The sequence below is a fragment of the Camelus dromedarius genome, chromosome 26 (genome assembly GCF_036321535.1).
Source record: "Camelus dromedarius isolate mCamDro1 chromosome 26, mCamDro1.pat, whole genome shotgun sequence".
Lineage (NCBI taxonomy): Eukaryota > Metazoa > Chordata > Mammalia > Artiodactyla > Camelidae > Camelus > Camelus dromedarius.
In genome coordinates this window covers 1,688,557-1,828,212 of record NC_087461.1, presented here as the reverse complement: position 1 = coordinate 1,828,212, position 139,656 = coordinate 1,688,557, and the positions used below count along the sequence as shown (strand labels likewise).

Here is a 139,656-nt window from a genome sequence, read left to right as displayed (position 1 = left end):
TTGAACCAGTGGAATTCAAAGCGAGGAGCCCGTTTTACCCTCAGTGCACTTGCATCTCTCAGGGAAAACCGGCTTGTCCTAGCACAGTAACTTTTCTTGCTGCTGACAAGGAGGTAAATTTTCTAGCTCTCGCCAGGGAAGCCCCAGTTTTGTAAGCTGGGAGGCCGGTCCTTCAGTGTAACGAACGATGCTGCACACGGTTCAGTAGCTGGCGAGGCTGTAATTCAGTCTCAAGACTGAATGTAAACTTTCGTCAGGCTCACAGCGCTGGAAAACCCTCAGCTGAGTAATGCCTTCGGTCCGGCCGCCGCAGCTGCCCCGTCTATTTCTCTCGTATAAATAGCGTGGAGGGTATGACGGATGGGCTCACTGCTCTGAGCTGCTGCTGGTCGATAAAACATCTGTTTTCTTTTTCATTGTAAACAGATGGAAGCCACACAGGATGGAATTCGGGCAGTAATCCTGGGTGAGTTGAATCAAGTTCAATTACCATTTCAGCACTGAAAAATCTGCACAGCCACGTTGAGTCTCACAAAGTAAAGTTTATGCACGGACTGCTTTCAAAACCTTGTTTGGTCAAACGCACTTAAAATTTTAAGCGATCTCATTTGAGCATTTTTACACGTCAGCAGTTCATTTAATTCAACTGAAAAATGCATTTGTTTGTGTAAGGCTGTGTATGAGATGTCACCCTGGTGGAAAATGGAAGATTAAACCATGAACACCTTTGCAACACGAAGGCAGGTATACTTTCTCAAACATACGTTCTAGAGACCACGTCCTTAACACCCATGAAGGGCGGTGTTAAAACGCCTCAGCAGTAACTGCCTGAAAGCTGAGCCACCACTTGGTTTCACGGCGTGGGGGCTCGTTGACGTGAGGCCAGATCGCAGATTAGGCTGTTACTTCCTTTTTATTGAGTGATTTAAATGGATCAGTTGTTTGTGTCAGGCAGACACAAAGCTGTACCAGATTAAGATCCACGAGACACTCACAGTCACGTGAGTCTGACCTGGGAACCCACACAGAGCGCAGAGAGCTGGGAGGTGCGCAGCGGAGAATCCAAAACACAATGAATGCCCTTCAGAACAGCCCACAGCCGGGCCCTAGGGGAGCTGGCCAGCAGGCACTTAAAGGTCTGTCCTTAAGCTATGGCTTCTTACCACGGCCGTGGTCAAGATTCTTGGTAAAAAGTCATTTTTTATTTCAAGCTACAAGAACAAAAAAATGCTGAATGGTGGGCAGGGATGGAAAGGTGGCACGCAGAGGATTTCTAGTGCAGTGAGACTTCTCCGTGTGACACCACAGTGAAGGATACGTGTCCCAACCCCCAGGATGCACAGCGCAGGAGTGAGCCCTGACGTCAGCCGTGGGCTCTGGGCGGTGACGGTGTGTCGGCGTAGCTCCATCCACCGCGACAAGTGTTCCGTCTGCTGGGAGGTGGACAGTGGGGAGGGTGTGCACGTGTGGGGGCAGGAGTGGGGCATGTGTGGGAAATCTCCAGGTCTTCCTCTCAATTTTGCTGTGAACCTAAAACTGCTCTAAATTAAAAAAAAAAAATTAAAATCATTGTGATATGGAACTAAATCCCAGAAGATCTCATTTTGGAGATGGCATGGCTGGAAGATGCAAAGGGAAAGTGAGAATGTTGGGTAGCTCTGTGTGGTCTCTACATCGCTATGAAACTGTAAATGAAGGTGTTTCTTTACTACAGAAAAAAAAGAGTCGGTGAGAACACTCTATTGGACAGAATTACTTCAGCCAATTATCTTCGGAGCCATTCAGAACCTCTTATCAGTGTCCACCTTCCAACACAAAGCCTTTTTTCCCTCCCTCTGGACGATCTACGCTTTTACAAGACAGCTCTTTCTGTAAGCATCTCTGGCCACCTCCGGCTGGTGTGGCAGAGGTCACACCCCACTCATACTAGCGGATGGGCAGGGCCAGGCTGACTCTGAAAAGCAGACCCACGCCGCACAGATCGTCCATCTGCAGTTAAACCGATGTGAGCCCGGGCCCCCAGAACACACAGGCGGTGTCATTTCAGCCCTGTCACAGCGTGTACTTCTGACAGAATGTCGTTCTTGATTCTGGGGACCCTGAGTAGAGTCGGTAGAGGGAGCGTGTGATAGACAGTTAATAAAATGAACTTGCCAACTCGTGATAGTCACGCGAGGAGCACTCCTCCGCGGGTGTCCTTTGCGTCTGGGTGTGTTTGAATGTGCACACGGTCGATGATTTGGATACAGTAAAGGACAGACCGAGAAGGGGGCCCTTCTGCTCACTCCGCTGTTCCCAGTTTCTGATACATCCCTCTGTTTTTAAAGCTTTTTCTTTTCCTTTTTCCCCTTGAATTTTGCACCGTGTGCTCTGTGAATGTGATCTTTACTTCACATGTGTTAATTGGAAAGGCATCCATTTTGCTTGTAGCTTTTACTGGGCAGTTTAAAAAGGAGCTACATAACACACTCAGTGCTCTGCTTCTTTAGACAGGTCGCTGGACTTCCCACTCAGTACGAAGCGAGTGCGTTTCTCGCGTCCGCGGGCTCCTTTTCTTAGCCCAGCAGTTCTAGGTTCTTATTTTACTGTCCCGAGTTCTGGTACTTTCTGCTTTCAGATGCACATCATTTGTCGTTTTAACGGTGTGTTTAAACTCCAGACCAGACCAGAGAGGCGCGCCACCTGCTTTACATCTCCTCGCACCAAGCCTCGCCCCACCTCGCCCCCTGCCTGCGTCAGCGCCGGGCGTCTGACATAAACGTGCCACCCTGGTAGCGCCCTGCTTGGCTGCCAGGCCCTCCTGCTGGTTCTGCTCCTGCGCTTCATGGCCTCGGGGCTCCCTGGATTGCATTGCAGTCTCCCCTTCACTCCGCAGCAGTCTTCCAGGGTTTCCCCGAGGCGTCCCCTGAACGGGGCCGCTGGGCTCTTGCAGGCTCGGCGCGGCCCCAGCGCTGAAGCACACTGTGCTGGCCTCCCTGCTAGAATGAAGCGTTGTTGGCGCGCGCGAGGGCAGGGGTCGCCCCTGATGAACACCTCCTCCTCTGTTCTGCTTCCTTGGCCTGGGCGGCTCTCCGTGTTTTGGTCTGTCCCGGGGCTCAGACGGTGTCCGTGTTCCCTTGTGGCAAGTGCTCTTGTCCGCAGCAGTTTATGCTTGTTTCTGTGTCGGCTGTGACTTAAGTCTTTGCATGGCTGGCCTCTTCCACTTTTTTGGCCTGGGCAGCGTTATGTGCTGCCCACGGCCCTCCATCCTCGCCTTGCTCCTGGCTCTTCCGGCCGTGACCTCGCTTTTGCCGTCACCCGCCGTTCTCTCCTGCTTCTGGCTGAGAGGGGCCCGCTCGGCCTGCATCCCCTCCCCTGTCTGAACCCTCCCTGAGCTCCACGTCTCTAGGGGATGGCTTCCTAGCCTTGGCTCGACATCACGCTGCCCTCCAGCCTCATGCCCCGCCGGCACCATCTTGAACAAGGGGTCCTGTGTTTTCATGACACCCAGGATCCTGATCACGCAGCCGGCTCCTGGGAGGCCCTAACCCAGAGTGGTGAAGGTCAAGTTAAAGTTGCTTCATTTTCAAAGGAATCCAGCCCTTGGCTTCACCGTGAAGACAGCTGACCAGGGCTTTGAGATCCCGAGGAGGCCAGAGCACCAGGAGCCCGTAAACACGTCAGAGAGACGGCGTAAACCTGCTCTATTCACTGGGACACGCAGCCGGGCGCAGGAGTGAAGGAGAAGTCTGGGAGCTGGCTCCAGGATGGCCGAACCCGGACTGACTGACGTTGCTGTTCAGCCTGCGTGCTTGGCTCTCCCGTTAGGTTTTATTTTCTGTTCCACTCGCTCGTCCCCAAAAGGCGAGAGGTGAGGTGGCCCGCGTCAGCTTGGCTCTGCTTCAGGTGGTCATTCGCCGTTGGAATTTAAAATAAATAGTTAACCGTCTGAAAAGTGAGGAAAGTAAGCAACCCGGCACTGGCCCAGCGCCCGCCCACGGATGTCGGCCGGGGCCGCGTGTGTGCTCCGGGAGCCCCTTCCGTAGCCTCGAGGGCCTCGGCTTCCTGGACTGGAAGGGTGAGGCAGCGAAGACCCCAGCCCGGCCCCCTCCCACCACCAGGCCCGAGCCCTCTGGCCCCAAGTCTCCCCTCCTCGCGGAGGCCTCAGCCTCTTTCCCACTCCGCCTCCCAGATCGGGGCCTTGAGGCTTCCCGAGGTGGCCCCCGGGCTCAGGTTTCCCAGACGCCTAGTGGGAGTCTCTCCCACTCCTGCAGGGTGCGCTGGGGCTTTGCGCACTTCAGTGCAGTAGCACGCGAAAGAGCCTAGAAAGACCGTAGGCGCCCTGCTCGCCCAGAGCCGCGCGAGGCGTTGGCGCCTTCTCAGCGGGTTAAAGCGTTGCCATCACCCGGGAGGCCCAGCTTGGCAGAATTCCTGCCGCGTCCTCAGCCAGCCTCGGACTTAGCTCTGGCCTCACCGCTCCCTCCCCGCCTCTTCCCCCGCACCTCGGCCGCCCCAGAAGCTTCTCTGGCTGCTGCCTGGAGACCTGGCTTTCCCTGTGCTTCCCCCGTGCCCGGAACCATCCTCTGACTTCCTTCCTCACTTCAGGGCCTGTGTGTTTGTCGTCTGTCACCGCGCAGCAAAGCCCCCAGCCCCCGTGGCTTAAAGCAAGGCTGGACCAGCTCTCAGCTCCCCTCATCAGAAGGCCAGCTGGGCTTCCTGCTTGGGGTCTCGCAAGGCCGAAGTCTAAGTGTCGGCCCTGCTGGCTCCTGTGCGGAGGCTTTGGGAAAAGCCTCCTTCCTGCACATTTGTTGTGGGCAGTGACAGTTAATTTCACGTGCGGACTTGGCTGCACCACTCTGTCCGGGCACCTGGTCCAAGATTCTTCTGAGAGTTTCTGTGAGGGTGTTTTAGGGGGAGATGCTGAGTGACAGATGGCCCTCCACTGTGGTGGGCCTCGCCCAAGCAGGGGAAGGCCTGAGTAGCACAAAGACTGACTTCTGACCTCCCCTGAGCATTGGCTCCCTGGGACCGCAGCCTGCCTGCCCTCCCTCTGTGCACACACATCCCATTGGTGGGTCCTCTGGAGAACCCTGACTTGTCATGGGCAGAACCCTCTTCCTTGTAGATTTGAGGTCCTCGGTTCCGTCCTGACTGCAGCCCAGGGGTCACTCTCTCTCCTAGAGGTTGACCACATTCCTCATCTTCAAAGCCAGGAATGAGCTTGAGTCCCGGGGAACAGCCTCCAAGAAGGGGCGGTGGGCAGTGCACCCAGTGCACCAGAGTCACTGCCAGCCTCCCTGGGTGGCCAGGTGGCTGCCTTCCTGACGCTCCAGAGAGTGGACGGGCTCGACTGACAGGCTCCAAGCTGCCAAAAGCTCCAGAAGTTCTGCCCAGGGCCGGAGTGGGTGCAGAGCATCCGCTGTCTCCCGCGGCCCCTCCTGGCTGGTGACACTGTTCAAGGAGGGGCCAGGAATTCGGCGTGGTCGGGCCATTTTCCCCCAAAAGCGTCGTCTTGCCTGAGCCCCCCCGGGGGTTCTGTTTCTGCTGACTTCACTGAACGAGGTCCCGAGGTCAGTGGGTGCTGGTCGTTGGCCATCTCACTGCAACACGGATGTTCTGGCAAGTTCCCTGGATGGAGAGCGGAAGCTCCACGTTCCTAAAGGAAAGAAAAGCAGCCGTGAACAGGCAGCATTTTAAGTCGTAGACAGGTCTTCAACTGACGCTTTAAAACGAAAAAGCTATAAAAACACATCTTTAAGATGAAGATAAGATAAATTATTACTTAGAAAATAACAGTGCATTTTTACCTGCAGTTTCACTGTAAACCGTAATGAATTACGGTTCCCCCGGGTCGTGAGTCAGCGGTCACCGACGGGGAGGAAAAGCAGGTGCATTGGTGTGTCTGTGCACGTCCCTGCGTCTGTGAGTGAGTGTGCGACTGCGTGCAGCTGCCGAGACAGAATGTCAGCCCCCCGCGTGGCACCGCTCCGAGGTGTCACACGGGTCCTCTGCTGCTGTCCAGCCTGTCGTGGGTTCCTTCCTGGGTGAAAGGCTGTCATCATGAAGCAGCCTCCGAGGCATCTCAGAAATGAGTTTCATTTCGCCACAGACTCCCCGGGGACCAGAGCGCTGCTGAAGTCACACTGGGGGCGCAGCTGCCCACACGAGGCTGCTTCCCAGCCTCTCTCGCAGGCTGACCTCTGCCAGCTGCCAGCTGGTCTCAGTGCTTCCGAAAGCGGGTGGTTTTCCAAGACGAGGACCAAGAACAGAAGCGTAGACCCAGGAAGCACTTTGGAAGCACAAGCATTTTCCCTGAGCGTCATTTGGGGTTTGGGTCCCCAGTTCCCGAAGCACCTCCAGCTGGAAGTGCGGCAGCCCCGGCCGTGGGCCTCCCCGCACGAGGGCTGTACCGCCCTGGGCGGCGCTGGCGGGCGAGGCGCTTCCGCAGAGCAGCAGCTGTGGACCTGGGCCCGCGGGGAGGCCACACACCGTGTGAGGGGACAGTTCGTGGGGGAAAGATCTTGTCAGACGGGGAAACACATCCTCTCGCCCAGTTTTCAGCCCTCTGTGGACTCAACGGCGTGGCTGGGTTGTTCAGACCTGTGTTTCCAACTGCGTTTGAAACCAGAGGAGATGAAGGCATATCAGGGACTGGAGTGCGTCTTGTGTGCCTCGTCGGTTACAGTGTCCAGACAGGCCCTGCGTGGAGCTGCTCAGGGAGCCCGCAAGGGCGCGGCCAGCCTGCTGCCCCAGGGCGTCTGACCAACCGCCCTCATGGTCAGAGCCACCTGAAGACAGGTGCGTGTGACCAGCAGCACAGACGTGTCTGTGGAGCTGACGCCGCGGACGCCCGGGGATCCCACCTGTGCAGGTCTCTGCCCTCTTCTAAACGAGGAGCAGGAGCCTGTGGTCTGCAGTGGTGACAGGCCCTGCGAAGGGCGAGGTGAGGGAAAGGAAAGGGCAGGTGTGGCGTCCCCACCAAGTGCCAGGAACGCATACTCGAGCACGGGGCCACCACGGCGGCGCTCTGCTGAGCTGTGTTCTCCAGGCTGCCAGCGCGGCTGGACGGCACCAGAGGGGAAGGCAGACGAGCCCAGGCCTCCCTGCGGCTCCTTGGCAAGCAGCTGATGCAGCCCAGGCCCAGGGAGAGACAGAGCTGATGAGCTGGCGCTGGGCATCCCAGCAAGGTGAGGAGCCACACGATTTGCTTTTATTCTCCTGACCAGCGCAGAGGGCCCCAGGTGGGTTCTCGAAGAGCTGCTCCCCGTGGTACCACCCGTGCGGCCCCCGGAGGACACAGCGGCCACTATTCTGGTGTCTTCTACACGTCCAGAGAGCGGCATGACACCCTGCGGTGCTGGGCTGTGGGGCCCGACGCCCCCCCACACTCCCTGGGTGACCCTCGGTCCCAGGTGGCCCCTGGTCACTGTCACCAGCAGCGAAGGGTCGGAGGTTGCCCAACGGGGGGCTTGGGGACAACTCTGGGCTCAGAGCCAGGCAACTCCATCACTCACAGAATCCGCTGGAGTGTTGGCCCTTCAAGTCGGCTCCCACCCGGTGTCGCAGAGAAGGCCCGGCGGCACCTGCACACATGGGGAGAACCCAGGGGCCCGGGGCCTGAGGAGGCACAGGAAGCACTGCCCCTCTTGGATCCGGAGCAGAGCGGCAGCTCCAGTCCGAGGGTGGTCACGGCACAGACACCAGGGAGACCGCCTGGAACAGGAACGGTGCCTCTGCTGGCCGGCGTGCGGGAGCGCCCGGAGCCTGGGGCGCGGGCTTCAGGCGGCGGCTGCGTTCAGAGGTGGAGGCCTGGGTCCTGTGACCACGCGCTGGATGGGGGACAGCAGAGGGCGCAGGTGTCGGGCCAGAGCCAGCAGGCCTGTGCCTTCATCACCACGCGGCAAGCGCGGGCCTGCCCCCCAGCGCCTGGCCGTGCTCACCTCGTGCCTTTAGCACCAGCCTTTATCTCACCGGATCTCCTGAAGACACCCTTTATCCTTTCATGGCGTGGATGCCTTTGTCAGCCTGGGAAGGACCCCTTCTCCAAGTGAAGCACCTAAGAAAATGAAGCACTTCAAGTAAAACGAGACGCCTTTGAGAACGAGGAGGAATAGAATATCTAAGAACATAAAGGAGCCATTGTTACTGTTACTGAAAACCAATTGTCAAATAGTTTAAAAATATAAAAAGTACAGAATATAAAAAACGTATTTGGGATTAAAGTTTGTGCTTCTTTGAGCGTTAACTAAAACAACCTGGCACTGGGGTCTGATAAATACTGTAACTTCAGAGCAGTCTCAGGCGTAAATAGTATTTAGAGATCTGAGGAACCGTTGCCCCCCGTGTTCTGGAGCAAGGCTGGCGTTGCAGACAGACCGCTCCCGTCTGGGTCCGGAACTTGTGGTGCTGCGTGTGCAGAGCCCAGATGGGCAGCGAGCAGAGACCCCACGGAGCAGGGGTGTGGAGGACCTGGGATCTGTGGGCAGCGAGGGGGAGGGCGGACCCTCAGAAAGAAGCACAGAAGCCCTGTGCTGTGCTCCGGACGACAAGCTGCTTAAAGTCGCTCAGTGCAGAGTGGGAGGCCGGGGCCAGAGGGTCGTGAGCCGGGGAAGCCAGCCGCCCGGTCCCGGGGGCCGTGCGGCAGGAGTCCAGCAGACTGCCCACCGCAGTGGCCGGGCTTTCCAGAATTCAGAAATACTTCTTACCTGGTTGGGGAGCAGCAGCTGCCCTCAAAGTCCCAGCGGTGACCTCCTACTGCCCAGATGGCCCCGGCTCCTCCCCCTGGGTTCCCAGCTCCCCCCAGATCCAAAACGGAATGGTTAACTCCCTGCCGTGGGGGGCCCCAGGACCCTACTCCACCGTGTCAGGTGAGGCTGGGGAGCCGTGAGGCTGTGGTACCCCCTGGATGCTCTAACGTCGCTGCCAAGTGGAAGAGAAGGTGGGACCATGCAGCCGCTCCCTGGGGAAGCCGGTCTCGGCCTCCAGCCTCCAGAGCTGGGAGAAATGAACGTCTGTCGTGTGTGAGCGGCCCAGCCCCGGGTCTTCCACTACAGCCCGAAGGGGCCGAGACCCCAGGTTACGCGTGTGTGCAAAGGCCACGAATGAGAACGGACATGCGACAGAAGGTAACGTCGGGAGCTGCTTAAGCAGTCCTGCAAGTACGTGCAGCAAGGAGGCAGGATGCGGGCCACAAACGAGCGTTTCCGTGTTCGCTAAACCTGCCGCCCGATCAAGACACCAGTGTTCTCGGCCTCCTCGTCACACCCCGGACCCCCGTCCCCACGCCCGCGGCCCGGGCGGTCCGAGCAGGGCTTGGTGCTGGTGTGAGCACTGCACCAGCGTGGGGTCGGGGGCACACGCCTCTTCACAGGCAAAGAGGAGCGTCTTTTCTATGCTTGAGGCAAACTCGAACCACAGGCTAATCTCTGTTTTATGTTATTAAAGGTAATCTTCCTTAATTAACATAATCAGAGAGAAATAATACACTTGGAGGCCAAAGAAGTGGCATAGCGTAGATCAAAGATTTCTCCTGGTGATTGTGTTTATCCTTTGAAGACACGCGTCATGGGAGTTTCTAGATGGCGGTGATTTGATTCTTGACTCTGTTGACTTTGTCCTGTACTTGCCCTGACTCTGAAATCACAAGACCGTGGGGGTTTCCTTTCATAAAATCCGGGGGAGCTATATAAACGGTGCCTTCATGCTTGTGGACAGAACTATTTCTAGACCTGCAATTACTTCTTTATGAACAGCTTCGTGGAGGACAGAGCGTGCCCCGGCTGCCTCCCTCCCTTCTGTGTGTGGGAGAATGAAAGGGAAGCCGTGGCTCCCCGCTGCGGTGCTCCTGCGTGTGTGTGTGTGTGTGTGTGTGTGTGTGTGTGTGTGTGTGTGCGCGCACGCGCGGGCGCGCACCACGCTGGAAGTGCTGGGCGGGCCTGGCCGTGTGAGGTCAGGGAGCGTCAGGGTGGGCTCTGCTGAGGGCCCCCTTCCAGGCCTGCAGGCGGCGCCTTCTCACGGAGTCCTCCAGGTGGACAGCCAGCTGGGGTGACCCTTCCTCTTCTAAAAGGGCACCGGTCCTATCGGATGGCGCCTCACCCTCGCGACCTCATTTAAACTTAATAACCGCCCTCGAGACCCCATCTCCAGATGCCACCCCACGGGGGTCAGGGCTCAACATGTAGACTCAAGGGACGTGATCCGGCCCCAGCGGGAGGCCATGGGCCCCGCCGTCCGTGAGCTGAACGTGTCTGCCACCCTCCCCACCCCGGGTCTCTCCAAACCCAAGACCTCGTCCCCCAGAGAACACTTGGAATCTCATGGAAACGCTAAGTGTAGCTTTCCAAATGGTAGCTCCTTTTAAAGGAGGAAGCAGTGGGCTCTCACTGGGGGACACACCCTGGGGACTGATCTCAGCTTGAGGGCCTGGCCCTGTCAAGTGGGACAGCGGACACCGGGGAGGGTCTACCCTGCACCGGGAATCCTGGGCCCACAGGGGCAGCTGGTGTACGGGAGGGGCCGGTGCTTCCCCCTGCACCCGCAAGCCCCCGCAAGAACTCGTGAGAGGAGCAGGTGTGGGCAGAATCACGGAGGGGGAGCCTTGGCTTTGGCCGCCACACCCACCCTTGGCGGGAAGACCCTGCTGCGCCTCTGTCGCGGGGTGGCCTGAGGCCGCAGTGCGTCCACGGTTGAGTCAGCCACGCGCAGGACGCAGGCGTCAGGAGGCGGGAGTCAGGACGACAGAACAAAGCTCGTCTTCCTCGCCGAGACCGGGTGCCACTGCAGGAGGGCCCCAGGCGGCCCCGCACCCCCAGCCCCACCGCGCACACCTGGAGCCAGACCCCTGGAGTGGGGCGACCGCGACCAGAGGCCAGCGCCTTGCAGCCGGTCCGGAAGGCCAGCCACCGGGAAGCGTTCGGGTGAACCTTCGGCCTGAGCCGAGTGTAAATCCGGGGAAGCGGGGAGTTCAGATGTCACAGGCGGCTGGGGGGAGACCTTTCTGAGCCACAGGGAAAGGGCAGGATTCACCCTCCCGGGTCCGGGGCGGGCTCAGCGGCCTTTGCATGCGGGGCGGACCAACCCCGGCAGGGCAGGCGAGTGTATGTTACACTGCTCACAGCGTGTATTTACGTTGGGGCAGGCGGGCATCCCAGGGACGGTGCCCACGGGGTTACCAGCCACCCCAGTGCCTGCCTGTTTACCAGGGAGGCACCTGTGTGCTGTGTGTTTTCTGCCACCAAACCTTCAGGGTCACAGAGCTTTAGGTCTTCTATCTATGTGCTGAAGATGCTCTCAGGGTGGGAGACAAAAGCGTCACTGGGGAAACCTGGGTCACTAACTCACTGGGGTTTTGAAGAGTTCTTCTCACCGAGGAAGGAAGCCGTAAGGAAGATTCTAGTGCAGTTCTTACTTGCCTGGGCCCTGATAGCAATTAGGACTCGATATGGTTTTAAGAAAGGTGTTCAAGGCTGTAGCTTCGATGAACAGTGTGTTTGTTTTTAATAAAACCCAACAAAATGCTGTCTATCTCAGCATGTCCCTAGGATAGTATTTATATTTTGTTCCGCTTAGTTTCTTGGCGTTCTTTTGTGGACTGGAGGGGAGGGGGAGAGCGTTCGTTAGCAGAGAGGAAACCGGCGGATAACCAGCTGTGTTCCTGGGCGTGGGTGTCAGACCGGCTGACCTTTGTGCGGGGGCCTTCATTCTGAGTTTGTCTTCTTTAATTGTGGCTGGTTCGCAAGGCCTGATTTTTGTGTAACTCCTCTGCCTGCATCTTCTCCGGGTCTCGACTGCAGTCAGGTTTCCGGAGACCCCATTGTTACAGCCCCAGAGAAACGTTCTCACTATTGTGTCTAACTTGGGACACAGAACAATGACCATTTTTCAAAGAGGAAGAAGCCTGGGAGATTTCTTTTCATTTTACAGACTTTTCAGTGGCCCCTTCAGGAAAGGGAGTTTACCGGCGGCAGGAATTCAAGGGGGAAACACACACTTCGGAGAAGCAGGTGAGGAGAGCGCTGGGAGGCTGAGGACAGCCTGGCGGGAGCGAAGCCGCGGACGTGTGCCGCCAGGGCCCTGCGTCCTCCGTCTCCCGGCGGGTGACAGGTGATTCCCTGCAGGTGCCCAGAGGGTCACTCGGGCCGTTCACCTGGAACCCTCTGAAGACCAAAGCGTGATCGCATTTCAGAGGTCATGGCAAATATTTCCGGAAGCACCGTGCAGGTGCCCTTGGGCTTACCTGGCGGACGCCCCGTTCACACGCTGGCTTGAAGGCTTGTCGTGCGGTCACCGACTGAAGCGACAGCGAGCACACACCCAGGAGTCCCTCGAGGGAGAGACGCCCCCACAGCCGTCGCTCTGAGGGTCTCTGGACGGGAGGTCCCCAGGCTCTCTGTGGGCAGCGTGGCCCCGGCGAAGGGGGGCTGCTAGCATCCCCGAGCCGCAGTAACTGGCACACCCGGGGGGGGGGGGGCGCTGTCCTGGGTGCCTTCGGTGGGAGTCCCAGCTTCACTTTCTGCAGATGAATCCCAGCCTTCTCCGCTCCCAGAGCCCCGCATGCTCCCCTCCCCAGAGCAGCGGTCAGCGTCTGGCTGCCCTCCCCTTTGACGAGAACGTCCACGCGTCCTGCTGGAGTACAGGCCACCCCACCCACTCACTCATGTCTGTGTTTTCAAGCTAGTGCGTGACCCGCCACACTCAGTCCTGTGCCCCAAGCACGTACTGAGTAAATGAACGTATGAATGAAACCAAGTGATGTCTCGTGTCTTAGAAGTGTACCTGCACGTGTGCACTTCTCAGAGGTGGGCAGAGCCCTGAGGCTGTCTTTTCCAGGCCCTCCTGTCAACCGTGCTGGAAATCTGACAGCCCGTGCAGCATCCTTCTCCCACCCCGGGGGTTCGATGTCCTTCCTTCTGTTTATATGAACCAGTTATGATGCAAAGTCTCCTGCAGACCTGCGTCCCCCCATTTCCCACCTCTCTCCCCGCTGCCCAGTACCACTGCCCCTGGCATCGGCTCTGACTGGGTGTCGCCAACCATTTCACTCCTGATTTTCATGGCAGAGCGACTCAAATGTGCTTCCCGTGGTCACGGAGGGCTCCGTGTGTTCACAGCCGCGCTCGCCTCCACCGAGTGGGACGAGGAGGTTGTCTGTGGACCCCGCGGTCCTGCCCGGCCGCCCCACCCCTGCTCTGAAGCCAGCCTTTCCTGCAACCCTCGGCCCCAGCAGACGAGACACAGGACCATCTCGTGAACACGATTCCCACGGCAGAACGAGAGCTTCTGGGGAGCACGGCTCCCCTGGAAAGCTGGTGACTCCATCCCAGATGATAGAGTCGCCCGTACACTAGGCTGCGCTTAGATGCCAGAGAACACACAGGAAAGGCAGTGTGTACAAAGAAAATAAAGTTTGAATTGTCTCAATAACCCACGTACGTCCAGCTGACTGGACTTACACCTCCTCAGGTAAGTGTTTGCACCGATGCGCGATGGAGCCCGAGCTCCCAGGCTTGAGCAGTTGTGGGCGAGCGGAGCCAGTTCCCTGGGCGCTGGCAGCATGGCCCTGGGTCCGTGCCCAGCGTGCCCGGCGGCCCACGGAGCACCGCCCATCACGGTGATGGGAGAACCAGCTCGCCCACAGCCCTTCTCTTGGCTTCTCTCCAGGGACCCCTCAGTCCCTGATGAGCCTCGTGGCTCACAGTAACTCACCTCTAAGGAACCCTCAGACAGGGTCACGCCCCTCGAATCGCCACGCTTTTGAGAAGGTCCCAGAGGACGTTCTCAGCCTCCACGTGACCATCTCCTCCCGCTGCTCGGGAAGGGCCCGGCCTGAGCCCCACAGAAGTCCCACCAGAGAGGTCCAGGCGTCATGCTGCAGGCACACTGGTCAGCAGCGTCTGCTGGGCCTCTGCTGCCACCCAGTGTCCCTCGGCCACCGCCCTGGGGCGCACGGTTGATGGAGGAGAGGCACCTGGTCCGTGCTGCTGGGCAGGGGCGGGGCCGGGCATCCCCGGGGTGGAGGGGACTCACAAGCCGCTGAGTAGTGCTTCGTCGTGAGCACACTGCATCCTCTTTCTGCATCATCTGCCGACGGACACTTAGGTTGCTTCCGTGTCTTGGCTGTTGTAAACAGTGCTGCTGCTGTGAGCAGTGGGGTGCACGCATCTTGTTGAGTTGGTTTTTGTCTTTTCCGAACGTACGTAGGGCTATTTTTTCATGTTCAGAGTTGTACTGTGAGTCTCTGGATAGAGATATTCTAAGAGACAAACTGATGTTAGCAGTTCTGACAGTGGCGGTGGCAGAAAAGGGAGCTGAGTGCGGAGGGTGAGGTCTGACTGTAGAATGAAGCGCTGCCCAGCGTAAACGTGACTCGCAGGAGAAGGTGGGAGCCTGGGGACCCTAGTGCCACCAGGTCTCTGAGTGCGTGCAGGGAGGGGACCAGACGTAGAGACAGCAGGTGTGGGGGAGGGGCCAGGCTTAGGCGGTCCCTGCGGGGACTGAGGGGTGGGGGTCCCGTAGGGTGAAGGAGGGAGCCGTGGCTGTTTGGCAGAAGACTTACGGGGCAGGAACCAGGAGCCCAGGCCCTGCTGCAGGCGAGCTCGCCGTAGGGTGTTGATCCACCTGGCAAGTCAGAATGAAGACCTGGGCTGGTACCAAGGGGTCTGAATGCAGAGGGTGGCCTGGGGCGTCACTCAGCTGACAAGGACCAAGGGCTCAGGAGACAAAGACCTGAGGCCCCGAGGAGCGGCGCCCACACGGCAGGACGTGTTTCAGCCTCTGCCCCCACCTCTCGACATCCCCCTCCTCACGCGCAGCCGCCAGGGCGGCGGGGGGGACCCCGGAGCCCTCACCCCCGTGGGGAGAGACGGGCCAGCTCATTCCTGGGATGCGGACAGAGCCACGTCCACGCTCCTAATGAGAAACTGTCGTCCCGCCAGGACGGCGACGGCTCTGTCACCAGGGCTCACCGGGAACCTCAGGCACACGGAGTGAGCGGAGATGGGGCCGGGTCCCCGCAGCCAGGGCGAGCTCAGGTGGGAAGTCAACAGGTGACTTTTGACTTGTTTTCTCCAGGAGTTTGGGCTGCAGTCAAAGAAACTGGCTTAAACCTGTGACAGTAAAAAGGCGAGACTAGAGACCGCGCCTTCGGGGAGGCCCCACGCGGAGCACAGAGCTGCGGCTTCTGAGTCTGCTCTCTGCCCCCGGCGAAGGCTGAAAACCTCCCTCCGTAGGGTCCCCAGAAAAGTCCTAGAAAAGGAGTTTTAATTGACTTTCTTGAGTCTTTCGCCTGTTCCTTACCCAGTTCCTGTAAGCCGGAGGCACAAAGTGCTATGGCTGGCCGGCCTGGAGTGAGGCTGGGGATGGGGTGAGGACGGGGATGGGGTGAGGATGGGATGTGGGGAGGACCGAGATGGGGTTAGGACGGGGATGTGGGGAGGACGAAGATGGGGTGAGGACGGGGATGGGACGAGGACGGTGATGGGGTGAGGACGAAGATGGGGTGAGGACGGGGATGGGGTGAGGACGGGATGTGAGGAGGACGCGGATGGGGTTAGGATGGGGATGTGGGGAGGACGAAGATGGGGTGAGGACGGGGATGGGGTGAGGACGGGATGTGGGGAGGACCGAGATGGGGTTAGGACGGGGATGTGGGGAGGACGAAGATGGGGTGAGGACGGGGATGGGACGAGGACGGTGATGGGGTGAGGACGAAGATGGGGTGAGGACGGGGATGGGGTGAGGACGGGATGTGAGGAGGACGCGGATGGGGTTAGGACGGGGATGGGGTGAGGACGAGGATGGGGTGAGGACGGGGATGGGGTGAGGACGGGGATGTGCGCCGCGGTCCAGCTCAGGACCGCCGGGCATGTGAGCGGGGAGAGCCCTAGCACCGTGGAAGCAGGACGGCGCACGTGCACCGCGGACGCAGGCCCAGGGCCTCTCCGTCACGAAGCACCGCTCTGAGCATATATTTTATTGGAAAAGCAACAGAAGTTCCTAGTGGTTCTAAACTCCCGTTGCTTTTCACTTACTTACGGCGACCGTTGCTTTGTGTCACGCTTTTTACAGTGCCAGCCAAGCAGGCTGAAGTGGCTGTAAGTGTCAATAACCATCATGAAAGCAATTTCAGTGAAAATAAATAAACCGTGTAAACGGCTTATTTACGCAAAGGCAGGATCCTTGTCGAGCAAGTGGTGGAAGTTGGGGAAAGGGCGCCATCTGGTGGCTGCGCCCGTTCAGTCTGTCGCTCAAAATCAAATTGAGGGTTTGGAAGAGCAGCCCTTGCGGGGAAATTACTCTTACAGCGAGAGGAAATCACAGGACTAAAGAGTGGACATTATTTTGCACCTTAAAAAAAGCCAAGACCTAATTGTAAACAATGAGAAAATGTATTGAGAAACTTTTTTTTTTTCAGTGCATAGTTTCTATGAAAACTTAAGCCCTACCCTGGTTTGCTCCTGGAAGCTGGTCTCCGCTGTGTAACTGGTGAGTGTCCAGCTCCCACATTCCATTGGTCTCAGTAGGTGGGCTTTTCATCCACATGCTTGGGCCCTCATCACGCCGCCGCTGACTGGGCCAGGACAGCCGACGACGTGAGTGAGTCTTAGAAACGTAGTGTTAGGTGGAAAGGGCAAATTCCCCGGATGGAGCGCACCGCGTCACTCTGCAAGGCGAAGGCCAAGCACGAGAAGACGGAGGTGAATTTTAGGGTGGCGAGCAGGTGCGAGCCGACACGGGGGCCCTGGGGTCCGTCGTGAGCAGCGCTCGGCTGCTCTGTACCCAGCGGTTCTCCTCGCTTCCTCCTGGCTGAGTCTTCCACTAATTTTCGGTATAATTACCAGGAGAGGGTTCTGCCCACTACCAGCTGCCAATTTACAACATTTGGGTGGAGCCTTTGGCGTGAAATCATATCACAGACCTTAAATATTTCCAAGATAAGAAATCTGTTTTTCATCTATCCAAATTGTGAAGAGACAGCAGATTATAAACTCTCGTGTTCTGTGTATTTTAAAGTGGCATTTCTTTACTAAGCAGTAGGCCCTTTAAGAAATCTGTTTGGAGTAAGCTACGTTCCTAGAATGACGATTATCACTATGAAGCACTAACTGGCAACGTGAGCCTTGAGGCTTTTAAAGCGCCATTTGTCCAGTTCCTACTATGAAAAAGGCACTGTGGTAAATGCTTTACATTTTCTGTGAAGTGGGTAATATGATCTCTCTATTTTGGGAAGCCGAAATGTAAGGCCTCTGGGCCACGTGTGGAAGGTCACGTAGCTCGTAAGTGGCAGAACAGAGATCTGAATGCAGATATCTCTGACTATGAAACTTTATTCATACAGCAGCTTCCTCTCCATGTAAAGGGTAGTCCTCAGTAATTCGATGGGGATTCTGTTTTATGATCCAACAGTAGTAGAGTCAGATGAAGAAATCTTACAGGCGTCAAGGCCACGTGCAAGAACTGAGGCACAAAGATGCCTCTCTTCTGTCTGAAAGGAAGCCAGAGAGAGAGGGAGGAAGGAGTGACCTCGTCTGCAGAGCAGAGGGTGTGGGCGTGGGGGATTGCACTACCCAGCTGACGTTCTCAGGGAGCACCCAAAAACAGCCACAACGGAAAACACTCAGCGCTCTCCACGTTTGGGAAATGGCATTGGGAAGGCTGCGGGGCGGGGGGGGGGGGGGGCATGAATGTAAATGGTGCACGGCTGCCCTCAGGGAGCCCCGGGATGAATGCAAGAATGTGGCCCACAGCCCTGCAGGGCAGTGCTCTGAATTGTTCTCAGCTATAAATATCCCCACCAAATAACAGGGGAGGAGTTAACTAGAGACACTGACGTCTTCAGTTAAATCTTTGCCAACTGGATTGGCTGAAAATGCTTTCACATTTTTCTCTTAATTTTTATTTTCTTCCCTGTGAGTTTGAGGGTCCTTCTTTTTTATTCGTCATTTGTAATTTTATTTTTGAAACAACTTTACCAATTTTTCAATTACTCTAGGAGATGTGTAAGAACCATTTGCATACTAAGGCCTTTTCTGTCATGAGAGTTGCTTTTTTTTTTTTTATGGTTTGTTGGTCTTTTGACTTTGTAGTAATACTTCCGTTGCACACTTATTTTAAACTTGTATGCTGACTAACGTACCGTTTTCCCTTTATGGACTCTGGGGGTTTATACCACACTTAGAAATAGTCCCTAAATTCCTCAATTATGTTCTACATTTGCTCACTGTTGCGTTTTTTGAGCCCATTTTATATTAAACTCGCTGACCTATCTGGAGTCTCTTGGTGTCAAGAATGGGTCGTTATGGAGCTGACTTACCTCAACCTCATTTCCTGAATAATCATCTTTTCCTCAATGGTGTAAAAGGCTTCCTTTATCGTATATGGAAACTTTATATGTTCTGGGTTGCTGAGAGCGACCTGTCTTTTCCCTCCCCGAGCACTGGCCACCTGTGCTGGTTTTCTGGGGCTGAGGGGGACAAGCGCCACACGGGGGTGTGGACGGCAGACATCCGTTGTCTCCCAGGCGGAGGCTGCAGGCTCAAGGTCAAGGTGTCAGCAGGGCAGGCGTCTCCGGAGGCCTCTCTCCTTGGCCTGTGGGTGGCGTCCTCCCTGTGTCCTCACAGGCCACCCTCTGTGGGTCTGGGTCCTGATCTCCTCTTCTTGGACTAGGGCCCCCGAGCCACATTCGACCTCGGTCACCTCTTTAAAGACTCCATCTCCAATCACAGTCACGCGCTGAGGTCGGGGGGCGGGGGTGGATCAGGGCTTTGACACAGGAATTCAGTGGGGACGCAGTTCCACCCTAACACCATCTCTAGCCAAAGACCTGGACCCATCTCTAGCCAAAGCACAAACCTGTAAGAAAATGGCCTGTCTGCTTAACCTGTGGTGACGCAGCTCATTGTCCGCTTTCAGAGCACGGCTCTCCCAGCACCCAGCTTCTCTGGAGCCGGGTTGGACCAGACCTCGAGCGTAGGAAGGGGGCTGTGCGTCCAGACGCACGGAGTCCGGGGCCCTGCCTCCAGCCTGTCCGTTGGCCCCAGTCTCCACCGCACGCCGCGCACTCGGGGGGCACAGATGTGCAGAAACCCCCCAGGAGCCCTTGCCTCGCTTCTGACGAGCTCCTCTCTGCTCCGCAGGCTGGCTTTGCGCTCTCCTCGCCTTGGACTTGGGTTTCATACGGGAATTTGGTCCTTCCCGACTTTGTAGTGTCAAACTCAGTTCCCCTGGAGACCATTTCATTAGAAATAGGGCCAGTTCCACTCTTCCCACTTTGGGAATATTGCCAGAATTCCCCAAGTTTGGTATCATTGCATACTTGAGAACATCAATTCCCAAATCGATAGTATTGTCAATACTATCGATGCAAAAGTAATTTTAATGACTAACAGGTTGAGAGATGTGTTGAAATTGATCTACTTGAAGATGATGTGGTCTCTGAACTTAAAAAAGGACCGACTGAGAAGTCATGAAAACAGCTTTTCTCCCACTGAGCTTTTTACTGTGTAAAGATGCTACTTCCTCTGGCTTGTTCCCACAAAGAGCCATCTCACTAGCGGGCATTTATTTCACCGCCACAAACAGCGCATGATGACGCCGTGCAAGTGCCGTGTCGCGGGTCTTCCCTGCCGCCCTCTGTCCTCTCCCACGCGCCCATCATTCTTTCTCCTACTGACAGGTGTTCATTACCTGTCAAAGCTCCAAAAAGTGATGTGAGGAAAGTCAATTACAATATCCATTTTTTCCCTATTTCTAGCATCTTAAAATTCCTCCTTACAAATAAGCTAGACTATTGTAGAATGTTTTGTTTTAAAAAAACAATTTGAAATAAACTTCACATTGGTTCCATGAAATAATGACTTTGAACGGTACATAAAAGTCAAGCAAGAAACTTGAAGGGAAAAGTTGGACTTAAAAAAAAAAGAGGGTGAGTGGATAGCAACAGACTGCCTCTTTTTAGGAATCGAAACCTGACAATTTTATTCTAAAAGACCAACAATAATTAATAAGAGTTTAATTTTAACAACTAGGTGTTTTATTTTTAAAGACTCCCCTGGTATTCCATCGCACAGGAGGGTGGTCTGTTGTCGCAGTGAGGTGGGTAGCAGACTGGCCCCAAACACGCCTCCCCTGAGCCCTGGAGCCCGCGAGTCTGTTGTCGTTTGTGGCCATGAGGAATTGAGGTTGCAGATGGGATCAAGGTTGCCAACCAGATGACCTTGAAATAAGGAGATGACTCTGGGTGACCTGGGTGGGCCCAGGTAATTACAAGTCTCCAGGCAGGGAGCAGAGCCTCAGACCCAGGGAAGCGGCACCCGGGAAAAGACCGGGACCAGCCGTAGCCGCCTGTGAGGGCGGAGGAAGGGGCCGCGAGCCGGGGAACGTCGGGGTCCTCTAGAAGCTGGAAAAGGCAAGAAAACAGATTCTCCCCCAAGTCTCCAGGGGCAGCACACCCCTGCTGACGCCCGGCTAGACCGAGAGCCTCACCGAAGCCGGGGCCGTGTCTTTCATCTCTGCCTGAAGAGCTAGTTTCTACATTTTTTACCCCAAATTCAGCAGCAGTAAAGCTTACCCTTGGAGCTCAAAAACGTTTATCCAACAAGAGTGATTATGAACTCATTGCGCTCCTGCCTTGGAAACTGGTTACAAAAGAATTATCGAGTGTTACGAGCGTCACAGAGCGACTTGCCACACAAAGCACGTAATCCACGGCCACGGAGCAGATAAGAGGCCGAGCACAAGATGGACTGGAAGGTTCTCTGTCGTAACCAACTGGGGAAACTGTGGTTTAGTTACACAAGACACCAGAGCATTCACGAGAAACAGTAGCTTTTGAGTGCCGTTCAAACATCTGAAACATGTAAGACGTTTAGAATTTGAGCAGTGGCTATACTTAGAAAAGAAACAGTTGAAGAAAGTAAACACTGTCTTTGGAAGTTTCCAGGTTTTTTTTTTTTTCCCTCTTCACTGTATCATTTCCACCTGGTGGCGAACCTTTTCCCCAGATCCCTGGATACTGTGTTTTCTCTTTCAATAATTTTCCTTACAACACAATCAATAAGTCATTGGCTCTCAGTGTGATTTTAAGAAAATGGGCATTTGCACTTCAAGCATTTTGCTGAGTTTGGAACGTATTTTTGTCTCCCGTTGAAGTGAATTTCAGGCGTCAGTGAATACAGGCTGATTCACTGGGGACAATGTGGGGGCGGTCCTCTCTGTCTCAAGTCCGACTTGAAATTTCACCAGGAGTTAGGGGGCCAATCTCATGACTTACTCTGAGGTCATTTAATCTTGGGGATTTTTCTATTACAGCAAGCAGAAGCAAAATTCAAACCATGTGTATTAAAAGCACAAGTGAGAAAAGTAAACCTTCCAAGCTTTTAGAAGTGCAGTTTCACTATGGCCTTGGGGTAGGTGCAGAGTGGTTAGAAGTAGCAGTTCAGTTTTTCCCATATAAGTTACAAGACGTGTTGAATCTGTTCTCCAGTGACCCACTTCTAGGTGTCTGCTCCTGGCTTCTTCTAGATTCCTTTAGGCTCTGTGCTAATTAATATACACGGGCTTATTGGCTATAACTTCGTAGGCTTTATAAGCGTAAAAGTCCCTAAAAAGACTTTCCTTAACTCCTGCCAAAATCAGTTCCCCACACTGTCCTTCAGGACCATTTGCCTGTTCTTGAATCTCGTCTCCCTCGCCTGAGTTTTAAGATGAGGTGTGTGCCTAACCTGTTGGGATTTTTATCAGACTTGTGCTGCATTTTTGGAGAGAAGTGATAGCCATATCATACTGAGTGCCCGACCTGTGAACAGAGAATGTCCTCATTTAGGTTTTCAAAAAGGTCATACCAGGTTCATAATTAAAATCTCACTTCTGATTCATTCCACTTAAACAGGAGCATGTTTTTCCCACGCACATGAGAGCTTCAGCATGCATCTGGTGTTTGGTTTTATTCTTTCTAATTGGTGCTAGGTCTATATGAAGATGATGTTCATCACTATTTCTAATTAATTAATTAATTAATCAATCACTAGTCTTAGTATCTGACTTGTATTTAATTATATAAACGAGTTATATTTTGTTTAAGAAAATGCTTCTTGGTAGACTTTTAGGTTGTTCGTTATTTGCTGTAGTCATAACGTGCTGCAGGGAACATCTTTATTTATACATTATTGCCCCCTTGTGAGACTATAGCTATAGGGTAATTTTCATGAAGTGAAATTTCTGGCGAAAAAGTACACTCATTGAAAGTTTGTGTAAATGAGGGGGAGGGTACAGCTCAGTGGTAGAGTGCCTGCTTAGCATGCACAAGGTCCTGGGTTCAATCTCCATTAAAAATAAAAAATTAAATCTAATTACCTCCCCCCCTTAAAAGTTAAAAAGAGATATTCAAAGAAAAAAAAAAGGAATGAAAACATAAAAAATTTAAAAATAAAATAAAATTTGTATAAATGATGCCAAAGTTCTTTCCAAAAGGTAGATACATATATGTGCACGTAGTCCCACATGGAACCTGAAGTGTAGGAACACCCGATCCCTGCCACTTCACAGGCCTCACCAGCCCTGAGCTTCATCAAACCGTTACATCTGATAGATTATATCCCGTTGTTACTTTAACGTACCTTTTATTAACCATTAATCCTGGCCTTTTTTCCATATAGTTACATGTGAATTTGTGAAGTTAAAAAATTATTGTTAAAAGCATTAGCCAAGAGGACTCTCAGCATCTTAAGTTTCCTGAAAACACCCGAAATTAAACTCAGTTCAGGGGACGAGGGGATGGGCATCAAAAGTGGGCATCAGGGAACGTACCTAGAAGCAGAAACGGAGTCAGAGTCTGCCAGCTCAATCTGAACTCCTGAATGGGTCATTTTAAACAGACAGAAAATAAAACAGAAGGCTGAGGTCAGTGGTGTGACCAGCATAACAACAGACCTGAGATGGTAAAACTGTGGAACCTTCGGGTTGGAAGGCAGCTTGGAGAAAATCGGGTCTCTTTTCTCTTTGTGGATGAGCCCATTTCTACAAGCTCAACAGGAAGATGAGATGCTTTACACAGATGTGTCAGTAGAAATGTTCAGTGGCTGCAAACGGGTGACATGGAATAAACATTTATTGAGCAGAAAAAAAAAAAGCCAACAATGGGCGAAGGCGAGCGCGAGGGCCGCGGTCTGGACTCAGCGTGAGGCCCTTTTCCCCGGCTGCCTGCCACTGGCACAGAGCCTGCTGGCTTTTTGTACCCTCCTTTTGCATCTCCAACAGCGTCACTCACTTGTGTACGATGGATTCAGAAGTGAAGGATTTGCAACAGCATGCATTTTGTCGGTGACATGCAATCCTGGAAAACAGCATATTCAGTTAAACCACTTCATCTTTTTCTTCCGGAGGTAAAAACCCTGACACCTCAATATTAGCTTCCTAGGGCTTTGTGACAAAGGACCACAAACTGGATGGCTGAGCACAACAGAAATTCACGGCCTCGTAGCTCTGGGGGCCAGAAGGGGAGATCCAAGGTGTTGGCGCATTGGTTCCTTCTGAGGCTGTGAGGAGGAATCTGTTCATCCTGCGTCCCCAGCTTCTGGCGTGGCCGGCAATCCCTGGTACCTTGCATTGCAAAAGCATCTCCATGGCTTTGCGTTCGTCTTCACGTGGCCTTCTCCCGTGTGTGTCCGTGTGCCCAGCTAACCCCCTTTACAGGGCACCAGTCACATTGGACTAGAGGCCCATCCTAATGACCTCACTTCAACTTGATCACCTTGGTAAAGATCCTTTACCGAGTGAGGTCACATTCTGAGGTTATGGGGGGTCAAGATGCCAGCATTTCTTTTTGGGGAGACACAGTTCTCCCCACGACACTCCAATATTCACTTGACTGCCTTTCTAAGTCCCGGTCCCAGTCTGCTCTGACAGTGCTCAGTTGCTCATCCTACTAACACGGTGCTTCCTTGTAACACAGGAGGTTTTTGTAACATAGGATACCGCATAGACAATTTGTGATTTTTTTCTACATTGCAATGATCTGCTAATATAAACTGAGATTACATATGCACGTTAATACTATGTTGGTGCTGCTCAAAATAATTATTTATAAATGCTTAGTGTGCGCAGCTCACCCATCAGTGAGGTCTGTCCCATGGGAACGCACTGCAAAGTGGCCATTACTGGATTTATGTAGCATTTATTCTTCAGAGATCAAAATACTGTAACGTCCCTGTGCCTCAGTTTCCCGCAGAATCACAGCAGGGTTAATAACCCCCAGCCGTCTCCCAAGATCACAGAGATGTTGCGGTGACAGTAATACTTACCCCCTGAAGTGTCACCGGAGGAAAGGAATTTACGCGGAGTGTTTGTGTCCTTAGCTTCTCATCATTACCCTTGCTTGACCCGGTTCAGCTGGGTCCTCCTCTGAATAGACTCTTCTGCACTGTGGAGAGCTTTCTGAAGACTGGTGGCTTTTCGTGGCAGTATTACCCTGTACGTTGCTCTCAAATGTTCGGATGTCCAGGCGGGTTGCACCTGTCCCCTGAGCCTTGTTTCTTCAGCGCCTGGGTGAAGGGGCAGGGAGATTTGAGTTCCTCTGCATTCTCCGGCCAGAAGTGGGGGATGAGGGAGATGAGAGAAGGGAGGGGGTGAAAGCTCTGAGAAACTGAGGTCAGACTTGGGTCCTTCCTTCTATGTCCCTCCCATACGGTGGCCAGGTGTGTTTCATCCCAGATGCACCTGCCGCCCCCAGCCCCCTGCCGGCCCACCCACTCACGCTCCACCTTCTGGAGCCATTCTCCGAGGTACAGGAAGGGCACGTGTGTAGTCCTCCCAGACACGAAATGCGGGCGGGGAGAGCAGTGGGCCAGCACAGCCGTGGGGGTGCGAGAGCTTTCCGGCGATTTGCGGGGGACATTCTGATTGGGACCGCTGTTAAGAGCGTGACGTCGTGGAATCGTGGCCCTGGAAACCAGGTGATGCAGGCCTCGGACCTTGCCCATGAAGCCACACAGCCCGGGGCTAAGGCGCCTGCTAGGGGCTTGAAGCTGGACGTCCTCCTCACTTCACTGCCCGGAACGTGCTGATGGACGCGTGGCCACGCAGAGGTGCAGGCGCACAACCTGCATCCGGGAGACCTACGCCCACCGGTAGTCACAGCACCGAGCAAATCCCGAGGCTCATTGTAGGTCCGCCCCTCCCCTGCACTGCCCGCCCCCTCACTCTGCTGATCCGCCCCTCATCTTCGCAGGCCCGCCCCTCACCTGCGCGGACCCGCCCCTCCCTGCGCCTGCCTGCCGCTCGGCACTCAGCCCCGCCCCCTTGCACACAGGCCCCGCCCCGCCCTCGGCCCGCGAGTCCCGCCCCGCCGCCGCGGGGACCCGCCCTTTTCCTCGCCAGCCTCTTGGGGTGGGCGTCGCTCTGCACGCTGACCAATGGAGTGGCGGCCGGCGAGCCCGCCCCGCCCCGCGCCGTGCGTCGGCATAAGTGGGGTCGCGGCCGGTGGCGTGCTGGTCACACGCCATGTGGCGCAGCGGCTGGAGGGCGAGCGGCGCGCTGCGGAGACTGGGCGGCCGGTGAGACGCGGGAGGAAGGGGGCCGTGCGAGGGGCGGACGGTGAGGGGAGAGGGAGGGTGGGCGGCGATGGCGCGGGAGGCTTCGCGGTGTCTCTCAGCTTGTTCTGGGGCTCCCGCACCCCCAGACCCCTCGCCTGGGGCTCCTAACCCCGGAGCCCAGTCCCAGCCCGAGCCCCCTTGCAGGGTCTGGATGCGGGGTCCTTTTGGCCCCTCGGGGTGGCAGAGCGGCCTCTGTCCCATGGCCTCCTCCGCTCAGTCCTCCGTGTCCACCCCTCCCAAAGGAAGGGGGTCCTGTCCAGTTACCAGGGTTGGGGTGAAGCCCCCAGAAAAGACTGGGGTAAAGCGGCGAGGACCTGGCCTGACCCGCCTCCCGCGGGCGGCCCTGCGTGCGGGTGGTCGGGGCTTTCCAGGTGAAGACTCGTGGATGTGGGCTTTAACGGGAGCAGTAAGAACAACCCCCAGCTGCGGGTCTCGTTGGCTCGTTAGTCGTGCGCGTTTCCCCGTGGTCGTAGGCACGGAAGTACCGCGCTCACCTGCGCTCCTGATAAAATTGGCGCCTCCGGGAATGGAGCTTCCTGTTTAATGACTAGATTTATGGAAAAGGAGTGGTTTAGTTTCAAACTGTGAATGAGTGTCATTCCCCTTGAGTTGGTAAAATACAACATTTTACTTTTTAAAAGAAAGATTACATTGTTTAGTTTTATGCTAATTCATAGAACCCTATTTACTTTGTGGTGGAGTTTACCAGCCCAGGGGAGGAAACACGGGGGTGCCCTTGCGGTGTGTCTGGGTTAAAAGCCTCTATCCCGTCTTTGTACAATTTGCTAAATCAACAAGGGAAAGGTCGGTTGTTTATAGAATATCTCCCCGATCCTGCCTGATACTGAATGAGCCAGTGTTTTCTGTGCGTATCTTCTTCAAAATAAACATTTTTGCGGGATATAATGTTAATGTAGAAAATGCCGTAAAGCATATAATGCAATTGAGAGAAAAGTTATTTAAAACTAAGTTGTCACCATTACCCAGTTTAAGATTACCCCTAACTCTCCCTCCCTCTAAAATGGAATCTCTGTTCTGGCTTACAGAAATAATTCCCTTGTTTTTCTTTGTTTTCTTACCATCCACACGTATTCCTGCAACACAGTGTTACTTGGCTGAACAGTTCCTGCTAGAGTAACACTGTGTCTGTCCCCTGTGGGTTTTGTGGTTCAGCATTGTTTGTCCACATCTCCACTCATTCTAGGACTAAGTTTATGCCTGAATAGTGCGTCATTCATCTGTTCTCTGCTGCTGGACGTCAGAGCTGGCGGGGTCGGGGCTCTTGGGAGTGGTGTACACATTGTTGTACGTGTTGGGGGGTCAGGAGTGCAGGTCTGAGAGTTTTTAATGCGATTAAGGGTAACTGGTGTCATGGTTGTGTTAGTTATTTACGGACACATACGAAGAAAAGGTTTTCAGCAATTAGTTGATTCAAGGATTTAGTTGAGTTGAGATAAAATTGAAAGAACTTTAATGGAAATTAATTTTCTGGAAGATAGTTGGAAGATGTGAGGTTTAATTTTTCCTTGAATTGTCTTTATCACGTGGCAGTATTTTTCACTATGTTACTGAACTACATTAGCCAGTTTTCCTGCAAATCACCTAACTTTGATTACTTTCCGAAAGTGCAGCAGTGCCAACCTCAGAGCATGGAGGTGGGGGAGCACCACGGCCTGTGAGAGGGCCCTGCGGTTCCAGGTCGGAGAAAAGATCCAGGGGTTCACGGTCGGCCAGGTACGCCCAGGTGTGCCCTCCCCCTGGGGGGGTCTCCTCCTGGTCCCCAGACCCTGGCCCGTCTGTCTCACGGCGGGTGCTCAGAAGCAGAGGAGTTTGCAAATGAAAGGATTTCCTGACTCTTAAGGGAGTACAGATCCCTAACCCCTTTCCCGACCCCTGGACCCTGACATCTTTTCAGATCTCGGAAAGTAAATCAAACACATTTTTGTTTCTGCATCAGACACGACTGTTCACACTGAGTGATAATTCAGACTGAATGCCCCACACCTGTTCAGGTCACGTTTTACCAGCAGCCAAGTTTGCGCCAAACTTGGGCAAAAACTTTCTGCATTTGAGCCATTGGGTTTCAGAATTATAGAGGAGAGACTGTGGGCCAGTAGTTATGTAAGTTTATGTTAAAATGGATTTCACTTGATTCTTGTTTTGTTGTGATTAACCTTTCACGTTGTTTTCCTTTAATGCAATAATTGAAAACTACGTTTATCACATAGTTGGTTGTTGTGCTCGCACTGTGCTTCACACTCTAACAGGTACGCAGACGAGCAGCTCCCTGTCCAGGGGGACACGTGTGTGGCTGTGGCGCAGGAGCAGGAGGGACAGTGTGATGAAGGGCAGAGCACGAGGAAGATGGAGGAGAGGGTGGGGAGGGGCCTGGACAGTCTGTCTCCAGGCAGCGTGGGCCGGGCAGTGCAGGGCAGGGCTGGTGTTCAAGGCAGGCCCAGGACCTGTGAGTCCCTTACAGGGGTTCGTGATCTGGGGGCTCTGATCCTTTCTAAGAAACAATTACCAGGAAAGCTTTTACGAGGCGGATGGGTGTTCACCTCATAGAGCACAGGGGTTAACTCTGAGGTCTGAACAACTTCAGAGCCATCAGTTACTTGAGCATCAGGAGGCCACTCAAACCCGTTTTTGTGGCAGGGCCCTCAGAGCAGGCTCAGGACACCCGAGTTCTGTCTCTGCCTTGCCAGTAAGCGGCGTCAGCAAGGACGGGTCACTTGCACAGCTGTGTGGTTGTCATGGTAATGCAGGGCTGTGGCTGAAGGAGAGGGACCTGGCGGAGGTGCTTCGGTACCAAGGGCAGTGGGAGTTCCGTGAGGAGCGCTCATGGAAACACACAGACACGCACACGCACAGCCTCCCCCAGCGGGCGAGGACGTGTTTGCGTTTGCGCAGAGTGGTTTGCGCCCCGCTGGACCCTCCCTCTAGGAACAGGTAACTGGCGTTAGCCCAGCTCACCACCGGGAGCTGAGACTAGAGGAAGCAGAATTTAGCGTCAGGTGCATCCTTCAGCCGCCCAGACTCAGGTCTGTCCCAGCGTTTACCTCCCGGCGGGGCCATTCTGAGGGTCCCGGAGAGGAGCGCATGGGAGACACCCCAGACATTCTGGGCTGGAGTGTGTTCTCCTTGGGGCAGCCTGGGAGACAGAAGGGGTCTGAGTCCAGGCTTTGGTCTGGGCAGACTGCCTCATTGCCTGAGGCTTAGAATTTCATCTGTGAGTGGGGTGGGAAGGCCTTCCTCCCGGGGTTACCTGCGGCGTGTTTCGGAAGTGCCCAGCAAACAGCGAGCATGTGGGAGGGAAAGGCGTGTGTTGTCATTAGCCTGGGTCCAAGAGGCTCGGGTCAGGACAAGGGGCTCCTGCCGTGCCCACCGGGCCAGGCCCTGCAGTGTGCTCGGCGTGGAGCCCTGACGCCTCTCCAGTTGAGTTCCACTCTTCTTGTTTTCCTTGTTGGTTCAGGTCACGTCTGTACCCGAGCTGTGCCTGACTGCCGTGAAGCTCAGCCATGACGGCACGGGAGCACGGTACTTGCACCTGGCCAGGGAGGACAGGAACAACTTGTTCAGGTGTGTGGTGTGCCCTCCGGCCCCCTTCTGAGAGCTCTGCTTCGAGCATCTCCTGCACCTACGCTAGTTTAAGATACCAGTCCTGACAGCATCCAGGAAGCGCGAGGGCAGGGTGGAGGAGTTCACACCCTCGGCTCCCTGCAGGCCCGGGGCTGCGTGTGCAGTCCTGAGAGGCGGGGAGGCTGCCGTGGCCTGTGTCCCGATGGTCCGAGTGATCGCGTGCCCGGGCTCTGTCGGTCCTCCACAGCGTGCAGTTCCGCACCACCCCAGTGGACAGCAGCGGCGTGCCCCACGTCCTGGAGCACACGGTCCTGTGCGGCTCGCGGAAGTACCCCTGCAGGGACCCTTTCTTCAAGATGCTGAACAGGTCGCTGTCCACGTTCATGAACGCCTTCACGGGTGAGACGCCGGCCCGGCCCGGCCCAGAGCCGCCTTCCCTCTGCCGTGGGGCCCAGGGCACACCGTTTTCTGTCGGGCTGGGGACGTTGGAAGTGTCATCCCTTTGGGATGGGTTGGGGCTGATTGTAAAAACTGGAGTTTGAGGGAAAAGGCGACAGCCGTTTTCTCTGGGGAGTGTGGCTGCGGGGCTTGGCCTCTGGAGCTGGCGCTGGGCTCTGGGCGCTGGGCTGTAGGACACAGGTTGGTGGTGGGCTGGGCCGGCGGGGCTCAGCCACCTGTTCCGAGCGAGTGCGGGGGGCGCTCTGCGGGCCAGGCCGGCCTCCCAGGCCTGCAGCTGCCTCTGCCGTGGGCCGTTGGGGCGGGGCGGGGCTGCGTGGGCGCTTCCTGTGGGGCGGCTGTGTCGTCACATGTCTTCCTTTGTGTGCAGCTAGTGATTACACCCTGTACCCGTTTTCCACACAAAACCCCAAGGACTTCCAGAACCTCCTGTCCGTGTACCTGGATGCAGTCTTCTTCCCGTGCTTGCGGGAACTGGACTTCTGGTAAGTGGTGACTGGTTCCCTGGCCTGTGCTTTGGTGACAGCGTCACTGTCCTCGTGTAATTGTCGGTCACTCCTCAGGCAGGAAGGGTGGCGGCTGGAGCACGAGGACCCGAACGACCCGCAGACGCCCTTGGTCTTTAAAGGAGTCGTCTTTAATGAGATGAAGGGCGCGTTTGTGAGTGTTTCCCTTTGTTGTGTTGACGACATCCTGCTGTGCAAAGTGCTGAAACACAGGCTCCGACGACATCCTGTGTGGCGCTGAGTGTTGAGTTGGCGGGGACAGCGCTGTGAGCGGCGGCCGCGGAGGCTGGGGCGTGGTCCCCTCCCGTCTTCCTGGCCCGAGTATACAGTGGGGTTTACGGAGTCTAACTACATCTCGAGTTCTCGGGTCAGGACCGCCGCGGTCAAGTGAATACCGCGGTGAAGCGAGTCACACGCGTGTTTGATTGCCGGTTTCCACTGACGTCGTGCTGACGCCGTGCTCTGGGCTGGTAAACGCGCAGTAGCACCGTGTCGAAGAACACGCGTGATTGAGAACCCCTCGTTGCTAAAGGGTGTGTCTGGGTGGGCGTCCCTGTTTACCACGAGATGTTGGCGTGCAGCCCCCGATCGTGGCCCCTCGCCGAGCCGCAGACACAGCGTGTGCACTGCTTCTCACGCGCCCTGTGTTTTAACCCGAAGGCAGACAACGAGAGGACATTCTCGCAGCACCTGCAGAGCCGCCTGCTTCCCGACCACACGTACGCTGTGGTCTCCGGAGGGGACCCCTTGTGCATCCCAGACCTCACGTGGGAGCAGCTGAGGCAGTTCCACGCCACACACTACCACCCCAGCAACGCCAGGTGACGCGCCTTGCGGCCGGCCCTTAGCTCTTCCTGCCCCGAATGCTTCTCCCTCGTTTGCCGTGGAAAGGTTTGCTTTTAACCGTGTGAGTTTAGACAAGATTCTGACTTGGACGCCCAGCGTGGTGGGCGCCTCTCCTGCCCTGAACGCGGGCAGACGCTGGGGGGCGCTCACTGCTAAACTTTGATTTTCACTTTCTAAACTTTGAGTAGAAGGTTTGAAAGGATCTTTAAGATTCTAGTTCCCAAACCTTTAAGCGTAGCTCAGACAACGTTATATTAAACAGATCAAGCCTGTCATTGTCTCCTTAATCCCCTGGGTGAATACTGTGTTGCCTTAAAACATGTGTGGTCTGAAATCTGTAGCCTAACTGTGACCTTCACGACGTTCTGAGTCTTATCAGTTAGGCTCAGATGCGTCACTGTGTCAGCGCGGCGGAGGCCTGAAGTCTTCCCATGTGTAGCTTGTCTGGGTTTTGCGGCTCCTTTGTTTTGTAGTGGATTCAAAATGAAGAGCAGCTTTTGCCAGACTTACATTTAACCCCTTGTACAGTTTGTGCTTTGTTTAAACCACGTCTTATAAACAGAGCAGAAGCCTCTATTGGTGTCTGTGGTTAAGCCAAGTGGGAAAAAGCGGCCCCACGCGGCGGTCGCGTTGGCCCAGGACCCGGCTCCGTGGTGGCTGTCGCACCTGCAAACCGCCCGCTTTACACGAAGCCGTCTGCGTTGGCTTCTGACCTTTTAACCTAACATCGGCTGAGATACTCCCTCAAAATTTCAGGTTCTTCACTTACGGTGACTTCCCGCTGGAACAGCATCTGAAGCAAATTCATGAAGAAGCGCTGAGTAAATTTGAGAAGATTGAGCCGCGGACGGCGGTGCCCGCGCAGCGGCCGTGGCCGGAGCCGGTGGGTGCGCCGTGGAGCGGTACCCCGCCCACGCCTGTTCACCGTGCGCAGAGGGAGGCTCCGACGGCTGTTGCCAGAATGCTGTGGGCACTGCCCTGTGTTTAAGAGCTTCTCGAGCCTGAAGAATGGTTACTTGTTTGAAAGGAAAGTTAAATTTAGTGGGAAGTGTCTCTTGGACCATTTTCTACATCCGGTAACGGCTGCTTGCTTAGACCCGTGCTCGTATCCTCTGCCCACGTAACATGCCCCGTCCTCTTGCAGAGGGAGTTCCAGATCACGTGTGCCCGGGACTCACTGGCTGCGGGGTCCTCTGAGCAGACAACGGTCAGCGTCAGCTTCCTTCTGCCAGAGTGAGTGTCTGCGGGACCCAGAGGGACAGGGCCAGTGGGAGGTCGGGGGCAACACCCCCATGGGAAGCCAGCAGGTGTTGGATGTCAGGTGTTTGCAACCACGTCCAGGCTGGTTTGGGGTTTAGGGCTGGGGTCACAGGTGCGTCTGAGCATGAGGAGCGACTGTGAACTCTGGACGCAGAAAAATACTGAACACACAAGACTCTGAACGTAGAGGTCTGGGCGCTCAGGACGTGTGGGCAGGAAGGAGTCTGGCCACGCTGCTGGGTGCTGTCCTCTGTGGCTGCACAGCTTGACCAAGTGGCCCCGCTCCCTCAGCGTTTACGTCCGTGTGGACGGGGCGGTTACAGTAGATAGTGCCCATCCGGGTGCTAGGCGCCAACCTGTGATGGCACTCCATCCACAGCCGTGTAAGCCTTGTGGTTTGGGACCCCCCCCCAAAACCCAGTACTCAAGAGCTTTTCAAACCAAAATATATTCTTTTTTTTTTTTTTTTTTTGTCCATTTAACTATGTAAATAGAGGTTGAGATGCAAGAAATTCTGGTAGAAATTCAGTTTTGGGGGGGAAATAGAAGTGTTAATTTAGCGGTGATTTTAATGACTTTGAAAACATTTGTGAGAACCAACTGTTTCCCCCTTTTCTCTGCGCCCCGCTTGTATAAATGAAGCATCACCAACACGTTTGAAGCCTTCACCTTGAGCCTTTTGTCCTCCCTCCTGATCAGCGGCCCCAATTCCCCCTTCTACAAAGCCCTTGTCGAATCTGGACTCGGCACAGACTTTTCTCCTGACGCTGGGTACGTTTTCCTGTCAGGTCAGATCCTCAGTCCACGGCTGGGGGCAGCTTGACGTTTGACAGTGTCTGGACCCATCGTGGGTTGGCACAGCCGGTGGGTGGGGGTCGGGGGTGTAGGGGGCTCCACGTCCCTCAGTCGCAGGACGGCCCTTCCCACCCCAGCTTTGGTTCCTGTACAGGCTGTTTATGTCCCTGCAGGGGACATTCTGCAAAAAAAAACAAAACCCAGCAAGGTAGCTCTTCCAGGATCTCAGAACCACCGGCAAGTTGTTACCTGTTTTAGAAGTCAGGTCACTAAATGTTCGTTGAAATCTTAAGATTTTGTGAGACTCCGGAATCCTCTTTTTAGATTTATTCTTCTGGTACTCCGAAGTTTAAACCATGGTGATTTTACAAATGTAGACTGACCAGTTGTATCTGAGGAGCGAGCGCCTGGGTACTCTGCGTTGGTGGCTGCCGCGTGGGGTCTGAAGTTCTCAGCCCTGCGCTGTAGCGTATTTGATCTTCCAGGGGCACGCGTCCTAAGGAACAGTGGAAACTAGATTCCAAGGCGTCCTCTGCCTTTGTGATCCAGGTATAACGGCTGCACGAGGGAGGCCTACTTCAGCGTGGGCCTGCAGGGCATCGCCGAGAAGGACATCCAGACGGTCCGGGACCTCGTGGACCGGACGCTGGATGACGTCATCCTGTACGTGAGCATGCGGGGACAGGCTTGCCCCAGCTCCTGGGCTGGGGGGGTAGGTTGGGGGCCGGCATCTCCTCACGCAGCACAGCTGAATTCCTCCCCGTCAGCTGTTGGAGTATTATCTCTGCTTCCTTGTTCACAACCATTGATTTCAACGTCTGAGTTCTTGATATTTCTGTAGGCAAGGATTTGAAGACGATCGAATCGAAGCTTTACTTCATAAAGTTGAAATACAGATGAAGCACCAGTCCGCCAGCTTTGGACTCGCCCTGGCGTCTGTGTGTAATTAATTTCTCAGACACCTCCTTCTCTCTTTGCTTTTGTGTTAGTGGTTCTTGAAAGTGTAGATTGTTACTCACAGCACCTTTCATTTGAACCTTGAAGGTTACAATGTTTGGGATCTGATACAAAACTACTGTTAATTTAGTTTTACAATACATTGTGTTTTGAGGGGAGGGTATAGCTCAGTGGTAGAGTGCGTGCCTAGCATGTATGAGGTCCTGGGTTCAATCCCCAGTGCCACCACTAAAAAAATTAAAAAATAAATCTAATCACCCCCCCTAAAACCCCAAAAATTAAAAAAATAAAAGAACTAGTAAAGTGAAATTAAGATTTAAAAAAAAACATGGTTCTTTTACTAGCTTATTACTTCATTAACTTTTCAACGTCTTAGATTTACACAGTAGTTTAAATGGGCAGAGATTTATAATAACTGTCGAGCTGTTGGTAATTATATTTTGCAAAAAGTAATTTTTAAACCTGTGCTTTTTAGTTTATTAGGAAAAAAGCACAAAGTGAGTTTAATTTTTCTTCTTCTGGAGAAAGAGTGACTTAGCTTTTGTTATGAACAGTCACCTGTGGTGTTTTAAATGTGGAAACTGGGGTCTCAAGGGCAAGCCAGGCCTGTGAGGCTCCTGAGCTGACGCGGAGTCCGCGGGGTAATGTGCAGGGTGCTGTAACTCCTCTGCAGCACGTGGCTTCCTGCTGGAATCATGACGGGGACCCCGTGGAGTGCCTGAAGCTGGGGAGCCAGGTGGCTCGGTTCAGGCAGTGCCTGGAGGAGAATCCCAAGTTTTTGCAAGAAAAACTAAAACAGTACTTTAAGGTAAGACGATTGGAGAGTGTAATTTTGGAGGTGAATTTTATAGTAATGAGAGGAGTATGAGGAGTATGATCTGCATTGTGTTAGTAAACGGGTGATGTAATTTCTTAGTTATTAAAAGTGTAAATGGTCATGTTAGCTTTAAAAACGTTTTTCAGGTTTTCATGCAAGTTGGTTTTTTCTGAGTATGTGCGTGTATTCTTCACGTGTGAGTGTGCGTGTGTGGGTGTGTGTGTAAGGGGACATCCGCCTGCGCGTTTGTTCCGCTGGTGGAAGGATCACGCACAAGAGGCGCCTCCATGTGTGGACGTTCTGGTGGTTGTTCCGAAGGGCTCATCTGTGCTGCCCGCTGTTTCCCTAGGCTTGTGGGCTCCTGCACTTGGTGTGTGTTCTTGGTGGGTCTCCGCCACTGGCGGGGTAAAGGTCCTCGAGGCCTTGCCCGATGGGGAGGGCTGTCCCGTGGTGGGGGTGGCCGTGGTCTGAGCGCCAGTGTTCGGGGCGCGGGGCATGTGTGGGCATTCGGGCCGAGGTCGCTGTGAGTTACAGGCTGTTTTGCGTGAAGTTCTCCCGCTGTCGTAGTGTTACAGGTGAGCCTTTGCGTGTGGCTCTAGTTGCTGAAATAGGGGAGGCACGTTAAGCCACCTAGCATTCATTTTTATCTCAGGTCAGCATTTACTTTGTCCTCATAATTTACAGTGTACAGAACAAGGAATTCAGTTCCAGCCTTTGATAAGTTGTTGGTATAATGAAGACTAGATGAAGATTAGATTTTACTCCACGTTATCTTCAATTTCAACTAAAGCCAAAGATTTATAGCAATAAAAAGTGCAAGCAGTTTCTTTGCACAGCCAAGGTGTAGAGGAAGCGAATGTCCAGTTGTCCTGGTTCCGACCCGGTAACCATGGTGACTGTCGTCCCGTAGCAGTGATAGCCGCACGTGGGGACCACGCAGGTCGTCAGGGCAGAGCACAGGGGCTGGAAGGACCACCGTGGCTCGAGTGCCCCCGCACGCAGCCCTCTGGCCGAGTCCCGTCGAGATCTCCATGTGCGATGGGAAAACAGAACTGCGGGCCAACGGTGGCTCTGGGAGGGGCTCGCTCGGGGCGCCGGACATGATGAAGTCTGTTCCCATCTGTCCCTTTGTTGCTCTGCTTGTTGCAGGATAATCGGCATAAGCTGATTCTGTCCATGAAGCCAGACGACCAGTATGCCGAGAAGCAGGCACAGGTGGAGGCAGAGAAACTGAAGCAGAAGGTCGACTCTCTCTCCCCGGAGGACAAGCAGCGGATCTACGAGAAAGGTCCGCGCCAGCCCTGCCCCCGCCTTCCCCAGCCCACCGGGCTCCCCGGCGGTAAAGGGGTGGAGACAGGTGTCGTCTCCACGGACAGTGCTCACCGGGCGCCTGCAGAGCTCCGCGCCCCATGCAGTGGGTTCAGCCCCAGGAGGGCTGACCGTGTGCTCAGAAGCCACCCTGTGCTCCAGCAGCAAAGGCAGGAGCTGGGAAAGAGGTGGCTTTGCAAGGTTTATCCGCTTTCCAGGTTTGACGCATGGCCTCTCCGCGCGGGGGCTGTAACAGGCCGCTGAGCGTGTTGCGTCGCGGTTCACAGTGAGCTGCCCATCGGGCCGTGTGGACGGTGTGCGCCGTGGGTTCAGGGGAGGCAGGTCGAGGGGACAGGCCCGGAGCACGACCTGAAGCTCCGCTGGGTCCGTGTGGTGCCGGCGCGGTGAACACAGACCCCGTCTGTCATGGGACGGTGCTCACGGGCTCCCCCGTGCAGCCGGGGTCTGCTCCCGGTATTTCCCCAGAGGGACGGAGGCGTCCGTCCACGCGAGCCGTGACCCGCCTCACTTCCACCCGCCGGGTGTCCACACGGTGCGGGCCTGGGAAGTGCTGCTCAGCCAGAGGCCCGCAGGGGCCGGGCCCCCGGTGCCGTCGGTCTCAGAAGCGCTGTGCTGAGTGAAGTGAGCAGCGCAGGGGGCACTGCTGACGGGGCTCGCTCCTCGGAGCCCCGGACACGGCGAAGCTGTGGGGACAGAAGGCGGCGAGACCGGAACGGGCGGGGTGCCTGCAGGGGCCCTTCCCAGGTGAGGGCGTGTTGTCTTACCACACACACTGCCGTGTCGCTGTGAACGGCGTCACGCTTAAGTTAGACGTACATAGGGTCTGTTATTACGTAGACACAGCGCACACACGAGCAAACACACGTGCACCACTCCCCTGCACCCGGACCACGTTGTGAGACGTCCAAGGCTTGTCAGGAGGCGGAGGTGACTTGAGGTAGAAAGGAATTCCCTTTTGATCATGCTGAGTTTGAGGTGATTTAATCTTGTAAAGACAAAATTAATGTCAGTGTGTGACCGGTTTTTTATGTCTGAATTCTTGTTTGGACGTGCAGTTACTTTAAACCTGCCGTAGATTCAGTGTGCTCACTGTGACTGGTGCAGTGAACAGGCGTCTGTGTCGTGGGTGCCAGCCGACAGGTTCCAGCTTCCTTTTCCAGGTTTTTTTTTGAGGAAGAATTGACATATAACACTGTACTAGTTTCAGGTGTGCACTGTAAATATGTGATACATTACACGTCACGAGGCGACCATCGCAGTAAGCCCAGTGACGCCCATCGCTGCACATGGTTACAACTTCGTCTTGGGATGAGAACGATTAAGTTTAGTCTCTCAGCGTCTTCAGACACACGGCGCGGTGCCAGTAACCGCGGTAGCCGTGCTGCCTGTCACGTCCCCAGGACGGAGTTCTCTTACAACCGCAGGTTTGTACCTGTGACCCCCGTCTTCCATTTTCCCACCCGCCCCACAGCCACCATTCTTTTCTCTGTATCTGTGAGCTTGATTTTTTGTGTTTTTGCTTCTTCAGATTCCGCGTGTTAGTAGATCGTAGGTGTTTGTCTTTCTCTGACTGACTTCACTGAGCGTGATGCCCTCGAGGTCCGTCACGCTGCTGCAAATGGCAGGATTTCCTTCTCTTTTATGGCTGAATCGTACTCCGTTTGTAAACACCCCATGACTTCTCTATCCAGCCGTCTGTCGACGGGCACTTAGGTTGCTCCCGTGTCTTGGCTGCTGTGAACATGGGTGCACGTGTCTATACAAGTGAGTGTCTTCATTTTGTTTGCATACATACCCAGGAGGGGAATTGCCAGACCACATGGCGGTTCTGTTTTTCGGTTTTTGAGGAACCTCCACGCTGCTCTCCACCACGCTGCTCTCTGGCAGCTGCGCAGTTTACGTTCCCAGCAGCGGTGCACAGGGGCCCCCTTTTCTCCCGTCCTCGCCGACACTTGTTATCTGTGGTCTTCTCGGTGCTGGCCCCTCTGACAGGTGTGAGGTGATGTCTCGTCGGGGTTTGATCCGCGTTTCCCTGATGATTAGTGATGCTGAGCATCTGTTCAAGTACCTGCTGGCCACCTGTGTGTCTTTGGAAGAAAGCTAGCTCAGATCCTCCGCCCATTTTTTAATTGGATGGTTTGGTTTTCGCTGTTGGTTCCCTTAGACGTTTGGGGTGTTAGCTCCGCACCAGGTGGTGCTTGATTTGCAGGCGTTCTGTCCCACTGAGCAGCGGCCGTTGCCCCTCCGTAGTGTCCTTTGCTGTTAGAAGCTTTTCCGTTTGCTGTGGCCCCGCCTGTTTGTAGCACAGACAGTAATTCCATGCCTGAGCAACAGGACGTGCGTCCCCGCAGTTGTCAGATTCCTGGCCTGGCCGTGGAGCTGTGCTGTGTTAGGAAGACCATTGTGTTCCTGTCCAGCCCTGCACGGGAAGGAGTGGGGGCCCCGTTACAAAGGTGTGTTTTGTTTCGGGGATCACTGCAGAGCTCTGTTAAGTAGGACCCAATGCTGGTGTGCTGAATGGTTGCCTTGGCTCCGCAGGTCTTCAGTGTGGCCCCCAGTGTGGGGAATCTGTGGATAAACACCAGTGAGGACCGGGGCAGGAGTAACATCCAGGCATCCTCAGTTCTGGTGTCTGTGTTTCTATGCACGTGAGGGGTCGGCAGGGCCTGGGATCTGGGGAGGGAGGCGGTGCCTAGAGGGGCTGCGGGGTTGGGGCAGGCGGGGAACGTTCTCTGGGACGAGGACCTTCACGCTGTCGCCAGCACTGGGCCGGTGGGAGGCAAGAGGGCCTTCTTCTCCAAGAGCACGAGTGAGGCAGCGTCTGGGCAGGGGGTCGGGACGCTCAGTTGGCAGGGTAACGACCAGGTGAGGGGCCTTGAGTCCAGGAGGTTTGAGCGGGTCCCCGGCGGGTGGGGGGAGGCTGAGGGAGGGGCCGGCCGGGGCCTCCACCGGGGACCTGGTGGTGGGAGCCCGAGGGGGGCGGGGCGGGGGGTTGCTGGCCACGTTGAGGGGACCTCACCTGTGACGCCCGGGGCTCTGGGGTCACACACTGCACTGAAGCCTCCGGTCCCTGCATGACCCCGAGAAAGGGCTGCCTCCCTCACATCACATCCGGGGAGGGTTGGGCCCAGAAGATGTGTTTTACCCCTTTTTATGATTTGTGAACTATATGTGGTCACACACGTATTTTGTGGAAATTAGTGAAAATAAGAATAAACAGGTACAGAAGTGAGTGAGTTTGAGTCCAGCCAGAAGTGGTTTGAAAGCTCTGAACGCAAGTTCCGTCTGCACAGAATTTGGGGGACGGAGGGGAAGCTGCGTGGACGAAGCTCCCTCCGCCCCCACGTCCAGCAGAGTCATTCCTGTAACCGCTGGGGTGGGACTGAGCCACCGTGCCGCCTGCTGAGCGGTGGGCGCGCTTATGCGCTGGCTTCCTTGGGCACAGGGGACACCTGGGACAGCGGTGGCCCAGCTCCCGGCACACACCTGCGTGGCCGACCCGTCCTGGGCCTCAGCAGACAGGAGATGGCTGCACGGGGCCTTTTCAGTGTCGTCCTGAAGGTCCATCCCCCACCTTCTAGGGTTAGAGCTACAGACCCAGCAGAGTCGACCCCAAGATGCGTCCTGCCTGCCTGCGTTGAAGGTGTCAGACATCGAGCCCCGCATCCCGGTGACGGAGCTGGACGTGGTGCTGGCAGGTCAGTGGGCTGGCACCCGGCTTGGGTCCCGCCCAGCGTACCAGGGAGGGCGTCTGAGCCCCTGTGTCGTCACGCGCCCCCCCCCCCCCCCCACCGCGCACACACACACATTTCTGTAGCAGGTACTCGCTGTGACGCTGGGCGTGGACCCGGGAGGGGCTGTATTTCCTGGGCGGGTCAGACAGGCGTCCTGCTGTCCGTCCAAGCTTGCTCCCCCGGCTCGGGTGTCCACGGGGCCCGGCCTGCGTCAGGCCATGTGGGGGGGGCAGCTGCTGCTGCTCCATCACGGAGCCCCCCCAGGTCGGGCCCGTGTCACTCTGAATTCTGCCTGACGCAGGGGACACGCCTGGGACGTGGTGCTTCCATGTGGCCAGGATTTGGCTCTGCCACCGTGGCCCGAGGACGTCCGACCGCGGCCCGGCACCTGGTTTGGGGTTTCAGGCTGGGCACCAGCACCCCCTTGACCTCTGGGGCGTGTCTGCCTCCTGCTCTTCCAGCGGGGCAGCCTGGGTACCACACCCGGCTGGTGTGTGCATGTGTGCACACCCGTAAATGAACCCTCTTCCCAACCAGGCTTCCGGGAAGCGGGGTTGACGTCCCACTGGCCCTTTAACCCTTCAGGTTTGGTTTGTCGGTGGAGCTTTAAGTGCCCGTGGAAAGAACCAGCCAAGTACTGAGTCGTCAGTAAAGCCGCACGTCCTCGGCTGGTTCGGGCTCTGTGCGGGGTTAGACGCTGGAGCCCAGGCCGTTCCCCCAGGGGCCGGGGCCGGCAGGGGCCTGGGCAGTGGGGGCAGTGAGGTCACTTGTTGCCGGAGCGGAGGCCACACTGACGCCAGGGCTTCCGAGTGCAGGTGGGGAGGCGGCTGGAGGGCTGGGGGGCCACCGGCCCCAGGGCATGCTGACTGCGCTCGCTCTTCGGAAAGCAGGGGTCACTGAGGGCTGAAGACTTGCAGGTTTTGCCATAATAAAAGTACAGGAGGGAAATTTGTCTGCATTGTAGCAATTGAGTAGGGTTTTGTTTTGTTTTTTAGTTAATATAAATGTTAAATCTCCATCCTTGGAAAGCATTAGCATTTTAAAGATAGTAAACGACGGTCATGTGGTAAAAATGTTGAAAGCTCAGGGTGCCTCTCGCCCCCGCAGGCGGCGAGACGCCGGTGCAGCTCTGCGCGCAGCCCACCAACGGCCTGGTCTACTTCCGAGCGCTGTCCAGCCTGAACACGCTGCCCGAGGAGCTGCGGCCCTACGTGCCCCTCTTCTGCGCCGTCCTCACCAAGTAAGGCCCCGCCAGGCCCTGCGCGGCGCCGCGACGGGCGTGCCCTGCGTGTGTGTTGTTCCTGCGTGGTGACCGCTTTGCAGTGACTCGTTTTCCATTTCATGTCCTGTAGAGGTGTTGCCAGATGTGGGCCGAGTGTGTGTGGAGAGTTTTCTTAGGAAAATCATACTTTCTTATTAAGATACGGTACATTAAGACACTTACAGAGCACAGGGCAACACAGGAACGTCTGTCTGGTCGACTAGGTTCTTCCTAAGGTTATGAGAGCCTGACTGTTCTTCATGAGAAAGTGTGAGTTGTTAAACACGACATGCAGGCCTGGGGTCACCCCGAGAGGCCGCGTTGTGCCTCCGCCCACTGAGCTGGTTTTGTGGTCCCCGTTGTCCGCGAGGATACTGAGACGCCGGTGGGGTTCCTCCCCTGTGTCCTGGGGTCACAGACGGAGGGAATTGTGTGGGCAGACGACCGTTGCGGGAGCCGGGCGAGCGGGGGCCCCTGCCCAGTGTCCGGCCGTGTGGAAGGAGCCCTTGGCCTCGTCAGGCGCCTCTGCCCTTTCGTTGGTGTGTCCTTGGCCACATAGTGGATCCAGGAAGCACTCACAGTCCCCTTGGCTTGGATTGTGTCTGTGTTGGGAGCAGCAGTTAGAATGTTTCTCCCAAAAGCGTCATCGGTGTTGAGGTGACTTCTGCTTCCCTTAAATATATAAAAAGGCTGTTTTTTCAGATTTCGCCCCCAAGACTACCAAGCACTGTGCAGATGGAGTCTTGTCAGCGTGTTTCGGGAGGAGGGGGGTAGGGAAGGCTGGACAAGCACCGGGGAGGCGGCCAGTGCAGGGCAGGTGCTGCCGAGGGGCTCCCTGCACCGAGACCCGGCTCTGCCCAGCGGGGACCTGGTGCAGGGTGACGGGAGGCACCTGGGCGTGCGGCCCGGAGGTGACGCCAGGGGGAGGGGGAGCCCAGCCAGTGACTCGGTGTCTCTCTGCCCATCGTCAGGCTGGGCTGCGGCGTCCTTGGCTACAGAGAGCAGGCCCAGCAGGTGGAGCTGAAGACGGGGGGCATGGCCGCCGCCCCCTGTGTGCTCCCGGACGACTCGCACCTGGACACCTACGAGCAGGTGGCCTGTCTCCCCGGCACGGCGAGGGGGGGGTCGGGCTGTTCCTCTGGTGTTTTGGTTTTTTTCCCTCTTAAATTACGTCATAGTTAATTTCCTCTTCGTCTTGTTTTTTGCTTTCGTGATTCAGGGTGTGCTTTTCTCATCTTTCTGCCTCGATAGAAACCTGCCGGACATGATGCACTTGTGGAGTGAGATATTTAACAAGTAACTATCCCACAGATGTAGACGTGGGCGGGGCAGCCCCGGGGCTGCCGTGTGCCGAGAGCCGAGGGCTTTGCTCCTGTCTCGGCTCTTGGTCTCTGTGGTCCCCATGCGAGGCTTCGGGGACGTTCACGTCGTCTGAGGACTCGCCCGGAGCGGCTGTCCCTGCCGCTGGGGGGCGCGGACGGCTGCCCGGGCGCTGACTCTTCCTCTCCGCGCAGCCCCCGCTTTGAGGAGGAGGAGCACTTCCGGGTGCTGGTGAGGATGGCGGCTCAGGAGCTGTCCAACGGGGTGCCCGACGCGGGGCACGTGTACGCGTCCGTGCGGGCCGGCAGGACCCTGGCGCCCGCGGGGGACCTGCAGGAGACCTTCGAGGGGATGGATCAGGTGAGCAGGGCTGGGGGTTCGTGTCTCAGAGCAGCTGACTCTCCAGCCAGGTTTTACGGGGAAATCAACTTCTTTAGCTCAACCTCCTCTTTCCAGCCCGTGGCCCCATCCCTCCCCAGGCCGGACAGGTGTGTCCCCGGAGGCCTGGCCGAGGGGTGTCTGGCGCGGGCCCTACCTGTGGGCGCTCTGCCTGGCACAGGTGAGGCTGATGCAGAGAGTGGCGGACATGGCGGACGTCAGGCCCGTCCTGAGAAAGCTCCCGCGCATCAAGAAGCACCTGCTGAGCTGTGATCACCTGAGGTAGGGCTGCGCCGTCTCCCCCCGAGGAGCCCAGTTTTGGGGCGCTTTTCGCTCGCAGTGACAGTCCCAGAAGCTTCAGACAGAGCACTGTTCTGCCAGCCGGGGGGCCGTTCTGTATGGACGTTGAACGTGCATCCTGGGAGGTGGGGAGGAGGGCAGGCGAGGTGAACCCCAGAGCCGAGGCTCAGCACAGGAGCCCGGGACCCCGTGGAGGGGCGTGTGCTCCAGACGGAGAGTGAGAGTCCAGACCCCTGGCTCTGGGGCCGTCACGCAGCCGCGCAGCCTCGCTCAGGTCTGGGAGCACAGACGGGCTGGAAAGGACGGAGGGCCGGTGAGGCTGCGCCCTGCCAGCGCCCGGCCTGCGGTTGGCTGGCAGCTCTCGCTGCAGAAGGCATCCCTGTGCCTTTGCTGGGAATGCCCGGCGGGCTCTTCGGGCCAGCTGGGCGGCAGGGCCGACTTCCCCTTCCTGGGCTGCACGTGTGCTCACACCGGCGTCTCGAGGAGTTGACCACACGGCCCTTCTGCTTCCTGCATAAAGCAGGTGCATGACAAGGAGTAAACGCGTGTGCGCAAAGCCGCGGTCTGGTGCCTGGAGCACGTATCGCTGTCATGGTACCTGCTGTCACTTCCCCAAAATACAGTTGGGGTTATGGCCAGGACGGGACGGGCTGCTCTGTGGGCACAGTGTGTGGTCCTGGTGCCTTCGGGCGCTAGCCCCTGGGAGGCTGCAGGGTTCGGAAGTGCCTGCTGAGCAGAGCAGCGCAGCTCCTCGGCTGCTTAGGGTGTCGCCTTGCCGGCCGCGGCCACGGCCCCCAACAGTGGTTACGGTTATGTCATCTGTCTCCCAATGCTGCAGCCCCGGAGGCGTCGCTGGCGGGTCTGCGCTGTCCCTGCTCCGCCATCCTCGGGGCGCAGAGTTTAGTCCAGGTGGCCGCTCATCAGCCGTAGGCACTGGGCAGGGGAGGGGAGGCCGGCCGTGCCTTGAGAGCACTTGCTGAGACGGCTGTGGTGGTCCCTCCGTTGGCTGTTGCTTTGTACAGGTTTTGTTCGTACGCTGAGATGTGAGCGTGTGTGTTTTGCACGTCATTTACTTACTCTTGTTTACACAGAGCGCCCCGTCTTAGCAGCACAGTCACAGTTGCCTGCACTTCACGTCTTTCAACAGGTGCTCCGTGAACGCGACCCCTCAGCAGATGTCGCGGGCGGGGACGGCGGTGGACACGTTCGTGCGGAGCCTGGGTCGGAGCCAGAAGGAGCGGAAGCCCCTGCGCCCCCACGTCGTGGAGGTGCGGAGCGTCCCCGCAAACGCAGCAGGCCTGCCTCACGCTCGCTCAGAGCTTCCCAGGTGAGCTTGGCGGTTTTCTCATTTGTCCTGGAAACGTTGTTTTCAGAAACCTGCCCTCGGCGGAAGCTCCCCGGTGATGAGGAGGCTGGTGATGGTGAGTCCCCCCACGAGACCCCCTCATTCCGCCGCCCCTGAGGCCCGGGCGCTGTTGGTGTGGACGCGCGCAGGTGCTGGTCCTCACGTCTGGTCCTCGTTTAAACTCACCCCCCTCCCCGGGCCCTGCGGTCCCTGCCGCACCCTTGGCACAGTCGCCGGTGGCGTGAACGGTGTGGTCACGAGATTGGGATATTTCATTTTCGCCTTAAGGTGCGAGGTTGTGTGGTGACAGCCGCCAGGCCTGGCCGCTCCCCGCGGGGACGTGGCTGTGCGGCCTGGGCCCAGGTGAGCAGGGGTCCGGTGACCCGCCCGTCTTCCCCCAGGAGCCCACCTTCACACCCTGCCAGGTGAAGACGCACTTCCTGCTGCCCTTCCCCGTCAGCTACGTGGCCGAGTGTGTCAGGACCGCCCCGTACTCACACCCGGACCACGCCAGGTACGGCGCCCGGGCGGTCGCAGGGCTGCTTGGCTCATGTGTCGCTTCTTTCCATGTTCATAGGAACTGAACTCGCACTGCAGGCCCTCGAATAGCGGCCTGTTTCTACTACTGAACAGGGAGGTTTAGGTTTAAAACACGGAAGTGACTAGAGGCCTGACCCACCCTGGGGAGTGGGGTTGCAGCCTGTTCCCTCTCTGCTTTGTACGTTGAATTTCCCAGCAGTGAAACGTGTGCCTCTGTAACAGAGAAAGAGCAGAGGTTTCTAAGGAGAGACGTGTGGAGGGTGGACCCCGTCTGCCGGGGGCAGAGCCCGCGGGCGCAGCCGGGCCCCCCTCCCCGGGCCCCCCGCCTCCCGTCAGCCGGTGCCACCCGCTGTGATTCAGGAAAGCCTGGTCCCCTCTCCCCAGCTGTCCTGCCACCCAGGCCCGTCTGACAGTGCGTCTTCCTCACCTTCTTCCAGTTTTTATTAAGACGAGCACGGTGTGTCGCTCACTGCCCGAGACTTCACCCAGCGGCACACTCGGCCGCCTCGGGGCCACCTGCCGTGCACAGTACTGGGCAGTGGCAACTTGCCTTCCTCGCTCGTTTCAGTCTGAAGGTCCTGGCGCGCCTGATGACCGCTAAGTTCTTGCACACGGAGATCCGAGAGAAGGGCGGCGCTTACGGTGGAGGCGCTAAGCTCAGCTACGGCGGGATGTTCACGCTGTACTCCTACAGGTGGGTCTCCGGCCGCCCGGTGGGTGGGCACGGGGTGGACTCCGGGACCACTGTCTTCATTGGTTGGCATTTAACCACACCCAGTGGTGTCCTTTCGGTTGCTGAGTCTTAGGGACATCAGGAGGTGACAGGGAACCCTTGGCCCAAAAGCTTTCGGGGGCTGGGCCTGTCCTCAGAGCACAGACGGCTCCTGCCCTCCCGACCCTGCTGCCTGAGGGCACGACTCTGACCCCTCAGAGGAGGGAGATCACGGCCCCACTGGCTCCTGTCTCTGCTCTTGGTGGCCTTGTCCTGGGACACGTGCTGGACGTGGTCGACAGGACAGAAAAAGGAGGCCTTTCCCACGAGATGCACTCCACACCCGCCCCCATGCACACGTGGACAATAGGCCTGGAGCTCTCCTTCCATTCATTTGGGGGTCCTGCAACCTGGCCCTGCTCGGGGTGATCATTAGACCACCCTGGTGCGTCTTCTCTTCCTTCCAGTCACTCGACCTGCCCTTTTCTGGGCCAGAGGGGTATTTAGGACTCTGGGGCGCAGCTGGGGGATGGGCCAGGTCTCCAGGGAGAGCATGTGGTGGCTTGTGCGGATCCCACAGCGTCGGCTGTTGGGGGCCGTCTGGACAGTGTTGAAGGGTGGCCGCCTCTGTGTTCCCGCTGGTAAGCGAGCGTGGTTTTGACTCCCTGGTCTCCCAGGGACCCTCGTTCCACGGAAACGCTGCAGTCTTTTGTGAAGGCCGTGGACTGGGCCAGGTCTGGGCGGTTCACACAGCAGGACATCGACGAGGCGAAGTTGTCCGTCTTCTCGGCCGTGGACTCCCCCGTGGCTCCATCAGACAGAGGTGCGTGGTGTGAGTAACGGCACGGGGTCCCCCCACCCCGTGATGCGCCCCCCCCGGTGTCTGCCCCTCCATGAGGGTGGGGCTCGTGGTCTCAGACCCCAGTCAGGGAGGAGACTGCCGTGCAGGCAGGTGACGGTCCACGGTGTGACCTTTGGTGGAAACGGGCCATTAAGTGACTGGGGAAGGGTCAGTGCGACAGGCGGCCTCCCTCACCCGCGCTCCTGCCAGGGCTGGACCACTTCCTGTACGGCCTCTCAGACGAGATGAAGCAGAAGCACCGTGAGCAGCTCTTCGCCGTCCACCGCGAAGCCCTGGTCGACGTGAGCACCAGGTGAGGGGAGCTGGGCGGCTTGGGGTCGGGGCCTCGACCTCCAACCCCGCGGGCGCCTGACTGACCCCGCCTGCCCGCCCGCCCACTGCAGGTACCTGGGCCCCGGGAGGAGCACGCACGGCCTGGCGCTGCTGGGCCCGGACAACGCGCGGACCGCGAAGGACCCGTCCTGGATAGTGAGATAGCGGGGCTGGGCCCCTCCCAGCCGGCGCGTCACTTCAGTGACCCTTTAAGTTACTGTTTCCCCAAAAATCTCGTCCCATATATATCATGCTTAAAATTTTGCCAAAGGAACCACCTGGCCAGTCGGATGAGAACTCTTCTGTCTTGAAGGAGCTAGAGCGCTCGTGAAGGAACGGAAGTAATCATGTGCTCGGTGCCGGGGTGCACACACGGCAAGGCTTTCTCATGGTGTAAATGCTTATTTTATCTAATTAATCCTAGAACTTGTTATTTTTAAACGACACTTTGCTAACATAGTAGTTCTTAGAGCGTTTATGGGGCATGCACGAAGGGACAGAGGTGTCCCCACACCCACGTCCGCTTACATGGCACGGGGCCAGGATCACGCCTGGAGGACCCTGAGGGGGCGACGGCGTTGCCCTCCGACCTCGGCTTCGCTCAGGCGTCTGACTCCTCCAGCCCCGCCGCGCCTTCAGACAGAAGCCACCCCGTGCAGCCTGCCCCCCGCCGTCTCCCCGCCCAGGTCTGGTCCCAGGCTGTGCCCTGACTGTCCCTGGCCCCAGAGAGCAGAGGCAGGAAGCTTTCCGCTGCAGACCTGGGCCAGGAGCTCCCTGGCCCCCAGGAAGCAGGGGTGACCCCGCAGGCCCTCATGCGGGCCTTGGGGCTGCACAAGGGGTCGGGGAGCTGCCCTTCACGGCCTCGGCGCGGGGCTGGCCTGTGAACTCTCCTCGGGCTTAAGCCACCTCGAGGTTTCTGTTTCTGCTTTACAGGAGGGGTCACCTCAGCCGCGCCCTGGTGCAGGTCGGTCTCTGCCTTGGCGTTGCACACCTGTGTGTCAGAGCCGCCTTCCCTCCTGTGAGAGTGCCCTTGCCTGTGGTCTCATCATGGTCCCTCTAAAATACTTGCCAGTACCCCCCAGATCTGCCCAGCAAACCTTTACAGCTGCCCACAGCTCCTGCCTGAGGTTCTCAACTTCCACTTAAAAAGAGAAAAGAAACCGGGCACTGATGGGAGTTTGGCAGACGTTTAATCTGTGGGACACGCAGGTGCTAAAGCAGGAGACAGGCTGAGACAGTGGACGCCTCGTGCTGGACCTGCAGACGGGCTCTGTGAGCAGGGTTAACCGCGCGAGCCTCAAAGTGCTGATAAATAACTTAGACGTTACAAAGCAGGAAGGCAGGTCTAGATGGCGGCCAGCTCCTCGGGGCCCCGGTGCTGCAGGTGCTCCAGCTGCCCGGTGTCCGACAGCTCGAGGCTGGCCTTGTACTTGGCCAGGATCTTCATGAGGGGCCGGAGCTTCAGCCACCACTGCTCCTTGGGGATCCTGTGCCTGCAGAGGGGACAGGACGGGCCCTGAGCCATGGCTCCTTGTGGAGGGGGCCGTGGGGGGCCCGACAGGCAGGAGGAGAACACACTTTTCACTCAGACACCTGAAAGCTCTGCCCTGGTTCTCAAAGTCTCAAGTGAGGACTGCAGGGGGCGGGGGTACAGCGCAGTGGCAGAGCGTGTGCTCAGTGTGCACGAGGGCCGGGGTCCAAGCCCCAGCGCCCCTGTTGGGGTGGAAGATGCATGCGTGTAATGACATGTATTAGAAGCCAAGGGTTACAGAAGGTGAATCAGGCTGACATCAAAATCTAAGACCAGCTGGAGCAGCTGTGAGTTCCAGACAGAGCAGAATGAGGGCAGCATCGCGTGACGAGGAGAGGCCAGTTCTCAGGGAAAGGGCGGAGGACAGTCGTGTCCAGGACCTGGCAGCGGGTCTGCTGCCTCCCCCTCCCCGGGGCAGTGAGGCCGCCCGAGTCCCGGGCACTTACTCGAAGTCCGTGTCCTTCTTCAGCTCTGCCACAGGCTGGAAGACAAGGTTCCTTTTGCTTATTCCCAGCACACACACGGAATCATCCGCTACAAACCTTTTTCCTGTGAAAGAAAAGAAAATAAATAATGTGTCGTGCTGACCCGGCAGGAGGGGTGAGGAGGAGAGGTTTGCCGACCGGGGGAGCAGTCGCGTGGGGAGAGGAAGGGTTCAGACTCAGAGCCGCCGCGGGCGGAGGCCGAGGCCCCAGCGCTCCCTCCGGTCCTGGGAGCCGCCTGGCTAGGGGTCGCACAAGGCGCATTCTTAGAGTGGGTGGGGAGTAAACGCTCCACACGGCGCGGCAGCAGGAAAGCTTAAAGGGCGGATTTCAGTAAAATTGCACAAGAAACCGATGCTCCAGACAGCACATCCGGTGAGAGGCTGCGAGTGAGTGGCGTGTCCTTAACTGAGCCGGGGAAAGAGGAGGATAAATCCAAAAAGTGGAAAGAGATACAGAAGCAGGAGTTAACGTAAAAAACAAACTTAGAAAGAATCAAGAAATCAATTCTCTGAAGATTAAAATTACGCTGAAATTATTTAAAACTAAAACACACACTGATCTGGTCAGACTGATGAAGAAAACTGAGGGGGTGACATAACATGGCATGAATGGGGGACAGAGACGCTGTAGGCGGTAAGAGGGTACGACCGAGACTTCCATGCCATGCTTGGAAATTTTAGGTGAACTGAAAAATTCCTAGAAAATATAACAGCCTGACTCAAGAAACAAACGCAAGCGGGTCTCTACACACAAGAGGGTCAGGAGTCAGCACTCCCTGCGAAGGGAGGGCGTCCGAAGGGGTGGAGGGGACCCGCCTCGGCTCCCAAGGAGGAGACTGCCTAGACACCTCCCCATCCTGTGTCATTTTCCCCAAAAGGGGGGTCGTGAAGGCGTCGGTGAGAAGTCACACATCTTAAGTAAAAGCCAGTTCAGAGCGGTCCACGGAGCCCTGCCAGTGAGCCCTCGTGTCGGGGCAGGGTTCTTGCAAAGGAAGAGGGGCGTCGCTGCGTGGCCGGACGCTGCCCTCGGTGGTGGGCACTTCGCTTCGCTAATTCTGTTTCTCCCTAATCAGACCGTGAGGCAGCAGCAGCAGCAGCTGTGGGGCTGAGCTGCTGGAAGCCAGGGAGAAACGGTCCCCCAGCCCGGCTGCACGCCCGTACCTGCCCCCTGCGGCTCCTTCAGCTTCGCGGTGACCCACTGCATGGCTCTGGCAGAGAGTTTGGTCCCGAAGTTTCTGTCAAACGGCGAAGGCGCCCCGCCCTGTGGGTGGTTAGAGCTACATGAGGGTTCGTCACACGAGTATCTTCCTGGCTTAGTTTTTGAATAGAAATGAAAATCACTGCTGTTCAGCGAGACTCATGACATATTTTTAAGAGACTCAAATTTATAAATGTGGGTTTTGGGTTTCCTTTTCTGCATACTTCTGTCTCCTTGGACACGGTTGGGACCAAACCAAACCAGCCCCGCCCCGGAACTCTGGCCAGGGCCCTGCAACCAGAGGCTTTTAATCAGCCGACTGGTCAACTAGCATCTTCCTTATTTTAGCGTCTTCATCAGGACTCCTTAACCTTCTTCCGGGGGATGGAGGGCGGAGGCACAGTTCCTTTAAGACTGAGGTGGGGGCAGGCCGGCGCAGGCCTGCCGTCGGGAGCCTTGTCCACCGGCCCCAGGGTCTAGGGGCTCTTTCCAAGTCGCTCCAACTTTGTGCAAATCTCAGATCACTATCATTTGTCTGCTGCTCCAATTTAAAAGGTGACCGAGGCCCAGCATTGAATCATTTGAGTAAGTTTTTCCACTTAACTGGTGTCACCATTTACACGAAAGCGGATGGTTTTCCTTGAACAGCCCAGCTGCCCAAATGTCACAGCGGACATAGTTCTAGAAGCTCGCGATGTCTGGTGCCACCCCAACACGGCGCAGAGGTTACCGTCAGTCTAACCCTAACCCACGCGCGCAGGTCTCCCCCGCACGGCTGAGACAGCGCCCCCTGCGCGGGCTGCGAGCGCCCACCTGCTGCATGTGGCCCAGCACGTTCTTCCTACAGTCGAATACGCCCCGGCCTTCCTCGGAGTAGAGCTGGTAGATGAAGTCGGTCGTGTAGTTCACGCTGCAGCTCTCGTTCCTGAAACACAGGCGCCTATGTCCCCCCGCGCACGCACGTCCCCCGCCCCCAGCGCCCGCACCCCTTCCCTCCCCAGTGCAGCTCAGCGCCTCACGGAAGCGACGACTTGCAGGATCTTAAGAAAGACTGGCTACACGTGAAGAAGTTTTTAAAGTGCCCTTGGAGGATTAAAGGCTTAAAGGCCCACAGGTCTTAGCAGGAAGTGCAGCCACTCGGCCCCCTCCCTCCTTCGGGATGCGGTGCGGGTGGGGGTCCGGGCCGGGCGGGGGCAGGGTGAGACGGCCCTGCCTTCAAGACCCGGTACCTGAGCACGAGGCCCCTCTGGATGGTGGTCTTCATCTTCTCCGTCAGGTGCTCCACGTTGGACTAGGAAAGAGGGTCCGTCTGTCAGGCAGGTGGAAACTTACTAAGCGCCTACCGTGTGCTCCCCTGCCCGACCTGCTGCGTGAACAGGGCGGTGGGAGATCGGGGTGGCTGCTCTGAGCTTCCTTGTAGGAGATGGGTGACGTGTCCCTTAGTGACAAACGCCAGGGACCACGGACGCGCAGGCCACGGCAGGAGGGACTGTGTCCCCAGACCTGCGCGCACCCAGCACCCGTGGGAGACGCTCCCGCTTTGTGCGCGTCAGTTTCTGCGCACCCGCCAGAAGCCTGCCCTTCGCCCTTAACTGTCTGTTCCCACCAGGGTGCTCTCTGCCTCAGAGGCAAACGACCACCTGGTGCTTTACTGCACACAAATGCGTGAAACTGCCTAATGAGCATTTTCGGGCCAGGAGACGCTCAGCCTGGTGCACAGTCTCCTCGGGAAAGGAGCACTGTGTCTCTAGGGAGGAAACGTGCAGAAGGGAGAAAGGGACGTGAAAGCAGGAGGGGAAGGCGGAGAGTTCAGCTCCTGTCCCGGGTCGAGCGGCCAGCACCTGCTCCCAGACAGCGTGAGTCACGCCCACTGCACTGTGATCTCAGGGCCACATCCCTCGGGTGTGCGCCCCTGGGACCGGGGTGGGGGCAGTGCTTCCCCGGGCGGGCTCTGCTGCGGGAAGGCTGTTCTCCAACCACCCAGGTCTCTCCCCGCCTTGGACCCACGGGGCCCCCAGGCTGGCTGCCCTGCGTGACCCCATGGCCTGGAGGTTCGCAGCCATCAGGCCACCAGTCCCAGTGAACAGGCCCTCGTCCCCTGACAGGGCAGGGCCTTCCTAGGAACAAGGAATCACTGTCACAGGGACGTGAGAGACAAACTCATAAGCTTGGGCTAAAGACCAGCAGGTGCCCTGAGACCCATGTTCCCACTGTCACCCTGTTGTGTGGACACGGCCCTCACACACGTCCCTGGTGTCAGCGTCCTGGGTCAGCGGGGGTGCCCCAACCTGGTGCGTCAGCAGTGATGCCCCGGGCGGCGGCCCACCCACGCACCTGCAGGTCCCGGATGTCGAAGGGCTCCTCGAAGATGTAGGCGGCATCGGCCCCGGCGGCCAGGCCCCCCATGTTGGCCAGGTAGCCGCAGTAGCCGCCCATGGTCTCTATGATGAAGACGCGGCGCTTCGTCCCGCTGGCCGACTGCTTGATGCGGTCGCACGTCTGGCCACAGAGGAGGACACGGGTCACGGGGTGCGGGCCAGGTGACACCCTGCGGAGCCTGGCCCTGACCCTGGTCGGTGTGTCAGTCCCCAGCACTCTCTGCCTGCGGCCTCGTGGGGCCGGGTCCTGGGTCTTGTCTTCTGCTGAAAAGCCCCTGGGACACTAGGGCTGGGGGTCCTCGGTCTTCCCTGAACCTACCTCCCATCAGGGCATCTCTGCAGAGCTGGACCGCGTCTCACAGACACGCAGACGGCGGTCTCCCCAGGAAACGCCTGCGCTGGCCTCAGGGACGTGGAAACCTGTCCAGCACCTCCTCTCTCTGGGGTCCCTGCAGAGCCCCTAAGCTGGTCCGTCCACCACACACACACACCCCTCCACCGTTTGGGAACATCGTCTCCACCTTTCCCGGCTCCCGCTCCCCCACACCACCTCCTGTTTCTGGGATGTGCCGGACCCAGCCCTCCTCGGGGCCCCCACATCCTGCTGGATGGGCGGGGGGCTGGACGATGACCCCCAAAGACGCCCAGGTCCCCATCGCTGGAACCTGAGACTGGCCCTCACGTGGGGATAAAATCCAGGACCTTGAGATGGGGAGACTGTCCCCTGTCACCCTGTAGCCCCAAACGCCGTCCCGAGCATCCTTGTATGAGGGAGGCGGGGGGGTCTGACCCAGGGGTAATGGCCACGTGACCCTGGAGCAGGAGGCTTTACAGACGAGGCCGGGCTGGGGCAGCTGTAGCCCCTGGGACAGTGAGAACGGTCCCGCCCCTGCCAACACCTGGGCGTCAGCCAGTGACGCTGGTCTCGGCTCCCATTTCGGCGCTGAGAGAGAACATGCGTGTTTTAAGGCCCCAAGTTTGAAATCATGCCTGGGGCTGGGGGTGCAGAGAGACGGGGCGTCAGGCCTTGGGGTGAGAAGAGGGGATCTAGGCACCAAAGGGTGACAACCCCGATTCAGAGCTTTTCCCTCAAGGACCTTGGGTCAAACATGGCAGAGCATTTTGATGAATAAACGTGCTCCATTTCCACCACTCCTGACAGTACTTTCATGGACCGGCCCCCTCCCCAGATAACTAGACGGATTTACTCAAAATTCAGAGTGCACTGTAGCCGGGGGGCAGCCCTGCAGCCCTGGGAGCTGAGGTGGGAGGAAACCGCATCAACGGACCAGTCTCCTCTGCCTGGTGCTCAGGTGGGGCGGGGGGCCCAGCCCAGCACTGCATGGGGGCCCAGCCCAGTGCTGCGGGGGGCCCAGGGTGCAGGGAGGCCCCACAGGGCCAGCAAACAGCACTGGAGGGTTTTCACTGTCCAGTCCGTGCAGGGTCCTCTCCCTGGCATTTAAGGACTTACACTCCCTGCGTGGCCTTTGTCTCAGAGGAATTCCGGGTGGTGGGATGCACGCTGCCCCGCCCCCAGCTCAGGTCACGTGGGTTCCTGTCCCTACCCAGCCCGACACCCAGGCGGAGAATCACTCACGCAGGCAGAGAACAGCGCTGTCATCACCCAACTGGCCCAGGCGCTGGGGGCCCGTCGTGCGAGGACAGTGAGCGGGTCCGCCTGTGTGTCCTGCAGGCCCCCGTTTACCCAGGTTGTGTCTGAGGCTTGAATCCATTTGATTTAAAAATAGTGAGTCCTGTGGCCTTGTCTCCTTCAGTTACTGAGGAGCCAGAGGCCGCAGGCCCGAGCCGGCCCGGCCCGGCCGGGGGTGCAGGGAGCGCGGGGGCTCTGACTTGGGGTGAGACGAGGGAATCGGAAACCTGATGCCCGCGCCTGGTTGACCAGCCGCCGCCGGCCCTGCGGCCGCCCTTCCGCTCGCTGCCGCCCTCTGGTGGCCGACAGAGGAGGCTCCCAGAAAGTCTGAGACTCAGGCTGCCGAGGGAAATCGGCAAGTTACGTCCCAGCGCTGCTCACAGGCGCCGCCCCGCGGAGGAGCGAGGGGGACACCTGCATTCGGGCCACGTGGTGGAACTCCGGGGACTCGGGGCCGGTCCACCGAGCCTCCAGCCGCCCGGGCAGGAAGGGCGTTCCTCTCTGCTGGACTGCGACTCCGCACTCACCGTCCCTCCGGGCCAGATGCCCGCCCCCCGACCCGCTTCCGTCCTGGTCCCCACAACAGACCACACGTCCGCGCAGTCGCCCAGTCGCCTGGCAGCTGCCTCATCAGGCTGGGGAGGACCTCAGGCCCCGCCCCACCAGGTGCTGCGGGAACCGGGAGCACAAACAGAACATCTACTTATTAGTCAGTGAAGGCAGGATGCCCCCAGAGGGAGGAGCTGAGAAAACTGTCCTGGAAAGTGTGACCTAGACTCCAGCCAGTGCGCACGCGCCCTGGGGGACCGGATGGGGCTCCCCGCCAATTCCACTGAAAGGGTTCAACCTGACCGGCCCTCTCCTAGGGGCAAAGAAAACCAACCACCGAAGCGAAGACAGAAGCGGGTGGGGCAGGTCCTCTTACCTCCACGATCACATTCAGGCCAGTGTCACAGCCCACGCTCAGGTCTGTGCCTGGGATGTTGTTATCAGTGGTGGCAGGGACAACACAAATGGGGACGCAAAACTCGGGGTGGCTGCCCCGCGCGTCTGCCATCACCAGCGAACCCTGGAAAGCCTGCAGCGGGGTCAGCGGGGTGGGTGAGTGGTCAGGGGCGCCAGCTCCCTGCAGTCATCAGGGGACAGGGGACCTACATCCACGGGGGTCTCTGGGGAGGAAGCTATGGGGGGCACAGGGGGCCGGAAGAGAGACCAGCAGTGGGGGTCAGAGATGCAGGAGAGGAGACCCAGGAGTGGGGGGGCAGGAGGGAAGACCCAGGGGTGGGGGGCGGGGGCTCAGCAGGGGAGACCCCAGCAGTGGGGAGAGGGCGTGCAGGCCCCAGGGAGGGCTCGGTGCCCAGAGCACAGGGGGACGCAGTGGGGGGCAGCAGAGCAGGGCAGGAGGTGGCCTTGGATTAGTGAGGGAAGAACAACCCAGCCCTTCTAGGCATCTGGGAGGAAGCAAGGGAGCCTCTCTGGCGAGTTCAAGGCCAGGCCCACCTGCTGGCACCCAGCCAGGAGTGGCGCTGCTGCCAGTGGGGGCCCCCAAACAGAGCTGGGAGAGCCCTCTCTGCCGTGTGAGGAGCACCCCCCTGGGGGCCTCACAGGGAGCAGCTCAGGGGCCTGCGTCCCGAGGATGGGGGCCCAGGTGACATCAGTGGGCTCTGATGCCAGAGGAGTGGGCTGCTTTTGTCCCCAAGCACAAGGCGGAGGTCTGGACTCCTGCCTCAGAGCATTAGCCCAAGTAGCTCAGTTAGTGGCCCAGTCCACCCACCACGGCCCCAAAGCCACAGCTCCAAGCACAGCCCGGGCCCCTGCCCGGTCTCTGTGCCCCCACGCAGCACGACCTGGGGGCCCCTTCTGTGGGAATGTTCGCAGGCAGGATGAGACCCAGGCCTCTGGGTCTCTGCCCTCCACCCCCACCAATCCCTAGGGTTCCAAACAGGCCGGGTTCGGGGGTGGGGGAGCTGCGGCCCGAGGACACATGGACGGTGGACCTGACGTGGGTTAGTCGGGGAGTGGCCGGGAGGAAGGTGAGGGGGTCGCGCACCTGCCCCACCCCCCTCCATCGCCCCTCCACCCGCCAGGCCCGGTCCCCGCAGGGACCTTCCTCCAGCCCGGTGCAGCTCAGGACCACTGGAGGGCACGGTTTGAACCGCTCCCCACCACCACCCAGGACTCTCTGGACCAGGGACCAGGCATCGCGGGCGGGCAGGGTGTCATCGGCGCCTTTCAATCTGACGGTGGTTCTATGCCCTCAAGTCCTCGCACCCTCTATTCCCATCACTCCTCCTCCTCCTCCATCTCTCAGAAGACGAGAGGATGCTGCGGAGAGGGGAGAGCCCGGCCCAGGACGAGACCTGAAATTCTGGGGACCAAGTCCAGTCCTGGGGGGGCAACGCTGCACCACCAACACTGAGAAGAGACACTGGACAGTCGCAGGGAAGCCATCCAGGCGCCCACTTCCTTACCAGGTAATTCAGGGCCACCCTCCCTGCCTGGGGCCAGCACACACGGCGGCCGTGGCTCCCAGCACAACAAGCAGGTGGTTCCGAGGGGTAAGACACAGCCGAGGACCCCCAAACCCCTGCTCTGAGGTGTCCCCTTGGCCCTGGAGACCCACCACCCTGCGATGCAGTCAGTGCTCAGGACGCGTCCAGACGCAAAGGAAACAGGCTGATGAGGACGGCGGTTGAACGTCCAGAGGACGTGGCAGCTGATGACACAGAGCCATCTCGGGCCCCAGCCTTGGCACAGGGACGTTCTGGCCGTGGGCTCCCTGTGGGCCTCCTGACATCATGGGGCATCACCAGCATCCCGGCCCCCGCTCACCAGACACCAGGGCACCCCTGGCTCAGATGTGACCACCGAGATGTCGCCTGGTGGCAAGATCACTGCCAGGACCACCCCCTTCCGGGAACAGAAGGAACCGGCTGGGACAGGAGACGCCGGGGACTGTCCTCAGCACTCCCAGGGCCATGAAGTGGCAATGCCACGAGCCACTGGAGCCCTGTGTGGCCCCTCAGGCCTTCCCCGGCCACCCCCCCCCGCACGTGGCCGGCCTGGCCCAGTCCCAGCCCAGATGGACCCCTGAAGAGACTGGGCGTCACTGTGACTGTAACACACGGGGCTCGGGGCAAACTGAGCAACCTCAACACGCCGGCCTTCAGGACCTGCTGAGCAGCCTTGGGGGGTCGTCCCGACCGCCCTCCGACCACTCACTGCGAACCAGAGCAAGGCCCCCTGCGGAGGTCCCCAGGCACCCTCACCTCCTCCTGCCTCCAAGGGCGGCCCGGCGCCGGCCGCCAGGGAACCGCCTGCCTTACTGCCGCTACCCGGGCTCTGAGAGCCTCACGTGGAGCAAAACCTGAATTTACAGGGTCACGCAGTGAATCTCAGAATCCCTCAAGGGGACGCAGAACGGACACCTGGAGTTTGCCCCGGGCCGCTCTGGGCTTTCCAGTTTTCAGCATCACACACGCATTCACTCTTTATCGTCTGGAAAGAGAATTCTCTGTCGCAGACGAGCCTGGAACTAGAAGGTGGCGGTCTGTCCTTGTGCCTGAAAGTGTGTGTGCAGTGCCGCAGCGGGGGCGCACACCGACCTGGTCAGGGCCCCCCAGTGACAGCCCCCAGCGTCCCCGCCACCACCCGGGGTGTCTAGTTAGGGGCCACTTAGGAAAGCGAACTTCGTGGCTCCTGCTGCGAGCCTGGAGCGAGCAGGTTCGAGCCCAGCTGCACGGGAGAAGCAGGAAGGCTTTGCGACACCACGACCTTTCGCCCCAGAGCTTGGGGGTCGACAGGGAGCTGAATTAGCCCGGCAGCAGCCACAGCACAGACCCCAGCACCAGAGGCGCAGCAACCGCGGCAGGAGGGCGGGAACGCAGGCGACAGCCGGGGCGTCTTCGTGCAGAAGCGGCAGGAAGTGAGAGGGGCGCGGGAAGCGGGAGCCATGCACCAAGCCCGCCCGGCGCGCGGCGCGCCCTCCAGAGGCTCTTCTTTCATTTGCCGGCACCAGCGGCAGACGCGAGGCCAGGGCCTCAGAGAGAACGCCCGGGAGACGCCCACGAGATCGCCTCGCGAGGAAACCGGAACGTGAGGATTTACAGAAACGTTCTGACAACGAATTTAAAAAAAGGGAGAAATGCGTTCTGTGCTAGATTCAGACTCAGACGCCCGCGGGATTTCCCACGTGCAGTTCACAAATACGGTGATTAAGATGCATTTCTTTGTTATTGCCTTTTGGCAAAAAACAAAACAAAACAAAACCCCTGCATTCAAGTAGCATCCATGTCGCCTTAGACGCAGTTTAACGTCCAGCCCACGAGGGGAGGGCAAGGATGGCGCTAAGCTGCAGCCAGAGGCGTCACAGCTGTTAAAAAGTGGGCTCGGGTCAACGGATGAAATTACAAATTATTTAGCCCAGACATCAAAGCACGGGCCACGGGGCCAGCCAAAAAAGAAAACGCATTTGAGTGAGTGAACACCCAGATCACTGAGACCCCGAGCTGCAGGGGACCCGGCACCCGGGCTGCAGCAGCGGGACAGAGCAGAGTCAGAGGTTGTCAGACTTTTTTTAACTTTTCTGAGAAAAATAAAAGAGAAAAGCAAGCCAGCAGGCCTGGTCTCCGAGGTGCCGGGAGATAAAAGCAGGCCAGGGGCCGGGTTAGCGGGTTGGCGTCGCGGCTCTGCTCTGCGGCCCCGCACTCACGTCGGTGATGGTGTTGAGGGCGGTGTCGGCCCCGATGCTGAAGTCGGACCCCGGGACGTTGTTGGACACGGTGGCGGGAACCATGACCATGGGGACACAGAACTCCTCGTGCCTCTCCCGGGCGGCGGACAGCTCCAGCAGTCCCAGGTAGGCCTGCGGGGTAATGTGTGCGGCATGGAGGCCAGAGGGAGGGGACGGGAAGGGACGCGGAGAACCAGCTCAAAACGCATCCACGTCGCGCGAGCCCAGCTCCAAGCACAGAGGAGGCCGGGAGTGTCACCGGCCAGAGTCTGGCTGGTGGAGGTTCTCACGGACTCTTTAAAGAAAACTGAAAGGTCATCGTGGGACTGGCCTCGGCTGAGTATAAAAATTACGGTTGACGTCCGACAAGTAGTTAAAAAATGAGAATCCAGCCACGTAACAGCCTCCCTCTCTGAAGAGCCAGCGGGCTTCCGAGTGGGGAGGGTCAGTCCTGGATCTGACACTGAGAACCCACGGCAGGGATGAGCCCCAGCCAAGGGGTCAAGCCGTCGCCTCCCGGTCAAGTGGCTTTCCGGCCCCCTCCTCCCGCCACCCGCTGGTCTCTGTGGCACAGTTACTCTGTGGCAGCTGGGGCCCCAGCGCGTGGAGAGAGGAGACAGCACGGGGTCCCCACTCAGACCTGCGGGGACAGCCAAGCACAGGAGAGCAGACGTACCTCAAAGCCCCCGATGACCAGGAGCGCGTTGATGCCGTGAGCGCGCATCTGGGCCGCGATGTCCTGCAAGAACTTCCCGGGAAGGGTGCTGCGGACCGGCCAAGGGAGAGGCGAGGTCAGGCCGGAGCCCCACTGCGCCCCCTCCACGCGGGCAGCAGGGACTGGAACCCCACGCAGCAGGAGTGGTCGGGAATCAGGTCTCAAAAGAGTGTCTTTTAAAGGAGAATGGAACTTTGCACCTGTCCAATAACTGGCCCTCAAAGACTCCTACTTCCCCCATTAGGGAAAAAGCAGACGGAGCACAAAGGCTTCCTAATTTCACCGCAACAAGCAAGTCACACACGAGCGCCACACCCCATCTAACCCCGTTTCAGGTCACCTCCACCCACACCTGCGCACCTCCCTCGCTTCACACCTGTTTCAAACACGTGGAATGGCCGTGCCCCCCACGCCCCAGCCCCCACGCCGGTCATCTGTTCTGCCACCTGGGGGGCGGCAGCGTTCACTCTCTGGGTGGATGGATGAGAAGTCGTAGGGTCTGGGTGGCAGGGAGGACGCAGGGACAGGATGTGGGTTACAGGGTCCCTGCCGGCGTCTGCTGTAAGCGCCTTAAGCATCATGAGAACATGTCAACTGGCCCTTCCAGCTCAGCCCAGGACCTCCTGGCTGTTCTCCGGCCGTGGGGACTGGGGGTTAGGTCTGCGGTTCCTGGGACACTGAGCCACTATGGATCCTGTTTACACAGCTTGGTCACCGCAGCTCAGGGCACACTTGTCTGTGTCACCCTAAGTGAGATACGGGGTTTCTGCCACCATTCGGTTCCTCCGATCAATGGAAATAAGGGATTGTCGGAGGAAGCTGTCCCCAGGCCCTCCACGTTGCCGCTCCTCCAGGGCGCGTCTCATCAGTGCCCCACAAACTAACCCCGGCCCCTCCTGGAGCGGGGCCGGGCCGGAGCCAACACCAACTTCCCTCCCTAGAATGTGATGTTCCCTTCTTCCTAAGGGCAGGTCAGAATCAAGGTGGGAGAATTACCGTTTTGTCCCCAGGATGGAGCCTCCTTGGCCGGTCCAGCCTCCGACACCTGACCAGCCGATTTCTTTTATCTGACGTGCAAACACAGACAGGAACAGCCAAAGCGGAGAAGGAAAGGGAATTCGATTAAAGACTAGCTCAGGTGTCTGCACCCTGGCCAGCTGCGACAGTGTAGGCGGGGATTTGAGAAATGTTAGGATTTCCCTGCGACGCTGAACGAGACAAGACCTGGACTGGAGGCTAAGCTTCAACCACTCAGGACAGCGACGGGCGAGCCCTCCCACCGCGCCTGTTGGAGGGGTGCTTTAGCTGGCCAAGTCCCACCACTGGGAAGCAAAAGAAATTTTAAAATGACAATTTTTTAAAAAAAACTTTTCCTCTTAAAAATTGAAAAAAATCTGAAAGCACAGACGAATGCCAGCTCGGTGTTCGCACCCCTCCCCAGTCTCCTGGGCTGGTCCTCCCCTCTCTCTACTGTTACAGCAAAATCCTTTTCCCCCTTCACTCACAGGCATGGGGGGGTCTGTGTCACAGGTTCAAACACCACCAGCCTCCGCACGCGCGTTTGGCCCCGGCGTCCAAAGCCCCGGTGCGCTGTGTCTATCTGCTCGCCGGGCACCTCCCCCCCGGACTCCCAGTGACACCTCCCACTGAACCCAAGTCTCAGTGCCTTCCAGACCGCCCCACCTCCGAGTTGCAGCTGACTAGAAACGGACTCAGTCTTGCCTCCTTTTCTCAGACCTGCATGTATTTAGTGAACAAATCCTATTGGCCCCAACTTCAAAGTACACCCAGACCCTAGAAGACTCTTCACTGACTCCACCACTGCCTGACTGGACTAGCCACCACCGCTCCTGCCTGGGTTAGTGCAGGGGCCCCCGGCTGCTCTCCTGTTCCCCGTTCCCGCCTCTTCTGGAAATCCGTCAGAATGCGCCACACCCCTGCTCCAAACCCTCCTGTCTTCTCAGAATACAGACCTGACCCCTCAGATCACCTACAGACCCTCTGGCCCTCACCCGCTCTACCCTCACCACTCCCTCCTCCGCCCTCGCCCCCGGCTGCAGCCACGTGAGCACCCCCATCCCTGAGCAGCTCAGGGCCACTGTCCTCCGCTCTGCCTGGGACCAACATCTGATGTCCCCGAGGGCCGCTCACTCAGCCCCTTCGAACTGCAGCCTGAGTCACCTCCCCAACAGCGACAGAGTTCCCTCCATCGGCTTTTACTCCCGCCGTCTCCCTCTTGAGACGCAGGGGGTCCTGTCTGCTGTCTTCACTAGTTCGGTTCCACAGCCTAAGAACTCAGCAAGGAGTCACACAGTCACTGGGCAAACAGACACATCTGCTGCCCTTATCAGCAGGGTGTACGTTCCGAGACCCCCAGTGATGCCTGGAACCATGGGCAGTACCAGACCCCACACGTCTGTCTCTTCCTACACACGTGCGCCCAGGGTAAAGCCTGGTTTATAAATCAGCTACAGGAGGAGAACATCTAAGTTGCCGGCATCGCCCCTCTTGCACTCTGGGGACATCTTACTTAAAATAAGGGTCACCTGAACACTGCGATGCCATGACCGTCGATCAGCAAGTGGCTACTAAGTGGCAAAGGGCCGATACGCTGGACAAGAGGGCAACTCACATCCTGGGAGGACAGAGCTGACGGGTGGAGATTTCATCACACCACTCAGAACGAGGTGCAATTTAAAACTTAACCACCCGTCTGTTCCGGAATTTTCCATTCATCTTTCTGGACCATGGCTGAATGTGGGTAACTGAAGATTCAGATGAGAGGGGACCACCGCACGAGTACCAGGATGCACCTGGCTGAGGGCGCAGCACCTGCGGCCTCACCACGTGCTTAACCCCCTGCATCCTATGACCTCCATCACGTGACTCAAGTCTCCCGGCCACCGCTGTCTCCTAAGGACAACGGGGATAGTGTCTTAGCTCACCGTGAGATGCACACGGGCTCACACACGCGGGGCCCGTGGGCGCAGTGAGCGCGCTCCGCGAGCCCTCAAGCCGGGTTCTCCTCCTCATCAGACTCTCACTGGGTCGGGCGCTCCGCCTACGGGCCGCGCACGGCACCCTCCGCATCCCGCTCGTACCTCCCCGCGGCCCCGCGCGCACCTGCCCCCTGGGCCCCGGACCCCCGACCCCCGAGACGCCTTCCCCGCCGCCTTCGTGGAAACCAGGCTCTGTGCTCCCGTCCGGGCCCCCTGGGGCTCACCTGGCCTCTGGCGAAGCCCTCGAAGCCGTCGTACACGGCGAACATCCTGTGTCCGTCGGCGATGCCCACGCGCACGGCCGCGCGCACGGCCGCGTTCATGCCGGCGGCGGGCGCGCCCACGTTCACAACGGCCACGTTGCAGTTGCTCTGCAAGTCGGGAGGGGACGGTGGGTGTGCCGGTCACCGCCACGGTCACGGTGCGTCCCCCTCGCAGCGCTGCACCCGGAGCCCCAGCGCGCGGCTCGGGCGCCCAAAGGAGCCGCGTGGGCCGGGCGGGAAGGGGCAGCGGGGCGCGGGGAGGCCTCCGAGGAGCCGAGACCCGATCGGGCCAGAGCGGAGGGGCGCCAGGCCAGCGCAGGCCCGAGGCATCACCGGACGCGGGGAGGTGGGCAGGGGGCACCCGCAGGGCAGGATCACCCACCTTTGGGATCTGGGAGTCAGGCAGCTTGATGGCGAGCCTCTTGTAAGTGTTCAGGTTGCTCTCGAAGTTCCTGGAAGAAGAGGACAGGACGTGTGGGACCAAAAATGTGGACGGAGCCGGTGGGACTCATCTGGGGAGAAGGGGCGGCAGAGGACGCTGTGTGCGCCACAGGTGCTGGCTCTGTGTCAGGGCTCCTAGGGAAGGGGCCCCAGCAATCCCTCACCCTGCGGGCCCTGCTGTCTGCAGCAACTTGAATGGATGTTCTGTAAGTGGGCTGAGGAACAGGGGCGCTTAGGACGTGGCAAGTTCCCTTCTCAAAGTGCTAGCCCCTGGCTGCTGTCTCTCCTGATCGCATCAGCTGGAGCCACCCCCACCCTGCCAAAAAATAAACGCACGAATGTCTAACCAGTCACCCGGACCGCGGACCTGCAGGAGCAGGGCTGCTGGTGCCTGCTGCCTAAATGTCTGACTTCCGACCCTGAGACAGAACAGGCACCACCCGGGAGCACGTTCCAGAGGCCAGGCCTGAGGAACAGAGGCTCCTGGCAGAACAGTTTTCTTCAAAACAGTCACCTTCCTCGGAGTTTCACAGCGTCCTTAAATCTCCTCTCATCCATCGCCTTTTGTACATCTTGGGTCTTTAAGGAAATAAGGAAAAGGAAGAAAGGTGTCAGGACTCTGTGCATCCTCGGAGCCAGGCTGGGGGCTCGGAACCAGCTCCGTCCTTCCATCCTGGGTCCCCTCCCATCTGACCTCACAGCGGCAGCCCGGGGTCACGAGCCTGTACTGCCCGGCTGGGGTGGGAGGGGGACGCCCAGGCCGCCTGCCCAGGCTGCTTCGTAGAAAAGGACACGGTGGCCCCGCCGGCCACGCCAGGGTAAGCAGGTCCTGAGATCTTAGGGTTGTGCCCCACGAGAGCACGGCCAGAAGGAAAGGCTCTGAAAAATCCCCACGTGACTCTGGTGAGGAAAGCGCAGACAGAACCACCCCTGCCCGGGGAGCGGAGGGTGGGGTGGGGCCGCTGGAGCGGAGGCGGGTGGAGGGGCTGGGGGGGCCCTGGGGCAGAGCACATGGGGACCAGCACCGGCTCGGCCGCTTTGAAGCCCAGGGTCCTAGGGAAGCCATCCATCTCTCAACTTCAGTTTCTTCCTCTGGTAAGAAAGGGGCCCCTCCTTCTGGTGCTGTCTGTGGGGCAGCACACACCAGAGCCCCAGGGAGTCCCCGCCAGGCAGCAGGGGGTCGGGAGCGGCTCACCGCGGCTCTGTGAGCCGTCTGGCTGATGTACCACGATGTACAGTTGTCTGAGGACAAGCCAGTGGTCCCACCGCCTGTCCGTCTCGGAAGGGACAGAGCGACACTGGGCAGGAGAAACGTGCTTAAGATAAATGACTGCTATAGTTCCACGTCTCTTCTCGTGAGCCCTCACTCACACACGTGCACATGCCTGCACACCTACACACACACGTGTGCACACGTGTGCACACTCACAGGCTTTGTTTACTGCCACAGGCGTTTGGAAATTATGTTTCTGAGATTACTTCTGACAAGTCCCATGACTTAATGACTTAACGACATCTCTACACGTTACAAAATACGTGTACTTCGGCGCCTCTGGGAAGACCAAAGAAGTGACAGTGGAGAACAGACTTTGAAAAATGAAACACGGTAACAATTTGTAATGCAGCTCCAGGGCCTCCTCACCGAGCGGACGGCCAGCTGGAAAACCAGTACCCACTCCCCGCGTCCACAGGCGGCACCCCGGGGCCTGGAGGAGGCCGTGTGTGTCAGGGAGTCACCCAAGCAGCCATCCATGCATCCCGTCACAGACGTGAAAGCCTCGGGGACAGGAGGGCAGGAGCCGTTGATGCTGCAGAGGCGGCAGTATCCCCCACCTCCGTGAAGCCCTCCCAGATCCCGCAGAGCTTTCTCCCCCGGCCTCTCTGGCCCTGGGCAGGGAGCTCATGGGTGCTCCACGGAAACCCCGTCTTAGGCTCACTGTGGGGCAGTGGTGCCCGCTGTCACAGAATCGAGAAGGGCACCATTTGATGTCACAAACACTGCCGTCCCACCCATGGGGAGGGGCTCCCCACGTCCTGGGGACGGTCACTGACTCGGCCTGACAGGCCCCGGGCCCGAGCGCACGCTGCCCGCGCTCACCATCTGCACACACTCCATCAGCGGCAGCCGCACCGCCTGGTTCCCGCTCAGCGACACCACGCAGGCTGGGGTCTCAGGGGTGGCCTGCAGGAGGGCGACCACGGCCTCCACCCCCATGCGGCTGGCCTGGAAACAACATTCTGATGGTCAGAGAGGGCGCCCCGCCAGGCCCGGAGACCACCTCAGTGCCCCGGGTAGAGGGCCCCCTTGTTCTAAGCTCTGCCCTCCCTGCCTCCCTCCCCATCTCCTGCACCGCATCCCTGTGAGCTGCATGGAGTCCTTCCCGCTTCCCTGTAACCCATGTAACCTCCTCCAGCAGAGTCTGACCCGGCGGGAACCGGCCAGGTGGAGGGGTGGGGAGGCCAGAGGTGTGGGGAGCAGAAAACTGGCCTCTTTCTTGAAAACTGCACGTGGGTGGGTGCCTTTGCACCTTCTGGGTTTTGTCCTGGAGGCCCCACGTTTGGTGGGTCTCCCAGCGTCTGGGTGACCGGGGGCCTAGGAACCCCTGGGCTGGCTGGGGTCCAGTGAGCCCACGGCCCGTAGCACCTCGGGGTCCAGCGCTGGGGGCAGGAGATGCTATTGACCCGAAGGCCCTGCTCGGCGTCATTCAGCATTCCCAGCAGGCTGGTCCTCGTGTCGCCCCAGAAGTACTCCTTTCTGCATGGAGATGCCTGACCATTCCCACCCTCACTTACCAGAATCCTGTCAAAGGCTGACGGCGTCCCGCCTCTTTGCACATGTCCCAGGATGGTCACTCGCGTGTCGTAACCCAGCTGCGTGACCACGAGCTGTGGGGAAACACCTCTGTCAGAAGCCCGGGCACGGCGGCCCCTTCGAGGGGTCTGTCCGTCCCCGCAGACCTGCGTGGGGGGGGGGAGATTCTAGTTCCTAACTTCCACTTCCTGAAGGAACGTCGAGCAGCTTGCTGGAATTAACTTTTGGAAAGGGCTGCTTTTATTGTCAAATAAGGTCTGTCTCTCCTACCTCACTCGTGGACACAGTGACACGACTGTTAATCCCGCTTCTATCACGTGTATCGTGGTGATGCTTCTGAAGCATTAACGCTTTATAAAGACGTGACCCTCTCCCTGAATCCCCGTGCACTCGTACAGTCTTGTTGAAGAGCACGACACAGCAAAACCAAGCTGCCCCTCAGCCTGGGGCCAGGGAAACCAGCCGGGCGGCTGGGACGGGCCCCCTGCCTTCACTGGGCCTCATTTACTCCATAAAAACCATGGGGTCGGGTGGCAGCAGTCCCCGGTCCCTCTGGCACCACATCCCCCATCTCATCTCAGCTTCAACTTTCAGACGACCTTTGCTCTGAGCGTGCCGACGACGTCTGTAAGCAGTGACAGATGGCTTTCACGCACGTCTCTCAATATTTCGCTATTCGGGTGAATGGCTGGTCTGGGATTGCAGAGAAGCCAACTTGCAAGGCCAAGTTGAGAACGTGCTCGGCCCTGACGGATGGCTTCCATCCGAGCCAGCAGCAAGTCCAGAACCTGCCTGGTCACCCCTGCAGCCCAGGAGCGGGCCCGGTGGACCCCGCACGGCCCGACCAGCCAGCACCTGCCCGGCTACCCTGCGGCAGCGCGACCATGGGGTCAGGCCATGCGGGCCGAGGGGTGGTGGCTCAGACAGGAAGGGCGGCTCGGCTGGTGCTCAGGGTGGAGAGGGGACGGGCTCGTGGGGCAGCCGGCGCCCGGAGCTGGAGCCGTCTATGCCCACCCGACCGCAGCTCCTCTGTCTGCTGGGGGGACCCCCAGGGCCTTTGGGAACGTTCCCCACAGAGTTCTGGAGGCACAGGCTCTCCGGAAGTCAGGGGCTGGGCGACTCTCATGCCATTAAAGTTATGAGTCATTATGAAAATACTTTTCACTATCAGAAAGAACAGAAAGGTATTTAAACATTGACACACCGCCCCAAAGCACCCCCCCGCCCGGGGCGCTCGCATCTTGTGTTTCCAGGCGGGCGGAGTCGGACACACTCACCTCCTTGATTTGCTCAGAGGTGATGGGTTTATTCTGGGTATCGATGGCTCCTTCTGCCACAATGATGATGTTCAGCCTTTTTTTCCGGGCGCGGTTCTGAGGAGGCAGAAGACGAGGACCCTCAAGTGCCTGAGCCAGTCTCAACGACAGGGCAGGCCCCCTGCCCCAGTGGGCCATCTCTCTCCAGGGAGAAACGGTCACCAGGCTTCACCAGCGCTGCTCCTGATGGCGCGGCAGGTGAAGCCAGGTGCTCTGGGTGAGCAGGTGGGACGGGCCTGGGGACGCAGCAGCTGCTGTGATGTCCCACAGACCCTGACCCCCGACGGCAATGAGCTCGGAGGCTGCGCCCTCCCCCCACGAGGCGGGTCCCCACTGCAAGCCTGCCCTGTCATCTCCTTCGGAAGCCAAGCTTCCTGCCACCTCCCTGGGAACCCCGCCCCAGCCCTGAGTCAAGGCTGGAATTCTCGGCCTTTGTGGTGGGACAGCGCTGGCCCCAGGCCGGGACACGAGGGATGGGGGCCCCCACCACAGGAACAGCCAGGCGGGCACCATCCCCACCTGGGGCTGCTCGCAGGCTCACGGCAGTCACCCAGCGATGCCCCAGATTGCTCTCAGTAAGTCTGTTCTCTACAAAGTCCCAGATTAAGGGCCCTCTGGGGGAGGGGGTGGCACGTGGGGCCGTGGGGCCCAGAGCTGGCAGTGCCTGGGGTGAGCCGCCGGGGAGGCCAGAGGGCGTCAGCCCGGGGGGCTGTTCTGGGGAGGCTCGGCCCATCCCGCGCGGGGCGTCACGAACACTCGCGCTGTTGCTTTATGATGAGCATGGAATGTGCCAAACTTCGGAAAACGTGGATCACAAACACCTTCTAAAAGGTGTAAACATATCGGCACAAGAGCGATTATTTCAGCGTTGCGCGAAATGGCAAGAATGGAATCGACGATGTGCCCACAAACAGGAGACGTGCCAGACAGACGGGCCCTGCCCTAGGACCCTGACGCCCCGAGCCCTTCCCCGCTTCACGCTGAAGTGCCTGACTTACATCCTGGGACGATAGTCCGGCAGGATGCTTAGAAACCCCCGCGGTCCTGCACTGATAACCAATAAAAACGAGTTGCAGGCAGACTGCTATCAAGTGTTTGCGCCCAAGGAGTTTAAGCCGTCAGTCCTGACTCTGCCACCACCCGGAGGTGGGGGGTGGGGTCCAAGCACGTCCTTACCCGCCTCCTAGCTGACGGAGCACTTCACAGAGCCTGCAACTCAAGAAGGTTTGCAGATAAGACCACGTGGCTACAGAAATAACGTTGAAATCTAAACATCAGGGCTTAAAAGCCACCACCTGCCTCAGCCCTGCGACCTCACTGCTGACCTTCCGACCAGCCAAGCACTTCCTGCGACAAGGGGCGGCCGCTAGACCTTGGCCAGTGCAGTGTCCTCGTGGGCCAGGCCAGGGACTCGGGTGGGAGGAGGCTGGCAGGGACGGGTGTGCCCGAGGTCATGTGCCAGCAGGTGGTGACGAAGGGACGTCCTCAGTGCTGCAGAGATGAACCGGTCTAACAGGAGGCTCAGTGCTTACCCCCTGCGGCCAGCCACATGCCCCACGCCACCCGGCCGGCGGAGATGGCCACCACATCCCCGGTCAGAGCCACGGGACAGTGAACTTAAACTGCTGCTTCAGCGGGAACAGGCATCCTTTGGGTGCTTCCCTGGCTCGTGACAGCTGAGCTCTGGTCTCAGGAGGGTGCGTGGTTCTTCCTGGTAAAGGCACAGCTGTTGCCAACAGCTTCTGGCACAGGTTTTAGGTCAGCAGAGCTTCTCTGATATGTTGCAGGAATTCCTTTCTTGGAAGCATCACCTTGAAGGAGACGGCACGCGGGTCCCGCATGCAGAGCCCACGTGTTTGCTGAGCGCGGCTGTAAGTGCCTGCTGCTGCAGGCTTACGTTTTCACTGAGCGAACACTGATAAGCTGGTTGTGGGACGAAGGGAAGGGAAATCCCTGCGCGCTGGGATTTCCGTCCTGAAGCTAACCTTGCTGCACGTCGTGTTACATGAGGCCTTGCGTGCCTCAGAAGCCCGGGGTGGGGGAGGCGGGATCTGCGCACACTGACAATTCACAGCGTGAAACATCAGCCCCAGGCAGAGGAGGGCAGGCCTGGCTCAGAGGAAACAGCCGACGGTCAGACCCCCGGCCAGGCCAGCGTGATGGGGACCTTGTGGCGGAAAGAGCTGCCCCTACACGGGCCACACGCTGTGACGGGGCCTTGATGGGGGCCGCACGCAGGTCCCCGCCCACTGTCACGTTCCGCAGACCCCGCGCACTCTCACCACCTTCTCCTCTGACAGCTGTAACCGCCGCCTTGCTTGGAAACAGAAACGCTCGACCGTCACTCCCTGAATCACTGTCCGCAACAGCGCGAGGTGGACGGACGCGCCCAGATCCCAGCCACAAGCCTGAGTCATTGTGACCAGAAAGCGTCCACCTGCTTAGAACACTCTCCAAACTGAGGATGCTAAAGGCCGCCACGGATCACAGCCAGGGCGGCACGGCGGGCACCGAGGAGGCAGGCAGAGCGCCACTCACCTCCGACAGCTTGACGCACATGCTCTCCTGCCAGCCTTCTTCTGGTGGAGACTCCGGAAGGAACACCCAGTCGGCCCCGCAGGCCAAGGCGCTCACCAGGGCCAGGTACCTGTGTGGACACCGCAATGGCCATGTGAGGCTGCCGCCCGCCAGGCACCCAGGGCTCGGGGATGGCGGCCCCAGGCAGACAGGACCCCGCGGGGTCCCATGAACCCTTCCTGGGACACTGCGCTGGGGTGCAGGGCTCCCTCCATCCCATTCGCGTCCGCACATACGCACCCGCAGTGTCTCCCCATCACCTCCAGAACGAAGGTCCGCTGGTGGCTGGAAAAGAGAAACACTCACTCAGCACCGCGGGAAGAGCAGGCAAAGCAGAGGAAGGGGCTTCGCCCCACGGCAGGCGCCTGCGCTGCCCAAACACGCCCCGCTTTCCACAAAAGCAAACGCTGCTCAGAGTGCGTTTTGAGCTCTTCGGCACGTGGGGCTTCGGCAGCGCCTGTCACGTCTCACAGCCCGTGATCGCTGGTGCCGAGACGCGCCTGCGCCGCCAGGACGCCCGTCCACGCCCCTCCCGGGATGATGGCTTCTCCCAGCCAGAACGGGCGGCCGGCTGGCTGTCGCCCACAGCACGCTCAGGAGATGGCAGTCCCAGAGTCGGGTCAGCGTCCAGCGACGCTGGCCTTTCCACACAAAGGGAGACTAACGGCCCAGGGCAGCCCTGGGGAGGGTGGAGGGGCAGCTTGGCCCCCAGCGGCCGCGGGTCTGTGGGGCGAGGCGCTGACCGAGCGGCCAGGGCGTCGGCCCTGAGACGGGGGGGCCCGGGGCCTGGGTCCTCCCTCACACGGCTCCCATGGGCGAGCATCAGAGACCCCGGGTGCTGCGGGTGGCGTCAGTAGGAAAGGCTCTGCCCTGAGTCCACATCAAGTGGACAGAACGTCACTGCTCGTGGACACTTTGGGAAACCTGCAGGCAGATGTGCGACGATGGGGAGGGGCGTCTGCGCGCAGCTCTAACAGGGGGCGTCAACGTTGAGACTGCCTTCCTGCAATTCCTGCAGGAGCCCTTTGGACGAGACTGTTTTAGGTGAAGATTCTTTCTTCTTTTTTCTAAATTCTCTCCAACAAACACATTTTTATGATTGGGAGGGGGTGACTTTTTCAAGTTGAAAATGAGAAGTAGACCAGAAAGCCGTCGTCCTCCGTGGACCCTTCCGGAGCCCGCAGTGAGGACCACGCGCTCCCACATCTCCAGCCCAGTGCCCCGCCCGCGCACCCCACCCCGTGTCCTCACCTCTGTGCAGTCGTCATGATGGCGTCCACGACCTCGATGATCCTGTGCAGGGCCGAGTCCGTGCCGATGGTCATGTCCGTGCCGCAGAAGTCGTTGTCGATGGAGCCCACCATCCCCACCACGTTGAGGTAGGAGTGCTTCTGCACCTCCTCCTTGTCGATCTTGCCTGCGTCGGGGACAAGCGACACCCCCTCTGTCACCGGGCGCAGCCACGTGCTCCGTGGGCGCACCCGGGAAATCCACGCTTCTAAACGTGATTCCTCCCCATTTTCTTGTGTGTTCTCTGATTTCTACGCCACCTAATTCTGCACACTCAGAGAGAGAAAAGCCAAAGGGGGAGCTGGTGACACTGACAGAAGCTGTCATTTGACACCCAGACAAAAGCACCGACCCAGGTGTGAAAATTAAAAGGCGGCAGGCTTGTACATCGAGACTGGTGGAAAAGATCTGACTTCCGTCTGGTAAATGCTCAGAGAACTGTCTGCTCTGAGACGTGTCCCCACCCCAGGATTAAGCCCCTAAGAGTTTTGTACAACTGTCACACCGACTCCTTACAGACCCCTGGAGCCTCCATCTCTAGTCATGTCTACTCTTTGCTCTCTGGAAAGGCGCACGGGGCTGGCAGATCTGCTTAGAGGGAACCAGAATGATCAGGTCAGGGTCGGGGCAGTCAGGATGGGACTCAAGGGGCCCTTCCTCTCTGGAGTCACCACCGTGCGCCGGAACACGGTGCCCAGAGACGTCCCGGGGACCCGGCTGCCGGCGTCTGACAGCTGCTCTCCACTCCCCAGACAGACTTTACAGAAGTTGGGGTAACAGATTTAGTTCAAGTTTACACCTTTCACATGGTTGCTGTTAGTTCTGGCAATTTGCTGCCACTGGTCATACTGTATATTATGTTGCAATTAGGTAACAAGACATTTAAAAGAGGAAAGCCACAGAATATATAGGATTCTCAAAAATCCTTCATTCACAGCTTCAGAGACGATAAAGGACGATCTAACAGCAGGCCATCACCGTCTAAACTCGAGTCTTGCAAAAACGGATACAGAGACCCCAGGGGAGCTGATGGTGAGGGGTGTCCACTGGCTGCTGTGAGCCAGGGCCACCCTCACAGCAGAGTGGGGGCCAGCACAAAACCTGACTCAGGTGGCTGCCGTTTGAGCATCACACAAAGCCAGGTGTCAACAGGGGACCAGGGCGCACAGGACGGTGGAATAAACGTTATACCTCTTACCTTTATTGATAGTGTTTGAGGCACAAGGCTAAGCCCTGAGGTGGTGACTGTAAGACCTGCATCACCAGTAGCAACACATGCTTTCCAGGACAGTAAACGGGCAGAATGTGCGCGCTCACAGCTCCCTCAAGGGAAGGGAAGATGAACGGGGGACAGAAACCCACGCGCGAGGAAGCGAGGCCTACCATCCTGGGCCAGCTGCTCCAGCAGCCCGCTCCACTCTTTCCGGAAGATGTTGGCGCCGGTGAGACTGCCGTCCCCACCGATCACACACAGGTTGGTGATGCCCAGCTGGATCAAGTTATAAGCAGCCTTCAAGCGGCCTTCCCGGGAACGAAAGTCCTTGCACCGGGCGCTGCCGATAATGGTCCCTCCCTGGAAAGGAAAGAAAACCATGTTTGTTTATCTCCTCCCAACTGGACAGAAAGCAGGATGGATCCGCATGTGTGAGTGCCGATGTCTGAACACAGGACTTTCAGGGTCTAGGTTTCCCCCCTTTTGAGCTTCTGAGTCGGTCAACTGTGAAAGTGCAGAGTTTTCCCATTTTTAGTTCCATCCTGGAATTCTGTGGATACAGATGCTGCATCGTTCCCCAGGGGAAGAGGAGGGTGTGAAACAAGGATGAACGGCATCCGTCCGCTCGACACACAGAGGGGAAGAGTCTGCGCGAGATGACGGCCGTCCTGTGGGAGCTGTCCAGCACGGGGAGGGCTGCACCCCGCACAGACTCTGAGCCCACCGCTGGCCCAGCGCTGGTCACCAGCCACGGCCAGAGAAGCACGGTGTCTAGGCCCCGGGGAACGAGGCTCTTCCCCTGTTAGCTGGGCTCGCAAGTGCAGACAAAGTGGGAATCTGTGAACCAAAGGGATTTATCTTTGCATGACATCCCCCCCGCCCCACCCCTTTTTAAAGGCTAAATCTTAAGAAAACTTTAGTTGGATTATCCAAACCTTCCGGCAAGAGAAATCATGATTTTTCATACTTGGTTTTGCAAAAGCAAAGGGTTCTTAGTTGAATTTAGAAAAATACCGGATGCCTTCACACAAATCACGCACGCACACACACACACACTTAGGGAATTTCCATTCCTGCAGAAACTCGGAGGGCACACTTGCTTCCCAAAGCAAGGTGTTGATGCTTTTTCTCTGGGGTCACGTTGACTGATGGCAGCCAGCAGGACGGGGCAGCGCTGGGACCTGGCGCAGCAGAGGCCAGCCTGGGTGACAGGTGCAGGGTGCAGAGCCCAGATAAGCCGGTTCTCTGGACTTTGATTTGACCAAGAGCGATTAGAGGGTCATGTGATTTCTAACAACTGGAAGTTAAGTCAGCAACCCATAAACATAGAGGAGATAACGTGGACAGGGCCCCAGGAATGAAACCAGGACTGACCAGGTTGCAAAGAAGTGGGCACTGCTCACGCACTCACACACACACACACACTCAGCCACACTTGAACTTCCTACCTTTCCACCCAAAGCAGGACAGAAGTGCTCCCCTCACACACGGCTTTACTGTCTGGAATTCAGATAATACTGTCTTGAGTCTTTGTAAATATCACCCTCCCTAAGTATCCAGGGTTGTCAAACTTCCCTTCAGACTCTTCCCAGGAGTCACAGAGCAAAAAGTTCAAGTACAGACGTGTGAGTCGGTGACCACACCCGCAGGGCACTGCCCCCCAGCTTTACTGACACAATCGACTCATAACGTTGTGAGAGTTGAAGGAGCAGGTTGTGGCGATTTGCTACATGTAACCTTGTGAAATGATTACGCTCTGCAGTTAGTTAATACATCAGTCAATCCACATTAAGTATCTTCGTGTGGTGAGAGCTTTTAAGACCTACTCTCTTAGTAACTTTCAAATATGTAAGACAGCATGGTTAACATTTTTTAAGGTACAAACATGATGACTTAATATTGGTACACACTGTGACGTGATCACCACAACCAAGTTAATTAACACCTCCACCACCTCACAGGGCTTCCGTGTGCGTGTGCACGTGCATGCGCGTGTGTGTGGTGACAACACTTAAGATTTACTCTCTGAGCAACGCTCAGGTCCGCAACACAGCACTGTTAACAGCAGTCATCACACTGCACATTCAATCCAGAAGTTAACTCATCTTATAACTTGAAGTCTATGTCTTTTGACCATTATCTCCTCATTTCTGCAAACGTCCAGCCCCTGGCAACCACCATTCTACTCTGTTCCTGCGAGTTTGGCTTTTTTAGATTCCGTCTCTCAGTGAGATCATGCAGTGTTGGTCTTTCTGGGTCTGTCATTTCATTTAACATAATGTCCTCAGTGTGGTCCTACATTGCAGAAGGTCCTTTTTATGGCTAAGTAATATTCCATTTATATTGATGTACCATGTTTTTTCATCCCTTCTTTGTTGCACCAGCACCTTCAGAGGGAAGGTACCAGTTTGGGTTCCTTCAATTAAAAAAAAAATGCAATAGTCACAGATCAGTACATTTCAAAAGCTCAAACCTCAAATAAAGAGCTTTTCATGAAGTCCATTCTGTCCACATAATCTATTTCTGAACGGATTTGGAGCCTTCAGTAAGCTACATTGCTCTAGGAATTTATTAGGCATAAAATACTCAGGCAGGTCACTTTTAAATCCCAGGGAAGCAACTATTCCCCTGAGGTGGTAATTGCTTCATCCTTGTGCACATGGAGGAACCAGCCCTGTCTGGGTCAGGCCAGGACAGGGATTCTGTTTCCACTGAAGCCCCAGCCCTGGGAGGCAGCTGGGCGGGACCTTCCCCGGGCTTCCGTGCGCAGCTGCGAAGTGACTCCTAAAACCTAGCAGGCATGGAGACTTGCCACTAAACACACAGCACCAACAAACCAAAGCTGCGCCTACATGAATCTGCTCTAAAAAATGCCAGCGCCCCTGCCAGTACCCGGTTACCACAGCTCTCGTGTGTGACATTTCAGTGCAAGGACAGTTCCTCAGTGTGCCTGGTGCAAAGCTCTTTAACATTTTTAATTAAATGGCAAATTCAGGAGGCTTTCTTTCCACGTGAGTAAGTAAGAGTGACGCCAGCAAGGCAGCGCATTTCCAAGCATTACTGCAGCACAAGCACAAAAGCCTCAAACGAGAGGGCTCCTCAGGGGAACAGGCCGGGAGCGCGGAAACCCAGTGCGTACCACTTGCAGGATGCTGGAGACGCTCTCCCAGTCCGCCTCGACGATGTTGCTGCCGCCGTCCACCATGCCCTGGTAGCCCTGGGGGGAGAAGGACAGCTTTTAAGACGGGGTCACCACACTGCGACAGTCATGCATCCACAAACTCCACAAATCGGAACCGCCGGTGACCGTGAACCCCAGTTTCTAGGAGACCAGTGGTTGGAAGGCACGGTGCGACGCCAGCGCTCCTTCGGAGCAGAAAATGGTGCCAACACCTCAGACTGGATGGGGATTTCTACCGGCTCCCCTAGAGTCCTGTGGGGAGTAAGAGAGTCTGCCTGCTGCCTGAGGGCTCCTGGAGACGGAAAGGGGCACATCTGCCCAACACTGTTGGTGATTCAACACAAGCCCGCTGAGAACAGGGGTGTCGATCGCCCCACGTACAGGAAAGCGTCGCGGCGAGGGCCCCCGTCTGCCGGGCGATCTGCACCTCCGTCCACACTCAGGAGAGCGAGCTCAGAAGCACAGCCGGGTGTCTCCCCAGCAGTCAGTCCCCCTCACCTTCCCGTCATGACACTTTATTTACTGCACTGCGGGGAGGGGTCCCTGAGGGAGTCTGGACAGTGATGCACATCTGCCCAGAAGCCCGAAGACGAGCACCTTTTGGCCCCAAGTGCATCTGATTTCCCCGCAGGACATACAGCGTCGAGAGTTACAGACACGTGCGTTCCCGTCTCTGTCTGCATGACCCACTTTCCAGGATGTTTATCCCTGAAAGGGAATAGGCTCCCGCCATCTATAAACGTTTATCATAATAGATTATTATTGTGGATTCCTTCCCCCTAGTTACTGAAGGTCAAGAGGAAATTAAAAAAGAAAAGAATATAGGTTAAAAAAAATGAAACAGCCACTGAGCATAGAGTCTTGTGCAAAAACTAACCTACAGTGCGGGCACATTTAGGGGGGGTCAGTTGGTCTATTTATAAGTGTAAAACTTCCATCCAAATACATTATATACAACACATAACACTGTGTACTAGCGCGTCACGCCGTAACACCGGGTCATACACGCGCTTTACGCGGTGCGCGTGTAACGTGCACGTAGCATACGGCGCAGACCCTCACACGTCACACACGAGGAGCCTGCTCGCGGCCGCCCCCTGTTCTACCGGAGTCCCTGCTCACTCCCTCCCCAGTCGTCATGTAAAGGACACGAGAGGACACACCCCTGTACGTATGTGTTTATATACTGACAGACGTAACGTACGGTTCCGATACCACACACACATCACACGTCGCTGTAACGCATCACATAATGCATCAGTGCCGCACAAGAATACACACGTGCCCGTGCGCGTGTGTGGAGTCCAGTGTTACGCACGTGACCAACGGCGCAGGAGACAGCTGGGAATGACCCAGAGCAGGGAGAAGCTGGCGGCGGGCTGCCGGCCGCTGTCACCCGGGACCCGTGCTTTCGCGGAGGAGCACTGGGGCTTGCTGCAGACACGCCTGGGTCCAACTCTAGGGACCCCTTTTCCCTTTTTGTCTCCATCTCCCTTATTCCCGAAAACCATACAAGGTACACATTTTTAGCCTATTCTATTTAAAGGGCAGGTCCCAGGGTGGCTGTCACCGTGGAGGGTGAGGGTGACAAGCTCGAGTGTGACGTGACGCAGGCCTCCCTCCGGAAGGGGAGCTTATCAGAGGCGCTATGTCAGTGGCGCCCCGGCACGGAAGCGCCCTCAGACAGGCGCCACGCCCCGCAGACAGCCTGCCGCTCCAGGAGCAAATGCAGAGATGCCCTCCCCTCTTCCAAGTGCCCCCCAGGGGTTGCTTCGACAGAATATTAAAAACAGAGAGGTAGACAGACAGATGGCAGACAGACGGTAGGTGATAAGTGAGAGATGACAGATGGACGATGTGGGAGTGAATCTCGCGTCAGGGTCATCCCCTAGCTGACCCCCAGCCCCAGGCTCCCGGGTCTGGGGAGAGCCTCGCCCGCCTGCACAGAAGGTCCAGGTGGACGGACCGCAGTGGGTGGGGCTGTGGACGCCCGGGAGGCCGGGGAAGAGCAGGTGAGCAGCCTGCGCCTGCATCCAAGTTTCAGGCCCTCGGCCACCGTGCCGACGTGCACCCCGCAGGGAAGGGTGGCGTCTTAGCATCCAAGCCCGAGTGCTTCTGAGAACGAGGAGACATCACCATGCTCAGGCCAGAAGAGCGGGCAGAGCCGGGGGGTGGGGGGGGAGAACTCGGCCGACTCTGAGGCTCTGACAAAACAGAATGCAAAAACGAAGAAACCGGCCAGGCCCCCATGTGCCGCTTCCGAGGAGGACACCCAGGTAGCGACGGGGTGGGGGAGATGCCAGGGGCGGCTCGGCCGCACAGACGGCAGGACCGACGTGAGCTGACCCCTGCTCCTCAGCCAGGAAGCACAGGCGATCTGCTGCTTCCCACACGCCAGGCCTGGAAGGGAAAAGCTCCTTTCCCTTATTTCTGAGAATTTAAATACAGATTAAAAAAAAATTGCAAATCCCTGTGCCCCCAGAGTACGAACATGGAAAACTGTCCTACAAAGCACAGCACTTATTCTGAGAAGTCAAACGTCCTCCCGAAGCAACCTGATGGCTCTGCGCAGCCTGGACCCCTACAATAAAGATGGTGACTAAGGGACAAGTCAGCAGGAGCTGCGCTCAGAGCGCCCTCAGCGCACACACGGGCGGGCGGGCCGCAGGAAGTGACTCATTCTTTACTTTGCAAAGTCATCCGGCCTGTGCAACGTTTGAAAAGCCATTCCCGGCCACGGCGTCACGCTGTCTTCTGCTCACACAGAAGATGCCGGCAGCTGAGGAAGGCCCGCTCCGCGCAGATGCGCTGTGATTTGTAGCTTCAGACGAGGTTTTCCTCCTGAGGTCTCCTTAGAAGGTGAGGAGTTTTTCCAGTGGAGCCAGAGCCCAAAATGCTTCCTCAAGGTCTCTTTTGAAATCTGCCTTCAGAGCCAGTTCTATGACTCACGTTAAAAAAACAGACCACAAAACCTCTGAAGCCACACTCGGTTTTTGACCAGAAGGAACACCGTCTCCTCGGCCCTGGTGCTTAAGGTGAACCCAGGAGACCCTCAGCCGGCTGCGTCAAATCCATCACTTCTAAGAGCTTGGCAGGGGCTCTGAAAGCCTTTTAACATCTTGTTTGAGATTGGTTTTCTTTCTTTTTTTTTTTTTAATGTGTTTAGAGGCTATGTCCGCCTGCAGAGACGAGCTCCCATGTCCTGAGTGCTTCTTGCATGCCAAATCATACATACATATATACATATAAAGTATTACATACGCTCTATGTGCGTGTATATGTATACACACACACTAATTTAATGCTGACAGCTGCCCTTGCAAGAAACATGATCACCCCCCTCTCCCCCCCTTTTTTTTAAGCAGAGGTGCCTGAGATTGAGCCCAGGGCCCTGAGCGTGCTAAGCACGGGCTCTGCCACTGAGCGGCCCCCACCCCCTGTCTGAGACTGCTCTGAGTGAGGCCAGAACAAGCAGTCTCCAGACCGGTCGCCTAGAAGGCAGGGCCACGGGGAGGGGCGTTTTCAGGCCTCCGTCACATCTGTTCTGAGCAGGGCGAAAGCCAGTCCGCCCGAGGGCGGCTTTCCCTTAGGAGAGAGCTCGTGCGTATTGCTTAAAGCGAAAAGACCAGAGGGAAATTGCAGTCTTGTGCTACAGCGCAGGAGCCTTTTTCCTTTTAGGAATGATAAACGTGGTGTGGGCCCGCAAGCCTTCTCCAGTGGACGATGCTTTCTCACGTGTCTCGGACTCCTCCATCAGCAGCTCTGCTGGAATCGCGAGCAGCCCAAGGGCCAGAGGACACGACCTGCTGGACAGTCGCACGCTCCAGAAGCACCTTCAGACACGGTTCTCGCCGGGTTCAAACTCCCCCGGGGGTGGGGGGAGCAGTAAAGACCCACTTTTGCCCCTTGGAGAGTGAAGGTCTTTCCAAGTTAACGCCTTAATAAGCAAAGCTTTTTGCTCATAGAGCTTGGGCGCCAGCACAGAGCGAGGTCGGCTCTGAACCGCTCAAGGGTTAGTAAACACCGTCGTGCAGAACTCGGTGCGGGTGCAGAGGCGGCGGGCGGTGACGGCTCTCCACATCAGTGATCTTCAAGGTTTAGGAGTCGTGAGGTCACTGAGCCTGTGGGAAGGCCATGGGCATCCTCCACACCCGCGCCCACCGGGGTCGAAGCGCAGGGACGCTCTCCTCTCGGGAACCAGTGGTCGCCCCCGCTCGCCGGGGCCGATTCCCTGGCTTTGGGGAGGATGCCTGAGGATTTGTCCTCGGGGAGGTTTGGTCAACTCCAGAGTTAGGAACAGGTTAGAACACGACGCCCCACTGTCCTGCCCCTGCACTCTGTGCTTTTGGAAACCCGACACCAAACCGACTTACTCAACCCTCTGGCGTTATTAGGTTTCTTTAAGCCAAAGCTCGTCATGCACACTTCCTGCTCAGCTATAAACCGCGAAGACCCAGCAGGACAAGGCCAGGGGCTCCTGTCTCACAGTAACTTATCTGATCAGCCCACGGTGCTGTCGGTGGGAGGGGAGGCAGATTGCCATTCTCACAATCTGAACACTAAAACGATAACCGAATGTACACGGTCTAAGGCCTCGGGCATGCTGGTGGTGGGAGGATCCAGCCAGGTCCCACGGAAGCAGCCAGCTGGGACCCGGCTCAGGGCAGGCCCACGATTGGAGAGGATTCCCTGGGGTTGTGACTGCTCTTCTCCATGATTCCGGGTGCGCACAAGCCAGCCTTCCACGGGGAAGGCAGGTCCCCCCACCCTCCGCATTCCCCAGGTCACCTGCCTTTGGTGAGTTGACTTAATTAAGGAGCTTAACCAGCCCAGCAAGGGACATGTTAGCAGAAGGGCCCAGCGATAACCCCTCCCTCTCAGCTGCTTAGGGACATGCCTACCTGTACCTGCCAGCATCACTAAGACCATTTTTAGACGGGCACTTAGTGGTTAAGGAGTTTTGTCTTTAGGGAAGTTAAAATGCTGGAAGAGCATGGGTAAGACCTCACGGAGACAAGACCATGTGATTCTGGTCACCTCGCCTCGCCTGCACAGAACGTCTGGGGGCACTGACATGGGGAGAAAATGATGAAAAAGTCAGACACGGCCCCAGAGCGGGCATCCTAACCCCCCATCCTGCCCACACGTCCCAGCGTCCCAGAACTCCTGGCAAAGCCAGCGCTGTCACCCTCCCTCCAGCTTCACACCCGCCGTGAGACAGCCCAAGCTGCAGCTGGAGCCTCGGCTTCCGGGCAGGACGGCCGCTGCTGCCTTCCTTGGGAAAGCAGGTTTCTGTTGTTCGATCTCAACGTGACCTTTCTCACTGGAGAGGTTGTGAAAGCGGGCTGTTTGTCATATCCCAGAAGAAAAGTGATGTGCTTTGTGAAAAACAGAGGGTTTCTGCGAGGATGGGGAACAGGGTACCCATGTATTAACTGGCAACTAGAGCCTGTTTATCATCGCAGGATGTCAGGCTGGGAAGCCCAGGGCCCCCGCCAAGCGCAGCCCGGATGCAGGCTGGTCCGAGAGGGCCCCGGGGCTCCAGCGAGAAAGCCACTCGCCGGACCTCCTGTGACGGCTGAGGAGACCACAGATGAGCTCCCAACCTTGTGCTGACGCCCCTGGTCCTGTACGGTAGGAGGTCCTGGCTCCTCCAACCCACGCGGAATGAGCTGTTTTTTAACAGTAAAAAGATCACTGCTGAAAGCAGTGGGCACTTCCAGCCTCCCCTCAACATGCGGAGGAGACATGGTGAGCCCTGCCACTTACAAGCGCCAGGCCTGAGCGAGCCAAGCTGTGGACAGTTCTTTTAAGGAGGAAAGACTTTTAACTTAGTCACATTTAAAGAGCTGTAGTAAGAATAAAGACTTTGTTTTTAACCTGCAGGAAAATCGAATAGGATTTGAACCTGTAGTAAACGAATCACAGCCTGGCCTCTTCTGTAGCCGAGAAGCATCAGCCGGTGACTCAGGACTTCCCCCACCTCCCTTCTGATCCACCTGAGCCTGGGGTGGTCCCCCCGTAGCGAGAGTCTTTTGCAAAAGGCATCTCTTGCCCTCACCATGTCCAAGAAGCTGCAGGCCCTCGTAAGTTTCTAAGGAAAAGCCTTATCTTAAAAGGAAAAACCAAAAATAAACCAACAACCGGCCCAAGAGGTGGAGAGAACGGGTTAATCCGGAGCCCGCCCGATCCCGGCCCAGAATGGCGCCCAAGGGCCAGGCACGCACCTCACGTAGCCTCGTCCCGGAGCTCCAGGCAGAACAAACCTGTGCCAGACCTGCTGCAGAAACACCAGTGTTTTCTGATCAGCACACTTCCCAGACCCTTTCTGCTCAAGAGGAAGCCCACACCCCTCGTTTAAATGACTTATGCTGACCTGTTTAACTGTTTTGATGGTGGAAACTTGAAAGCTCTAGGAGAAATCAGAAACCAGGCTAGGAATGGCCACATGAGCATCACTGAACGATGCTTTAAAAAATGAAACCAAACATCTTCTAAATTTGAGCCCCAAGGGGTCTAGGATGGTGGCCTCCAGCCAGGGGACATCTGCTGGGGTCAGAGGCAGGGATGCTCTGCCCACGGCACAGCACAGCCTGCACATCCACAACCTCCAGCTACAGGTGCCACAGTCAAGAAGGAAGCCTGTCCGTCAGGACGTGACCCGGATGGCAGACCAAGGCCCACAAGGACGCCCACAGTGCCGGGGTGGTCCACCGGGAAGTGACTCATCTGAGCACCGATTCTGCGCCTGGCAACGACCAGCGGAGTCAGACACCCCTAGCATCACGGCCCCCGTGCCGCGTCCGTGCACAGACTTTCTCCAAGTGCGGGAAGAGAAAACACGATTTTCACGGGACAGACGAGGAACCAGGGCCAGAAGGTTAATGTGCTGACCCCCAGCCAGTCAACCAGGTATGCACGTAGGTCCACACCCACCTCCCCAGACCCGGGGCGAGACATGTGTCAGCATCTGGGCGGCGGACGTTTCAAGAAGCAGTAAGGACGTTACATCACCTCATGCTGTCGGCAGTGTGGACAGGCCTCGTGCCCTCTTGGGGAAGGTCACACTCAACGGGCGAGCTTGGGTGGCACACATCCCACTGAGGACTGTTGTCTAAACGGGTCGGGGAAAAACTGGCAGATTTGAGAGATGTTTGGATTTCAGAATTACAGACACAGGGCCCTCACACCTGTGCTGAAAAAGAGGTGGCCGGATTCGGAGAGAGAGTGTTGACATGGTCAAAGTGCAGTCAGTGGGTGGAGGCCCACGGAGAGCCTAGGCTCCGGGCAGCCCCGAGGCGAGGCTCCCACTGGGGGCCCCTGTTCCGCGGGACGTGAAGGACAGACCCTGTTCACTAGAACTGCTTCTGTTTGGGGTGGGGGTGTCCCGAGGAGCATGGCCCCGCCTTCAGACAGGCGGCTTCTGTTCCGATGCGCCCACCTCTAGGCTGTTCCCGAACACAAGAGCTTCAAAGTTCTGGTCATTCCCAGCACCGACCCCTGAAGGCTGCGCTCAGCCGGACGCCCCGAAATGCCCATAAAACGGTTACTCTGAAAATCAGAACCATCCTGACGCTACCCTGCACGTACGAGGCTTCTCTTTGGCATCTTCCTGACGGAGGAACCGCAGAATTCCCTGCACCCCTGAAGGGGGCGGGCTCCGTTCACTCAGGACTCCTCGCCGCCCACCTGTGGGAAGGGCGGGAAGTGGGGCTCCCAGTGACTGACAGCCCCTCACCCCCACTCAGAGAGGACACGAAGAACGTGGCCCCAGAGTGGGACCCCCGTCACCTACGAGGAAAGCGGGCCTGGGTGCCCTTTCCCGGTTGGCAACGTGGGGATAAACCAGCTTCTCTGTCGAGGCGCCCCCAAAGAGGCCCTGGCGCTCTAGGGTCGGGCTCGCACGCTGCGCCCACCTCAGCTCCCCATCCTGACATGCGCGAAGGCTGGTGCGCATAGTCAGCCTGCATCCAAACAGCCCCCGAGCACAGGGGCGAGCACAGGACACGGAGCAGCAGGCAAACAAAACCCCACCACGCCCGGCCACCTGAGAGGGACGGCGCACGGGAGGCCAGTTGCCCCGTCGGTCCCACACCCACAGATTCGACGGCACCCCAGCCCCGCCCCCCAACAACGTCCACGCCACATGCAGACGCCACCCACCGCGACGTGGGGCATCGGGCCGCAGCCCTGGCCTCCTCCACCCACGAGAGCCCAGCCGCACTGCTGCCCCTCGATAATGGGGTGATCAAAAAATGTCTCCAGGCATCAGTGTGGGGGTGAAACACGCCCCATCACTGGTTTGTGGGGGTCTGAGCTCTCATCCCAGCCCCGCCGGTGACGAGAAGTGACACAGAGAAAGCAAACTGCCCACAACAAGTCTGTTTCTTCAATGAAGTAACTGAAATGACTTCCTCCCTCTGCTCCCCAACCTGCAAGGTCATGGTGAAGATCAAGGGAGTCTCGCAGGGGCGGAAGGGCACCCCCACCAGGGAGGCAACCGGAAGGGCCGGGGCCAGGCGATCAAAGGCGTCCTGTGGAACGTGCTGGAAACCGGAACCCTAAGGAAACTCGTCTTCAGCGAGTCTGAAACATTTTGTTACTTACACCAGAAAAGCCTGATCTGAGGGTGCTCGGACCCCCAGAAGGTGCTTGAAACCACACCCACTCCTTAGGAACTGCAATCAGGCCAGGCTGTGGTACCTGCTCTCAAGTTCTAAGGCAGAGCAACCCCTCTGCAAAGTGAAATAAAATAAAAAGGCAGAGGAAACTCTACACTATGCACACTCTCCAGCCATAGTGGGAAAAAAAAAATCAACTTTCCATCACGTATGCAACCCCAAGGGCAGAGGGAGGGCGGAGTAAGGTGGGCCACTGCAGCCTGGGTGGCTGAGATGCATGAGCTCACGGCAGTGGGCGGGGCCAGAGGCCGCCAGGTGCGGCCCAGGATGGATGTTCACAAGGGCAGTCTGACCCGAAAAACATCCCAACAGAAAATGACAAAACTGTATTTCTGGAAAGACTTTGATGAGACCCACCGTTTTAACATCGCCCAAATCAGATAAATACAAACCCCAAACCTGCAGAACCAGTTTTTACAAAGCAAACCCAAGTCCAGGAAAAAGCATCTTTCCAGCAAACGATCAACAAACGGTCATTCGGATCAATGAGCAGAGACTGTGAGCAGCTACTTCACATGTGGAGAAAATGACTCAGTCAACAGACACCGTGAGATGGGGCCACACACGCGGAGCTGGCAGGGTTTGGGCCACCTCTGCGCACGGCGTGGGCTTGGGATGGAACAAAGCCACCACTCTGGTGAGACACATTGAGACCTGTTGGGAGGACCGTCCCTTTTCTGCTCAGCGGATGCCGAATCCTGGGACCATGGTGATGACACAAACCACAAAACGCTTAAAAGACTGATCTGGGGCTCGCTGCATTAGGACAGTCGGAAAACGGTCAGTGACCTAAATATTCCCCGTGGCGTGAGAATGTGAGTAAATGAGGGGTCAGGTAGATGCTCAGACATCGATATGGTGGAGTTTTATACAGACATTTACGCGAGAGTTGTGGGATGCAGGCAAAACACATTGATACTCGTCATAACGTAGCAGCAGCTGGAAGACACAGTATACAAAGTACACTTGCTACAGTGTTAATCAGGTGCATATTTCCCTCCAGTATTTCACATATATGATACTAGGAGGAATCAGAATAAGATGCTAAGAGTCACTTTGGAAGAATTAAGCAGTTAAAAGAAAACCTATTCTCTTCTTTCCAGTTTAAGCTTTATTGTGTTGTATAATTGTTATGTTTTATAAATTTGAAAACTGTAAGTTATTTTTTCTAATAGTTTTGGAAACAGAATCATGTGCTTCAAACTATATGGATGCCTTCCCCCCAAACACGACTTACTCCTAAGTGGCCAGGCCCTCAAAGGCAGGAGGTAACAGGCCGTCTCTGCTGTTCGATTTCGTTTTAAAATTAAGGTGCAAACAGATACAGGGAGGTGCTCTGGGTTTTCCACTACTGATGAAAAGCTCAGGGCGCTGCTTCTCCCCATTTATCTGAATGTTTACTCAAGTTCAGCCCCCGTTTGGAGTGAGCATAGCACTTGTATAAGGGAGAAGAACTACAAATAAATACGGCCAGTGTGAGATCACGAATCTATCAGAAGACGAGGTTGATGTCAATATGGCACTTTGTGTCTGGCCTCATCAACCCGCCCCCTTGACCCGCATGCAAATCTCCCACAGGTGCACCTAGACCAGGGGGTGTAACCCGATGCCCCGCGAGGCCCTCCTGGGGCCTGGGCTGCCCTGCTGGCCACCAGCGTGTGCCTGTCACCTGCCACCTGCCACCTCCCACCTGCGGTCAGCGGCCCCGGGCAGGCGTGAGGCCCCCAGCGAGTATGAGGCATGGATTCCCGAGGGACAGAGAAAGCGCCAAGGGGACACGACACTGACCTCGTAGATAAAGTACACCTTGGCCCCCACGTAGATTCCCATGCGCACGACAGCTCGGACGGCGGCGTTCATTCCTGCGGAGGAGGAGGGACAGCGGTTACTGATGGGGCGGGGCGGGGGGCGGATTCAGTGGGGTTGTTCAACCGGCCGTGATGGTGGGCGGACTCTGTCACCTCTCGGGAGGCTCCTCGTGTGCAAAGTGGTCGCGACACAAACCTCCAGTGTTAGCGCAAGGAGGAGGAGGAAGGCACACGGCAGAGACCAGCTCCCGAGGGCGCGTCCGCAGACGGCCATCACCGCTGAAGAGCCTGGGCTCTTAGTCCAGAGCCTCACTGCAGACGCGCGCGGCATACGGGCCGCCTCGGTTTGGAGTGAATCTGCAGGTGATTCCATCTAATCGCAAAACAACACAGAGGACAGGTGTTTGCTGACGGGGAGCCCAAGTCAAAGAAAACAGTGCTGAAAAGGCCACGGGTCTCGGGAGATGAAAAATAAATCATCACCAGCTACCAGTATAAGAGAAAAAAAAAAAAAAAAAAAAAAAAAGGAGTCCATGGCCTGAAATACAAAACAAGTCATGCAATTTTCTTAGAAGAAAAATCAAATTGAACCAATATACTAGAAATAACACCGAATCAAGACAAATCTAGGCCATTTTCCACTCTTCCCCAGGGGACCTTCAAGGAAATTAGAAGTGCGAGGTCTCCTTTCGTGAAGCTGCTACACCACGTTTTGCTTTCCAGTGAATCCCCGTTTAGGGGCAGCCACCTGTGCGAGGGAACCATAGCCTAGACCTGCGTGAACTGGTCAGGACTTCACATCTGTAAAACCCTGTCCCTCATCTCAGCTGATAAGCGAGGCTGTCGGGAGAGCAGTGAAAAGGAAGGACCACTCCTCCAGGAAAGGGTGCAGCCCCGAGCCTCAGAATACACAGCCCTGGGCATCCAGCCTAGTGCTCCTGGGACCCCAGCAGTTCCATGCTGCCTCCTTCGTAAACTCAGATTTCAGGAACAAAACATCAGGACTAAAGATGCTGGAGAACATGGACCATGAAGTAAGCGGTGCTTCTGGAAACTAAAGAAACAAATGAAGCCACTGTGGGTCCCAGGAATGTGCTCAGCAGACAAGGAGATTAAATCTGTGTGCACTGGTGTGGCAAACCCGCTCGGAAGATGGTTATGAATTTCCAAATTGCGCTGAGCCAGGTCTGAGAAGCCGGGATAAGAACGCTGCCTCTGAAAGGTGACAGTTTTGAAAGGCTGCAGTGTTCATGGGCTGGAAAAACTCGGCGGTGTGTATCTTGGAAATAAATTCATGTTAAATGTAATCTAGTATCTATACACATGTAGACATTGTATATTTGGTAGTCTCACTTCACATTCAAAATTAATTTACTTACATGAAGAATCTGAATGACCTGGTTGTCTGTCACCTCAAACTCAGCATTTCAAGATGTAATAAATCACTTTTTAAAAAATTGAAGTACAGTCAGTTACAGTGTGTCCATTTCCGGTGCACAGCACAATGTCCCAGTCATGCATATGCAGACATAGATTCGTTTTCGTTTTTTTTCACTAAAGGTTGTTACCAGATATTGAACATAGTTCCCTGTGCTCTACAGAAGAAACTTTTTTTCTAAACCTATTTTTATATATAGCGGCTAACGGTTGTAAGTCTCAAACTAAAAATATGGAACGCTTCACGAATTTGCGTGCCATCCTTGCGCAGGGGCCATGCTAACCCTCTCTGTATCGTTCCAGTTTTAGTGCAGGAGCTGCCGAAGCGAGCACAGCGAATCATTTTTACCCTCACCCGTCTCTCCTCCTTTCCTTGTATCCTCTCACCTGGAACAGCACAGCTGTTCTCCAGCACAAAAGCTGGATGCTCCTAAAACCCGTGACAGCTCCTGCTCATAAAGCTGACATTTTTGTCCCCAAATTTCCCCTGAATCCCCCGTCTCCCTCTAATGTCATCCACAACGGCCAGAATGATTCAAACCACATTTTCTCTTTTGTTTGGTATTTACACAAGTAATTGATACATTTTTCTTGTTAAAAAAATTACAGATGCCAGAAAAGGCAAAACTATGGAGACAGAAAACAACCAAAAAACAAAACAAACAAACAAACCCAGTGGTTGCCAGGGGCGGGGTGAGGGGGAGAATCAGCAGAGCACGGAGGAGTTTTACGTCGCTGTCACAAGGTCCAGCCCCACAGAATGCACGGCACCAAGAGTGAGCCCTGACGTCAACTGTGGGCTCTGGGAGATGTGGCCGGTCAACGTGGGTGCGTCACCTGCGACAAGTGCACCATTTGGTGGGGTGTTGACGGTGGGGAGGGTGTGACATGTGAGGGGCAGAGGGTATATGGGAAATCTCTGTACCCACCCCTCAATTTTGCTCTAGATTTAAAACTCTGAAAAACAAGGTTAAAAACACAATTGCAGACGAGGTCAGAGATGACGCGCTAAGCCCTCGGAGACGGGCGCGGACGCCCCGCAGACGCTCTGCCCTCGTCTCGTGCTGGCTGCAGTTGCACACTGTTTTGGAAATGTTTTCCGTATTAGCATCTTTTCTTTCTCGAACTCGAAAATGCCCGCGTTCCTTCCCTGACTCCCCAGGGCCGTGCCGCCCGGAAAGCCAAACTCCTCAGGTGAGACCTCACGTGGCCTGGGCTCCTCCTACCTGCTGGGTCCCACCTGGATGCCTGTTCACACAGCACGGCCCGCGGCTCCCCGAGAACCACCACAGAGCCCCAGCGCTGCCCCCTCTCAGCCTCCACGACCAGGCTCTGGCACATCCAGGAAGGCCTCCTGGCGGTGGCGTTTCCCTCACCGGCCCGGCCCCTGCAGCTCCCACCTGCATTGCTCCACAGCCCGGGCCAGGGGTGGACGGCAGCCTCCGACCACAGGCCTTCACCGAATGGATAACGCAGTTCCCCAAGGTCCCTGCCCACAGACCCCATGATTCTAGGACTTTCTTCTGTGGCCTTATAATTGAGAGACTGACCACCGAACGCTGGGGCCCTGCTCACCCGGCTTCCCTGGGACGCAAGCACAGTTAACGCGGACTCTGGGCCCCCGCCCTCCCCACGCAGGCTTCTCAGGACCTCATTTCGGGGGGTCTTCATAAAGGCATGAATAAGGAAGCGGACAAGAGGCAGCAGAAGGAATGAAACTGTGACAAGTAGGACATGATCCAGAGGGGACCCCATGGGGAAATAAAAACCTGCCCGGCGTGACCTCTGCCCGCCAGGTCTGAGCACCATCAGGCCAGCCCTGCGGCCTGAATTCCCCCTGCCTCGTGGGGTCCACCCGACTCACCTGGGAAGGAGGCCAGTGCCCTCCTCCGGCTCTGGACCCCCTTGGCCTGCAGCAGGCCCACGTGGGGGGGGTACGGGGGAGCGCCCGGGTCGGGGAGGGCCCTGAGCACCGTCCCCGGGGGAGGAGGTCCGGGTCTGAGCTCAGCTCGAGCTCAGGGCTTCTACCCACTCGCAGGGCGGCGCGCGCGCTCCACCCACGGGTGAGGGATAACGGCCCAGTGGGCCCCGCACCTGGGCTGAGGCTCGCTTCCCGCGGGCCCGGGGCCGGCTGGGAGAAGAGGGAATCGGGCTCTGAGTGGCTAAACTCACAGCCAAGGGAACAAAACTAATCAAAGTTGAACTTGGTGTGCAAACCCAACTCTCCCTTTTTGACTTGAACTTAAAAGCCGTCGTGATTCCCTCTTGTAGGAAGGCTGTGCCTTAGAGACGCCAAAAGGAAACATGGAGGAAAAATGCCCGCTGGGCCCCAGGTCTTGTTTAATGGCTTGGGGGAGGGGCCAGCTCTCCGCTTGAATTTGGGGGGCAGCAGGACCAAGCTGCTGTCTGGGGCTGGCCCCGCGGGCGGGCACCCCCAAGGAAGGACCTCAAGGACCAAAAGCAGGGACCACAGGAGAAGCAACGTTCACCGATGACCTCTTTGACACCCACGACTGGGGTCACGACCTGGGTCCCCTCGACTTGGGGGCTGGCGGTGTCCACCCACGGGGAGCGCAGGGCACAGCAGCTGCTGTTTTTAGTAAGTGCTCAGACATGGCTGGGTTCCTTCCTTTTCCTTTCGGTTTTGTTTCGGCAGCAAGACCCGGGGCTTCAAGCAACTTGCATAATGATTTCCATGTGAAACTTACCCTGCTACCAAGTAAGAATCTTCATGTTTGGAAAGTAACCTCTATCATTTGCAAAAGTTTAAACCCTGGTCCTTAGGGAATGCACACACTTGTTAAGGGAACCAAAAAGAAACACAACTTGAAAAAATTGGGGAACAGTGAGATAGGAAATGTGAGAGAATTACTTTGGATGCGATAAAAAGAAGAGACTGTGAAGTTGTTTCCTTGATGTGATATACTCTGAAGTAGCTTCTTACTAAATTATCATGCAGGTGAAACAGTCATTAAGATAATTCCTTCCCTCACTATGGGACACGACTCAGCCAAAACAAGAGTAAAGCAGTGCCATGCAGAACACGGAGGGACCTGGAGATCGTCACTCTAAGTGAAGGCAGCCGGGAAGAGAAAGAAAGATACCATATGAGACCACTTATAGGTAGAATCTAAAAAAAGAAAAGAAAAAAGGCACTAACAAACTCATCTACAAAACAGAAACAGACTCACAGACATAGTAAACAAACTTATGGTTGCGGGGGAAAGGGGGTGGGAAGGGATAAACTGGGAGTTTGAGATCTGCATATATTAACTATTATATATGAAATAATTAAAAAACAGTTTTCTTCTATATAGCACAGGGAAACATATCCAATATTGTGTAGCAATCTCTAACGAAAAAGAATATGAAAACAAGTATTTCTATGTCTATGTATGACTGAAACATGCTGTACACCAGAAAGTCACACATTGTAATGGACTATAATTCAATTTAAAAAAAAGATAATTTCTTCCTTGAGATCAGGGAGGCAGTGGACCCAAATGCTTCCTGAGATTTTGTTCTGATAAAATTTGAATTTCGAGTAATTTGTAAGAAACTAGGACCATGTTGCTTCTAATAAAATAATTGGGGTTTCCTTTTATTTCCTATGTGATCTGGAGAGTATAATCAACTTCCTCACTTGGCTTTTTTTTTTTTCTTTTACCACTTTGAGCCATTTTCCCTGCATATTTCTCAGTGCTTATAGCCACGCCCTTACTAATTTCAACATTTAAATTCCCTTTTGAAAAATAAGGCCGGGTGCTCAGTCCTCTTACAGGTTTCTTTCTGAGTTCATGGAGTTTTCATCTTTGCACCAAAGCAAGGATGTCTGCACGTGTCAGAAGACAAACTTGAAGTGCGCCGTATTTTGCTCTTGCTACTAAAGCTCTCCAGAAAGCTGCCCTGTAAAGTGAATAATTTAGGTGTGGGAGGGGGAATACGTCCTGAGGAGAAGGTGTCCCGACGCTCCGTGTCCCGACCAGCACAACTGCTGCGATCCCCAGCACACCGAGAGCGCGGCGGCGAAGCCCGCGGAGCACAGGGTGGGAGGAAACGGGCCTGGCAGACGCTTTGTCACAAGTGAATCACAACCCCGTCCAGAGCTTGTTGAAAAGAATAACTCAGCTATGTTCTTAGCACAGAGCCATCTGTTTTTTAATCCAAACATACTCAACGTAACTACATTTGGAGCAGGTGTACAGCTTCGTGCCCTGAGCCTGCCTTTAACCTGTTGCTACCCTGTCTCCCATTTCTAGGGTAATTGCTTCTGGCAGCCCATCCGACTGAGAGTCAAACAGCCCCAGTTCTCCTGGACACAAGGTTTGAGTCCTGCATCAAAGCCTTGAGTCTTCTGGAACCAAGGGAGAAAGCATGCGTTTTTGGAAAGAGGACCACATGTGTAGCTTCTAAGGGTCATCTGAATGTGTCACATCACGGCATGTGCATTTGTAGAAAAGGATGCAATTGCATGGACTCACCACGGCATTCGTGGGGCTAACACCATCATTCTAACGCTCAGCCTCCTCGACCCAATAATTTTTGCCAAATTAATGGTTACATTATCAGTGGAAGAGATCCCACTGGAAAACATTCATGCACAGACCAGGACAGTACAGGCCCGGAGCTGCGTGAGGAGAGGCGCCTGCTGCTGTCACCTGCTGGGCCCTCATGCCCGCAGAGCTCTGGGTGGGCACAGAGGGAACCCCTCCACACACACCTCCAAGCAGGGCCCAGAGGCTGAGCTCAAGAAACACATGCTCAGGGGAGAACCCATCTACACTCGACTCCGCTCGTCTGGCACCTCACACGTCTGAGGACGACTTTGAAGTTCTAATCTTAGTTTGTGGCAGATAAGAGCGCTTCTGATTAGTGGAGGCTTAATTCATCCAAGTGGCTCACGAGAAGAGAAGCCAGCTAGAATGTCTAGTCGCCCGCCATTTTGCAGAAGGAAGGGGTCCGCACTTGGGGAGACTCCAGGAGGGAGACTTTCGGCAGACATCTGGGTGCCTGCCGGGGGCCACGTACTGAGCTGGGGGCCGGGGACTCACTGGAGAATGGCCCTGCGTCCCGGGGCCCCACTCGCACGGCAGCCACGCCCGACCTCCTAGCAGCAGTCAGTTCATCTCCAAGCTCACCTACTCGCATGTGCGATGAGGATGAGTCAGTGCGGGGAAGCACTGGCGCTGGCCTCGGAGCAAAGGCTCACTAAGGGCCGGTTACTCTTACCATCCGTGGAAGGGCTGTACAGGCTCCGTTTACAGGCTTCATGTTTACTTTGCCACAGGTCAAAAAGGACTCGGCTCTCCCGTTCAGCCACCCTCATGGTCCATTTCTCTGCATTCTTGGCTGCACTGGGCCCTCCAGAAGGCCTGCACTTGTGTCTAAGGCGATGGGTCACTTCTGGGGTGTGACACAAGCTGGCTTGAGGGTGGGTATCTAGCCATGGGAAGTCTGTCCACCGGCCTGGAACTTATTTTAGGTTAAAGTAAACATGAATTTAAATTTGCAGACATTCCGTGTGACAACAGAGGTGACCCAAAGAATGTAAAAAAAAAAATCAGCCTTAGAAGTAGTCTTGCTTAATGCCTGGGGCTGGGGAGGTCAGGAAGATAGCTGGGGGGGGGGGGGGTTCTTCTCTTTCCTTTTCAACCACCACATAATACAGATTCCACTGCGGAAACAGGCACTCGATCACACTGGCCTCAAGTGTTACAACAATTCAGCCACCCAGATGCTCTCACGGTGCAAACCCATTTTCTGTTCTTAAAGCTGCTTTAAAGTCATCTAATTTTAAGCAAACTGGGCTTTGCTCCCTTTTGTGTATTAATTAGATGTTAAAGCGTCGCCTGAGAAGGGCCCCTGACCAGCAGGGCCTCCCGGAAAGTGAGATTGAGATCTCTTAGAACTTGGTTTAAATCCTGCCAGCGCCATCTCAGAGCCGTGTCACCGTAACGAGGTCACTTCTCTCTCCCTGAGTCTCTCTCCCCGCCTCCAAGAGGAAGGCGTGCGTGTCTTGGAGGGACGTAATTAGGCCTGGAGAACCTTAAAGCTCTGGGAACATAAGATGTGTCCAGTGACTCGCAGCTACATCATCTCAACATGGAATTTTACCCTCATTTCACATCTGATTAGAAAACTGTCCTGAAGTGAAGACTTTTGAGATTATCCTTCTTGGTCTTCAGCTGTGGGCAAAGATCTTTCATCTCCGGGAAAAGCAAGCACTGATGTCATTTGGAGTCAAGAGAAAATGGTAAAAGAATAGGGGTACAACAGAGAGCACCCCCAGGAACAACCTCCTCCAGGGGTCTGCAAGTCCCTGCTGCCGAGACTGGTCCCCTGGGGAGCACGTCTCCAGGCGGGCTTTCTCGGAAAGAAATGCATCCAAACATTCAATTAGGTCTGAGACTGGATCAAAACCGGAGGTGGCGCTTGGCATGAAGTCCCAGAAGAAATGAAGGCACCAGGCTCAGCTCTGCCTGGGGGAAAATGCCCAGACGACTGGCCAGGGTGGGCTCTGCAAGGGCTGCCCAGATGTCCCGGTTCAGAACATCAGGCCACTGTGCCTGGCAGCACCTCCTGAGAACAGCCATCTCCCATTAATCTGACAATACACCGACCAAGCCACGTTCTCATATAATTTTAATTCGCAAAGCATCCTTTTCCACTGCCGGGAAGGGGTGTGGACTTACTGAGCTCTGTTATTCATAACTGCGCACCAGCGCCAGGGCCAGGATAGGGAGCAGAGAGAACGCTGATCTTGTCTACCGTGTTCTTGCCTCAATGGTTGTACACCAGCTACCAGGTGGTTGAGCAAACTTTTGAACTCAAAATAATGACCCACATTTTTTTCAACAGAGCACCTTAATTCTGAAATAACCTTGAAACTTTGACCTTGAAACGTGGAAGACGAAGAGACCAGTTCCTCTTCCTGTGCCAACGTTTTAGTCTCTTTCCAAGCCCGGGGTAAGAGTTTTTCAACATGCTTCCTATTTTGGGCTCGCCCACGTCTCCGGACGCACGCGCTTTTGAAGCCGCTTGACGGGGAAGCCCCTCTGAGGCCCCCGCCACTCCACGCGACCCCACCTGCACATCTTCCGGTGTTTACTTAAGTAACGTGGGTGATGGCATCTGTCTCACCGTGCCATTTACCCACTCGCAGCCTTTGCCACGTCACATCTTCTCTCTCTTCAGCGTTTATACCGGGGTCCTTTTACTAGAATACCAAATCCGCGCAGCCCCGCTCCGCTCCGGCAGCCTGGCGGGGCGGGGGCGGTGACTGAGCCCGGAGCGCCACCTTCAGTAGGATAGGGAGGGGCTTCCAAGAGACCCACGCGCCGGGGACCCAGGTTCCCGGGAGAGCGCGGCCCCACGCCTCCGGGTCGCCGCACGCGGGTGCCCGGGGTCTAGGGCGCGGGGTGCACGGGCGGCGACGGGCCGCGCATCACGTACTCGCCCGCGCCGGGCGGGGCTGGGGCCACAGCGCCCCACCTGCGGCACCCGCCCGGCCCCGCCCGGCTCAAGGGCGAAGGGAAGGTCACGGGCAGGGTGGGCGGCAGGCGAGGGTGCCGGGCCCATCACTTAAGTATCCCTCCAACGGGTGTGGCCTCAAAGCAGGCGAAAATGAGGCATCAGGGCCTTTCACCTCATCCGGGACAGGAGGAAGAGGGTAAAATAAAAACCAAAGCCCAGCTGGGGAGGCGTCTCCGGACGCATCCGCCTGGCCAGCGCCGAGCTACTTTCTAGCGGTTGGCTCGCGCCACCTGGGGATTTACCAGGGTCGGAAAGCCTGAGCGTCTAGGAACCACTGCGCCCGCACGTGCGCCCAGCGCTAGGGGCCCGGGACGCGGCTGTGTCACCCCGGCTTTAAATCGGGATATTCCCTTCATGTGTCCTCGAGCTTGGGTCCCCTTCTCCCCAAAATCAGCTTCCACGTTGGCCGGGGGTTGGGGAGTGAGTGGGGAGCGGCGGCTAGAGTCCGCAGCCCGGAGCTGGTGACGCCCCGGAATCCCCGCTTCCTGGTCCTTCCCATCCAGGGGAGGCTGGCGGGGAGGGCCTAGTGACCCATTTCAGTTTTCCGTTTGGTGACGAGCCGGAAGGGGACAGAAGATTAAAGCGGCGGAAAGCCGTTTTTTAAAATCTCCCAGCGGAAACGCAAGGCGGTGCCGAGCCACCCGGCAACCCCGGATGGGACCTCCGTGCGCCCCCCGCCGCGTCCCGCCGGATAGCAGCGGAGACCTGGCCCGCGCCGCGCGGGGGTCGCGAGGCTGCAGACGCGCAGCGGGGACCCAGCGGTTTTTTCCACGACGCTGGGGGTGGGGTGGGGACGGAGCTGGGGTGGGAGCCGCGGCATCAGAAGTGGCTGCGCTGTGGCCAAGTTTGGGAGGGGCGTCCGGCTTCATTCTAAGACTCGGATGAGAAATGACCTCCGAACTCGGTCCAGGTGATCCCAACACCCGTTGCAATTAAAAATTAACGTGAAGGTGGAAAACTGACCTTCCTGGTAAGGTATCCTACTGCCATATCCCTCCCACCCACTGCCCGCGCAGTCACCCCTTCTGAGGCTTCACGACCCGCACCCGCTCCGGCTCCAGGAAGGTACCCCAGAGGTTCCTGGGAGCCGGGCTTCTCCCCCGTACCCCTCTGCTCCTCGTTTCTCCCTGGTTCCCCCATCTCTTCTTCCTGGAACCTCCTCCCTTTTTTCTGGTCCCCTCTGCCCATCTCTTTTCCCGGTGCCCCCCCCCGTTCTTTCGCCCCATCCCCCATCCTTTCTCCTCGGTACCCAATCCCTTCCCCCGGTGACCGCATCCTTTTCCCCGGTGCCCCCAACCTTTCTCTCCGGAGTCCGCACATCCCTTCTCTCCCAGGCCCCTCCCTTCGCCGCCCGCGCCTGGCCAGGAGAGGCGGTCGCGCACCTTGGGCATCCCCGCCGCTGGTCAGCACGCCGATGGCTTTGCCGGCCCCGGAGAGGTGCTCCAGGAACTTTCGGAAGGAGCCCCTGGGGTTCTGGGAGACATCACGGTCGTCCATGGCGAGCAGGCCGGAGACCGCTCCGGGGAGGGTGCTCGGCAGGCACTGCGCCCCGCCCGCGCCGCGGTCACTGGAACCGCCGGCTCCGCCCGCGCAGCGAGCGCCAATGGGCGGCTAAGGGCGGGCTCTGGGGCGCGAGGGCGGCGGGGCGGGCGGGGCCAGGGGAGCCGGCCTGCAGGGAGCACCACTTGGGGGAGCTTGGCCTGCAGGGAGCACCAATTGGGGGAGCAATGCAAGGCTGAGCCGGGGAGGGGGGTGCATCGCAGGTGGGAGGAGCATTACGGGCCGGAAGCACCGCAGGGGGACGGGAAAGCACCACAGGTGGGTGGGAAGCCCCTCAGGTGGGCGGAGCATCATAGGGGGCGGGACCACCGAGGTTCTGAGAGCATCACTAGTGGGGGCGGGGGAAGCACCGCAGGAGGGTGTGCCCCGAAGGTGGGGGTGGGCATCACGAGAGGGGAGCGCGGCAGGTGGGGGGCGTACGCAGAAGGCGGAGCACTGCAGATGGGGATCGCGGTAGCTATGGGAATGTCGCAGGCGGCCGAGGGTATCGCAGGGCGGGGAGCGCAGTAAACGGGGGGTTGGGTTGCGTAGCGCCGCCGGTGGCGCCGGGCCCGCGGCAGTTGCGGGGACCGAACCGTCTCAGAGGCACGCGGGGGGTCGCGCGGGATTCCTTCCAGGGGCAGTGCTCCAGCCGCGGGCGCCCCAGCTTTTCCTCCGGCCTGAGGTCAGGGAGGAAGGATGCGCGAGCGGGTCCTCCAGTCGGTGGGCGAACGTGGGCGTCGCTGGCGGGCGATGACGAAGCGCTGGTCCTGTCCCCCGACTGGGGCTCTGGCGCACGAGGAGACGAAGGAACGTGGCCGTAGGGGACCCTGGTGACACCCGCGCACCGGGCCAGGCGCGGGGAATGGAGGGGCAGGAGAAGGGCAGGAGAGTCTCGGCGGGGCGATAAGACCCAACTGCTTGCTAAGGAACCGCGGTGTCGCCAACCAGATGCTCTCATGGCTCCCCTGGTGACCCCTGGACTGAGGCGTTCACGTCTAACGTCCTGGGTGACGGATGAGCAAGGAGCCGGCTTTTCTGGAAGCTTGTCTAGGCGGGTTCCCTGCTGCGACTGTGCGGACGGATGCCTCTCGGGGCGCGGCCTCGCGGCGCTCCCAGCGCTGAGCTTGGGGTACAGCCACCCCCAGAAAAGACTTTAATAAGCGGCCCCCTCAGCGGTTCCCAGTGAGGGTAGCACAGTGCCTCCTGCTGGACGCGCAACGCATGTGCGTCGAGTGGATGCAGAGGGGAGAGGTGAAGTAAAGGCCATCCGGTCTGGCACGAACGGTGTCGCCCTGGATGGAAGGTGGGGTGGGCGCACGTTCGTGGGGGGCTTGCTTTATCCTCAACGCTCATTCCTCCGAGCATCAAAAATTTATTGCAGAAGAGAAATAAATACCCGCTGTGGACAAGACCAGAGGACATCTAGCAACTTCTAAAGGCCCATGGTCATCTGAATCACCTGGCCTGGTCTTCCCCGCTCTGCCAGAATCACCAACGTCCAGTTTCTGGGAGTCCTGCCAGAAAATGTGTACGAGTAACAAGTCCCAGCCGGTTCTGACGGCGGCACAGCCTGAACACACCTGTGATGGACTGAGCCTGAGCCAGGGGTGCGGGGAGAACGCTGGGTGTCTGTCCTTCACTCTCCCAGAGCCGGAGAGCCGAGCCAGGCTCTGCCCATCTCCTCCAGAGGTGCCCGAGGCCCAGGACTTGTGCCTTAGGGTCACCCCTCCCTTTCTAGAGCATTCTACACTTTGAAAAGTTGGTGCGCACGGAATTTTATTTTGCCCCAAAGCCTTCATCTTCTTATAAAATTGATATTTTTGTAATTTAGACAGTTGGCCATTGGGCGTGGAATTGTCTGTATTGTAGAAAACAGTAGATACAAAGTTAGACTCCAAACAAGTCAGTAAATGAGACAAATGGATGCCGGATTTTCTAGTGCTGTTAGGGTTATGAAGACGGATACCCATTTCCACGGAAATGTGTTCAGGATACATTCCTAGACGAAGAGGGTCAGAAGTTCTGTGGGCCTGTGCGTGCACACGTGCGTGCAGATAGATGCCAATAAATCTAGACATTTTAATGTCCTTTCTTCTGCTTAATGTGGGTATTGTCTGTCTTTTCCTCCAATGAACGAGTATTGTTTTGGGAATAAAATATCATAGATAATGGAAAACAAAGTTTAGAGCTGTCAGACCCCCGAGGTGATGTCTGTTTGGCAAAAGCTACGGAGGCTTCAGGCAGCGTTGTGGTTCAGACAGGTAGTTCCTCCTCCTTTCCCATTCTGCTCCTGAGCTCTGACCCATCGCTCAGTCTCTCGGGATGTGAGATATTGATGCCACAGGTGCCATGGAAAGACATACTCCCTTCTGTTACTTTTGCAGTACATGTAGTTTAGTAGTTCTAAACCTGGAGTTGTGGGTTTTTTGTTTTTTGTTTTTTGTTTTTTTAGTTTACACTTTGGCCTCAGAAGCGAGTCCTCTGATACAGGAGGGAAACTCACATGCCACGTGGACCGCACGGCTCACCTCCAGCAGGACCTGCCACGTGCATTAGTTCTTTATTGTTGCCTAAAAAATTCACCCCAAGCTTTTGTGGCTCCTACTCACTTACATCATAGGAATGTCACTCCAGGGTGGGGAGAGCAGGCAGGCTTTGCTGGGCCCTCTGGTCCGGTCTCAGCAAGGTGTCTGCCAGGGTCTAAAGTCTCATCTGATCCCTCGTCTTGGCAGTTTCCTTCCATCCCACCCCCTGAGCTGACTTCGGGCTCATTGGCAACCAGCGCTCCGAGATCATCTGCCCTTTGCCTCGTGCCTCACCCTCCCTCTCCTCCTCCCCTGCACTGGAAAGTCTGAGAATAAATGAAACCACTTGCTAAATTAGGAAATGCTGTCTTCAACCCATGCTTCCCCCCTGCCCTCCAGTTGTCTCTCAGTGTCCTTGTCCAAATTTTAAAATAATTCTGCTTTATATCTGGCAGCTCAACTTTGAATTATATATAAAACAATTGGAAGTTCTCCAAGACCTTGACGCAGAATCATGTCATCCTGAACCAGTTAGGGCGAGCATCTAGACGCTGGGGAAAAAAATTGGAAAGGAAGACAGTCTCATTATTTTTGCAAAGTATGTGGCCATTAAGAGTTTAACTCTTCTAGGAAATTCCATCAGGGATGTGAACTGGGGCCTCTCAGAGAACAACTTTTTCCTTCTTTGTGTGTTGGTAAAAGTTAAGGGAGACTTGCTTGTACTTCCAACACTGTTGGTGTAACAGGAGAGCGTGTGTGTTGATAAGGTGGGAGAAATCGATCTGTTCTTTCAGAAGAACTTCCGTAATTGCTGTGTGACTTCAGAACACAGAGGAAAAGAGAGGTGGCTGTCTACTGAAAAATGAGTTAGAAAGGAATTTTCCAGTTGGAAAAGGAAATTATGGTGATTTTTAGCAGTAATGTCATGTGATGGTTAATTTTATGTGTCAACTTGACCGGATCATGGGTGCCCGGATCGCTGACAAAACATGGTTTCTGGATGTGGCTGTGAGGGTGTTTCCAAGGAGACTAACGTTGGAGTCAGGGAGCTGAGTAACACGAAGCCCCTCCCCACAGGGGTGGGTCTCATCCAACCCACTGAGGGCCTGGGGAGGGGTGAATGTACACACACACACACTCTCTGTCCGTACACATATATCCCATGGCTTCTGCTCCTTTGAAGAGCCCTGACTAGTACACACAGGTTGAATACGTTCCTTCTGTGTTTTAGTTGTGAGCTGCTAAATCTGAATACCATTTTGCATACTGTCTACGCGTAGACCTGCGTTCCCCCTCAGCGTTTACAGGTTCGTAATGATGTGTTCTTTTTTTAAAAAATTTTTACTGAAGTACAGTTGATTTACAATGTTAGTTTCAGGTGTACAGCAAAGTGACTCAGTCCTACACACACAGACGTATAAATATTTTCTTGTAATGACGTGCTCTTGAAGCTCCTCACTTCTATATCTGAACTGACGTGGTTCCTGGCCAGTGTTCAAGGGCGAACTCACCAAAATATCCCAAAGCAAAGCTGCAAACAGCTGTGTTTTTGCAGCTTGCAGACGAGCACACAGGGACCGTGCATGGGCTGGGGGCCCAGGCCAGCACGTGCGCAGCAGGAGTTGTAGATGCTGTTTGGGTGTAAACTTTATAAGAGCTCATCTCCTCCCAGGACCGGTGATGCCGTCTGCCTCTGCTTTCTGTCCCCTGCGCACGGTTCCCATTCACTTCTGATCTGGCAGATTGTCTGTCAGTAGTGAAAAAATGAAACCATCTATTAACCCCCATCCCAAATTAATTGCATGACTGGTGGGTCATGGAAAAGGCCTAGGACTTGGGAATCCAGGCCTGAGTTTGGACGTCTTGCTGCTGATGAAGGATGGAAGCTCCTGTACTTGACCTGGGATGTTTCTCTGCTGTGCCCCCTCCTTTCTCTTGTCTCAGCATCGCCGGTCCAGCTCCACTGGCAAATTCTCACCCATTTCGTCTGCTTCCTGTGGCCGTTCTCACCTCTACCATTAAAACAGTTGAGTGGGGACCCAGTAAGAAGGGCGGGAAACAGATGGGGGGGAGGGTGGCTCTTAGCAAGGAAAACAAAGTTATCCTGGAGACAATGTAACTGGTCACTAGAAACATCAAGACAGTTCATCTTGCTGTGGGGATCACCGAGGATTCAGCTCACTATTCAGAATAGTCAGCAGCTTGAATCTCCAGCTTTCACAGGGGCCCCGGTCTTTGCAGATGTGGGAGGGAGGTCCGCCCTGCTTGGGGGGTCAAAGTCTCAGGTTCTCCAACGGATCCCTGCTCTCACTCCCCCAACCCGTGGGCCTCACCCCCTGTCCCCCGGAGGGCAAGGACGTGGCCTCACCTGACCTTGGCCTCTTTGGCTAGAACACATTTGCTCCCCAAGGCTCTCTTGCTGGAGCTGCACACAGAAACCTTTGTGCCCCGCTGGCGGCCGGGTGCTGGCCCAGGAGGTGCCGTTCGTTCCCAGGCTGCTTGGCTGCTGGTCTTCCTCTTGGGCTCCAAGATTTTGGAGGGTACAGAAACTTTCTTTTTAAACGTATTCTCAGACTTTTATTTTAAGATCAGGCCACCAAAAAAAAAAAAAAAAAAGACACATCTAAAGTGAGGTGAGTCAGATGCAAATGGAAAGTTTAGGGGATGAAATGAAATACATGTGTGTATTCACAGTCCGTGTGGTTTCCAGACTTGGGGGCATGTTGGGCTGTGAGCTTCCTGGCTCCTGGAACCAAAAACTAAAAAAATTTAAAAATTTAAGAAAACAGGGAAATGCTAAGAGTCTGTGTAAGGCCCCACTTTGCAGACTTGGTCTTAACTTCCGGTGATCTGGAGTCACAGAGGTGCTGCACCAGGACCCCTCGTGAGCCGTGTGGGCTTTGCCAGGTGCGCAGGCTGATTAGGAACCGGCATGCAGGTCAGGGGGCGGTTTGGTACCCGCGGGGTAAGTACAAAAGGTGATGAATTCCCTGAAGGGAATTTTCCACTGAAGGATTAAACGGGAAGAGAGAGAGAGAGAGAACAGTCGTCACTCTTGCCCGAGATCCAGGGCCCCTTGTCCAGAGCCTCCCCGGAAGCTTCTGGAGAGACGCTGGCACAGCTGCTGCTGCAGCCCGTTCTCCAGGACTCGCCATCCTCCGGCTCGTTTGCTCACTCTTCGCTCTCCATTTTGAAAGTGAGGCCCTGCGATCGGAGCTTGTTTTTGCATCTCGTTAGCTACGTCCTGGTGGCCTTCCAGGAATGACTTTAATTTTGTTAGCCAATGGGTCCTGGAAGTCCTCCCTGGAGACGGCTGGTCCTCGGCTGTGTTTGTGCATTCCTGAGACGCATCCAAGTTCATCACTTCCTGACTTGCGCGTTTCATTACGGTGCGTGCGTGTGTAGACACACGTACACCTGCACACAGGCGCACATACGCACACCCCCCAGGGGATTAAACAAGCCTCGTCTGTGTCCCCAGGATGTGGAGCAGGGGAGCTCTCAGCCTGCATTCTGTTCCCGCGAATGAACCTGATTCTGCAAATCAGGCTGGTGCGTGGCTGGGAGCTCTGTTCCCTAGCTCACGCTGGAATTTAGAAAATATATACTTTCCTGAAAAACAATTTCAAATAAAGGAGCTTACTTATGTAAGTGTTACCACGACTGGAGTATTGAGAAAGTAAAATCCTGACTAAGCAGACAGGATTTTATTAGTTTCTGGGGAGTTGGCGAGATTCCGTCTCCTGGCCCAGCGCGGTCTGGCTGGGAACCCTGAGATCTAAGCTTTGCCAAAGCTTCTCACTGCAGCCAGAGAAACACGGGGTGTGTGTGTGTGTGTGTGTGTGTGTGTGTGTATGTGTGTCTCTTGTAAAGTAGGGGTCTTAGTGCCATGAAAAAAGCACTTTTTTTTTTTAACAGGAGGCCACTGGTTTATCATTTAAGTAGCCACCCAGTTCTTTTTGAGGGGGAGAGGGGAGGTAATTAGGTTTATTTATGTCTTTTAATGAAGGCGCTGGGGATTGAACCCAGGACCTCGTGCATGCTAAGCACGTGCTTTTTACCGCTGACTCTACCCTCCTCCCACGCCCGTTTTTGAATTGTTTTCTTATTGAGCCGTGAGAATTATTTATGAACTGTAGGTTACAAGTTCTCTGCCAGATATATATTTCACGCATCACTTCTCCCAGCTTCTACCTTGAAAATTAGCTGTTGACTTTTGATGAAGTCCGGTCAATAAACTTTTAAAAAGACTTTGTGATTGTGCTTTTGGTGCTATCTCTAAGAAAAAAAATTTTTTTTTGCCTCACTCAGTCTCAGAGTTGATATCTGCTTATGGTGGGAGGCAAAGGTGGAATGTCATGTTCTCTTTTATACACAGTGACTGTGCTGCGCCATCTCAGAGCCGGTTGCTAAAAAGACTCACCTTTCTGCATTGAATACTTCACCTTTGTTGAAAATCAGCCGTGTGAGTGGGAGCCGGTTTCTGTGCTGCCACCAGCCTCTGTGTCTGTCCCCCCAACGCCACGTTCTCTGCGTGAGCTGAGGCTTTCTAGAGACTCTGGCAGGATGAGCCTTCACTTTCTTCTTCTTCCTCCCTGGGTGACACCGTGTTTTGCACGCATCACAATACAAGGTTTCCGAGGAAATCGGGCTGAAGTTTCAGTTTCCTGTTTCCCTCACTTGGCTTTGTTCACGTGTAGGTCACACAAGTAAAAATGCGATTTCACCGAATTTTAAATTCCTTCCACTCTGAGACGAACCACTGCTTTGTGTACTAGCCAGAAACAAACAAACACAAAAGCCTCTGTAATATGGACCCTGAGTGAGCGACATTCAAATGTGAAGGGAAAACGGGCACTGTCAGAAATGACCATAAAGAGGGAAAACCCACCGCGGTCACTGTCCCCAGAAAGGTGGACATTCCGTGAATTCACGAATGAGCAGACTTTCCCTCAGTTAAAAATCACTGCTTCTGCTTCTCTATAAAGCCTAGAACATGCACCTTTTCCTCTGGGCAACCACGTGGATGACCCCTGGTGCCAGCTTTCACTGTTTTTTGTTTCTTTCTGGTCCTCAGAGATACTTAGATTTTGTCGGCAGTGACCAAGGCACTGAGCGAGACCACGCGTGAGACGCTGGGCTGGCGGGCACGCACCGCCGGCTCCCCCCTCTCCCTGGTGTGGGTCCTGCAGCGCTGTTCACTGACTCTGAGACAGCCCAGTAACCTTCACCTCATTAGCTAAGCTGCTTAACACAGCACAGGATGACCGGATTTACAGTTACACACACAGGCAATCTCCTGGAACTTTAGAATTATGTGATTGTCAGACAAATGGAGCTGAAGTTTACAGAGCACGTGCTGTGTGTGCAAGACGGTGGTCTGAACAATTTACGTGTTTGATTTTATTTAAGCCTCTTCTAAGGCTCACAACCCACATTTTATTGCTGAGGAAGCTGTGTCTCAGAGAGGCTACACACTTTCAGGTGGCCACACAGCAGTCAAGGAGGAGCCGGGGCTCGTACCTGCACAGCCGTCAGCAGAGCCCGGTGCCCCATCCACCCTGCACCCTCCATCCCACCCGGGCCCTTCATCCTGGACCCTGGTCACTGGGCCACATGAATCTCCCTCCTTCCCACCCAGGCCCTTCATCCTGTACCCCGGACACTGGCCCACGTGGATCTACCTGGCAATTCTTGAAAAATCGTTCCCCAGCGTTTGCTCTCTGATAAATAAAGCTTTTGAAATAAACCATAATTTCAGGGTTATCTATATTTGAACAGCGGGTATTTGATTACCATCTTTTATTCATGCCCTGCCTTTACTTCTTTTATTTTTATGAGGCAGTGATGGGAAATGTAATTTTTTATTCCTCAGTATTTGATCTTTGTGGCTTCTGGTGTGTCAGCCTTAGTTTTGATCCGTGAATGTTCTGGAGTCTAAGACATTCTGAGCGGTCACTCTCCTGGGTCGGGTCGCTGATTCGTTCTGTTTCCTGCCCCTTCCCCTCATGCAACTCCCCCTCCCCCCATGCAACTCCCCTCCCCTCCCCCTCCCCCCTCTGTGGGCTTGTGTGCCATTTCCGTTTCCTTTCACTGGAATTCTGTTTTCTCTCTTCTCTTGGAAGACGTATTCTCTGGGGCTCTGGAATGACGCAGCGCCACAGGCGCAGGTCACACCCTCACTCTCGCTTCCTGCGGCACACGTGCCTCTCTGTTCTGACGCTTTGACATCTGGGACCTCAGGTCCCTGCAGGGACTCCCCCTCTGCCCTCCCCACCCCTGTAGCAATTCCTAGAGATAGGAAAGGACTTGACTGGGGGTGCGCCTTTTGTATGCAAGCCAGCCAACCCAGAGCCCAGCCCCCAACCTCCCCTGTAAACGTCCCGGCTGCTTCCCCCCTGCCCTAATCACCCAGGGCCAAGTCTTGGGCTGCGGGACCCTCCTCCGCAGAACCCACTGAAATTAACTCAAAGGAGCTGATGCTAAGTCTGCTTGCCTTCTCCCACCAGCTCCTTCCTCAGGAAACCACCATCCCCCTCCCTCTGCCTCTCAGCGGACCCTGGTCCCCACCCCGTCCCCGTCCCCACCCCCACCCGCGGCCCTGCGTGGAGTGGCGTGACCTTCCTTTTGGACCTCTGAGAACCAAACTGTCTCTTCAGTGGCAGTCGTCTCCTGATCTGTGGCCTCAACATCCCTGAACACTAACAAAACTTGCATTTTAAAACACTTCTCCGGAAAGTATTTCTTCCTTCACAAGGGGACTACGCGCACACTGGACTAGAAAGATGTGAGCAATGCATTCTGTATGATGTGGAAATGTGGATGGTCTGTAATCAGTAAAATTCAAGCAAGAAATGATCAAGGCAGAAGCTACGTAACTCTGTAACTTACGCTCCACCAGCTTTGTTTTGAGAATGAAACAGCTCATTATTGCTTCAGTGTTTATAAGGTAATACAGCCACACAAAATGTCTTCCCTAAGCAGGAAGTAACTTACACAGCCATGAATTTATTATAATAACTGCACAGCATCAGTCACTTGTAAACATAGAGCAACCATATTTGCCTTCAGAAACTTTAATTTCATATTTGCTGAAAAAAATCTCTCTTGTTCAGAAGTAGACTGCCTCCCAGCACAGATGGTGTTATCCTGTTAAAAAAAAAAATTTTCCATCATGGTGTAGGTTGAAACTCTCTTCAATAACGCTGAAGCAATAATGCTACGCAGGGTCCTCTGTTGAATGGTTCTTATTATACTTCTGGTCAACCAAGATAAACATTTCATCATCAAGTCTCAGATGTTCTAAGATCGTGTTTAACCCCCATGACAGTGGGCTTGAAATGAACGGTAGCGTTCTTGAGTAGAGCTGGTGTGTGTGTGTATGTGTGTGTGTGTCTGAGAGAGAGACAGGGACAGTCCAGGACATGACACAGGACATGTCACAGTGCCACTCAGCAGACGAGTCATTCTTAGTTCCTCTTCCAGGGAGAAAGTGGTTTCCTGGTGAAAATGACCTTATACCCCACCCTTGTTGCCACAGCAGAAACAAGGAAGCAAGTCCTCCACGGGCCGCAGATTAGAGTTGCATCGTTTCTGTAAGCCACACCCAGAGTCTCCCAGAACACATCAGAGAGAGGCACAGTTTGGCATAAGTCAACTGGGTGCACGGACCCCACTGGCAACAAGCTTAGAAGCAAAGACGAAACTTCAGGATGAAACCCTGGAAAGGAGAAGCAAACATTGCGGTGTGGTGAGGTCTGAGAGTTCAGGGGACAGAGAAGACACAGTCTTGGCCAGCACAGAATGTTCCTGATAAAGGTGATCACGGTTACTGATAAGTTTTGAGTGAACAGAACCAAAATCTATTCAGTATCTCATTTGCTCCTGAGCACTGGGAATAATTTGCTGTTTTTGTTTGTCTGTTTGTTTTCATGAAGTTCCACTTAAAGGAATTGCTCTAGACATCCTGGGTTGACACTGGCAGTTGACAGTGAAGAATCTGGTGCCAAAGGATATAGCCCATCAGATTCACACCCCCCTTTAAGGAATCTGGACTTAAGGAAGACGCTCTCCGACTGTGTTATGTAACTACACTGCATCATTCTCCCCACCATCATTACTCAGCCCTAAGTGGCTCCCTAGGTCTGGTGGAGGCAGTATTTGCTTCAGAGGGATATGAATTAATTATGGCCCTGAGTAACCTCTCTGAGTTGATGCTGAATTACAACAAATGCCTTTTGGAGCTGAGTTTTCCCTCTGGATAGGAAGTTCCCATGTTGATAGAAAAATCTGGCTCATTAAATATTAAGATGGGGGGAGGGGAAAGAGTCCAAAAGATTCATTAAAGAATGACTTGATTTAAAACCACACACACACAATACCCCAGGTCTTAGGAGCCTTCAGTCCACAGGTCAAAGGAGTGGCCAGGCTCCAACGTGGTCATTCAAACCATTAGGAATTTTGCTGTTCGTTACTTTCAACATTTAAAGTTCACGTTCTCAGCCTTAGTTGTTTAAGTCCCCGTGACAAGGTGGCTCTCAGTGTCTCACTGAGAGGCCAGGAGGGTGATGGTCGCTTCACTGCTTTTCCTGCTCCTCCCAGGAACAGGGTCACTTTGGCTCCCTTGACGCCTCCAGGTTCCTCAAACTCTCTCACTAAAACACAGCTATTTTAAAATTACACAGTAACAAAGAGGAACTTCCAACTCCAACTCTTTTTGAAAAATATTCATTACTTTAATTGAGGTGTAGTCAGTCTGCAATGTTGTGTCAGTTTCCGGTGCACAGCATCATGTTTCAGTCACACATCCACACACATGGATTCCTTTTCACATTCTTTTCCATTGTTGGTCACGACAAGGTATTGAATATAGTTCCCTGTTCTAGACAGTAGGACCTTGTCGTTGGTCAGTTTTATATATAGTAGTTAGTATCTGCTAATCCTGAGCTCCCAGTTTATCCCTTCCTACCCCCTCTCCCCACCGGCGACATTAAGTTTGTTCTCTAGCTCTGAGTCTGTTTCTGTTTTGTACATAAGTTCATCTGTGTCTTTTTTTTTTTTTAAAGATTCCACATGCAAGTGATATCATATAATATTTTTCTCTCCCTTTCTGGCTGATTTCACTTAGAATGATGACCCAGCTCCAGCTCTTGCCTGTATCTTCCTTTCTCCTACTTTGCTGAACAAACATGCCTCGTATATTTGATCTTGAGATAATGGAGATTCTTTCCTAAATATGTGCCGTACTTACCTGGCCCAGGGGAGAATTTAAACCCTTAACATGTCTTCACAAGGGCTCCTTGTGTGCTAGGAGATGTGGGCTTTACCCATTATTGAAGATAAAAAACAAATTCATGCATTTATTCTCTTTTGCAACCTCCTTTTCCCTCCCATGTTGGTTATGTTCATACCTCACACCCAACAATTACTGATAAGGTGATACAGCTCAGAACAACACTGCCCCATCCAGGAGCTTATAGTCAAGAAGCCCAGCTGGGGCAGCAGGTCCCGGGGAGGCACGGCGGTCCCGGGGCTCCATACCACGACCTCAACCCAAGTGTGGTCTTTGGCGCTAGAACCCGCTGTGCTGGAGAGTTTCCCGAGGGTCGTGCCACGTGCCAGGCACTCTCTTAAGCCCCTTAAGCATTTCTAACTCGTGTCATCATCCTCATAACCTTGTGCGGAAAGTCTTGTTGGTTCCCCTCGAGGGGACAAGGACACTGAGTGACTGACGCTGGCCACCTGGCCCACAGCCAGCACGGGGAGGCAGGTGCAGGCAGCGTGGCCCCGGCACCAGCCTCGGGTCCTGCCGCTGTTCTCAAGGACCTCCCCGCACACAACCGACTACACGTTTTTCAATATAATTAAAATAACGACTAGATTATGATCCTGGCCTTTGGGGTCGGTCTTTGGCTTAATTTAGCTCAGCCACTTACTTTAGGGGGAACTTCAGCAGCGGATCTAACTGCCTTCCCCCGTGCCTTCTCGTCTGTGTAGTAAGCGTAAGTCAAGCTGTCGGGCTACAGACACCGTCAGATAAAGCGCACTAACCTCCCGCTGGGCCCCTGGCCTCTGCGGCCCGTGGAAGAAGCTACGAATAGCGACGGATTAAACAGCCTTAATCGGCCCAAGGGGCTGCGTGCAAACAGCGGAGCCATGAGGTGGGCACCTCCAGGACGCCTTTAGCCGCTCCCCCAGCCCTGGAGTGGAGAGCAATTTTCCCCGAGAGAAAATGAAACTTCTCTCAGTACCACGAGTGACTCTGCTCCCAGGGGACGAGGGGGTGCCAGGCCCGCTTCTTCCTGAGACCGTCTAACTTGAGTCATAACAAACATGTCATCCCATAAATCATGTGCTTTGTCAGAAACGAGACGAGAATATGAGGGTACAATCCCTGCCAAGCATGAACTTTGGTTTTGAAAATGGTGAAATTGTTCGTTGATTTCATTAGATGTTCACGGCAGATCCTAAGTCAGCAAAGCACTGTTTTCCCTTGGAATGTATGTGACCATCACAATCTCAGTCATCTTAAAAGCCAGCGCCCTCGGGGTAGCTGTCACGTGCAGGTACTTCAGAAGGGCTCGCCCCTGCAACAGGGCGCGTTAGTGTCCTCATTTTGCAGGAGAAGAAACTGCGGCACAGAGAGGTTAAGTGACAGCCCCAAGGTCACACAGCTAGTGAGAGGGGTGTCTGGGACTCAGATCTGGCCCCGGATTGCTGATGTCAAACACCGTACGATGCTGCCTCTCAGGCGGCGGCGAGCCTCCAGGAGGCATAGGAGCGGCCACAGAACTGTCCTGGGCACCGCGGGTGCCTCGGCCTCTCAGCCGGCGGGGCTGACGTGGTGCCCAGGCTCCCCCAGCCGACGGTCGCTTCCGCAGCTCGCTGTGGCTGGAGGGCATGGACCGGCTCGCGCAGAGGGGCTTGCAGCCCTTGCTCTGGGCTGGTTCGTAGCCAGGTGATCCTGGGAGGGTCTTTACCTCCGCCTTGGCTTCAGCTGAGTGCATCACCTTCCGGTGGCTGCTGAAGGAAAGGTCCACAAACTCAGTGGCTGAAAACAGCACACACTTAACATCTTACAGTCCTGGGGGTCGGCCAGGGTGAGCGGGGGTGGCTCAGACTCTGGGAAGCAGCGTGAGCCCGCTTCTCGCAGGTGGAGTACGGCAGAGTGGAAGCACCAGGACTGGGGTTATCAGGAGAGAGTCTGCCAGGTTTTGTTTAAAAAAATGTGCTTTTTGAGGAGTCAGGGCTGTCGCGGGTGGCACTGATCACGCCATGACTGTATCACAGAGAAACGGGGTAATAGATTTGACCTTACACACGGGGAGGTAAGGGCTTAGGGGGCTGGGCTTGCCTGCAGTCACACACTCCTCCCTGGGTGGAGGCAAGCTTTCATAGCTCCTGTCTAAGATATTTCTGGAGTTTTTTTTAAATAAAAATCTTCCATGAGTGACTATTAGGAATGCTATCATAGGGTCTTGGTATATGTTAAGAAATTACATTATTAACTCAACACAAAAAGTAAACCCTAATTTAAAAAATGGGAGAAAGACCTGCACAGACATTTCTCCAAAGACGACGGGCAGACGGCCAGTGGGCCCACGGAGAGGCGCTAGCGTCCCTGGCCATCAGGGAGGCGCACGTCCGCGCCGCCGTGAGGCACCGCCTGCACACGTGACAGCAGCTACGATCAGAAGCAAATCCACAGCAGACGTCAACGAGGGCTGTGAGGGCCTGGAGGCCGGGGTGCTGCAGGGTATCACTTACATGTGGAATCTAAGCAATGAAACAAGCCAGTGAGTGTCACCAAATGGAAGCAGCCGCACAGATACAGAGGGTGAACCATGGTTCCTGCGGGGAGAGGGAGGCGGGAAGGGTAAAACCAAGGTGCGGGAGTGGGGGGTGTAAGACAGGCCCCCAGGGTGTACCGTTCCACCCGGGGAACACGGCCCCTGCCCTGTGATCACTGGGGACGGGGTGGAACCTTAAAAATTGTGAGTCACGACATTGCACACCTGTAACACACAATATTGTGCGGTAACTATACTTCAGTGGAAAAAGGAATGCCTTAATGCAGAGCTCTCAGATCTCTCTGTCTCTCAATCCCCACTTAAGTCTAAATCTACGGTTCTGTGGGGGCAGCGGCCCAGAGCGCGTGCGTGCAGGGGAGGCTTTGTGTACCTGGGCGGGAAGAGTGTTCTGCCCGGAAGAAGGGACAATGTGGATTTTAAGACAAAACCGTTTGGGCAAAATGTGTAAGAAAGCTGCAAACTGTCACGAAGGACACGACACATTATACTTAAGGAGGAAAAATAAAGTCGAGAGAAAGAAACGACCCAGTCCTGCGAGAGCCGGGAGAGCTGGAAATGAAATCCTGGAAGCTGAGGAACGAGAAAGACGGCAGCAGGGTGGGTGGTAACCCAGCTCTCGGACTCACGATGTCCCTCAAGGGGGCGGTAATGGGACGGAGCCGCGAGACGCCGGCAACGCAATTTCACTGTGCCCTCACGCGTTCGGTGCCTGCAGGTGGACGTCCTATTTGTCAGGCGAGACCGCGTGGCCTTTGGGGAGTGAGCGCAGCCTCGCTGTCCAGCAGTTTCTCTCCTCACCACGGGCAGGAAGTCGTGTCCCCCACCCCTGACGCCCCATGGGCCAGCCGCCTCCTGTTTCCCCGGCGTTCCCAGCGGGGACTCAAGCCTCCCGGGTAGGAGGCCAGACTCTGTGCGGCCAGCGCAGTGTCTGCAGTTGTCATCAACCTTGGCAAGGAGTTAGTGCGACTCTGCTGCTGCTCAGAATTCCTGGGCCCGGCGGTCAGACCCACACGGTCTCAGGCGGCTCTCGGGAAGGACCTCCAACCCTCTCACAGTCAAAACCACGGGCCGAGTGGTCACTTTCCAGTTTTCCTGTGTGTTCTACAAGCTTTCACTGATGATGTGTGCCCCTGAACCATCCCCTAACATGACTCAAAATAATCTGGCACCATTTTGTTAAAGAGAAAAATGCCCCTTTTCTGTCTCCTCTCAGTGACAGCGTCTTCTCTGTAACCCTCACACCCTCGTGCTCCGAGGCCGGGCTGTGAGACGACCATTGTCCTCCGTGAGGTGTCATTGTGCTGGGGTGGGACGTGGGGATGTGGGTTTGTGAGGACAGCCAACCGACAGACCCCAGGGTGAGAATTCAGTCGGAGCACACGTCCTCTGGAGACCGGTATCGGGGTGACTTGGGGCCAAGGGACGAAATGAAGGCTGCCAGCCCTTCCTGAGGTCACACAGGGGCTTCATGGCACACTGGCCAGGGGTCTGGTTGAACTGAACACATGGGGATTTGAGAGTGTCCTTTGCCTCTGTCATAGATGGCGGGGGACCTGCCACAGATCACTGGCCTTCCAGAGAAATGTCATCACGCCGAGGTAACTCCCAGAAAACTGCTCTGGGCTATGCAGGGCCTGTTTCCCTGCAAGAGGATAAACCCTGCAGTTCCAGAGAGCAGAGCTTCCAACCGTGAGAGGCCAGGAAGGGGAACAAGGGGAAGAAAGACCAGACAGGGTGACCACGGCGGGCGGGCCGAGGGCCGTGTTCTGCGCTGTGAGGCCAGGACGAGGGGAGCGTGCCCCGGAAACTCGCTTCCTGGTCCTGCGCCCCATCTCAGGGGGACGGAAGGCAGCTTCCCCGTCCGCCAAGGGGGCCGAAAACACTCGCGCCTCAGAGGCTTGTCCCGAGGATGAAACGCGTTCGTATTTGTAGAGAGCTTCAAACAGCGCCTGGCAGGCAGCACACACAATGGAAAGGTTTGCTCAATTCAGAAAGTAATGAAAATCGATGATCTGGGTATTGAACATCCTAAGGAATCCACTACAAGCTGTTAGAAGTAACAGATGAGTTCAGCCAGGTCGCGGGATACAAGATCGACATTCAAAGATCAACTGTGTTTCTATGCGCTTGCAACGGACCGTCTGAAAGCGAGATGAAGGAAACAGTTCCACTCACAAGAGCACCAGAAAGAACAAAACACTTAGGAGCACGTTTAACAAAAGAAGTGAAAAACACACCCTCTGAAAAATAGGAAACTTTGTTGAAAGAAACTGGAGAAACTCTGCATACAGGCATTCCTCATTTTATTGTGCTTTGCTTTATTGCATTTTTTAAAATAAACTGAAGGTTTGTGGCAACCCTGTGTCCAAGTCTGTAGGTGGCATTTTAACAGCATGTGCTCCCTTCATGACTCTCTGTCACATTCTGGTAATTCTTACAATGTTTCAAACATTTCCACCATTATATTTGTCATGGGGATCTGTGATCAGTGGTTTTTGATGTTACTACTATGACTTGCCAAAGGCTCAGATGATGGTCAGAAACTTTTTTATCAATGAAGTATTGAATTAAGGTATGCATTCCTTTAGGTGCGATGCTACTGCACACTTAATAGACTGCAGTGTAGTGTAAACTAGACTTTTACACATACTAGGAAACCAAAAATTTTGCAGGACTCGCTTTATTGTGGTATTCACTTTATTACAGTGGTCTGGAACCAACCCCGAAATATCTCTGAGGTGAGCCTGTAAAGGGGAAAAGATCCCATGTTCATAGATTGAAATATTTAACATTTTTATTCAGATGTCAGTACTCCCCCAGATGATCTACAGATTCAATACAGTCCTTATCAGAATCCCAGCTGCCCGCCTGGTAGAAATTGACAAGCTGATTCCAAAATTCATACAGATTGCAGAGGACCCAGAAGAGCCAAAACAACCCTGAAAAAGAACAAATTTAGAGGATTCACGTTTCCCGATTTTAAGACGTGCTTAAAAGCAGTGGTAATCACAACAGTGTCATACTGGCACAAGGAGACACAGAGTGACAAATGGAATAGAATCGAGAGTCTATAAACAGACTCTTACGGATGACACAGGATGAGCTGATCTTTGACAAAAGTGAAAAGGCCCCTGAATGGGGAAGGAATAGCCTTTTCAGCAAATGGTTCTGGGGCACCTGGGCAGTCGCCTGTTAAAGAAGGAAGCTGCACCCTTGCCTCACACTATTCACAAAAATTAACTCAAAGTGGATCAAGGATCTAAATGTGAGAACAAAACTCTATGACTCTTGATAGAAAATATAGGGGTAAATATTTATGACCTTGGATTTGGACAAGAATTCTTCAATATGGCACCAAAAGCATAAGCAACAACAGAAAAGAAAAATTGCATTTGATCAAATTTAAAACCTCTTGTGCTTCAAAGAACGCCATCAAGAAAGTAAAAAGACAACCTGCCAAATGGGAAAAAAAAATCTTCAAATTGTATATCTGGTAGGGGACTAGTATCTAGAATATATAAAGAACACTTACAACTCAACAGTAAAAAGAACCCAATTTAAAAATGGGCAAAGGGTCTGAACAGACATTTTTTGCCATAAAAAATATTACAAGTGACCAAACAAGCACAAGAAACAATTCTCAGTATTACCAGTCATCAGGGAGATGCAGATCAAAGCACAGTGACGTGCCGCTTCACGCCCTCTTGAATGTCCAGAGTCAAGAAGTCAATTAACATCAAGTGTTGGGAGAATGTGGCAAATGAAACGGAGGCCCCCTGTGTGACAGGTGGAAATCTGAGGTGGTGCAGTCATTTTGGGAAGGATTCTGGCAGTTCTTTAAATGGTTAAACAGAGTTTAACCCTATGACCTGGCGATTCCATTCCTGGGTGTACATCCAGGGAAATGAAGACATGTGTCCACACAGAGACCCGTACGTGTGCTCAGAGCAACTTCACTTAGGGCAGCCCCGAAGTGGAAACCACCCAGACATCCACCGGCAGACACGTGGACAGCATGGTGGGGTCTGTCCATACCGCAGAGGGCGACTCAGTCACACAGAGCAACGAGGCACTGACACGGGCTACCGTGGGGATGAAACTGTGGGAAAGAAGCCGGATGTGGAAGGATATGAAGAGTCTGACACTCAAACATTCCTTATTTTCTTTTTAACTGAAGTATAATTGATTTACAATGTTGTGTTAGTTTCTGGTGTGCAGCACAGTGATTCAGTTTTACATACACACACACACACACACACACACACACACTTTTCCGTATTCTTTTCCATTACAAGGACAGGTTTATTACAATGTATTGGATGCAGTTTCCTGTGCTGTGCAGTAGGGCCTTGTTGTTTATCTGTTTTATATGCAGTAGTGTGTATCCAATGCAAGTCCCCAACTCCTACTTTACCCCTCCCCACTCCCCGCCTGCAACCATGTTTCTTTTCTACGTTTCTCATGGACATAGGAAACAAACTTATGGTACATGAAGCAGGTCAGAGAAAGTCTCTGTGAGCCTATTTTTCCAACCAGATTCTCAAACATTTGAAAACAGTCTTGACTGTAGAAATGTGTAGACATTTAAGTGCCTTGTGAAGGTTGTTCCTCAGCTGTGACCTTGTGGAGGCCGAGAGCTCAGATCATCAATCGTGTGCTGTGAGTGATCGGGGTGGGCAACTGGCACGAAGGCCAGTTCTTTTGTAGTTCCTGCCTCCTGGAGTTCAGAAAGCCTATCACATTTTTTAAAGTGAAGGTCCAGTGCTAACATTTTGCAGACCCCCAGTCCTCTGACAAGTTCAGCGGGCACGGGTCACACGAGTGACTTACAACCCCGTCTCCAGCCTATGCTTCTGTCTCCACAAAAAGAGAGGGAGACTCACGGCAGCTGAGTCTTACACAGTAAGAGCGTTCAGGGCTATTAACATTATTTATCAGTCAAATGACTACTTCCTGAACATCCACTGGGTGTAAGGCCAGGGGAAATCGCAGGTAAACGCGACTATGATAACCGGGTTCCTGCTGTGCCCTTTGACTGGGGAGGGGGGAAGAAGCACGTGCAGACAGACCCCAGGGCGCCTTCCTCCCCAGGCTCTGCCCCCGTCAGAGCCCGCCCTCTGCTGACTGATGCCCGCAGCTCGCAGGGCGCCCATGCACGGTGTCTTGGCCAGTGTATTAATTTTTTTTAATTGATGATTGCTTGTTTCCAAGCTGGTGCCTTCTGTATTGATATCATTTCAAAATTTAGCTAAAGATTAGGTAATTCATAATTTCACAATTTTACTATATACTAGGTAAGTCCTATTTCACTAAAACCACTAAGACAACGTCACAATTCCACTAAACAGTGGTTAAACCCATGAGCCACGAGACCAGAAAGAATGGGTGAGATGTCTTCTTTCTGTGAAGCTTCACTTGAACATATTTTCAAAATGAGAAACTAAAACACACCGTTGAATCAGACGGGTAGAGACCACAGCTACAAATGACTGAGAAACGTTAAAAATTCCTACGGATTCTGCAGTCAAGTGTCTTCAAAGCTGACCTGCCCTGATGAGTTAGGAAGCAGTGGGGGCCCCTGGGTGTAAGGCAGGAGCAGAACCGGCCGCGCCCAGAGCCCAGGTGCCCCGGGAAAGGACGGCGGAGGAGCCCACGTCTGTGCAGACCAGGCTAAAAGAGGACTTCTGGTGTTCGTGTGTGTGTAATTCTCCGCCTTAAACATCCACCCGACCTCCTGCCAATCCAACCACTGCAGGCCAAGGGCTTCACCAGGTAGTCGAGAGCTGGGTTAGGGTTACGATTTCCCTAAAGGTCTGGGGAGTTCACCTGCGACAGGAGTTTCTGGGCGGAGTGGGTTCCTCCTCTGCCCTCAGGTGAGCCCAGGAGCTCAGCTCGTCCAGGCAGACAGGGATGGGCATCGCGTGGCATTTGCCACACACCCGACCCAGCGTAATGGACAAGTCGATGGACCAGGGATCCGGCCGCTGCGGAGTCTGACCTGTCTGTCGTTTTCTTTGGGTTTGTCAACTCCGGGGTGCTGTCTTTTCACTCTGTGCACACTTGACTGTCTCTTCTCTGTTCTCAACATACAACTGTTCATTAGTCGGTCCGATTAATTTTCTGGTGGGCTTGGGAGTGCAAAACCACGAGATGCGTTTCAACTGCGGTCCTGTGGCTCCCAAAGGCCGCCCCGTTAATAGAACAGTTACTGTGTCGGTGCGGGGAAGCACCCCTTTACATCGGAATAATCAAGCAGTATCAAAAATAGGGACAGTGTCCCCCCAAGGGAATGCCTTTGTGCAAGTGCATTTTATTCCTGCTACAAACGCCTTCTGTGTCCCCCGCTGATGACGCAAACCTGGGCAAATCAGATTTGTGTCTCGGACCAGGCAGCGCCCCCCGCGTCCCGGCACGAGGTGAGGACCCTGATGTCCAGCCCCGTTTCCATGTTCTTTCTGAAGACAGAAGGTCAGCCCTGAGGTTTTGCCAGTTCCCTTGGTCTGCTCGCAAACCCAGAGGACACGGGAGGACAGCACAATTTCCAACACCTTCAACACCGGGAGGACATCAGTGTAAAATGCCTGGAAAGTGGGGCTGCTCTGTGTGGCGCTCTCTTCCGTTTCTGCTGCTGTCTGGTAAAGGACACCTGGATGTTCGGGTCCTGAGCAGCCCGTCTTCCATCAAGAACGAAGCCACCTGGGAAGGGCGCTTGGAGCTTCGGGCCCGCCGCTTCCTTCTGCAGCTCCCTCTCCGCCCTGACGCCCCCAGGCCCCCCGCCCCTGCCGCGGCCCCACAGCGAGATTCGGCCCGTCTGTTTGCTCTTTCCCGGCTCCCAGGACCCTTACGGGGGGCTGCTGGCCGTCACGGCTCCGCTCAGGGCTCCGCGGGGCTCCGAGCCGTCGGAGCGCGTCCACATCGAAGCAGAGGAACGTCAGGCGCGGCTTCCCACCGTCACCGTCTGCGTTTCCAGGTGGACCTTTGCTTTTAATTATTCTGCGGGTCGCGGCCACTCAGGTTTCTCAGCGATGACTCCGGGTGAGACGTGAGCAGGGCAGCCCAAACCATCAGAGCCGACAGGTAGCCGCGGCCACTGGCGACTGCGTGCGCACCGCACGGGTTCACGCCGACAGCTCTGTGGCGGAGAGAGGTCACCCGCCTCAGGCGAGCGCAGGGCTTGGCCCTGTGAAGATTCCGTTTCCTTGCGAGGCTTTTCTGGAGCCCTGGGCTTTAAGTCACTTTGGGAAGAAAGAGAATGATTCACCATTTGTAAGGATGCCGTCTGGATGGTTAATTATTTTACTCCTGTGGGTGTTTTTCTTGATTCTAATGAAAATGATCCCAAAGTCGCGGGGGTTCTGAGCTGCAAAGGGGCGGAGTGGATGACTGTTCATTTTTTCCAGGCGTGACATCTGCAGTCTGCGTTTCAGACACGAGAGGGAAGCACCTGACTGAGCTAAGCTTCCTCAAGCCTCCGAGAGAGGGAGGAAACCAAAAAAAAAACCCAGAGCGACTCCTTGTCCTTCCCCGTGTTTCCTCCCATTTCCCCTGCTTTTTTCCCTTTCCCTTCCTCCCCACTTCCTTCTCTCCCTCAGACTCATCTTCCCTTTTCATGGCGATCTTCTTAAAGGTTCCCAAGAAAATGATTGCTTTATGTACATCCAGGGCACAAAGAGATTCAGGGAACAAACACACTCCACCCACGAAGGACCCAAATTACAGGTTAAAATCGCAGCATCTGGTCTGGGTTCCGGAACGCCATTCAGAACGCTGAGTAAGTTGGCCCAAAGCAGCAGCAACATGGAGGGACCTGGAGGTGGTCATTCTAAGTGAAGCAAGCCAGACAGAGAAAGGAAAATACCACACGGTATCGCTCAGATGTGGAATCTTAAAAAAAAAAAAAAGACACTAATGAACTCATCTACAAAACAGATCTGCAGACATAGCAAACAGTCTTACGGTGACTGAGGGAAAGGGGGTGGGAGGGATAAATGTGGGAGGCTGAGATCTGCAAATATTAACGACTGTATATAAATTTATCCCTCCCCACTCTCCCCTGTGCTAAACACAGCGTGTTTTCTAAGTCTGTGAGTCTGTTTTTGGTTTGTAAGTAGAATTTGTATCTTTTTTTTTTTAAAGATTTCACATATAAGTGATACCATATGATATTTACCTTTCTCTGTCTGACTTACTTCACTCAATGTGATCATCTGTAGGTCCATCCATGTTGCTAATTTTCTATAGATTTCTAAATACTTTATTTTTCAGCTCCATTTTAGGTTCACAGCAAAACCGCTGGCAGGCGCAGAGATTTCCCGTGCACCCTGGCCCCCTCCCTGCAGCCTCCCCACCATCCGCACCCCCGCCAGACGGCACATTTGTCACAGCGGATGCACCTACGCTGACACATCGTCACCACCCAGAGTCCAGGGCTGGCGTCAGGGTTCTTCCTCGACGTTGTTCATTCTGTGGGTTTGGACGCATACATAATGCTGTGTATAGTCACCATTACAGTGTCACACAGCATGTTTCTACTGCCCTAAAAATCCTCGTGCTCTGCCCATTCACCCCTCACTAACTTGCTGTAGATTTTTTATCCTAAATTTTATATCTCAGTTTGACATTTTTCTTGTTAACACCCTGAGGGGACTCAGCACAGCAGCCTGGCTGTGACCATTACTATTGGCACACGGATTGAAGCTCTGCATTGAAATTTCTAAACATTTTAAGTGAATGAGGCCATTCTTTGAAAAAGTTGGCAGTGCCCCGGGCAGCAAAAACGCTCTGATGACACTTTCCCTGCCATGGCTGCCGCCTCTCCGTTGGCTGGTGGCCTCGAAGAAGCACCTTCCGGGAGCAGGGCACTCGGAGCGGTGTCACCTGATGTCATATTCAATTCTACTTTCTGGAAAAAACCGAAGTGTCGCCAAGTCACAAGCGGCCTTTGGAGCTGTGAAGGAACCTGGGCTGTAAAAGCCGTGGGAAGACCGGGCAGAGCTGCAGGGAGGGGGCGGGGCTCCCTCCACGCCCGCCGGGGCCCACGGCCCCCGTCCCTCCCCGCCGCCCTCCCAGAGCGCCGCGTGTCGCTGCGGCGTCCCCGGGTCTTTAGATTAGTGGAGAATGGTGCATGAACAATGAGCACTTGCATTGTACCGGGAACTTCCCTAGCTGACTTTCCGCCACACTCTCTTTTCCACATCACCCAGGATCACATTTCAGACGAAGCCCCAGATTATCTTGTTCCCCTGGACCCCTCCGCCCCATTTTTTTTTCCCATCTGTCTTCAAATGAATTAAAAGTTCTGATTTATTTCCACAGCCTTTAAAAAAAAAGCTCCCGGAAAAGCACGTATTATTTGTAGTGGCGACAGGCAGTTAGCAAAGTGTGTAGATTTATTACAGAGCACCAGTGAACGTGGCGTTGAGTTTTCGTTTCCGGGGGTCTTAAAAGCTCGCTTGCAGGTGATGGGCTGACAGTGCTTCCTTCCCATGGACCAGTTCTGGGTCCGACGCGTGAAGCTCCCACCCCTCTGACATCCCAGTGTGGATTACCTGTTTTTGTTTTTTAGTGTCCAGCTTTCTTTTTCTTAGTAAAATCATTTTTTAAAACTTTTGACTTGGATTTCATTTATTCCTCCTTTAATGTCTTCTGGGTGTGAAGCTGACTGCTAATAACGGTTAACGTGCTGAGTCCCAGCGCGGAGCGGGGTGCTGGCGGCGGTTTGATGCTGGGTGAATCGGGCTTCGTGGGAACACTCGGAGACAGTGCAGTTCTCTTCCTTTGGAGACAACAAGATAGAGGCTCAGCCTGAAGGAGGATCTGTGAGGGGCCCGGACCCCGGCCGGTGCCCCATTCCTTCCAGGGTGATGCCAACTTCTGTGTTTCCTGCAGACAACGCTAATTTCCTTGGATTCCCTTCCAGGGCCTCCCCCTCCTAATTTGTGCCTTCCTCCCCAGCGTCACTCACCGCCTCTCCTTCTGCAGCTGCTTAGGGCTGAAATGGCTCCCTCTGCTCTGAGGCATTTCCTGCGTTTGCTGACCCCACGTGGACTTACAGCTGGTTTAGCATCGACATCAAGAAAAAACCCACCACGACTTTTGCCAAATCATTTCTTTCTCTCGAGTTAAGGAATCTTCCTGTGCTCTTTCAAAACCACTTTTTAGTTTTTATTTTTTATTTTTAAAAAAAATTTATTAAACTTTTTTTTCAATCTTTTTTTGTTGGGGGAGGAAATTAGGTTTACTTACTTACTTATTTTATTGATGGAGGTACCGGGGCAACACTAGGTTTCTTTCCCCCTAAGGAACCTGCTGGATACACATCCACATGTCTCAGGCCCGTGCGTGCACATACGCACACGCAAGCTACAAGTGGTGCAGTCGAGTGTAAGCACAGTCAGGTGTCATCAGGTCCTTAGAATGCTGCTGCCACTTAGCTCCCTGCACCACACCCCTGACCTGAAATGTTGCTGACACTTACAGTACAGTATACTGTGTTGCAGCGTGTTGTTAATAGCGGTAATATGAGCAATATGATTAACAACGCAGCATCAATAGCTAGACTGTTACGACAGCTGTATTTCCAGCAGCAGCGGAACCGTCTGTAACTGTTACTATAATGACTTCGGTTACATAGCAGGTGTATGTGGCCCATGGTGTACTAGGGCTCCGTACTGACAACCCGAACCCCAGCTGCAGAGAGTTCCTGAGCACCTTCTGTGATGGGCAGAACACTGAGCCTCTGTGTGACTTCCAAGTCCCAGAGGAGGATGTGGGGGACCAGCCCCATGTCCTCCGGCTCCCGTCCACCGTGCCAGGACCTTCCCACACTGCCCCCCACTCTGGAGTGGCCTCCACGATCCTAACACACATGGAGACTTTCCCTGCCTTTTGTTACAGGAGGCATATTTTTTTTTGCAGATGTAATGCAGTGTGTCGTAGGTGACATCTTAAAATCCCCGGGAACATGCTGCGTTAAAGTGACCAAACCTTCTAAATCGAAAAGACTTAATTTCTGGTGTTTGGCCCCACCTTCCTCCGAAGCCACTAACATGCCCTAGGGTCCAGCCTTCCGGCGTCTAATCAGCAGCTTCTACACGGCCTCTGATCTTGAGGAAAAGTACACAAGCCCTTTTATCAACGTGTTCCAGGATTTGGTTAATTTGGCAAATGTGCAGCCCTTGGCCTAGGTTAGGAGGAGAAGGGAAATTTAGAACGTCTTCGCTGAAACATGGTGCTGATGCGGCGGTGTGCGCTGCGGGCAGCCGCACGTTTGTGCGATGTTACCAAGGGTTTTGTGAAGAGTCTGTAACAGCCCGGGAAACCTGGCGCCTGTGAAGCTGAGTAAAAAGCACACTGTGTGCGTGAACAGCACAATCTAAATATGTTAGATTAGGAACACTTTTTTTTTTTAATATAAAAAGACTAGAAAGTTCCAAAATGGTAATAGCGTCTAACAGCTCTTACCTCTAGGTCTTGCGAGTTTTGAATGATTATTATATATTTTTTGATATCCTTTATCTTCCTTTTTCTTTCCTTTTTTAAATTGCAGTATAGCCAGCTATAACGCTGTGTTAATTCCTGGGGTGCAGCACGGGGATTTGATCACGTGCATACGCGTGTTCCTTTTCATGTTCTTTTTCATTACAGGCCACGACAAGCTACTGAAAGCAGTTCCCCGTGCTCCGCAGTGGGCCTTGCTGTCTGTCTGTCCTACCTACAGTCGTTAGTATCTGCAAACCCTCAGCTCCCGATTTATCCCTGCTATCTTTTCTTCTACATTTTTGTGCATTGTCAAAAATTTCCACAGTGGGCATGTGTTTCTTTTATAGTTTTTATAAAGGTTGTTTTCAAGAGGAGAAAGACCACACGGACTGCGTGGTGACGCGTCCACCACTCCGCTGTGTCGCGAGGAGTGCGCCAGAGGGACCGCGGCCTCGGTCACGGCCGTATCGTGCGGGGGTTCGGGCTCGTCCCCCTGTAAAGCCCCTCTCGGGAAACCGCACGGCAGGTCTCCCTGCTGCCATGTCAGAGCGTCTCCGCGCTCTGCTGTCGACTCTGGCTGGAAGCTACGGCTAGGAAACACATGCGCAGGGATTTCTTTATCTGGAGGTGTTTTTTTCCTGACCATTAATTTCCCACTTGCCTTGCGTTTTCCTTTGACTCCAGGAAATTGGGTTTTTATTGTCCTCCTAGGAGGCCGGAGGGCGCAGGGTGTTCACACCCCCTGCTTTTCCCCCATAGACTCTTATTTAAATTTAGATTCTGACCACATGAAAAATTTGTTGGGAAAAGTAATCAGGAGGGCCATATGTTAGAGTTTCAAAAATCACCCTAATTTCCATTTAACTCACATCATAAAAATCACCCTCCCATTCAATCAGACTATTATAAGGTGTTTTAGATGAGTGATGTGGAGAACGCGGGTGCAGGCGAGCTAATCGCAAGGCCGTAATCTCCCGGAGAGGCATTAATCTCTGTCCTTCACACACTCCAGCTCTCGCACATGCGCACACACACACGCACGTGCACACGTCCACACACACGGGTAGAAGCAAAACCATACAAAGGAAGCTCCTACGAGTACGTAAAAGTGGGAGGAGGATTTCACATTTTTTACAACTTTTTTATTGAAGTGTCACTGATTTGCAGTGTTAGCTTCAGGTGCACCACAAGTGACACACAGACATACGTATGCATTTTCTTTTCAGATTCTTATGCATTGTAGGTTATTACCAGAAACTGAGTACAGTTCCCTGTGCTCTACGGTAGGTCCTTGTTGTTTGTCTGTTTTATATACAATAGTGTGTGTCTGTTTTACTAGGAATTTGTGGGTGGGGAGCTGAGGCACACCTGCCATTTGCAGCCCACATCTCATTTCTGCCTCACAACCTGCCCTGGGGCTCTGAGCCGCCCGCGTCCCCGGGGGACTGGCCCCGACGAGCTGGGGCCACCTGGCAGAGCCGCGAGCTCTCCCTCACGTCTCCGATGGCTGCCAACCAGGGTGTGTCCCGACGCCCTGACTCCTGACATGTGCTGTCATTATCCTTAACGACCGAGCCTGTGTGACCTGGCCAGGTCGCCTACGAGAACGTGTCCTCACTGCCTGGGTGAGGACAAGGTGTGATCTGTTTAGCATGCCCAGTGACTCAAGTTAATTCCGTGTCCTGGGCAGGTCTGCGTGACCGTATCCCACACCGCAGTGTTTTTAAAAGGACAGTGCGATGCCTCTGTACCCGCCGGGTGGACGAGCCACCTCTCATCAGACACCCGATTTTCACTCGGCAGAGAGAGTCAGATTTCCGCGACGTGTGTTGTAAGGACGGCGATCACAGTATGGCCTGTCTGCTTCACTCTGTCCTGATGTCACAGGCCACAGAGTATCTACAAATATCCCATGGTAATTCAGCAACATTCAACTTGGGCATTAAATATATTTTGCCTGTAGTGGAATTTGGCCAGATGAAAAAGGATCCAATTTTGGAAAATGAATCCCACACGAGGAATACGTTCCAAAGAGAAAGACGTGATTTTTCCCAATTTCAATTTTTTAAAAAAAAATTTTTATTTTAAAGTTTTTGGGAGTAATTGGGTTTATTTATTAATTTTGTTTTTTAATGGAGGCACTGGGGATTGAACTTAGGACCTTGGGCGTGCTAAGCACGCGCTCTACCACTGAGCGATACCCTCCCGCGGCCTCCAATTTCATTTTCTAACTCAGGATATTTGACTTTCTTCAGTGACTCCGTGAAGCCGCCGTCTCGCTGGTTTAGGTGTGTGAGTGACCTGCTGCGAGACTGGGCTTCTGACCAATTTAAACAGTTAAGAATTGGCTAGAAGTTCTATTGCAGGGCCCTCTTTTCAGTGGGTTGGCGTTAATTTCTGTTAACAAAGAAAAGTCCCCAGCTCTGTCCTCTGCACGGAGCTGGCCGGCAGGGCACACCCTACTTTGGATTGAACGCCTGTCTGGATTTACATGGGGATGACAAAACTCAGCGATCGTACAAGCAATTCGTGTATGTTTGTATTTACTACTCCGCGTGCAAACAAAGAAAGGGCCTGCAGTTCAGATTCAGATGTGGAAGGAGAAAAGGTTAGCTGTCGGCCAAGCAAGGGGCACAAGGCTTCTGCCTCCCAGCGTCTCTCGTGTCCCCTCCCCTGTTAGCACAGCGTTGCTGTGGCCTCTGCTCAGACGGGCTCAGGGCAGAGCTTCCCTTCTTCTTCCAGCTGCAGCCAGAGCCTGCGCGTCTGGCAGATTCCATCTAGATCACCACCGAGCTGGCAGAACTTGGCTTTTGGTGGAACACAGGGAAATACATATATTTCCACTGTGGGATTTTTTACTGCTTTAATTATTACTTGCCGACAGCTTGGGAGCTCTTCCTCTCAGTAAGACAGAAAAACAAAACTGTTTCATTTCTTCTCACGAGAAACCCTACTGAGTTCTAAAGTGAAAATTTATTACAGAGAAGAGCCTTTCATTTTAAAGAAAGAAAATCTGTTATTATTATGTTTTTTCTTTTTGAGCGTTAGGAAACATTAAAAAACACACACACATACGTGGATTAGGGGTTTGGGGAAAACACGAGGGTCCTTAACTGCAAACCTCATTTGGGCACATCCTCTTTAGAAACGTTACGATACATTTCATGCGTGCCCTTCTACTGAATGCCGGCTCTGCACACGGCGCCACGTGAAATTTAAGGATTGCCAAAACAATGGTGCATTCAGGGAAAGGAGGATGGGTGCTGGGCTGTACATGGCATTGCTGTTTTTTTTTTTTGTTGGCGTCCTGAATAAAATACAAATTAAGATCAAAATATCCCTGGCAGCATCTTGAAGCCAAACCAGCCCATTGTGCACAAGCCCGCCATGAACACACTTCAAAACCCTCAACGTGCATTCTGTGGCCACCTAACGTTTTACTAATATTTAGAGATGCTCTCACAGTGGGAATTCACAAACGTTCTCCCTCCAACTTGGGTAAACGGTATTAACATAATTCCAGATCCGATGGCTTTTATGTGGTGAGACCTAGAAAACGGGTTTGCTATTTTCAGTCATGAATTTCAGATGAAAAAAAGAACATTGAGAGGGTTCATGAAGATGTTTACAAAAACGCTAGTTTAGCAAATCTATTTGTGCTCAGTGTGGGATCTTCCAACCAGTGTCCAAGTAACTCTTCCAATCACCTCTTGAAAATGTGATCTGTAAGTTTTCAAGGATGTCCAGAGCAGAGAGAGGAGTGTCACACATCCTCATGGACCATCATCAAATAATGCATTTTCAGATTTTTCTACCTTTGCTTCAATTATCTGTTTTTTTGGGTTTGTTTTTGTTTTTGTTTTCGCCTTATGGAGTTATTTCAATGCAATGCTCGTGAAAGATCATTCTAACCCTACCGATTTCACTGTGCACCTTTAAACAACGTGCTTATTCTCTGATGATTCCACTGCACACTTAACACAGCTCAGGATGCTTGTTGGTGTTACTTAATGCCCAGTGCCAAAGCAGGCTCCCTCAGTTTTCTCGGGAGGATCTTTTTGCAGCTGATGTCTCTGATTAGGATCTCACCAGGTCCGAGTTTTCACAGGGGTTCTCTGAATCTCGAGTTTTGCCTGCCCTCACTACCCCCTGTCTTTCCTTCCCTGCCACTGGCTTGAAGGATGCCCCTGTGGTGGTTAATTTCACATGTAAATTTGGCTGGGCCACAGGGTACCCAGCTATTTGGTCAAACATTCTGGGTGTATCTAAGATGGGTTTTTTTTTTTTTTTGTTCTGTTTTTGGATCAGACTAATGTTGAAATCAGTGGACTTAAAGTAAATCAGTGGCCATCCTTAAACCAGGTGGGCCTCATCTAATCAGTTGAAGGCCTGACTAGAACAAAAAGACAGTCCTTCACGAGCAAAAGGGAACTCTGCTTGCAGGTGGCCTTCAGACTCAAACTGCAACATTGGCTCTTCCCTGGGTCACCAGCCTGCTGGCGCACCCTGCAGATTTTGGAATTCCCAGCCTCCATAATCGCATAGGCCAATCCCTTAACATGCACCTTTCTCCCGCAGATGCACATCCTTTTGGTTCTGTTTTTCTGGAAAGCCCTCGTGCATCCACAGTCTGGATTTTTGCTTCCCTGAGGTGCCCTTTCATGGAGTCCTCTGTCCCCGTGTCTCCCACCCGTGGGAGCCAGCTCGGGAGCTGCAGGGTCCAACGCAGCAGGCACCAGCCACGTGCAGCTACCTGAATATAAGTGCACTAAAGGTAGATCGAATTAAGAAGTTCATTCTTCAGTCACAGCAGCCATGTTTCAAGAGCTTTGTAGCATTTTCACACGACTGGAGAGACTGCGCCACTGGAGAGCACAGATGTGGATCGTTTCCAAAACTGCAGAAAGCTCGGCTGGACTGGGCTTTTTAGACGCTTGGGCATTCCACGTCCGGTATTTTAGCGAGGGTATTTCATAGCTGGTGCACAAATTGACTGTTACGGTTCCTATGTTCTCTTTCTCTTTCTCACTGTTTTCCAAAGTAACATGCTGACTTTGCCCAGAGTGGACATTTCCACTTATTTCCCAGCTCAGACAGGAGGCCATTGACACTAACATTGTACCGTCAGGCCTTTTAACTAGCACTTGAAACCCTTTCCAGCATCATCCTTCCTCAGGGTGCTGACTGACTGGTTAATGGGCGGCTCAGCGACTCTCTCCCCCCCAGAGCGCCCTCCCTGGACCACAGGCGCGACCCCTCAGTGGGGTGAGTGGTCACGAGCTTTAGAACAAGCTGCTTCTATCAAGAGAGAACCTGTCTGCATTGACAACACCTCTTGGATGCAAAGGAGCTGAAGGGGCCGCGGGGTCCCGGGTGGGAGGCCATCCTCGGGTGCTGCCTGGACACTGGGCCCTCAGGGCGCCTTGCCGCTGGGGCTGAATTGGGACAAAAAGGCCCAGCCATTGGGATGTGCTTGACGGCCTGGTTCCCTGCGGCAGACGGTGGAGAGTCTGCTCAGCAGGAGAAAGAGCCCCACCCAAGAAGGGAGACGTCGCCAGCTGCCCTCCCCGGGCCTCCCCAGGGGCCCTGAGGAGTGGGCAGCAGGGCGGGCTGCGTGGGGAGAGCAGCTGCCCGGGGCCACTTGGGAAGTCCCAGCAGGAAAATAGATGACTTCACCCCTCCCCCTCTATAAAGGGATTGAGCATTCATCCCAGGTCATCACCTTACAGTCTCGCATCCTGACCCCGCACTGTGTCTGGAACGGGTTTTGGCCTGACTCACACCCTGTCCCCCCAGTGCTACTGAGGGCCACCCCAGAAGTAGTGGCCTGCCGGTCCAGAGACCTGGGAACTGCCAGTTCCCAGGAGAAAGTGGAGGGAAGGGAGCTGGCACGGTCTAAGGGCTGCTAGTTTGGCATTGGCGGGCTTGCCCAAGGAAAAGCCTTGTGAAGGCAGAGGCAGAGGTGGGACAGATGTGTCTTCAAGCCAAGACATGCCAGGAGCCACCAGAAGTGGGAACAGGCAGGAAGCATCCTCCCTGAGAGCCTCCAGAAGGACCCAACCCCATGGACGCCTGAGTTTAGGACTTCTGGCTTCGGGAACTGTGAAAAGATCAGTGCCTGGCTTTTAAACTACAAGTCTGTGGTAGTTTGTTATAGCAGCCTTGGGGAACTCATACAGTGGCTTAAACAAACGCTCTTTCCAGTCCTCACCACAGCAGGGCCTCTCCAGATCACTGAGCACTTTTCCTTTCATTATTTAGAATAAAGAATTGGATCAGAGGATTGTCCCACAAAGCATTTTCTTCCACTAGTGGGTCGTGGGGCACGAAATTACACTATTAGAAATTCATTCCTTAGGATATAAAAAGTACATCACTTACATGGGGAGAGATAATAGAGTTAGTCTGAAGCATTGTAGGGAGAGTTGGATTAGCAGAAGTGGTATTCATTGATGAGAGACCCTTACGTGAGAGTTATGCATTTATTAATATTTAATTTTCCCCAAATATTAAAGTAGATGAAAAAGCATTGAAAATAAAGAGCAAGAAAACTCACAACATTACTTTAAATTTAAGTATTTTATTGATACCCAAATGAGAATTTGTTACAGTTTTACCTTCTTGGCTTTAATAGAAGCAAAGCCATCGATAATATTTCCAGAATTGACTTCTTTGTGTAACTCATTTTCAACCAGTCTTGTAAATTAAACCAAGTGAGAGAGACTGACTTTGAAAGTATGTTTGATGAACTGAAAACTTTAGTAAAAGACATGAATATTCTTTCTGCATTTGAAAGTAAATGAAAGGGAAAGAAATTGGAGATGTATGATTCATCAGATAAAGGTGTCAATTACTATGGGAAACGTAGTTATCTAGTCGAAATTTGGGAGGTTATAAATGCCCTCATTTCACATTTGAGACGGGGAAATGCAAAACTGAGCACACTGTTCTTCCCATTTTGAATTTTTAAACTAAAAACAAGTTATTCTGCATGAATACATCTGATTTTCAAAAAGCAGTCACTGTCTCGCCTCTGAAAAGCCTGACAAGTTAAATCCTGGACAAATTTCATCTGAAATCATTGGTTTTCAGCAGCCTGCACTGTCAATAATTTGTAATATAAAACCAGCGTCACGTCTGGAGATTCTAAGTCATTTGTGAGTTCTGCCCAGCAAAATCTGATCTAAATCTGAAAGCGGTCTTGAGCATTTTCTAACAATGTGAGTCATGATAGTCCCCAGTAAAAGAAGCTTTAGTAAGTTGGAGTCAATTAAAAAAAAAAAATTAAGATTGTTAGTTGGTCCAGAGAAGCTGGCAAACATGGTGATTCTCTCAATTGAAAATGAGATAAACAAAGAAGCAGAGTTTTGAGAATATGATTGACACGGTTGCTTCCATTCACATCAGGAAGGTAAAACCCTACTAAATGAAGCATTGAAACTTAAAATGACGCAGTGAAATTTAGCACACCCACTTTCAACCTTTCACTAGTTTTCAACTACTTTGGTGTTTTGGGAAAAAATTAGGTGTTCATGACGACATCACACATGGGGCGGGGGTCGGGGGGCTCACCTCTTTTTTGTGCCTCTGGCTTCGGTTTGGCTCAAACAGCACAGCCAGATCCCGGCTTTATTTACAATTTTGACTTTCTGTGCCCACCCTGTTTCTCCAGGAGGTGCCCTCCTGTGGAGATGGCCAGACATCAAGTTACTCTGACCTGGAAGCACCTGAGATGGGGCGGTTTGCCTTGATCAGCTGAGGCGTCCATTTTGAATATTTTGCCCATTGAAGCGTGGGAGGAATTGGGGCACTGGAACCATGTGACCTGGGCTAAATCCTCCTCCTGGTCTGGCCCCTTTTCATTAAACAGCTTTGGCCACGGGAAGTGAAGTGACGGGCTGAATGTCCGGGGTCACCTTGTCAGGGGTCTGATGGCTCCCCTTCACGAGCCTGTCCCCCTCCCCAGACTTCCGGGGTGCCGTCTTCGAGCCTGGAACCCCGGCGGTGACAGTAGGACATGCTCACACGGGCCCGGCTGCTCGGCAGCGGGAAGGACGTAGCTGACCTGGTCCCAAGGACATGCCACAGAATGAGGGGGGGAGCAGAACGAGGTCACGTCAGTCAGAAACCTTCCCCGGGCTTTCTCGGCGTCTAAGGGTAACAGGTCTGTAACACACCATGTCACACAAGGCGGGAGCCGTCGGCGCGGTGGCTGAGAAGCCGAAGTGAAACCCACACAGAAAGCATTTTCTCGTCTTCATTGCCATCTTCATTTCCAGCACCCGGTGGGAGGTTTCCCGGGGGAGGAGCACCCCATCACATGAGTGGGTTTTAGCCCCCATCTCCCCAGGAGAGGTTGGTCCTCCCTTGCCCCGAGCTGAAGACTGCAATAAAACTCAACCCCAAGTCTGCACCCTTTCCAGGCACTCAGGATGAAGGCAGAGGGGTGCAGCCCTCCCAGGGGGGGCCCAGAGTGTTTGTTCTTAATACGATTAAATTACCATGAATAGAAAAAAGGAAACATGATGTAAATTCTTTAGCTTTCTAATGAAAAGTACTAAATTCAAAAAATACGAATTTGAGTGGGGAACGCAACCACTCAGGACCGCAGCTCAGGAATATTGTCTTCAGGGGACCGGCGTTCTGGACTAGTGAACAAAATGGCCACCATGCAGTTTCTCTGAGTGTTTCTGGAGGAGAACAAAAAAGGGAGGAGGCTCGGACCGAAGGTGCCAACGACACACCAGGTTTCCACCTGACATAGTGCCCGTCATTCTGTTGCATTGGGCTGCTTGAAAGATGCTCTCATCCCATGTTCCTGGAATCTGGGTTCGGATGACGGTGTCCTTTCTCTCTTGGGGTCTGAAGGTCATCTTCTGCAGAGGGAGAAACAGGAACACGGAGGGTTCTACCCCAAGGGCACACAGGCGACATTAGGAGGAGACCGGGGACGGGTAGGGGCTTGAGAAACGGCCGCTGCCCAGAAAGAAGAGGTGCTTCTTGTTCCCAGGGATGGGTTTTGTCCTTCAGCCACGCCCCCCTTCACGCAGCACAGACGTGTTAATGGAACCAAGTCTCAGCAGAGCGTCGAAGGCCGGAGACACGGGATTAGCCTGCGTCCTCATTAGACAGAAGCGCTCTCTTCTCTCCGTGTAGGCGAGAAGCTCCTTCTGAAATAACTCAGGCCGCGCTCACCCTAGTGAACTTTGTTGTCCTTGTTCGAATTTTAATGAGCGTCTGGCCTCATCTCTCATGGTCTGGAAGGAAGTGCGGGAAATTGACATGGGAGGGTTCACGCTGTTACCCTGGATTTTTTAAAAAATATGATTTCTCTTCTGTAGCCATTTGCTTTTTTCTTACAAGGGAAGAGGGCAGAAAGAGACTGACTAATGAAGGGTCTGGTCCCGCGTGAGCCACATGCCTCACATTGTGTATCTGGCTGACTGTTTCCTTTCATTCTTAGTTAGCAGATGTTTGCGGTTTCTAGCAGTTGGAAAGGTGCCTTCATGTATATTTTATTGGATCCTCGTAGAAACCCTGTGAGGCAGATGAATGACATTGAGGCACCTCTGATGAATGCCCAGAGGCATTAAATTGCCTGCTCGAGATCACACAGGTAATAGGCTGTGTGGACTGAAGTTCCGTGTCCCCCACATTCATATGTTGAAGCCCTAACCCCCAGTGTGGTTGTATTAGGAGTAAGACATTAATTACAATTAAATGAGGTCACAGGGCTGGGGCCCCACCCAATGGGATTAGTGCCCTTGTAAGAAGAGACACTAGAGAGCTCATTTTCTCTCTGCTGTTGAAGAGTTTGCAAAAAGGAGGCTGTGTGTAACCCAGGAGGAGAGCTCTCACCAGGCACCAGCCTCCAGACAGTGGGACTGCGTAAATGCTCTCCTGCCACTGGCTGCAGCTCTCTCCTCCTGGGTGGGTCCTTGGCTGCAGAACACAATCGGACCTGGAGGGATGGCCCGGGACCCACCCCCGTCGGGCCCATGTGTGTGACGAGAGGGGCTGGCAGGGAGCTCGTCAACTTGTCCTTCTTTCTGGCATTTTGATTGCCTGGTCAGTGGATCCTGAAGATAAAGACTAATTGGTACAAACACTGTAGTGCCCCAATGTTACTGTCTCTGCCCCAGACCAAAAGGGAGACTAGATTCCGTGTCCTGAACAGCAGAGGAAGTGGGGAGAATGCAGGTCAAGGAGACTGGAGTTTGCTCAGTCCACAGGCAGAAGGAGAACCTGTTTTTGATCCTCTGACAAGTATGTTCATAAGTGGACTTAATTTTCACAAAGCAAAAGCATCAGAATTAATGATCAACCATCTGTGCTCTGTTTTCCACCCTAACCAGGGCCTCATTTAATCCCAACTTGCTCCAGCACAAACCCAGATAGGAGCAGCCTGCTCCGGTGGACGGGACCGGAGGCACCTGGGCGGGGCTTGAGCCCAGGTCTGCTGCCTGGGTTTTCTGGTCAAGCCGGTCACGCAGCAGGTGGCAGTGTCTGCAGAGCATCTGTATCCGGGGAGGATAAATTTTTTCTGGTGGCTCCTCTGCTCTGTCCTATCGAGACTGACACCTTGTGTGGCGCCTCGGGGACTTTCTGCTCCTTTATCCACGCAGCGGCGTGCTTTCCTGCCGGCCGGGTTTTTTTTCCGTCCACGACACGCAAAAGGTCGCTTCTTTGTAATTTCCTCTTCCCTCCCTTGTGTCTCCAGGGGCTGACAGTAGGCGCAATCAGGCTCACAGTTAGGCCCGATTCACATTATGTAAAAGATCCTTCATGCCAATTGATGCAAAATGAGGCCAGCCTGCGTGGCAGTGATTGCCGGAGCCCGCCGTCCTGCGGTCTGGTTCCAGTCGCTTCGTGGCAAATGCCCTTCCAAGGTGTCATTATGGGCAATTGAAGAGATGTGTGCTCGTGCGGGCTTGGGAGGGGATTTAAGTTCCTCCCTGGACTGGTATCTGCATAGAATTACCCATCAGCCGGCTACCTTGATTTATTTGATTTGAGAGTTTTAGCCAATTTTCATCCACGTCTCTAGGACGTGTCAGAGTGGCCCTAATGGTCAGCTCATCCCAGAAGAATCACAGGCACTGAATCCTCAGCTCTGGTCCCTCCTCCGTCCTCCCTTCCCGTCCTCAGACCCTCCCTCCTGGGCACCACCTCCCACTGGGCTGAGCCTCCGCTGATGAGGCAGAACGTCCCGGTCCGGTAGTCACACAAATGGCCTTATAACTTGCTTTAAAAGTACACAGGACAAACAATCATGCATCGACTCCAACAGCAGCGCTAGACTCTCATTTCAGCCCTAGGACCGTGGAGGTGCGTTCTCTCTAAATCCAGCAGCGGAGCTTCAGAACTCTGGGGATCTTTGCTCTTTCCTTCCCTCTTTCTCTCTCTCTTTCCTTCCTCCCTCCTTTTCTTCTTTTCTTAATTTGAAATACTTGACTTCCAAGAAGAGTTCAGTTTTTGCTGCTTCAGAAAGAGCAGCAAACTCATTTGCTTGACTGTACGGAAAAGGAAACTATTTTAATCAGAGAAAAGATGCGTGCTTATGGGATGGACAAAGTGCTCGGCTGGGCTTCCGAGACCGGAAGGAACAGGAAGGGTGGAAAATGCACCGAGAGAAGCACCCTGGCTGAATACTGAAGACGTTTAGTGAAAGTTCCCTGGGAATCATATGCAAACTGGGACGAGAAGACAGATGATGCTGTGAGATTTTATTTTATTGATTTCTGTCGTACATAGCACTTCGCAGGCTTCAAAATGGATGTCCTCAAAAACGGACAATGTGTAGGAGCTTGTGCGTGTCCAAATTATTGGGCTCATGAACGCAGTTGGGTGGAAACAGAAGGCCCCTGTGTGTTCTGAAGTTTGATTCAGTGAGCTACTTTCAGTTAAAATAGATTTGAGTCTTAGAATCAAATGAAAACTCAATTATATAAATACCCATATTCTTTTTCCCTCTTTTTTTTTTTCTTCCAATATTTCAGCGTTAAAAGGCTATTGTATTTCGATGTGTCTCCTGGGGAAAGATGACTTCCGTAAGAATGCTGTGTTTCTAAGGGAGATGGGGAGGGTTGGGCCCCCGGGGCTGAAGACCCGCCCGCCCCAGGACTGAGGGCCCGTTTTGAAAAGACAAAAATGTGGCTTCGCTTTCTCTCAGTGAGCTTATGGGTCCCAAGGGCAGAGTTAACACAAATGAACACTTCAGCTTTCTTCTGGAATATGAATCTTACTAATTGTGGGTGGGAAATTAAGCCTGAGCTCTGAACCGTTGAGTGCAGACGTTCAGAACCGAGGCAGAAGCCTGAACCAGAGCCTGGCTGCCGGAGGGGGAGCGGCGCCAGGAGGTGGGCTTGGCGCGGGCAAGGGCGCCCTGTGAACCTTCCCGGCTCGTTTTTACTCAGCGGGAGCACTGGCGAGTGGCGGGCTCAGCTCAGGCGTTTGGAGCATTGAGCCACTCGCCTTTTCCTCGCAGGCTCACGAGCTCATGTGACGAGTAGTCATTGCATGTCTCCGTGAGGTGGGCGTGGCGCAAGCTGAGCGGTCAGCCGCCCCTCCTGCTTTCGTGGGGCCAGATTCCCATGGGGGGACACGTCCTAACTGAACAACACACCTGCTGAAATGCATGGACTGTTACCTTAGTCCCGCAGGCGGCTGTACCAGAGGCGGGGCGGTGGGCGGGCGGCAGACACTCAGCGTCTCCCGGTCCTGGAGGCTGGAAGTCCAAGGTCTCGGCGTCAGCAGGGCTGGGTGCTCCTGAGGCCTCTCCTCTTGGCCTGCAGACGGCCGCCTTCCCGCTGTCCGTCCAGGAGTCTCTGTGGCCTCGTCTCTTCCTATAAGGGGGCGTCCAACAAGTCCCACTGGGCGAGGGCCCATCCACATGACCTTTTGTCACCTAGTTATCACTTTAAAGGCCCCTTCTTCAAATACAGTCACATTCTGGAGTGCCAGGGGGTTTGGGGCTGCAACATGTGATATCTGGGGACCTGACTCAGCTCATCACTGACAGTGTCACACGGTCCAGGACATTTCCTCAGGGATCACTCCCAGCCCTTCTTTGGAGCCGGCTGCGGGCCAGCAGGAGCACGCACAGCCCCGGTGGTCTGTCCTCTCCTGCGGTAGCTGCTCTGCTGTTTTAGGGGGAGGGGAGGGAGGGCAGGGGGAGGCTGTGATGCTTTGACAGTGGACAGTCAGCAGCTGCCAGGGAGGGAGACTGGGCCCTCCAAAGGCTGCCCGGTCTGAGGGCTGGTGCGGGGCGGGGGCCGTATCCCACAGCAGCCCCTGAGAGCAGCCCCTGGGGGACGCCGTGGGACAGAGCCCAGAGAGCACATCGGGCAGTCAGAAAGGATAAAGTTACAGCTTTTCTTGCCTGTGGTGGGGCTGGGGGTGCCCGATGGCCATTCTGGGCTTCCTGCCCGCTCATCTATAAAGAATCTCTCTCTCTTTTTAATGGAGGTACTGGGGATTGAACCCAGGACCTCAAGCATGCTAAACACAGGCTGTACCACTGAGTGACACCCTTCTGCCTCTAAAGAATCTCTTTGAATGGGAGCCCAGATGTGTTCAAGGAGCTCTGGAGGGACCCTGGCAGGCACAGGGGTCAACCTGTAATTGAAACGAGACGGCTAGCTCTCATGGTATTGTGTCCGTGAACCACGGGGCTTTGTAGCTGCAAGTGGCTTGAAAGCTCGTGCAGTCGAACCTTCCATTTGCAGAAAAGGAGCCGAACTGGGAGAAGTGGCGTGACCCGCTCGCTCCTAGCGCCACAGAAGCGGTGGCAGAGCCAAGACCTGACCCGGGTGTTTGCAAGGGCACCTCGCTCCTCCTCGGGAGGGGGGTTCTGCCCTCACGTCGCCGCCTCCTCCCAAACCCTGGCCTCCCGCACCCTCCAAAGCCGTCCCAGGAGGGCGTCTCTGCATCCATCACCGGACCGCTCCAGGCGTCCCGGGAACACACGGCCTGTCGCGGGCCCGCGTTTCCCCTCTGTGATGCCCTGGAAGTTGGCTGGGAATGCGGCTCAAGCTCCCCTGGCATCCAGGGGCTGTTTACACACCACAGAACATTTGCGCGCTGTTTGACGTTGATGGATGCAAATTTATTCTAAATGAGCCCGGCGTTCATTAGCATAGAAACATATGTTGTCGGTGTGGCACGCAGGGCGACTCGCCGGATCCCAGGGCTGGTCCCCACCGGGCACCGCCCGCTCGCCCGGCCTGCCTCGCTCCCGGCGAAGGCTCCAGATGTTGTTTTTCTTGCACTGCAAAGCCTGCATTTCAGCTGCAGGGTCATTTTCCTTCACAAGAGAAAGACAGACGCATCCGCGGAAAGAACTTGAGTTTATAGGCTGATCTGCTGGGGGGCCTCCTGGAGTGTCGGCTGCCCGGCCATCTGCGACGACTCACAGGCAGGGCTTTCTGTCTTGTGGCTCAGACTCCACGGGTCGGAATCACACACTCAATTCTACTGCTGCTCAGCTTTTCTCTACAGGCAATACTGTTACAGCTTCGGATGCTTTTGAAAATACCTGCGGTAAGAACAGCATCGTTCAGACAATAGAGTTCTGCTTTGTGGGCTCCTGATGAACTAACGCATGCACACACACACGCACACACATGCACGCACACATGCATGCGCACACGCACACAGACGCACACGCGCACACGTGCACACATGCATGCATGCACACACACATGCACATGCACACAGACACATGCACACACGCATGCACACACAAGCATGCAATGCATGCATGCACACACAAGCACAGATGCACACGCATGCACACGTGCACACAGGCATGCATGCACACACACATGCACACAGACACATGCACACACACGCGCACACAAGCACACAAACGCACACGTGCACACACGCATGCACAGACAGCAATATAACCAGAAACTATGGAAAGTCCTGATAATCTTTAAGTCATAGCTGTGTTTTTCATACACACACAGCCATAAACTTGGTGGAAAATCATCCTCAGACATCGATCTTTTCCCCCCACGTACGTTCTCAATTTTGGGAATGTTTTTCTGCTGAGATACGCATTTCTAGTCTATTTCCTCTGCACTTCCTTGCAAGTTCAAAACAACAGTGTTGGTTAACAGCGTGTCAAAGTGCTCTGCCTATTTCTGTGGGTGTGCAGACGTGCGGCTTCCCAGAGCGCTCCTGGGGGTCACACTCACTCAGGGAAAGAAGCAACTCTGGGAAGTAGAGGGAAAACGCTGGCGACTCCTGTGTTTCTGGAGCCCCCCCCCCCCCCCCACAGTTATCCTGCAACAGCACTCGGCCTTCAGCCCCCTCTCCGGCCCCTGCCCTCCTCCTTTCGCACCACACGGTCTATTTAGAAACGTTATCTATTTTCACTTCCAAAGTCAGGTCTCCAGCTCTGCTGGAGCTGCAGCGCTGCTCACTCCCTCAGCAAGTGTTTTCCAAGCCCGTCTGCAGGCGGCATGTTCTTCTACAGAAAAGGCCTCTGGAGTCTACTGAGCTGCTGGAGCCAATACTAAGGCTAACAGCTCACAGCGAGGGGGCTTAGCAAGGCTGCAGGATCCAAGACCAACACACAGAAGTTCATTGTACTTCTACGTACTTGCAACCAGTAACTGGACATCGAAATTTTAAAAAGCAATAGCATTTACAACCGTATCAGAAAGTGAAATGCTTAAGGACAAATCTGACAAAAGATGTGTAAGGCCTGTGCACTGAGCACTAGGAGACGCTGCCGAGAGAAAGCAAACAGGAACTAAATGAACGGGGCGGTACGCTGTGCTCACGGTTCAGAACAGTCAATGTGGGTAGGATAGTTCTACCATTACTGCCCTATAGACTGAATTCTAATCAAAACCACACAGGGATTTTTTTTTTTTTTGGTAGAAATTTGCAAGCTGATTCTAAAATTTATCTGGAAATTTAGAGCCCAGAACTAACTTTGAACAGAGTAACACGTTTGGAGGACTTCCATGAACTGGCGAGGGGTCTTGGCAGAATGATAGGAATGCGGGCCAATGGAACATACTAGAGACTTTATTTAGTAATAGACCCGCACGTACATGCAGTTGATTTTTGATAAAGATTCGAAAGTGCTGCATTAGACGAAGGACAGCGAATGGTGCTGGCTCAGTTACCCGGCCGCCTGCAGACAATGAGCTTCTGCTAGATGCCACGCTGTCGGTGTCGCTCGCAGCCCAGACTTCACACGTCTGAAAATGGAACCTGGATCTTCTATTCCTTCCCCCGAGCCCACTCCACGGAGGTTCCGATGGCCTGTGGTGACGCTTGGGAATTTACCGTTTTTAAAAGACTCTTAGGTACTACCGATGCAGGAAATTATGAGGCCACAATGTATAAAACACTGTTCTGAACCTTGGGATCATGTTTCTTCCTTTTTCTGTGCCTATGCCCTCTCATTGGTTGTTCGTGTCTATACTTCCTCGTTTCAGAATGTTCCCAGGACCTCTTCCCCCTTCGCACCCACACTGCATTCCTTCTAGCTCAAGATTTATCACCCACTTCACCCTCAAGCTCTCCCCGTCCCCGTCTTACACCCCTGCATCATTCCTTCATAAAGCCTCAGCACTCCTGCCTAACCCCGCGGGTCCGACCTTAGACTCGAACGCTCTGAAAGGTGGATGGAACCTTGGAGGTTATTCAAACGAAGCCTCTTAATGCATCAGCCCCTTAGGTGGCTTCACGTCAGAGCTCAGAGCTCTGCGCTGCCCACGGAGTAGTCCACAGGGCGTGCTGTGGTCGGACACCTCCCCAGGGACCCTGACTGCACTTTCCTGTCCCAGCTCGCTGCTTGCTCTCTACCCTTTCTCACTCACTACACCTAATCATTCATTCACACCAGGCTATGTGTCCTCCAGACACCCGTGTTTTCCTAACACTGTGTCCTTCATCATGTCGTCTTCTTGCAGGAAATCTCATTTCCCAAGATCCGTCTATTGACTTTGCACATTTTCTTCAAAGAACAACTCAAGTACCACCTACTGCACAAACTTCCCGGGATTCTGTCCCTTCCCCTCCCATCCCATGACCGACCTGAGAACATTCTCGCAGCCAATAGTATGCGGCATGTCCCCCCCCCACCCCGGCATTGACAGTTCAGCAGGAGTAAGTGGTCGGCTTGAACATCAGGAAGCAACATAAATAAGTAAATAAATG

General features: G+C 55.0%; 2 protein-coding genes, 1 long non-coding RNA gene and 1 other non-coding gene across 11 annotated transcripts in view; 2 read left to right on the top strand and 2 right to left on the bottom strand.

Moving 5' to 3' along the window:
• The window catches only part of LOC116150561 (uncharacterized), a 1,508-nt gene extending 30 nt beyond the window's left edge, over nucleotides 1–1,478 (top strand). The window contains exons 1-3 of the long non-coding RNA XR_004134292.2: nucleotides 1–113; nucleotides 427–466; nucleotides 1,212–1,478. The exon at nucleotides 1–113 is cut by the window's left edge and continues 30 nt beyond it. This is a non-coding gene — a long non-coding RNA (uncharacterized LOC116150561). The remainder of the gene's footprint in view (nucleotides 114–426; nucleotides 467–1,211) is intronic.
• A 23,965-nt stretch (nucleotides 1,479–25,443) lies between these two features.
• On the top strand, nucleotides 25,444–47,292 carry PITRM1 (pitrilysin metallopeptidase 1). Of its 6 annotated transcripts, none has more exons than XM_064479284.1 (27): nucleotides 25,444–25,526; nucleotides 27,197–27,299; nucleotides 29,038–29,144; nucleotides 29,392–29,543; nucleotides 29,971–30,085; nucleotides 30,164–30,260; nucleotides 30,767–30,927; nucleotides 31,709–31,835; nucleotides 32,097–32,185; nucleotides 32,855–32,983; nucleotides 33,557–33,670; nucleotides 33,849–33,945; nucleotides 34,638–34,772; nucleotides 35,931–36,069; nucleotides 39,692–39,808; nucleotides 40,952–41,084; nucleotides 42,077–42,197; nucleotides 42,325–42,401; nucleotides 42,620–42,785; nucleotides 42,985–43,085; nucleotides 44,251–44,371; nucleotides 44,477–44,524; nucleotides 44,850–44,962; nucleotides 45,557–45,682; nucleotides 46,378–46,523; nucleotides 46,752–46,854; nucleotides 46,946–47,292. In XM_064479284.1, exons 1-27 carry the CDS (start codon nucleotides 25,474–25,476, stop codon nucleotides 47,037–47,039), a joined length of 3,084 nt encoding a protein of 1,027 aa, XP_064335354.1. In that variant the 5' UTR covers nucleotides 25,444–25,473; the 3' UTR covers nucleotides 47,040–47,292. The 6 variants fall into 6 exon arrangements, 5 of the variants coding, with proteins under 5 accessions (XP_064335354.1, XP_064335353.1, XP_064335355.1 ...); XM_064479283.1 differs by having other exon boundaries at nucleotides 34,617–34,772; XM_064479286.1 differs by having other exon boundaries at nucleotides 25,459–25,526; nucleotides 27,192–27,299; nucleotides 34,617–34,772.
• A 755-nt stretch (nucleotides 47,293–48,047) lies between these two features.
• Nucleotides 48,048–96,676, bottom strand: PFKP (phosphofructokinase, platelet). 3 transcript variants are annotated; one of them, XM_031444813.2, is made up of 23 exons: nucleotides 96,497–96,676; nucleotides 86,125–86,198; nucleotides 75,614–75,691; nucleotides 72,645–72,834; nucleotides 71,223–71,388; nucleotides 70,212–70,256; nucleotides 69,933–70,041; nucleotides 67,356–67,451; nucleotides 66,060–66,152; nucleotides 65,365–65,490; nucleotides 63,781–63,845; nucleotides 63,208–63,277; nucleotides 62,787–62,933; nucleotides 60,560–60,630; nucleotides 59,525–59,612; nucleotides 58,828–58,980; nucleotides 55,042–55,194; nucleotides 52,422–52,586; nucleotides 51,317–51,378; nucleotides 50,901–51,012; nucleotides 50,051–50,150; nucleotides 48,852–48,954; nucleotides 48,048–48,367 (listed from the first exon to the last, which is right to left on the bottom strand). In XM_031444813.2, the coding sequence occupies exons 1-23, from the start codon at nucleotides 96,609–96,611 to the stop codon at nucleotides 48,220–48,222; spliced, it is 2,529 nt and encodes an 842-aa protein (XP_031300673.2). In that variant the 5' UTR covers nucleotides 96,612–96,676; the 3' UTR covers nucleotides 48,048–48,219. The 3 variants fall into 3 exon arrangements, with proteins under 3 accessions (XP_031300673.2, XP_031300674.2, XP_031300676.2); XM_031444814.2 differs by lacking the exon at nucleotides 55,042–55,194 and having other exon boundaries at nucleotides 96,497–96,674; XM_031444816.2 differs by lacking the exon at nucleotides 86,125–86,198 and having other exon boundaries at nucleotides 96,497–96,658.
• On the bottom strand, nucleotides 87,808–87,914 carry LOC116150591 (U6 spliceosomal RNA). Its single transcript, XR_004134324.1, has one exon. It is a non-coding gene; the product is annotated as a U6 spliceosomal RNA (small nuclear RNA).
• Nucleotides 96,677–139,656: the final 42,980 nt, after the last annotated feature.

What these genes read in the sequence shown, in the direction of transcription:
- PFKP (XM_031444813.2), bottom strand. Translation starts at nt 96,611, where the DNA reads ATGGACGACCGTGATGTCTCCCAGAACCCCAGGGGCTCCTTCCGAAAG. An exon ending in GTGATGGGGAGACACTGCGG is followed by an intron (nt 70,042 to 70,211) that starts GTGCGTATGTGC and finishes GTGTCCACACAG; the next exon opens with GTACCTGGCCCTGGTGAGCG. An exon ending in TCGACATCCGGGACCTGCAG is followed by an intron (nt 51,379 to 52,421) that starts GTGCGTGGGTGG and finishes CCTCTTTCCTAG; the next exon opens with TCCAACGTGGAGCACCTGAC.
- PITRM1 (XM_064479283.1), top strand. Translation starts at nt 25,474, where the DNA reads ATGTGGCGCAGCGGCTGGAGGGCGAGCGGCGCGCTGCGGAGACTGGGC. An exon ending in TACCACCCCAGCAACGCCAG is followed by an intron (nt 30,928 to 31,708) that starts GTGACGCGCCTT and finishes TCAAAATTTCAG; the next exon opens with GTTCTTCACTTACGGTGACT. An exon ending in ACCTGGACACCTACGAGCAG is followed by an intron (nt 42,198 to 42,324) that starts GTGGCCTGTCTC and finishes TTCGTGATTCAG; the next exon opens with GGTGTGCTTTTCTCATCTTT.